This window comes from Eptesicus fuscus, chromosome 16 (genome assembly GCF_027574615.1).
Source record: "Eptesicus fuscus isolate TK198812 chromosome 16, DD_ASM_mEF_20220401, whole genome shotgun sequence".
NCBI classification, from domain to species: domain Eukaryota; kingdom Metazoa; phylum Chordata; class Mammalia; order Chiroptera; family Vespertilionidae; genus Eptesicus; species Eptesicus fuscus.
In genome coordinates this window covers 63,225,044-63,342,608 of record NC_072488.1, presented here as the reverse complement: position 1 = coordinate 63,342,608, position 117,565 = coordinate 63,225,044, and the positions used below count along the sequence as shown (strand labels likewise).

Sequence of the window (117,565 nt, the reverse complement as noted above, 5' to 3'; positions counted from 1 at the left end):
TATATTAACAAAAAAGAGAAAAATAATTCAGAAATAATTATTTCCTTTATGAGAGGATTCACCATAGGATTCTTACAATGTCAAACTCCACATATGTACAATATTCCATCTAGAAACATTTGTGCTTCCTGGAACTCTGAGTTCATTTCACATATGACAGGAACCTCTATGTAAATAACTATTCCATAACCATGGAAATATCTGCATCAGGACTAATTCTAAATTAGCTTGATTACATTTAAGAGGAAATATCAGTCATGTTTCTCAAAGGAATTGTTAATTAACTTCATTTATTAATATTTATTCAATATCCCTTGGGTCCATCCAAAACATGTTACGAGTATTTATAGCATGTGAAGTAAAGTTGTGTTCTAATAGATTAATGAAGATTAAGAGTTAAATAGCTACAACTGAATGCTTTTAATAGTTGCCATTTACTCTCCTACTCTCAAAACGTAACATCCTCACACTCCCGAGTACACTTAAGGTTCCTCACTGGCTGTAAGCTCTTCAGGACGGGTGTGTCTATCAAGTTTTTGCTGTGTCTATCTGCATGTAGGAAGCACTCAACCAACATTTAAAATTCCTGCCCTAGCCGGTTTGGCTCAGTGGATAGAGTATCAGCCTGTGAACTGAAAGGTCCCCAGGTTCGATTCTGGTCACCGGCACATGCCCGGGTTGTGGGCTCAATCCCCAGTGGGGGACTGGCAGGAGACAGCCAATCCATGATTCTCTTTCATCCTGGATGTTTCTATCTCTCTCCCTCTTCCTTCCTCTCTGAAATCAATAAAAATGGATTTAAAAAAACATACAAATGTATAAAAATAAGTAAATAAAATTCCTGATACTCAATATTAAATTAGGCTATCATTAAAAGAGGCTTTTCATGCTAAGATTCTGTTACTCTAATTTATAAGCTCTCATTACAAGTACACATCTAGTTTGGATATTAGTTTAGAATGTGAGGTTAAGCAAAGAAAGGTTATATTTATGATTTTTTAAAAAATATTTTTATTAATTTTTAGAGAGAGAGAAAGGAAGAGGGAGGGAGAGGGAGAGATAAACATCGATGTGAGAGTGAAACATGGATCAGCTGCCTCCTGCACACCCCCCAGTGGGGATTGAGCTGGAAACCTGGGCATAGGCTCTGACTGGGAATCGAACCAGCAACCATTTGGTACACAGGCCGACACCTAACCAGCTGAGCCACACCGGCCAGCGCTATGATTTTTTCTTTAGCAAACATGTTTTAAGAGCTTTTACGTGTATTAGCTGATTTAAAGATATATACACATATGCATATACTTGTAAACTAGATCCAACAAAATAAGCTTTTTGAACTGTTATTCCACTCAACTATTTCCTGAGCAGCCCCTCTGTGCCAGGTACTACGGCAGAGGCTGCTGGGGGCACTGAAAGAGGACACAGCCCCTGACCTCAGGGAGCTTAACTTAGTTCAGTGGTTTATAAAGCATGATCGGTGTTCAGCAATACCAACATCACCTTGCAAGTTGTTGTAAGTGCAAATTCCCGTGCCCTAGTCAAACCTCCTAAGTCAGAAACTTGGGGGTGACTAGCTCTTCAGGTGACTCGAACGCTCCGTCAGCTGTGAGAACCATGGCTTTAGTGGGACCTGTGGAATACCCTCCTGATCATATCCTAAAGTAAAGTATAATGTGCTCGAGGTGTGGTGACCGGGGAGGTCAGTGAGGAAGGGCCTGAGGAGCTGGGGAGGCTTACTGACGTTCATTCGTCACACGTTGTTCTCAGTGTGCACGGCACTGTGCTGGGTGCTGAGACAGGATGTAAGAGACAAAGAGGGAGCTCCCTAAACAGGTGTCTGGCGATGGGTTTTACAAGAAAGCCAGTAGGTGGTATGCAAATGCATCTTTATGGTAATCAGATTGTAAAAGGGATAAGAATTGACAATAGTAAAAAATATGGTCATTAATAATCATTATGATACTAAAGGTAGTTATTTAAAACTCAAAGCAGAACTGTTGTTTTAAATAGCTAAAAATACAGGTCCCAAGCGGAAAGTGTTTTTTAAATTTTTACATTCACTTTGAAGCTCTTAATTTGATTTATGCTCAGATATATTTTTGACAACTAAAGATAAAATATTTGTAACGTAAATATCTTAAATATTACATTATGGACAAAAGGAATCAGCACGAAGTTCTCCGTATATATTTCACTTACAGTTCATTCAGTACATACTGAGTGCCCACTAAGGACAACCACTCACTGTGCACGCTGGTGACCAGGTTGGAGATTCAAAGCACGTGTGTGGCCCTGTCCTGGGGGAGCTCGGGCCTGTGGGGGGGGGGAGGTGCCAGGCGAGGCAGTGTCGGCTGCTGCCCTCAGCTTCGGGCTGCCAACCACAGGCCCCCAAAATGTTAATGAACGCAACACCGTGATCCAGGCGACGCGGAAACTCTCACAATTCCGAACTTAAAAATGTAGTTATGTATGATACTCACACAATTTGTAGCAGGAGTCAACTTCAGTCTACATATTCAAATGTGTAACAAACAGAATTATTTTTCTGTAACTGAGCTTTATTTCTATTTTAAGTCCCTGTTTCCAGAGGCCTGCCCCCTTCCTCAGGCTGTGTCCAGATTAGGGGATCTCTGAAGTGCCAGGAAGAGAAGGGGGAGACCCCAGACCTTTGCATTACTGACCCACCCACAAGGATTCTGGGATGCTCTTGGTCTCTGGTGCAGGTTTTCAGTCTGGCCCTCCAGTTATGGCAACGGCCTGGCTTGCGGGTCAGGGCCGGCTTTGGCTTCCTTGCCCTGCGAGGTAACAGAAATCGCTGGGAGGTGGCCCTGCTGCCTAGGCATATTTGAAACATCAGAACTTCTTAGGAAGGAAAAGTCTCCTCTTTCCCAGATTCCTACCGCAGAAACACTGATTGGAACCCAGACAGCAGGTTGCAAACACTCTGAGGCTCCACTCTCCAGGGCTCCGCCGGCGGCAGAGGGCGCAGGCATTCCCAGCTCTCCTTCCCCGGAGGGGTCCGGCATTGGAACCTCATGCTACTTCCTCCTCTCTGAACCTGGGTTTTTTTCCTGCCTCAGAAGACACTCCCTCTACCCTGAGGTTTTAGCTTCAGAGACACCTAGAATTACCTTAATGATTTAATCTGAAACCGGGAAGTACTTTTCATTTTAAAGTGGGATGCCTCAGGTCAGGTGACTGGTCCAGAGCACCACAGGGAGAAAGCGCACAGCAAGGACCTCTCCCCATTTCCGGGGCTGAAGCTCAAGTCTTCCCCAGTTCCACCTCCAGCTGCCGCCTCTCTGCTTTGATGACAGTCAGAGGCTACAACACATCTCCAGGGAGAGGCAAGTGCTCATACGTTCGCTCCAATCTCTTAACACTATGAGGTGGTGTTATAATTTCCATTTCACAGGTGAGGAGGCTAAAGTGGGGAGACATGACTGTATTTCTCAAAACCAGCTACCATTTATTAAGCATCTACACTGTGTCAAGTGTGTTCGTTGTTGTTTCAATTATTGATTTGAAAGAGAGGAAAAGTGAGAACTATCGATTTGTTGTTCCACTTATTTATGCATTCATTGGTTGATTCTTGTATGTGCCCTGACGGGGGACTCAAACCTCAACCTTGGCGTTTTTTGACGCTGCTCTAATCAACTGAGCTACCTCGCCAGGGCCCAGTTGTGTTATGTTATCTCTGCTCCTTAGATATTCTTCATGGAAGGTGTTAGCAGAGCATTTTTCTGATAAGACAGGCTCAGAGACTTGAGTGATTCACCCACGGTCTTGGTGCAGCAGAACAAAATCTGAACTGAGGTCTGGTCTCCAAGGCTCCCTCCAAGGCAGTTGCTTTTGCCACTAACACAATGTATGTGCCTTTTGGAGGAGGAAATGGGGATAATACCAGTCACACTAATTTAACTATTATCATGACAATCAAATCAGATTTTGGACATGGCATGCCAGGATGCTCATACCATGAAGTTAATACACATAGCTCCCAATAAGGACACCCAGACACCTGCTGTGGGAGACCGTGAGAGGCAATCAGGTAAACAATCCAATAACCTTGTTTTCCCCGTCAATTTCCCTATCCTTGTTTCCTGTTATTGAGAACCTATTGCAACTCTTGGAAGCAAAGGCCCCAGCAAAGCGGGGAAAACAAGGTTATTGGATTGTTTACCTGATTGCCTCTCACGGTCTCCCACAACCTGCGTCAGCTCAGTTCTCAAACTCTGTTCAATTTGGCACGTCATTTCATCTCCTTCAGGTCCACTTCCTCAGGACTGAAAGGGAAGAACTGACCCGAGTAACTTTTAACTCTGCCCTGCTCTGAAATTCAATTTCTAGATAAAGCATCATATACATAAAGGATTATGAAAAATTGCAAAACACCTCTCAACTTTATCTTGACTTTTGATTTAGCATCTCACTTATTTTCCAATTCCCTTTCAAGGTTTATCTTTTGGCACCCTCAGATCTTTTTAGACACTGTAACCACTTCCAATAAAACAATACATCATAGAGGATGCAAACCACAAGCTTTGAGGACTGTCTGCAAGTTTACGTTTTAAATGTGCAAACCATTTTGGGTTGTATATCCCCTCCACAAAAGATGAAAGAGAAGTAGGAAAGATTTTTCAATAAATTAACTACTAGAGATTAGATCATAACTCTACTAGATTCCGTTTAAACTAAAACTGTTACTTTACTTTAGTTACAAGTGCAGACAAAATGTACTTGAATGTTAGTCTTGCTATTTCCTCCTTTTCTGATCTTGAGCAAATTACCCCATGCCTGATTTCGCATTTGAAAAAAAATAAGCATTCCAGTACTATGCACCTCAGAAGGCTGTTCCGAGGAACCAGCAATCTATATAAATGCAGTACCTGGCTCACAGCCAATATCTAACTAATATTTGGATATTGTCACCAGCGCTCGCAGTTATTTTTATACGTGAGCAGGTTAATTGGAGAATTATTTCAGGGAACAAACACTTGAGTGCCTACTGTTAGACCCCCAGAGCAAGGACGATGGGCTAGGTATGGCAACTCACTAAGGCAAAAAGCCCTGGATGCCGGATGCCCAGCAAGGGGCAAAACTGGGGAAACAAGAACCTCGCCCCCAGGGTAACCTATCCTCCCCTAGCATATCGCTGGTCATGTGGTTTGCACCCCGGCTCTTTTAAAGCCCCGAAAAACCTTTTCCTCTCTAGGCCTCAGTTGTATTTCAGTTCCAAGCCAAGAAAAGCAGCAAAACCAGGCAAGTGACACTATGGCTGCCTCAGGACCAGCTTTGACCTCCCAAGTCACTCCACATTGTGTCCTCAGCCTTGGGTCATGATTTGGCATGTGCTACGGATTTTTTCTTCTTTTTTCTACATCTCTTCTTAGCAGGAGACAGAATTCTACTCAAAACATGGAAAACCAGATCACAAGACAATCTACATGGCCGGGACCCGGGGCCGTGCTTCTCACCACTCCAAACGCTCTGGATCCCTGGATCCGTCACACCAGAGTGAAGAGGGTGCCAGAAGGGGAAGAATGGGTGACTGAACCCAAGAAACACCTCAAGGAGGAACCTATGGAGAACAGACCTTCCCATCTTGCCTGGTAGGAGTTGGGACACCTATTGCTAATATACAGAATTATACTCATTCTATTCATTTTGGGAAGAAAGTCCCATATGGGGACCCTTATGTGTTGGAACCCACTGTCCGGGAAAAGGACTGTGGACGATAAAACAAGGCCACATGCTGACCTGACAAGCTCGGGGAAGGCCTGCATGGCGGTTTTGCAAATTCAAAGACCTAAAGTAACCACAAAGGATGGTCTAAAATTGAAACTTTAACTACAGTTTATAATGGGTAGTCATGTCCAGGACCAGTATCTTCCCTCATAAAGGTCAATCTTTACCTTAACTGAGCCTCTGTCTTTTTGCATCTAAGATAACATCCTTGTGAAATGTCAGGGTAACTTGTAACTTCTTGTTTCCTGGACCCTTCAGGGCATAACCAAATGTGCCTGGGCACCAGGACAGAGACCACAATTTCCTTCATTGTTGTTGTTACCCTGTTAATTGCTGTTAACTATCCTGCACCCACCTAAGTAAAAGAAATATGTGTCTATCATTTTACTCTTTATCCAATCCCAGAGGTCCCCCCCACCCCTTTGCTTTCTCCAGCCTCTCTAATCTATCACCAATGGATTTCATGTAACCCACCTACGTCCCCTCCTTTGATTGCAATGTGTAAAAATAGATGAAAAACCGCCCTTCTCTGGAGCATCATGCCAATCTGTTGAGATTCCAGTTCCCGGCAATTGTCGACAGTTTGGCTCAAATAAACTCACAAAAATTCTTTACAGGTTTGAATGTTTTTACGTTAACAAGATGCAGGATGTTTTCTCTAAAGGTTGCTGCAGTAGCTCCCTGTGGTGAACATCTGACTTTTCCCAGGTGACCTAGTTACTGTCTTTCAGTATCTAACAACTACAATATGAACTATTATAATTTCACCCTCCCTTATAGTAATGGACATACTAAGCTGCCAACTGGTTGTTTTAAAAAAAATTTCAAGAAAAACGATTTTAAATATAATAAAGTTACATGCACTAAACATTAATATCTCAAGAAAAACAATTTTAAATACAATAATGTTAACTGGTTGGTTTCTGATGTGTGGAGTAACTGTTTATTCAGATGCCCTTGTCAACAGCACCAGAGGGCCTTGTTCCTTAGGCCCACGTACCGAAGAGACCTTTGCCCCATTCCATTAATAATTATTAACAAATAGAAAGAGGGGGGAAATGTTAGGACCGTAGGGCACTTTGATCCTTAAGGGCCATTTGTAAGCTTCCCGCCACAGGAGACAAAGACCAGGAAAAAGCTTTCTTGACACTGTCCTGCGGGCACCAGACCGCACGCCGGCCTTCCAGGCCACCCCCAGCCCCACTGATAGTTTCCCGCGGTGACTGCACCTAAGGATGAAACTCCAGCGCCTGGGTGCTGCCACCGACCACCCCGTGTGCCCTGGGCGCTGCTGCGCAGCCCCTCCCTGCCCCTGAACCCATTCCATTTTTCTCCAAGCACTTCGTTTGGCCTGCCCGCGCGCCATCCACCATGCTCACTTTTCACCTACTCTGTGCTACGCCCGGCACTAAAGTCCCGGGTCTCGCAGCAAAGAGTAAAGCGGTTAGGAAACCAACTAAAGAACGTGTGGACAGTGTGAGACGCGCGTCACCCGAGGCGGAGGTGACCTCCGCTCCCCGCCCTCTCCTCCAGTCGCAGCAGACACCGCCGTTCCCCACCCGGCTGGCCCCGCCCCGCGCCAGGAGCGCACGCGCGGCGCCCCAGGGATGACACGCTCGGCCCTGCCCAACGTCACTTCCGGGACGCTTCCTTCGCGAGGCCTTGTGGGTAGCCGGCCGGGTCCGGGCGACGGTGATGGCGGGGGACGTGGGCGGGCGCCGCTGCCCGGACTCGGAGCTGCTGCTGCACCCGGAGTTGCTGTCCCGGGAGTTCCTGCTGCTCACGCTCGAGCAGGTCGGCTCCGGGGGCCGCGGGGGCGGGGGGCCGCGGGGATGCTCTGGCGGGAAGACTCCCGCCGTCTGTGCGACCCTCCACGCCGGCCGCCCTGGTCTCCCCGCGCCCCCACCCGAGAGGATACGTCCTAGCACATCAGGAATTCCTGGGGGTTCGGACTTACCTTTTTGGGTTCTTAATGGCTCGCAAAGAGGAGTCCTAGGCGACCCTCGCGGCCTGTACGTGAGCAAGGAAGAGGGGCCAGGGCGAGGGTCGGGGGGAACGGAAATGGGGACGTGGTCGGACTGGGAAGCGGCGGAGAAATGGCCCGTTCTCCGCACCCCCGCCTCGGTTACAGATGAGGACACGGAGGTGCACTGCCTTATTTCGGGGCACACCGTCGGTGACGGCGGGAAGGATGCAGCCAGGAGGAGAATTCGGGGTTCTGGGCTCTCAGTGCAGCGTTTGCTCTTTTTCAGCTAATGTGGCCGCTGATAGTAGACGAAAAAGAAGACAAAAAGTGATATTTTGTGTAAAGTGGTAGAGAATTATTGAACGTTTCCTTGGGGTTTTATGTATAATACTTTGTTTTTCTTGTGTTTTTTGAACCTGCAGCACTGTATCTTTGCCTAATCTCATCAAGCCCTATGCTAAGTCGATTATTTTAGTGATGTCAGTTACCTTTTGCCTGTGTTTCTCAGGCACATCAGAGTCACCACAGGACTTGTTAATAAAACACATATTTTGCGGGATTCGTCCCCTTTGTGTCAGAGTCAGTAGTTCTGAGGCGTGGCCTGAAAATCTGCATTTTTTAGCAAGTTCTTGCTTCTAGTTCAGGGACCACAGTTGGAGCACCTCTGCCCCTACGCAGTGCTTCCCAGCCTAACCTGCCAGTGCATTCTGCGGGAATGCTGTCTAAGAGGACCCGCAGGGTTTCCACATGTCTCTGAGTGAGTACAGGGTGAAAATTGATAATAAAGGCCCATCTAGTATAAGACAGAAAAGGAGTAAAATTGTGCTTTTAAGTTTTTAAGGGAAAAAAGGATTGGGAAAAGTTTCACAGAGGCCATAGATTGGATTTGTTTAGTCAGTTCTATTAAACACAAGTGTTTCCAAGCCTTTCAGAATTGTAGGTGAGCCCATGATCACATTTCCTTTCTCATTTTCCTTCGTTGTTCTCTTCATAAATTAGGATGATGTCAGTGGAAATGCTCTTACTGCCTGGTGTGTTGGCTGCACACTTGTGGACAGCAGTGCTGGTCACACTGAGGACATGTGCCCATTGCCTTTAAGATGAGGCTGAACCAAATATTTACAGAGCTTGAACTATTTATAATACTGTTTTTTTTTTTCAGCGTTATAAAGGACCCTTAAGCATGTGTCTAATTGTAACAATGGTTTTATAGTTTGTTATTTAAGCAGTAATGTTCTGCCCTGTTAGGTAGGTAGTTGGTTAGTTGTTAAAAGAAGGATGTTGTTTTGAAATTATTTTTGTTTCCTTTTCCACAGAAGAACATAGCTGTTGAAAATGATGTAAGAATAAACAAAGACAATCTTACTGATCTGTATGTCCAGCATGCAATACCATTGCCTCAGAGAGATTTGCCAAAGAATAGATGGGGGAAAATAATGGAAAAGAAAAGAGAGCAACATGAACTGAAAAACGAGACCAAAAGGTACTTTTCAATGCTTCTGGTTTTCATCTTATAGGACTAAACAATTTTGCCTTTTTTTTTTCTCCCTAGGTAAATTTAGGTCACAAAGATTTCATATACTCAACTATTTATTGAGCACCAGGCACTGTACATATACCATGAATAAAACTGACAACATTTCTTGCTCATATTTTAATATGAAGAAACATAATAAAAAATTGAGTAAGATATATTGTATGTTACATCATGACAGAAGAAACAACAGTGAGAGGATTTACAGTTTTAATTAATGTGGCCAGGAACAACCTCATTGAGAAATGCCATTTCAGTAGAGTGACCTAGCGAGTAGTGAGCAAGCTAGCATTCCAAGCAGAAGATAGTAATTGGGGTCAGGAGTGTGCCCACGAACAACAGACCACCAGGCTGGGTGGAGAGATTCAGAGGGAGCGAGGGGGCGAGGTTGACTGGGGGTGAGTGGAGCTTGTCAGATCACAGAAAGCTTTGCAAGTCATTGTGAGAACTGTGTCTGGACTATTGAGAGGAGAAGGCAATGGAGGGTTTCGAGCAGAGTCGTGACACCATCTGAAGTGCGTTTTAACAGGGTCATGCTGGCTGCCATACTGAGAAATGACTGAAGGTGGGGGAGGGACAGCGAAACCACTTAGCAGACAGCAGTGATCCAGACAACAGCTGGTGGTGACTGGCTGAGGTGGCACTGGACTTGATAAGAGGTGGTTGGGTCTGGATGTATTTTAGAGGCAGAGCCAGAGCCAACAACATGTGCTGAATTGTGAGAAAAAATAGAATCAAGACCCTAAGGTGTTTGAATAATACGGAAATGGAGAGACTCATACAGCTTCAGGGACACTGTTTCACATTTTTAAATTCCAGAAAATTGTTTATAGAACCACAAGCAAATGAATTTCCCATTTAAAGGTACATGTGATTAATCAGTATAGTTGGTTAGTTAATGAGGACAAGGTACCCAGAGATCCCTAAGTGAGCTAGTTGTTTCTTTTCCTATGTCACTTACATGGCAAGTGGGTGTTATTGATTACTGAATCTTCTTTGAGAGCCTTCTGTTTGTAAGGTACTGTCATGGGCAGTGCAGTAGCGATGGAGTGAGGGCAGGATGCTAATTCTGATTCCTGGTTTTACTCTCTGGTTCTGAAGAATGAAGAAAAACTCATGACCAGTAGGGAGGTTATTCCCCAAGGAGTAGAATAGTTGATGGGCATGCGTGCTCAGAGTCTTTTGGGAAGTAAATGAGCGTACAGTCCCACTTTTGATCAGGAACACATTCAGTTCAGATTGGGCATCATTTTAGTTCGATGGTTGCGTGTTGGTACAGGCTGTGTATTAGTGTCAACTTTCATAAATCTGGATTATGCTGTGCATATCTTTAATTTACTTCCTTTGACTCTTACTTGGGAAGTATTTTCTTCTTTATCTGCACATTCAGGCACATTGTCCTAGGCCAGTGATGGCGAACCTCTGACACGCGTGTCAGTGCCATTTCTGATGACACGTGGCCGCTGAGGCGGCCGCATGCCGAGGATGAAACATTTATGTTATTTAAACTATAAATATCACGAAATAATGTTTTTTCCTCAAAGTGACACACTACCCGAGTTATGCTCAGTTTTTTGGCGAAGTTTGACATACCAAGCTCAAAAGGTTGCCCATCACTGTCCTAGGCAAAGCTTTCAATCCTGACATACTTGACTTCATGTGACAGCTTCTTTTAGGCCCTCAGAGTCACTTTGGAAAGGATCTTTGGCTCTATTTTTAAAAATCACAGTTTGACTCCTGTGTCAGCACTAAAGCTGGAAGGATCTAAGATCACCAAGCATTATTGAGTCGCCTGCTGTTTCATCTCTGGAGGAACTGAGCTCTGGAGAAGGGCTGTGACGTGCCTGGTCCCACCGAGCTGGACCAGGTCTTGACTGCGGTGCTTCTCGGACCTGAAGGCGCCCCTTGCCTCTGAGGTTGAACTCTCACAGCTGACGCAGCTGCTCGCAGTCCTTCTCTTTCCCTCCTGCAGTGGCAGTGGATTACAATGGGTTTATTTTTCTTCTTCTGCCGAATGGTTGTCAGTGGTGAATTTGGCTAATCAACTGGGATCTGGTTAAAAGGCAGATTCTGAATTTTTTACAAGCTCCCAAGATACCACAGGTGCTACTGGTCCCTGGACCACACTTTGAGTAGCAAGGCTGGAGAGTTCTTCCTGCTAAGTTTGTTTAATTAAAATATTTTTATCATAAATCTGTTGTTTGAGGTATAAAGAATAATGAACAAATGAAATACTTTTATTATCTTTACGATTAAGAGTGGAAATTAGATTTTCAGAAGCTAAATATGAAGACTTGCTGAATTTTTAAATTAAATTAAATTAAAATCAAACAAATGTTCCAGTTCCAATTATTTTAGAAAATGCCTTGGCTTAAGCAACCTTAATGAATGGAGCATAATGTTCCATATTGTATATAGATTGTCGCTATGGTCGTCTTGGTATAGTTTTGTAGTTTATTATCCTTTCTAAATAGTAATACACTAGTGGCCCGGTGCACAAAATTTATGCACGGGTAAGGGGGAGTGTCCCTCAGCCCGGCCTGCACCCTCTCCAATCTGGGACCCGTCGAGGGATGTCTTACTGCTGGTTTAGGCCCGATCGGGCCTAAACCAGCAGTCGGACATCCCTCTCACAATCTGGGACTGCTGGCTCCTAACTACTCATCTGCCTTCCTGCCTGATTGCCCCTAACCACTCTGCCTGCCGGCCTGCTGCCCACCCCCCCTGCCAGCCTGATCACCCCCAACTGCCCCCCCCTGCCAGCCTGCTCACCCCTAACTGCCCTCCCCCCCTGGCCTGATCACCCCAAATGGCCCCCCCCATCGGCTTGATCATCCACAACTGCGTCCCATCCTGGCCTGATCACCCACAACTGCCCTCCCATCTTGGCCCCTAACCGCCTCTACCTCGGCCCCGCCATCATGGCTTTGTCCAAAAGAACGTCTGGAAGGTCTCCCAGTCTAATTAGCATACTACCCTTTTATTAGTATAGATGGTCAGGATAACCCTATCAATAAGATGGTGATTTTTAAAAATTAAAAGAATTTTTAGTTACTAGGAAATTCTGTTTTACCTTCTAGGGTTAGTTGGTCAATTGATGTTTTAAAAATAACACTCTTGTGTGTACAATAACGCTCTCTTTAAATTTCATGTCAACGAATATTTAAACTTTAAAGCACCCGAAAATTGTTATTTCATTTAGAGAGTAAAAGAAAATTTCTTTTCCACTGGCCCTACTTACAATAGATTCGTCTTATCAGTAAATTATTTTGGGTCATTGTTTGTTTTAAATTTACATCCTAGTACCTGCTTTGCCATTCCAGATGGCATCTTTCATGAATGTGTCTCTGATTTCAGGAGCAGCAGTGTAGATGTGTCAAAGAAAAGACCTCTCATTGTGTTTGATGGAAGTTCAACAAGTACAAGCATAAAAGTGAGAAAGACAGAGAATGGGGATAATGATCGACTCAAGCCTCCCCCTCAGGCAAGCTTTACCAGTAATGCCTTTCGAAAATTATCAAATTCCTCTTCAAGTGTGTCACCCCTAATTTTGTCTTCCAATTTGCCTATGAACAATAAAATGGAACACAATAATACTGACACTAAACAGAACCATGACTTAGCGCATGGGAAAAGTCCTTTGGGGCCTGCGAAGCTGCCGCCTTTGTCCCCCGTGGGAACGACTCCAGTGAAGCTAAAGCGAGCTGCTCCGAAAGAAGAAGCCGAGGCCGCGGTGAGTGGGCAGTTTCACGCTCGTGAGAAGGGAACGGGGTCTCTGAGTAGTCACTGCTGCAAGCTGGTCGTTAGCCCTCACGTGATCTGTCCGATGTTTACATCTCATTTCTCATAAATCCATGATGATAAACTGATGCTTTTTAAAAGTACACTCAGTTTTTTTTCCTGCTTAAAATGTGTAAAGAGAGAGTCTCTTAGACACCCTAGATTTTTCTCATTTAGATCCTTTAAGTATCTTGCAACTAAAAGAAAGACTCTTTTTAAAAAATATATTTTTTTTTATTGATTTTAGAGAGGAAGGGAGAGGGAGAGAGATAGAAACATCAGTGATGAGAGAGAATCATTGATTGGCTGCCTCCTGCACACCCCTCATGGGGGATCAAGCCTGCAACCCAGGCATGTGTCCTTGACCAGAATCGAACCCGTGCGTGACTCGACAGTCCTCATGCCGACGCTCTATCCACTGAGCCAAACCGGCTAGGGCAGAAAGAAACACTCTTGTTAGCAAGGCTCAGCATGTTAAGTAATTGGTGCAGGTCACTTTTCAGTAGCGTTGGAGAGCTTGGTCTTAGTTTTGCACGTAGCTTAAGCCACGCTAGAGTCTAGGATTTGCCACTCGCCTCCCCTGCCCCTTAAATTCCCTGTCCTTGGAGGGTAGAGGGCGCTTGGAGGAATCTGCTATGTTGTGTTCTGCTGTACTTAAGCATTTTAGATGCTGGCAAATTTGATACAGTTACACAGTTTATTTAGAGCTCGATTTATGAGATTATGTAAATATCCAGCAGTTTTATAACCTTTGTTTATCTCAGACTGCTATATCAAAAAGCACCATTGACTGATGGCTCAAGCGACAAGCAGTTATTTCTCACAGTCTGGAGGCTGGGAGTCCAGAATCAAAGCCCTGGCAGATCAGTGTCTGTGAGAGCCCACTTCCTGGTTCACAAGTTGCTTGTCTGGGACCTCACGTGGCAGAAGGGACAGGCACCTTCTGGGGCCTCTTTTATCAAAGCGTCAATCCCATCCATACCCATTACCCCAGAGGCCCCACCTCCAAATACCACACTGGGGGACACAGACATTCAGTTTGTAGCACGTTTGTGTAGTATATACTTGGACTTTATTATCTTCAAATTGTGTGTCAAAGGGATCAAAACTCAGAGTAGTTCAATCTAAAATAGTAGACCCTAGAAAAAGAAAGCTACTGTGTATCCGACCAGCCCTAAATTCTTACAGTAGTTCCTTGAATCCTTTTAGTAATCCTGTGATGTAGGCACAGTGGTTATTTCCATTTCACAGATGAGGAGGTTGGATAATTTAAATAAACTTGTCCAGGGTTTCAGAGTTGATAGGCAGCCGGACTGCAGTTAGAATTCACGCCTAGCCCCAGAACACGCACTTACGACACATGTTGCCTCCACACTTACCTCGGTCACCTTTGTAGGCGAGGGGGAGAGAGGAATGGGAAGAGGAGTCCACCCTCCAATACTACAATAAGGAGTGAGCTTCAAGGATTTTTTTTTTTTTTTGAGAAGACATTTTCTCAAAATTTTTACTCTTTCAGAGGTGTGGTTTTAATTATTTTTAATCCTCACCCAAAGATACATTTTCTGTTAATTTTAGAGACAGAGGGAGAGAGAAACATTGAGGAGTCGCCTCCCATACGTGCCCCGATTGGGAATCGAACCCACAACCTAGGTATGTGCCCTGACCAGGAATCGAACCTGCCACCCTTTGGTGTGTGGGTCGATGCTCCACCCACCTGAGCTACCCGCTAGGCTCAGAGGTGTGGTTTTTTTTTTTTTTTAAATCCGTTCTCCTGTTAAGATCTTGGGTTGTGAGACTGAGGGAGGACATGGGCTCTGCAGGGGGAAGCAGCCCAGGAGCAGTAGGTGGTCTCAACCCCGAGTACACCCTAGGGCCACCTAAAGGAGCTTCAGAAAGTCCGCGGTCAGAGCCTCATCTCATGTGATGGGTCCTGGGATAAGGCCCAGGTCCACACGTGCTTCTGGGTGATTCTAAGGTGCCCACGTTTGAGAACCACAGCTAGACACGTGGGAGCCAAGGAGGCTTGCTCTTTTTCCTGGTCTAAGATCTCTCCCACTAGATGGCAGCGGGGATCTACCGTTTGTATGTTGGTAGTAAACCTTGGCGGTTTAAAAATAGTCATTTCAGTTGTTCTCTGACATTTTTGTAAGTATAAACTGATTTCTGTTTATGTTATTTTAGGATAACCTGAAACCCCCAGAAGCAAAGAGGAAGATACAACACGTTACATGGCCATGAAGGAAAGTTTCCAAAAATGTAAATATAACTGTAGTTTTCAAACAGTTCACATATATTGACAGTATTTACAGAGAGCTTGATTATTTTGAAAATTTTCTAAAGGTTTAAAATTAGGTTCAAAAAATAAAGTCTTTCCCTCCCTCCCTGCCTTCCTCCCTCCATTTGAAAGAAAAAAAATTGCCTTTTATTCCCTGATTAGGTAAGAATTTCTCTTTTTTAAAAAAAATATGTTTTTATTGATTTGAGAGAGAGAGGAGAGAGAAAAAAATCCATGTAAGAGAGAAACGTCAATCGGCTGCCTCCTCTGCACGCCCCCTACTGGGGATCAAGCCCGCAGCTGGGGCATATGCCCTGACCTGGAATTGAACCAGCAACCTTTCTTTGCACGGGCCGACGCCCATCCGGCTGAGCCACGCTAGCCAGGGCGGAAGGAATTTCTTTTTAAATGAATGGCTTACTATAAGTCGTTTATGTTGACCCTAGTCAAATCAGGAAGCTACAAGTCTGGTGTACCATAAAGCATCTGATGAATTTTAGGAATTATTCTCATTAATCTGTTTCAGTCTTTAGAGAACTTTGAGATTTTTTTTAAAAACTCACATATTTTAGAAGTTCACAATTTTTCTTTTCCCAAGCAAAAGAATGAAACAGTTCATCCCAGTATTTTAGTAAATACCGCCCGTTCATCCTTGAAGTTCACCGAGAAAACATCTTTGCAGCGCTGCCCATAAACTACTCAGACTGTACAGATACAATTGCTGTTCCCTAAGTGCTTGCTATTGCTCCTTCCCTTGAAGCCATAGCAGAATAGGTTTCTCCTGAGTGGACCGGTCAGGGTTGCCCCAGGCCCACCCTTCAGGTTGTTCTTGTGGCGCAGCTGTCCTTCCTCTTTTCAGGAGCAGCCTGATCTCACTCCGCTCAGGGCTCTCCCTCCAGGAGCTTAATGAGGCAGACTGTAGGAATCTCCAGGTGACGTAATCGTGTTAGAGGTGTGCCTGTTGGTAGGAAGTTTAGTGAACAGGAAGAGGAGGCAGAATTGTAGAATTTAGGAGAGTCCGGGAGTATAGTATGGTGGTGAAGGGGGAAACTCGCTGTGACCCCGATGGGCCAGCACAGGAGGGACTGAGGTCGGAAGTCAGGACCCAGTGACGGCACGGAGGGGGCCAGTTGGCCGGGTCCCTGCTGGTGCGGCATGGGGCGCTGGCCACAGGGCTGTCCCGCAGGCATCTCTCTGAGGTGGTGTAGGTGGTCTTGTTCCAGCTGCTAATTGAGTCCGTGAGCAAATAGGTTATTCCTCACATTCGTGAGTTCCAGTGTTCACTTTTCTGCCGTGTGTTTCTAGCCAAGTGCGAGAACACTTGATCCTTTCTGCCTTGTACGATTGATCTTCAAATTGGGGTTTGTCTCAGTACTTTTTAGAACAGTTTCATTCCTCTTCCTATTTGTTAAAACAAGCATTTTAATTCAGCTATTGACTAGCCTTAGGAAGAAGTAATTCCACCGTGCAGGTGAACACTGTACTGAAACTTTAACCCTGTAGTTTCAGTCCTGTCTTCTCCAGACTGCATCGGTTCACATAAGACAAAGTGGATACATACTGAGTGTTGCATAAATTGTTAATGTTATGGTAAATTATTAAATACGCAGTTGTCTGCAGAGCTGATGTATAACTATGTTAAGGGACATTTTGAAAAGTGCAGATTTTAGGGTAGAATGACATTATATTTATTGAGTTGTTCCTTCTGCTTTCATCTGCATTTCTCTCTTAGTTAAGAGAGAATTAGCCATTTGACAGTTTTAAGTCAGTAGAAACTTATTTTTAGTTACTCAAAAAATTAATTTTTAATTTGTATATTTAACTTACAAAGTAGGTTGGTATTAACAGCTGAACTGTGTAACATTGTTGCTTCAAATTGAAGTTTATATTATGAACCTTCAGAGTCTGCGCTCATATAGCAGCATGTTCTTGACCTACTTTGAGTTTGAAATGTGGAGGAGCTAAGCTGGGTACTGTGTGTCCCATACACCAACATCCTGGATGCTGTGCCTCCGGGTGCAGACGCAGCTGGCCCTCCGCGTCCCCATGTGCGGGAGCAGCCCGCGGAGCCTGCCCGCGGAGCCTGCCAGGGACGGACAGGAATCGGCAGAGGTGTTGGGAGGCTGACGTTTTGAAGTGTTGCTTTGGTGAGCTTTGAAGCTGAGAAGGACTTGAATGGCTGACAACTTTGGAATCCTCTGTACTCCCTAACACGGGTTACTATTGTTGCTCTCGATTCTCTAGTCCAGTAAAGCCAGTTTTTCTTCTTGTCGGGGTAGGAAAGCGAATGGCATTTGTGTCAGAGTGGCCTCTGAGGTGGAGTTACCGGCACTTGACCACTGCCTGCCCTTGCCAGGTGGTCTTGCTCTTTTCTTCCTCCCCCTCTTGGTTCCCCGTTTTCCTTGCTCGTGTCCTCCTTTCCCACATTTTCACGTTCTTGGCCTTCATCTCCTTCCTCCTTTCTGTAGAGCCTAAGCTTCAGGCTTGGTCACACGGCGTGGCCCTGCTCACTCACTGCGGTGGAGCTGGACCGGCCCGTCCTTGTGCTGTGAGGCCGGGCTGCTGCGAGCGCTCCGAGAGCGCCAGGCACGCGGCCTCCGGGCTGTCGGCTGCGGTTTTTCACATGCTCAGCAGCCAGGCCCTGTGGGAAGCTGGTTCAGCTTCTGCCGTGAGGCCTGGTGTTTTTGCTATATTCAAGGTCCTCAGAATTGTAATTATTTTTTTGAAGTAATATTTTGGTTGCTTAAGTTTTCAGAGACAATTCTAAACTGATCTAGAGACTCATTCAATAGCAATGACCTTTTTAAAACTTACATTAAGTAAAACTGCCAGTAGCTTAAATACATGTATGTCAGAGCCTCCTCTGTTCTCTACTGTGGGACTTCAAATGTTTTTAAGTATGCTCTTTTATTAAATGCTCGTGCAGGTTTTGTAATTCAGTACAGAAAGTTTAACCTTGTAATGTACATTTTTTTTGTATGTAAAAAGTCTTTTAAGTAGCCTTATCCTTATTTAAATAAACTGAATAAAATTATTGAGTAGACCTGTCGTTCGTAAAAAAATAAAATGAAAAAATACTCTGTTAATGACTTGATCTCTTTTTATTTGAGTAAGTGCTATTGAAAGGTGTCAGTTTTATAGTAAAAAGTCTGTTTCTGGACTGATTGAGCTCCAGCATGATTCCGATAGTGCCCCCATCTCGGGGCGCTGCTGTACAAGGAGCGTGGCTGGAGCGGCCTGGCATTCAGGACTCCCCGGTGCGACAGAGGCTGACACTGACCACCACTGTGCTTGGGGGAAGGAGACAAGTTCCCAAACCTCATCCCTTGTAAGCTTTCTTAAAAAAAAAAAAAAATATATATATATATATTTATATATATATATAAATATATATATATAAATTTTTTTTTTAATTGGTTTCAGAGAAGAAGGGAGAGGGAGAGATAGAAACATCAATGATGAGAATCAAAATTGGCTGCCCCCTGCAGCCTCCCGCCCCCACCAGGGATCAAGCCATGACCTCCTGGTTCATAGGCCGACGCTCAACCACTGAGCCATGCCCGCTGGGCCCTAGTAAGTTTGTTTAACTGGGACAAAGCAGAGATTCGTTGAGGGCTTATTTGTGTTTGGGTGGTCTTAAGAAAGTTAATTTCTAAACTGGTGTCTTAATGTTGATAACGAAGCTCTAAATTAACTAGGAAGAGCTTCCGGTCACCTGCCTTGAACTTAAAAATTAGATCCTTGATTTTTTTTGTCTGGACAGAAGCGACCAAAAAAATCTTATTTCCATTTAGATTTCAATTAATGTGCTCTTAGTACTAACTGAAGTGCCTTGCCCTGCCAGTTGTTATAAAGTTGGTTGTCTTCCCTGTTGTGGCAGAAGAAATAAAGATGTGAACTAAGTTCTCCTAAAGAAAAGACAGGCAAGTGAACAGGAATGATGGGTAATTCTAATGAGAGAAAAAAATCAGGCTTAGGGTGAGAAACTTTAAATCTAGTGGTTAGGAAAGCCTCTTTGAAACGCTGGTATTTTAAGGGGTGACAGCTATGGGAAGCTTTTGGGAAAAACATCCTATAAATGGTAGGTTGTGATCAAGTAAATGCTTCTACTGTCACTCCTGGACCCCTGCTGCAGCCGTGATGGGAAGAAGTTAGAAAAATACACCCCGCTGACAGCCACCCACTCCCCATCCACCTGCCAGGTGACTGACTGCCTGAGGTCCCAGGGCAGACAGCCCAGGTAGCCGACTCGCAGAATCACGGGAATAGAACGGGCGGTGCGAAGCCGCTAAGTGCTAGGGATGGTTTGCTACCCAGCACTAGATAACAGACATCGGTCTCCATGGTGAAGTGAACACCCTGAGTCTTCATAGGTTTTTAGATCAAAAAGGCTGGTGGGGTGGGTAGTATAAAATGAAGTCAGAGAAGGTAGACAGAAGCCAGAGTAAGGTGGATCTTAGGCCATAAAGGACCTCGTATGTGATTCTGAGAGAAATTGGAAGCTGTTAGTTAGCGGTATTCAGACTTTGCCAAGTTGAATCAAAAGACAGAAACAAGACTGGTTGGTTAAGTGTACAATAGCATGAAATGTTTTTTAATCTCTAATAAAATTAACCAGGTGCCTTGTTTTTTAGTCTTTGGGTAAATGGTTTGAACCAAAATATTTACATTTCTTTGACTAATAATTAAACCTTAGAAGACTAAAATACCAGTTACATTTAAAGATAGTTTTATAAATATGAGACACGATATCTAGCTAAGCCTTCTGTTAGGTCTGTTCTGCCCTGCTACATACTTTTTTTGAAATAAACTTTCAAAACCTAAACCTTGTAGAGTTTTCGGTGTATAGAAATGTGGCTGTGGCGGTATGGAGAGTTTCCCTCTCCCGACAGCTTCCTGCCACTGAGACGAGGTAGTCTGGTGCCTTCCTTGAGACTAGTCAATATCGGTACATTGTTAGCTAAAGTCCATAACTTGATTCAGATTTTCTTAGTTTTTACCAAATGTCCATTTCCTGTCCCAGGATACCACCTTACCTTTGTTTTCATAATAACTCCTTCCTTCGACTCAGCTGGGCTGTCACAGTTTCTCAGACTCGGCAATGGGGAGCATGTTGGTTAGTTGTTTTGAAGAACGCCCCTCAGTTGGACTTGCCTCAGGCTTTTTGCACGATTAGACGCGTTACGGGTTTCAGGAAGATCGGAGGAAAGAGCCCTTCCATCACATTATATTAGGGTGTATTCTCTAACGACTTTTAACACTTTCGAGGGGACCCTTGGCCACCTGGCTCCGGCACTGTCAGGTTATATGGGGTTACTTTCTTTCCTCCTTTCGTGCTGTGCTCGGGAAGGGTTTCATGGGAGGAGTGTGGAGTTACGCTTCACCTAGCTGGCCAAGCGTCCACATGACCCGTGTGGAATTCTCTGCAGAATTGTCTGTTCTCCCCCCTTTTAAAATTTAATACTTATGTGAGTGTGGGCTCAGCTGCTTACACTTTGGGTAAGAACGTAATGCTTTCTTGTTGGTTTTGCTCAGATTGCTCTAGCTTTGGCCACTCACTGAGATCGGTTTCAGTTGGCCGCTGTGTCCCTCTGACTTGGGTCATCCTCGTGGTTTCTCTGGAGCACTTCCTTCCTTTCTGGTGGTACAAAGGACTCCAGGTTCCTCTTGTGTATTTCCTGTTCCAGGCCCAGACGTGGCCATTTCTCCAAGGAGTCCTGGTTCCTTTCATTGAAGGATGATGGTATTAGAAAGCAAGATCTGGGCACTAGGGTGCACTTTGATACCGGGGTGTCATTGCTTCTGGGCCTCAACTGACAGAGCAAGGAAATACCTATGTGTTCATGCTGGCCCTGGCATATGCACACGTCTGTGCATGTTTCTATATGTAAGCATCTCTACAGTAAGCTAACCGTGAGCTCATGCTGTGTGGACCACTGTAGACCTCCTGTGCTTGTGTCTGAGTGCCCGCCCTGAAAGTGAGAAGCCAGGCTCCCACCACCCACTGTCCGTACCTACCTGTTCGCTTCCGGTACCCAGGTGCAGCAGTGGCCGCTGTTCACCTGTGCCCATGTGGGGACACCACCACCAACTAGATAGAGCGCAGTGATTCCTCTGCCTCTAGCCCTTCAGACTCCACTCATTTCCAGTGGTACTTTAAGTCATGTCGCTTAAAAATATAATGGGAGTTTTATATTTTAATGAACAAGAGGATGTCAAGTTAACTTTTCTCTATTTGATTGATTGATTGATTGATTGATTAGAGAGAGAGAGACACCGATTTGTCGTTCCACTTATTTATGCATTCATTGGTTGATTCTTGTATGTGCCCTGACTGGGGACGATGCTCAAACTGACGTGAACGCCCTGGACAAACATGTCATTCATGCAGTAGGGACCTGCTGTGTTTTCACACTCTACATAAGGCGCTGGAATAAGACATGTCTCTGCCCCAAGGGGCTTTACCCTCTTACTAATCCCCGTTGATTCAGTCTAAACATTCAAATAGTTTGAGAGAAAATCTGAAGAACATTTAAGAGTTAAAGTCAAAATGTTCTGTGTACCAAATGGTTTACTAGTCATGTTTTTAATTCCTTGAAGCCTAAGGAAACCAACCAAAAACTGGATTTTCTCTTAGAAGCTGCTTCCGAACCTGGGAGGGATTTTGTTCATGTGCTTCTGGTGGGACAGCTGCTGAGGGGTGTCTGGACGGAGTCCCCCGCTCTGATTTCTGTGGCAGGCCTCTCTGTTCTCTCTCATTCCTTTGGCGTGCTGAGAGGTCCGTTTCTCAGTTGATGTGCATTTGGCACGTGTGATGCCCGGACATTTCCTTCTCAGTGTTTCAGAAAAACCCATATTCAGAGATCGCATCCCCCACAGTCATCTCCACGTATAAGAAAACAAATTGTGTTTTATTTAGAAATAATGCCCTCCGCAAACTTAGTCCAGTTACGGCTTTTTCTCGTTGTTTCCGACAGGGAGCAGTGGGACGCAGCACTCTGATGATGGAAGAGGAGGCGTGCCGGAGGGAGTGACTTCTGAAGGCTGCCGCTAGCTGGTGACAGCAGCGGCCAAACCTGGACCCCTGCCCTTTCCTTAAACCAGAGATAGGCCCCTTCCTAGGCCCCTCCACGGCCACCCCACCCCTGGAGTAAAGGGCAATGGCCCTGCTGTCACATGACGGCCCGCTAGCGAGCGGAGAGAAGAGGGACATAACAGACAACAGACGTCACCGCAGCAGGTGTGCGGCCGGCAGTTTCCCCCAGGAAGGACGGGGCTGGCGTCAGGAGCCTGCCCGGGTGCTGGCCTTGCGTGGCCTTGAGTGAGCATCGCTCCTTCTGGGCTCCCATTTTCACTCTGATCCGGGGTCTCTCCTGGATCTTAGTTCTCTGTATTTCCACCTCATACTCACCCTGAGCCCTCAGGCTGCCCTCTAAGGCCAGGCAGCCTTCATGTCAGAATGAGCATTTAAATGTACAGGGAGCGTTATAAGGCTTTTTGCTCATTTCTAGCTCTATGTACCTTGTGCCTCAGCCTGGGGTCTCTGCAGAAGAGGGGGCTCCTGCGCCTGGGCCTCCTTGCTGTCAGCATTCGTGGCGTGCCTCCTGTAAGTGTGTCTACTCTGTGTCAAGGTTCAGGACTCTCGGGGTGGGGGCGTCCACTGTTAGTGTGGGATCCTCGTGGATACTGTCAGTCACCCTTTCCCGGAAGTGTTCCCTGCCGTGGATACCCTTCCTCTGCTCTTTTAACACATCTCAGTAGAACACATCCCCCTGTTGAAAAAAATCCAAAGCCCCAAAGAGTTGTCGCAAAGATGTAGAGACCACGAGAACCCAGCAGAGTAGGCCATTTGTTTGACGCGCTATCACCAATGTGTTAAGGTGAGAAGACGGCCCCGCACCCCACTGGATAGGAAACCTGGTGGCCAGGACTCCAAAGAGCACCTGTCCCACGTGATAAAGGTGAACTAGAAGTCAGCCTGCCTGCTGAGGGAGGGAGGAAGGCGAAAGAAGAAAGAGCAGGGAGATAGGAAGGAAGGAAGGAGCAAGCAGGCTCCTGCAGGTTTGCAGCCAGAGCTACACCCGGGAGGCTTCCTGGGAAGTAGGTCCAGCCGAGGCCGCGGAGCTCTGTCTGCAAGAAGACGGCGCTGGGCACGAGGAAACGCCTGCGGATGGTGCTGGGCGCGGTGCCCGCACAGGGCGGCTTACCCAGGCACACGAGGAAACGCGCACCAGTGCCAGGTGCCGCCGAAACATCAGGTGGGAGAGACTGACCCCAGAGCTTTCCGGTATTAGAGCGATCTGATGCACATCAAGCACATTTGCTTTATATTAACTGTCAGTATAGGAAGCTAAAAAAGTATAACATACCTTTTTCTGAGATGTCATAACATTGTAAAGTTTAAAATCTACAGCTCAGTGAATTTACGTGTGTGTGTGTGTGTGTGTGTGTGTGTGTGAGAGAGAGAGAGAGAGAGAGGCCACTGCCCAGATCAAGACAGAGAGCAAACTTCCCATAAAGAGCCAAACAGTACACATTTTAGGCCTATGGACAGGCCGTGTGTGGCTGAGTGGGCATGGCTGTATCCCCATACACCTTTCTAAGAGAACGCAGGGCAGTGTGCAGGACTTAGCCAGAGCCAGTTGCCAATCGAAACACAGAACCTTCTCAGCATTCCTGAAGTTCTCTCCTGCCCTTTCCCCAGCAGAATTAACCACTATTCTGACTTCTGTCTTCATCGTTGAGTTTTACCTGCTAGCGTTTGTTTTATGCACTTTTATGTATGTTTTATTTCTTTTTAATAAAAAGTCTTGTTCACAAAGTGGTTTATCAGAGAACGCCATTATTTTAGAGCCAGTCGGAAGTATTGTTCAGTGTCGTGATTCCCAGCTGGGGTGGAGGCCCATGCGGGCTCTGCAGACCCCCGAGTGCGTGTGGCGGCTCCGATCGCAGTTCAGTACTTTCAGGATTCTTCCCTTTATCTTTGGCTTTCAACATTTCAACATTTTCACTATGATATGTCTGGGTACGGATCTCTTTGCATTTTTCATACTGTGAGTTTGTCAGGCTTCCTGGATAATTTTTAGATTAATGTTTTTCATCAAATTTGGGAAGTTTTCAGCCATTCTTTTTTTAAAATATATTTTTATTGATTTCAGAGAGGAAGGGAGAGGGAGAGAGAGAAATATCAATGGTGAGAGAGAATCATTGATCGGCTGCCTCCTGCACGCCCCCTACTGGGGGATGGAGCACACAACCCAGGCGTGTGCCCTTGACCGGAATCGAACCTGGGACCCTTCAGTCCGCAGGCCGACGCTCTATCCACTGAGCCACACCAGCCCAGGGCCGGTCATCAAGTCTTAAAACATTTTTTCTGTCCCTTTACCCCTCCTCTCCCGGTATCCCCATTTTGCATATGTTGGTGCACTTAATGGTGGTTCGCATTTCTCTGAGGCTCTATTCATTGTTTTCTTTTTTCCCTGTTTTTCAGATTTCATGATCTTTATTGATCTGTCTTCGTGTTCCCCGATTTGCTCTCCTCCCAGCTCAAGCTTCTCTAGTGGTTTCTCATGTTGGTTATTGCACTTTCAGACTCCAGAATTTGCATTTGGCTCTTTTTAAAAAGGTTCACCGCTTATTGGTGTTCTCACTCTGATGAGTAATGGTTATCATAAATGTTCCTTTCATTCTCTAAGCATGGTTTCCTTTAGGCTTTCGAACATGTTCATAGTAATGCTCAGCCAGGTCAGAGCTTCTGCTTAGCCCTCTGAGCAGACAAGGCTTCGAAGAGCTTTGCTGCCGTGTGTGGCTTGGCGAATGCTCTCACGTCTGCTGCACGTCCTCCGACTGCTCCTCAGTGGGGGCAGCCCCGTCCATGCCGTCTCCTGGACCCCCGGCGGCAAGTGGGATCTCCTGAGGGCGCGTCTTCCCCGAGTTTTCTGGTAAACTGGCTAGTCTGCCATTTTGCTTTTTGCTACTAGTCTCATAAAGCTACTAGCTCCCTGGTAGTTGCTTGCCACTAAGATCTGTGTTTTTGACAAGTTGGGTAATTTAAGGTTGGAGATGTTTTGTGCAGCTGTGTTTTTAACCAGGAACAAGTAAGATGTTCCATACTGAAATTTGGAAAGCTTTTACTTTTGTTTTTTTGGAATACTGCTATTTTTATTTTCAAAAGCACATTTGCAAGAATGCTTTTACTTTTATATTATTGTGGACGAAAGGGGCCACATGCTGACCTGACAAGCTCAGGGGAGGCCTGCATGGCGGTCTTGCAGACTCAGAGACCTAAAGGAACCACAAAGGATGGTCTGAAATTAAACTTTAACTAAAAGCAGTTATGGTGGGCAGTTACATCCTAGGCCGGTATCTTCACTCACAAGGTCAACCTTTACCTTAACTGAGCCTATCTCTGTTTTTTTGCGTCTATAACAACATGCCCTTGAAATGTCTGGGTAACTTGTAATTTCTCTTTTTCTGGATCTTGGGGCACAACCAAATGTGGCTGGGTGCCAGGACAGATACCACAGATTCCTTCACTGTTATCCTGTTAATTGTTCCTGCACCCACCTAAGTATGAGTCTATCATTTTACTTTTTATCCAATCCCAGGGGTTTCACTGCTTTGCTTTCTCCCGCCTCTCGAGTCTATCACCAATGAATTTCATGTAGCCCACCTATGTCCCTCCTTTGATGGCAATGTATAAATACAGATGTAACCCTCCATTCTCTGGAGCATTATCTCAATGCATTGAGGTTCTGCTTCCTGGCATATGTCGACAGTTTGGCTCCAATAAACTCACAAAATTCTTTACAGGTCTGAATGTTTTCATGTTAACATTATAAAGAAGATGGCAAAACAACTAACAAGGGCGGGTTTATTCCTTTTGTGAGCGGAGCCTCCAGCTCACTGTAACTCTGGCGGCCTGGCTCACGTGGTCAGACGCCCTCCTGCTGGCGGCCTGAGAGACGGGCGGGGCTCCCCCCAGGCTTTCCGTGGCACACCGTTTCATTTTATAACAACTTATCCTTTTTGATGAAACTATTAACAGATGTCCCCTTTCCCCCCCCCAGTGACCCCTTCTAACCCACCCCCATCCACTGCCCCGGCCTTCCCACTCTATGGTCTGTGTCCACGGGCTATGCATATATGCATACAAGTTCTTTGGGTAATCTCTTCCCTCTGAGAATCATCAGTCTGTTCCCTGCTTCCATGTCTCTGGATCTATTTTGTCTGTGAGTTTATTTTGTTCATTAGCTTCCACATATGAGTGAGAACATGTGATCCTTGTCTTTCTCTGGCTTATTTCACTTAGCATGATACTCTCCAGGCCCCTCCATGCCGTCTCTAAGGGTAAGAGATCTTTATTTTTTACTGCTACATAATATTCCATGGTGTAATGTACCGCAGCTTTTTTGTTAATTCTTACTGGAGGCTATTTCTTCCATTGATTTTAGAGCGAGTGGAAGGAGGGGGGCGAAGGAGAGAAGAGATAAACATTGACGTGGGAGAGCCACATCAATCAGTTGCCTCCCATATGCACCCCAACTGGAGTGGGGAACCTGCAGCCTAGGCATGTGCCCTTGACCAGAATCGAACCCGGGACCCTTTGGTTCTTGGCTGGTGCTCTAGCCACTGAGCCACCAGCCAGGGCAACCTCAGCTTTTATCCACTTTTTTTCTGATGGGCACTTGGGCTGTTCCAGATCTTAACTATTGTAAATTGCGCTGCTATGAACATAGGGGTGCACATATTCTTCCTGATTGGACACCCTATCATTTTATCATGCGGCTTTGTCTTAGAAAACGGAGGACCAAAGGTCAGCATTGTTACTCTCCTGGATAAAGAAATATGCAAGGCCCGAGCTCATAAACTGCTCAGTGCTTTCAGGTGTGGAGCCTGCTCTCCAGGTGACTGACAGACTGCTGCCCAGCCAGGAGCTCCGAGTGGCATCTTTATAGCAGCGATTCTGCACTTCCTGCAGGCGCCAGAATGCCCTAACTGCTCAGGCGCCGGGAATACACAGCGAGCTGCCATCTCTGGCCTCTCGGCGCTGCGCCCTTTTGCAGTCCTTCACCTTACGAAGAGAAGGCAGGTCAGTGCAAGATCCCAGGCGACAGGAAAGCTCTGAGCTCTCCGGGGCCCCAAACTGCCTTCATTGTCACAGGCTCCCTCGGAGCTCATGTAACTGCATCAAGTCAGAGCGTTAAATTCAGGAGTTTGGGGAGGGGTCGGAGAAGGCAGCGTGTGCTGATGGGAAGCTTGTCAGTGAAAGGTGCGATCGTTTCAGTCAACAGGCCCGCCCGCCCCTCAGACAGGGCATGGCCGGCGCAGCACAGTGCGGTTACGCAGCCTTACTGTGCACTCCCACTGCCACTCGGGGCTGGGTAGCTTTATTGCAAGTCATACAATCTCGCTGCAGGCCTCACACGACAGGAAGTGACAGCTGTAGGGACCAGCTCGTCATTATTTTCAAGTTCCTGACATGTTAATTGCACTTAAAGTTAAATATGCAGTGAAAGAAAGATACATTTATAAAGATATTCAACGGGAAGTTTGCACTTGGGTTTGCCTTGCTTGGTTATAAAAACTCACAACCATCTTCCCACCTAATGTCTCCATAAGGGTCTCTCCTCCCCCGGGACTGGGCTAGTAGAAAGGGGGAAGGGTTTACACACGTGACTATCGCTGAGAAGCACAAGAGGAAAGCCTGTGCGGCTGGAGGCGGGCTCCATGCTGCCCCGCGCGGGGACACGGGGACGCGGGGACGCGGGCCTGCGTGATGCCAGAGCCGCACTCAGATGTCCTTCCCGCAGTCGGGGCACAGGATGTCGTCCCTCTCGGTGAGGAAGCCGCGGCCCACCAGCGACAGGGAGCACTTCTTGCAGTTGAAGCAGTCGTTGTGCCACTGCCGCTCCTCGAAGGAGATGTACTTTGTGCCGCCAAGTCCTGTCGGCGGAGAAGAAGGACACGGGTGAGCACAGCCGGGCTGGGCGCTGGGGCTGCACCAGGAATTCTGGTTCCGTTCCTGGGAGTGGGATCCAGGCACAGCCCGAGGAGCTCAGCACTCTAAGGAGAAACAGCTGGAGAGCAGCGTGTGGGACGCACCCCAGTTCCAGAGCCCGGGTGCCCACCAGAAGGCACTCAGACAGCTGAGCGCCCCTCGCCGGGCGCGTGGCCGGCACCGACTCAATGCATGAAGCGCTCCCAGGGAGGGTGAAGAGAAAAGGTTCCTTTTCTCTGGAATGGCCGGGAAAGACCGCACAGAAACAGTGGGTGGGTGTGGAGGAGGGGTGCGCTTCCTTGCAGAGGGCAGTCATGAGACAAGCCCCAGAAGCGTGCCGTGAGGTGGTGGGAGAGGGCGAGGCGGAGGTTTCGTGGCGCTGGTGGGAGACGGGAGTCAGGCGAGAGCAGCTTAGGAGGGTGTGTGGGCTGCAGAGAACTGGCTCAGATTCTAAACGGAACGGTGGGAACACTGTTCAGTTTGGGTGCTTGGCCCCGTTTGATGACTGACGCCTGTCACATGTTGAGGGGCACTGCTGCTGTCACCAGCGTGTGCGTGCTGCCTCAGAGCCCTCGGGAATGAGGTAGATCAAGGTCTTGCTCTCTGGGAGTGTGGATCGATTCTGATGGGATTTAGATCATGAGTTGCAATTAGAGCTCTTTCCAGAGCTCATGGTCCAAGCTACCACATTAAACACAAGACAGCCGCACTGACCACTCCACTGGCACAGGATGAAGTCTCAGACTAGCACGAGAAGCCTGTAATTCGTGGAAAGGTAGTTGCTTTTGTAACTTAACTGGCGAGGCTGGGATGAGGCGTTCAATGTCTAACGTGGGGGAGACCAGGCCTCAGCTGGACAGTGAGGGCTGGGAGACGCACACCTCGCTCACTGCGCTTCGCTGCGCCCACACACGCTGTGTTCTTTGTACACTGAAGGCCAGACCCTCACCAGCAAGAAGCTTACAACTGACTTTACTGTGACACTGGCTGCACAGTGGTGGGCTAGACTCCAGACTGAACCCACAGCGGCTCCCAGGTTTGCCTTACTTGTTTTTCTTTTCTTTTTGTTACAGAGAGAGGAAGGGAGAGGGAGAGAGCGAAACATTGATGTGAGAGAGAAACATGGATCGCTTGCCTCCGGTAAGCACCCGATTGGGGATGGAACCTGCAAGCTTCTGTGCTGGTGTAGTCTCCCCTCTCCCCTCCCAGCGCACCCCGATTTGTGGCCACTTGTGGTGAACCCTCCCGAGACTGCAGTCTGACCAGCCGTCGGGTCCCCACACTGAATTCCTGTTTCTTAGTTTAGGCCAGTGCCTGCCTCCCGCCCGCTTTGCACAGCCTTGGGGGATAGAAAGAACTCCCCAGAAGGCTGCCCTCTGCCCTCCGACGGCCAGGGTGGCACACGCTGGGGAAGCAGCACGCTGCGAGGGTGAAACTCCCGTCACCGCACAGATGGCTGCCCCAGACACAGAGACTGCGGTTCTGGAGAGAACCCGGCCCAAAGCAGAAACAGACGGCCCCTGAGAACAGGCCATCCACGTGGGCGTCAGTGCTCAGGTGAGCCGGAGGGCACGTGTTCCCTGTCGGAGTGTCCAGGGTGCCAAGGAGCGGAGGCCGGCAGGAAGGTCGGCTCAGGCGGAGGCCTGGAGCGCCCAGGAGCGCGGGCCGACCTCCCCCCACTGCCAGGGGCGTTACTGCACTTCGCAGACGCTGGGTTCTTACAAATCGAAGGCGAGACCGCCACCAGCACCAAGCACGACACGCTTTACTGCAGGGCCCGGCACCCGGCCCTCGGCCTCTGCAAGGTCTGCCCGTGCAACAAGCCCACGTGCCAGGCTCTCACCCGTCGGCCTTGGCTCGCGAGAGGGGGCAGGGCCGCGGCCTGGTGGCCCCAGACACTCACCGCTGATGGGGTTGGTGCAGCCGGCACACTTCTTGGCATACAGGTCGCAGAAGCAGTCCAGGCAGTAGGCAAACTCGTCCCGGGACGTGAAGCGCTGCCCGGACAGCGGCTTCTTGCAGGCGGTGCACACAAAGCACTCCTTGTGCCAGGGCTGCTCCCGGTAGGTGACCCCGCCGGCGGTGATGGGCTGGGGAGGCAAGAGGGCAGGGGTCAGGTCCTGAGGCAGAGCAGCCTCCAGGAAACGTCAGTTCTGGTTCAAGGTCACTGAGAAACCGCTTCCCGGCCCTCACAGTCCCTGCTGCAGACCCTGGCTTCCTGCTAGTGACGTGGGTGCAAGGTGCCCGCCCTCCATCCTCAGAGGGTGCTGGGCTGGGCGCAGGTGTCAGGGGCAGGAGGCAGTGCCGGGGTGAAGGCTGGAGCCTGTAGCGAGGAGGGCAATCCTAACCTAACCCTGACGGCGAAGGCCTGGGCCCGGGGCCGCTTGTCTGTAATGACCTGGGTCCCCCTGGTCCAGTCACTGCTGTGGGAGAGGCTAAGGCCACGTGGGACGGGCCTGCGGGGCCGCAGCGCAGCTGGGAGAGGCCCCAGGCCCCCTCCTCGCCCGTCTCAGCTCTAGGACCGCGCGGGAGCCAGGCACACACACTGGTCAGCAGCACCTCCACCTGCCCTGCTACTCCCCGTCTGCCTGTTGCTTTCCGTGTCCAGTTACCCAACGGCTGAGGACAGAGCCGAGTCCGGGTGTCAGCTGGCCGCGGGCCGGCCGCGCACGACGGAGGACGCGGCACCGGCACTCGCAGTGCGTCCTGAACACTGCTGCCCGTCCAGCTCCTGCTCCGGTCCTTACGGAGACAGATGGGACTTCCATCTTGCAGATGAACAAACAGACCCCGAGGCATCAAGTGACTTGCCTGAGAATTCATAGCTAGTAAACAGCAGAGTAGGACTTCCTTCTATCCTGCAGTCTCTTCATTAAAGTATAAACCATTAATCGTTATCCAAAAGTGCTTCTCTAAGGAGGAGAATTTATGCAAAATATGTTGGTGGCAAAGTATGTCTGAGGCTACAGGGCGTTTCTGTGGCAGATGCTTCATCTGGAACAGCCTCCCTCGCTCTGCCATCCGACTCCACGCCCCACCACAGCTTCTGGCATGAACGCTGACAGGTGTGCCGATGAACACACACACGGCAGCCCACACGGCGTGCCTTCATTTCCCCACGGGAACAGGACAGTGAGGTGGGGAAGAAGGCCGAGGCAGAGGACCCTCTACAGCAGTGGTTCTCAACCTTCCTAAGGCCATGACCCTTTAATACAGTTCCTCATGTTGTGGTGACCCCCAACCATAAAATTATTTCCGTTGCTACTTCATAACTGTAATTTTGCTACTGTTAATGAATCGTAATGTAAATATCTGTGTTTTCCGATGGTCTTAGGATCGTGACCCACAGGTTGAGAACCGCTAGCAGGGTCGCCTAAGACCATCAGAAAACACAGATATTTACATTACGATTCATTAACAGTAGCAAAATTACAGTTATGAAGTAGCAACGAAAATAATTTTATGCTTGGGGGTCACCACAACATGAGGAACTGTATTAAAGGGTCGCGGCATTAGAAAGGTTGAGAACCCTGCTCCAGAGGGAAGTTCCCGTGGGTCTCACTGAGGAACAGCAACAAAAAGGGAGTGCGCAGGGAAGAGGGCTCCATGAAGGGATGAAGGAATAAACAGCACAGACACATGGTTGTGAGGGGGCACAGGAGAAATGGAATTCAAAATAGCGAAGAAAAAATGGAAACGAGAGAAGGAAAGGAGGTGGAGACTGAAGAAAAGCCTAATACTCTGCCCTGTGAAACGGTGCAGGCAGGTGGCTGGCAGGGAATGGGGACACGGCACAGACAGAAAACGGGCGGGAGCCGGCCTGCACTTAGTCCCGTGACAGCAGGCCAGGGAGCTGGTGGCGGTGGAGGGTGCACAGTCCTCCTCGCCGTGTCAGGACCTGTGTGTGTGAGCGGACACTGGGAACCGAAGCTACACCTGAAGGGCACAGACGAGGGGGGACAGGACGGCTTCCTCCGGGTGCAGGGCTCCGCCTCTCTAACCTAACGGCCACGCAGCCACGGCCCGGGCCGCCGGGGACGGGAACTGATGATCTGCCCGCCCCGTCGGCCATTCCCTGACTTTGCCCTCCCACCGCCCCTTTTCCTTTCACAGCGGTTGGCTTCTGGCTTAGTTTCTTCCAGAGCAAGATAACAGAGACGGCTCTGGGTTCATACGTTCTCCTCACATCGAGTCACACATGAGCACACATGGGGAAAGGAGAAGGAAGGAATGAAGGGTTTTATCTCAGACCACAGTGCTCATGCCTGAAAAGACTGGAACACAGGTCCCATGGGCCAGTGGCCGGAGCACATGAGAATTACGGACAGAGGGCGACAGAGGTGTAACTTCCGTGCCGTTCCAGTGTCACAGCTGTCACCTCTTTCGGGAAGGGCGAGCGGGTGGGCCGTGGCCCACACTGACGCGCGTGTGCAAGGTCCAGCAGGCCGGGTACCTTTTTGCACTGAACACACTGCAGGGCATGCTGCTTCTCGTAGCAGGGCACGCAGAAGTTCTGCTCGTCCTTGGGGATGAAGCTCTTGGTCCCGATGGGCTGCTGACAGCGGTGGCAGATGAAGCAGGTCTCGTGCCAGCTGCTGCCCTTGTACTCCATCTTGCGGGTACCTGTGGTGACAGGCAAGAACAGACGGCGCTGTGGCGACGGCTGGGTGCAGTCTGCACTGGGCCCGGCCACCCGCTCGGTCTGCGCACAGCGAGGCGCTTCGCTCTCAAAGGCTCGCCTCTAAGTGGGATGCTTTCTAGGCTGTAGAGACGTGCCCACTGCCGTACACCCAGCTCCTAGAACAACATCTGCACATACTCAGTGTGTGTGTGTGCACATGACGTGAAAAAATATTCTTGTCTCTCAGCATTGCAAAACACAAAGAAATCTGGCAGAGCTCAGACTAACCCGTGAATCCGGAGCAGAGGGACCTGTATGAACAGCCCTGCTGCTCAGGGGATGGAAATGGCAGGGGGGAAGGAACCTGGAGCCCCCCCACCCGGCTCAGCCAGGACCCTCCACATCTCACCCAGCAAGGTGGTGCACACTGAGCTGTGATGCCCAGTGCCTCCCACACTGCGCCCGCGCTACCAGTAAACGAGTGACATCTCACTTCCTTCCGAGTAACTATTATCATGTGATATGTTCACATAATTTCTTCAAGTCGATTAAGAAGATGGAGAACAGAGGACTAAAAATGGCTGCAGAGTAAGTGGATGCTGCATGGACATAATCCCAGGAACAAACTGGAATTACAACTAAAATACAGAAAAACTTCCTGAATAATCAACGGAAAACTCGCAGGAGAGAACCCTGCTAGCTGAGGACTGAAAGTAGAGACCCCATAGAGAATGGTAGGAAGGGAGGAGGCACAAAAGGGCTGGTGGGCACCCACAAACAGCAACTGAAGTCCCAGAGAGATATCTCAGCTGTGGGGGCGGGCAGGGGGGTGCCACTGAGAACTCTGGGATCTAATCTCTAAGCTGGGTCCCCCAGCAGAAAGCACCAGAACTGAGAAGGGTACCCACATAACATCTGGGTGTGAAAAGCAGTGAGGTGCTGTCTGCCAGGGAGTGACAGCTGAAAATTCAGGCACCCTCTTAAAGGGCCAATGCACATAATTCCCTGTGGAGCCACCCATCTTGTGCTCAGGAAGAGGGAGGGTGAGTGGACTGGACCTGTGAGAGCAGAAGCCAGGACTGGGGACTCAGGGGATGGAGCTCAGAAGGCAGACACCCCAAGTTTCCTGGGCTGAGTCATTCCCTCACATAGCGGAGGACATCTTTCCCACATAGACATCTGCCTTGCCTGGGGAGAAGACAGTCAACACACCCTATTGGAAAACACCTTGCACTCAGTCCAATTAAGAGATTAAAAATAACAATTAGCTTCCAGGCAGAAGCAACTGCCCACCCTGTTCAAAAAACTCTCGCCACACCTGAGGACGATTGTCTGGGGGCAATTCAAGTAGGAATCCTATCAGTCTGTAGACAGAGGCGGTCTCTGGAGGCTTTGAGTCTTTGCCTGATCCAATTAGTCAGAAACAGCCTTTAATACTGTCCTATACTAGAGATCGAGAGGTGTAGAGGATCTACCAATATATAGTCACAAGCCCAAATAGACAACCAAAATGAGAAGGCAAAGAAACAACCCCCAAATGAAAGAACTAGCGAATTCTCCAGAAGAAGAGATAAATGAAGCAGAGATAAGAAATTTATATGAAGCAGAGTTCAGAGTAATGATGTTAAAGATGCTCAACAGAATGAAAAAAGATATAGTAACTATGAAAAAAGAACAGTCTGAGATAAAGAATGACATAACACAAATAAAAAACACACTGGAAGGAATACACAGCAGATTAGGGGAAGCTAAGGATCAAATCAGTGAATTAGAAGACAGAGTTGAAAATATCACTCAATCAGAGAACCAAAAAGAAAAAAAAAAACATTAAAAAACAGGAGGACAGCTTAAGGGAGCTGTGGGACAATGTGAAACATAATAATATTAGAATAGCAGGTGTGCCAAAGAGGTGGAAAGGGAGAAAGGAATAGAGAACGTGTTTAAAGAAATAATGGCAGAAAACTTCCCTAACCTGGTAAAGGAAAAAGTCACACAAGTTCAGGAGGCACAGAGAGTCCCAAGTAAGAAGAACCCAAACAGGCCCACGCCCAGACACATCATAATTAAAATGACAAAAATTAAAGACAAAGAGAGAATCTGAAAGGCAGCAAGAGAAAAGCAAACTGTTACCTACAAAGGGGTCCCCATAAGGCTGACACCTGATTTCTCATCAGAAACTCTACAGGCCAGAAGGGAACGGCATGAAGTACTGAAGGTAATGGAAAGCAAGGATCTGAGACCAAGATTACTATATCCAGTAAAGCTATCATTCAAAATAGATGGTCAAATAAAGAGCTTCCCAGATAAAAAAAAGGCTAATGGAGCACATCACTACCAAGCCAGCATTACAAGAAATGCTAAAGGGACTGCCATAATGAGAAGAAGAAAGCGAAAGAGAAACCTAGTCATACAGAATTAAAATGGCAATAAATAAGTACCTATCAATAATAACCCAAGTGTAAATGGATTACATGCTCCAATCAAAAGGCGAAGGGTAGCTGAATGAATAAAAAAACATGACTCAATTATATGCAGTCAACAACAGACCCACCTCAAAACAAAAGACTCACAGAGAATGACAGTGAAGGGATGGAAAAATATTTTCCATGCAAATGGAAAAGAAAATAAAGCTGGAGTTGCAATACTTATATCCGACAAAATAAACTTTAAAATGAAGGCCATTACAGGAGACAACAAAGGTCACCACATAATACTAAAGGGATCGATCCAACAAGAGGATATAACCCTGGTAAACATATATGCACCGCCGAAACCGGTTTGGCTCAGTGGATAGAGCATCGGTCTGCGGACTGAAGGGTCCCAGGTTCGATTCCGGTCAAGGGCATGTACATTGGTTGCGGGCACATCCCCGGTAGGGGGTGTGCAGGAGGCAGCTGGTCGATGTTTCTCTCTCATCGATGTTTCTAGCTCTCTATCCCTCTCCCTTCCTCTCTGTAAAAAAATCAATAAAATATATTTAAAAAAAAACAAAAAGAAAACACACACACATATATGCACCTAATATAGGAGCACCTAAGTATATTATAAAAAAAAACAACAAAAAAATTTCCAGCGAACTTTAACAGAGAGATAGATAACAATACAGTCATAGTAGGGAACTCTAACGCCCCTTTGACTTCACTGGATAGAGCTTCCAGACAAAAACTTAACAAGGAAACAGTGACTCTAAAGGACTAATCAAAAAACAATGAGAGAGGACCCATATAAATAAAATCAGAAACAAAAGTGGAGAAGTAACCACTGACACCACAGAAATACAAAGGATTGTAAGAAAATACTATGAACAACTATATGCCAACAAGCTGGACAATGTGGATAAAATAGACAAATTCCTAGAAAAATATAATCTTCCAAAACTGAATAAGGAGGAATCAGAAAACCTGAATAGGCCAATAACAACTGATGAAATAGAAGAAGTAATCAAAAAACTCCCAGCAAACAAAAGCCCAGGTCCAGACGTATTCACAGGGGAGTTTTACCAAACATTCAAAAAAGAACCAACACCTATACTCCTCAACTATTTCAGAAAATCTAAGAGGAAGAAACACTTCCAAACTCTTTTTATGAGGCCAGCATTATCCTAATTCTAAAACAAGATAAAGACACTACAAAGAAAGAGAATTACAGGCCAATATCCCTGATGAACACAGGTGCTAAAATCTTCAACAAAATATTAGCAAATCGGATCCAACAATATATTAAAAATATCATACACCACGATCAAGGACACACTAGATCAGGTGGATTTAATTGACATTTAGAGAACATATCACGCCCATGCAGCAGAATATACAAGTGGGATTTATTCCAGGGATGCAAGGATGGTACAATATTCGCAAATAAATGTGAAACATCACATAAACCAATTGAAAGACAAAAATCACATGATCATATCAATAGATGCAGAGAAAGCATTTGACAAAACCCAACACCCATTTTTGATAAAATTTCTCAGCAATGTGGGAATAGAGGGAACATATCTCAATATGATAAAGGCAATATATGACAAACCTACAGCCAATATCACACTCAGTGGGCAAAAACTACAAAAACCATTTCCCCTAAGAACAGGAACAAGACAGGGATGTCCACTTTCACCACTCCTATTTGACATAGTACTAGAAGTGCTAGCCATAGCGATTAGACAAGAAGAAATAAAAGGCATCCAAATTGGAAATGAAGTAAAACTGTCATTATTCTCATGATATTATACATAGAAAACCCTAAAGTCTCCATAAAAAAACTAGACTTCATAAATGATTTTGGCAATGTAGTAGAATACAAAATTAACACCCATAAATCTATGGCTTTTTTATACACCAATAATTAACTCAGAGAGAAACTAACTAACTAACTAACTAAATAAGTCCATTTACCTTTGCACAAAATAAAACTAAGATACCTAGGAATAAACTTAACTAAGGAGGTAAAAGACCAGTACTCAGAAAACTACAGGACGTTGATAAAAGAGATAGAGGAAGATATAAACAAATAGAAGAATACATCATGTTCATGGATTGGTAGAATCAACATCATTAAAATGTCCATACTACCCAAAGCAATCTATACATTCAATGCACTCCCCATTAAGATACCAATGGCATATTTCACAGACCTAGAACGAACTCTCCAAAAATTCATATGGAATTAAAAAAAGACCCCGAATAGCCACAGCCATACTGAGAAAGAACAAAGTTGGAGGGATCACAATACCAGATATCAAACTATATTACAAAACCACTGTTCTCAAAACAGCCTGGTACTGGCACAGACACATAGACCAATGGAACCAAAACAGAGAACCCAGAAATCAATCCAAGCCATTATGCTCAATTAATATTAGACAAAGGATGCAAGAGCATACAATGGAGTCAAGACAGTCTCTTCAATAAATGGTGTTTGGAAAATTGGACAGATATATACAAAAAAAGTGAAACTAAATCACCAACTTACACCATACACAAAAATAAACTCAAAATGGATAAAGGACTTAAACATAAGATGGGAAACCATAAAAATCTTGGAAGAATCCATAGGCAGCAAAACAACAGACATATGTCATAACAATATCTTTACTGATACAGTTCCTACGACAATGGAAACTAAGGAGAAAATAAACAAATGGGACTACATCAAAATAAAAAGCTTCTGCACAGCAAAAGAAACCATCAACAAAACAACAAGAGAGCCTAATGCATGGGAGAACATATTTGTCAATGTTATATCTGATAAGGGTTTAATCTACCACATTTACAGGGAACTCATACAACTTAACAAAAGGAAGATAAACAATCCAATCAAAAAATGAACAAAGGACTTAAATAGACACTTTTCGAAAGAGGACATACAGAAGGCCAAGAGACATATGAAAACATGCTCAAAGTCACTAATCATCCGAGAGATGCAAATCAAAACGACAATGCGGTACCATCTCACACCTGTCAGAATGGCTACCATCAACAAATCAACAAATGACAAGTGCTGGTGAGGATGTGAAGAAAAGGGAACCCTTGTGCACTCCTGGTGGGAATGCAGACTGGTGCAGCCACTGTGGAGGACAGTATGGAGTTTCCTCAAAAAATTAAAAATGAAACCCCCATTTGACCCAATAAACCCACTTCTAGGAATATATCCCAAGAAATCAGAAACACCAATCAGAAAGGACATATGCACCCCTATGTTCATAGCAGCACAATTTACAATAGCTAAGATTGGGAAACAGCCTAAGTGCCCATCAGCAGATGACTGGATTAGAAAACTGTGGTACATCTACACAATGGAATACTACACCACTATAAAAAAAGAAGGAAATTTTACCATTTGCAACAGCATGGATGGACCTGGAAAGCATTATGCTAAGCGAAATAACCCAGTCAGTGAAAGATAAATACCACATGCTCTCACTCATTGGTGGACTATAACGAACAACATAAACTGATGAACAAAAATAGAGCCAGAGAAAAAAAATATTTTAGAATATAATAGAACTAATCCTGTTACTTGCAAGATTTATTTTGTATGTTGTAAAAAATAAAATAAATTTTAAAAATAAATAAGAAGAAGATGGAGAACAGAAATGCTTTTTGGTTCACCCCACCCCTACCCCCATGCCTGATTCACAGAAAACATTTAATACTCGTTGATCAATGTTTTCCCCATACTTTACCAAAAAAGTGTGTATATTTACTGAAAGTCATGGTTCAAGACAGACAGTATGTGAGCACTGCTGGTATGAAGCAGACGTAAAGTACTCGGAGAAAGGGAGCATAAGGGATGAAGGAAGGAGAAGCGTGGCGCCAGCTGGCCGGCTGGCTGCACACAGCCCGGGGCAAACCCAGACGCTGCCCGCTGCGTAGGGAAGTTTTACTGGAACCAGCCACACCCACTCACGGGTCCTTCCGCAGGAGCTTTCACGCTGCCTGCAGAGCGGAGCGGCCGTGACAGGGCTGTGGCCTGCAAAGACCAGGATATTAACACATCTGGGTCCTGATGGAAAACGGTGCCACCCCCTGGCTCACGGGAAGGACGCTACAGCGGAATGACTGCAGCTCTCGATCCAGCAGAGGAGTTCGCCTGCGTGGACCTGGGTGGCAGCGTTCTGAGCCAGTGCAGGCAGCACAAGGCAGGCGTCTACAGTCTCTAAGTCAACAACAATACAACAAGGCTAAGGGCTGCGTTTTAGCTGGGGAAGGTTGGGGAGATGCATGTGACGCGAACCGTTAGAAGCATTTGTGATTATGTTACTAGATGTCGTTTTGGGGTCACTCAGCTCCCTGTGCTTTCAGGATCAGACATTTGGGCACCACCTCCCATAGTTTTGCGGTGGTGGTGGTGGTGGTGGCGGGGGGCATAGCGATCTTCACAGCCTATGGAATTCAATCAGGGGTGATGAATTCTGAAACGAGGAAAATTCTCGTAAGCAGTTTAATTTCAAGTACAAATGGTGGGTGCTATTTGATTATTATTTTAAAGCATAAGAGAACGTTTATTTAGAAAGTCACAGAGGCAGAGTGAGTGGTAGGAGAAATGGGCGCAGGAAACAAGCTACAGAGGCCAGAAGCCCTTGGAGCGGAGGATACAGGCACAGGGAGGGCGCAGGGGAGAGGAAGGCTGGGGGAGGGGAGGCGCGGCGTGCTCCACAGAGAGAGCCACCAGTGGTGGGGGGATTTTAATGTAAATTCTAGAATAATTTACTTTGGTCTCAGGGCTTCAGTTTTCCAACTATGCCTTCGTCACTTACTCTTTTCCTCTCTGACCTTCCCTCTCTCTGATCAAGCAGCCAAGGACGTCGTCAGTGAACACAGACCCCAAGCAGCTCTGTGCAAGTGCATCCTTGGTGGCTTCTGAAGCAAGTCTTGTATCCTCACCAGGGCTCGGGAACGCTCCAGTCCCCGGCAGGGCATCCCGTGGGCACGTCCAGCCCAAAGCGGGTGTGGGCACATCTGAGACGCCCTTTACACAGACCTGCAAAAGGTCTGCAAATCATGGCCAGCAGGTGGCAGCAATTGATCAATGTTTTCCCCATACTTTACCAAAAAAGTGTGTATATTTACTGAAAGTCATGGTTCAAGACAGACAAGTATGTGAGCACTGCTGGTATGAAGCAGAAGTAAAGTACTCGGAGAAAGGGAGCATTGTCTAACAGAACCTGCATGGTAGACGGATTCTCCAGATGGAGAGTGTTTTGTTTTTTTTAAAATATATATTTATTTATTTCAGAGAGGAACGGAGAGGGAGAGAGAGATAGAAACATCAATGATGAGAGTATTATTGACCGGCTGCCTCCTGCACGCCCCCACTGAGGATTGAGCCTGAAACCCGGGCATGTGCCCTTCCTTGACTAGAATGGAACCCGGGACCCTTCAGTCTGCAGGCCAATGCTCTATCCACTGAGCCAAACCGGCTAGGGCCTTTCTCTCTGATTCAACTAAGCAAGGGGGTTCCAGAAGCCTGGCGGAGGGCTGTGACCCACGAGCCCACCCCCAGGCTGTGGTGCTTCTGCAGGAGACCTCTGCCCAGGCCTCGGCGTTTCGTGGGTGAGCGCTGTGAGCCCTCGCACTGTGGGGTGTCACACAAGCCCAGCAAAGCTCACGGCGTTGACTGCTATGGAGTGCGGGCCCCAGGGTACTTTTTCATTGGGAACACGCCTCGCCCTAGCTGTCTAGACTCCAAAGCACCTTGCTCTGTACCGCTGTGCATCTTGATTTGGTTGGAGCATTTAAACATCAAACCACAGCAAGGAAGCAGGTGTGTGATGATCCGGTGCTCGCCCTTTTCTCCCTCTGGTTTTGCACACGCCAGGCTTTCTCCGCACCTGCCCTTGGTGCTTCTCTGACTTCTCCACTCGCTGAAACCCCGTCCATCCTTCCAGCCTGCTCCTCTGGACAGTCCCGAGCGCCCGCCCCTTCCTGACCGCCCTGCTCTGGGCACGTTCCTCCATCCCAGAAGGCTAGACGGCTTCTCCAACATCCCCACCAAATCATCCCAGGACAGACCCTCTCACTGGGTGCGGGAGGGGTACTCAGGAGTGGACTGAGCCCTTCCCTGCTCCAGGCCCCAGAATCATGACTGTCTTGGCAATCTCAAAACATTTAGGAAACTTTCACAGCCTATCCTAAGATACACTTATGTTTGCCTTCATTTAAATGCCAGTTTAGTTACTCAGTGTTTTGCTCCCTAACCTTGGAAGCATGCCATTGCTCTGGGAAGTGGGAGCTTTCCCCATCCGCCCTGGACGCTCCTGTCCAAGCAGACACAGCTGGGCATCCGGGTCTGCAGGGCCGTGCCCCAGGGACGCTCCCGCAGGGCAGGGCCAAGTCTGGCTCCCACTTCCCGGGCTTCGGCTGACTGCCCTGTGTCTTCACCTGGACAGCACCTTCCACTCACCCGGCCTGAGTCCATTGTCTGGATGGGCCGCGAAGGCAGGCCGCATGTCCCCATCCCTGCCCCTCGCCCACGCTGCTCCTGAGTGGCCCTCGCCGGTGAGAGCACCCGGAGCCGGGCTCTGGGCTGGGCACCTGCTGAGCACACGGCAACCATCTGCTGGGCTGCAGAGCTGAACCCCAGGCAACAGCAAGAGAGGTGTCCTGAGTGGAGGGAAGACCCCTGGCCCGCCCTGCCTGCCCCTCAGGGAATGCGCCCGCCTCGCTGCTGCCTCCGCCACGGGAGCCCTGCCCGCCAGGGGCTCGCTATGTCCTCAGCCTCTCTTGGCCTCAGTGTTGGCATCTGCGACAAGAGGGGGAAGCTCAGCTGAAGGGCCACGTACAGACTGACAGACCCTGTGGACAGTGGAGGCCCGAGCCCCGCACCTGCTCCGCAGGCTCACATGGCCGAGGTGGTGTTGTGACCGCCACACAGCACTCCCCACCGCGGAGCCGGGAATCTAGAAGGCGGCGCCCAGCTTCCCCATTAACTGGAGACTGTGCACCAGTTAATGCTCGATTTTATTTGTGATCTGACCATGAATTTTCTCTCCCCAGTAAACACCATGAGAAACGAAGTTGTGATGGTTAGTTTCAGTGTCGGCTTGTCTGTGAGCCATGAGGGCCAGTTGTTGGGTTGTGCACCGGCCTGATCTTGCTGTGAAAGTGCTTTATGGCTGTGACTAACCCTTAAGTCAGCAGACTTCGACTGAAGCACATGACTCCCCGATGTGGGTGGGCCTCGTCCAATGAGCTGAGGCTTCCCGAGTGGAAGGAGCTCTCCCCGCAGCCCAGCCCCTGCTCCAGAGGCTCAGACTCGAGGCGGGACCAGTGCTGCCCGCGGCTCCACTCTGCACGTCTGCCTGGCCCGGACCTGCAGCTCCCAGGCCGCGGGAGCCAATTCCTTAAGTAAATCTCTCTGTTTCTCTAGAGAAATGCAAACCCAGGAAACACGCTTGTATTTGTTCAGGGTTGGTGCTGAGGGCTGCTGTCCTGAATGGCCCTGGACTGAGGCTGTAAAGTAACTTCTAAGAATCACGTAGACACACTTCTGAGCCTGGGTCTCCACCTTGTCAGAGAGGATGGAGTCTCAGACCCTAAAGCAGGCGACTGGAGACCCCTCTGCGTGTCTAACCTTTCCTGAGGACAGAGGACAGGAAGCAAGCGAGGGAGGGAGAGGCCAGGACACGGGGTGGGAACAACAGCCAGCCCCGCCCACTCTCCCGCGGCCGGTCACCACTCAGGGGACATGGAACGGAGCTCGGCAGGAGTCGGGTCAGGAGCAGTCCCTGAAGGAACGGTGCTCTGCAGGCCGCACCGAGGGAGGAACCGAGCGCGGAGGCCGGCCCTGCTGGTGCCGCCGGCGAACTGGCCACAGCGAAGTCTGCACCTGTGCCAGCCGTCAGGTCCAAGTCGTCGCCCCTCATGGGGCGTTGTACTTGCCGCATTTCTGTGTGTCTCACAGGATTTATTTTTTAAATGTCACATATATTTGTTCGCTCTAGTTTTAAAAAGGAAACATTCCTCTGTCCTGCAAAAACCTAAACAAAACAAACTACTTCCCCCTAAACAGCGAGGGACACCCCCACCCCCGACGGGCAAGTCCTTGCCCAGTCACGTCTGAGTTGCTCTGAAGGGGGTCTGTCTGCAGAATGTGAGCTCCAGGACGGAGCCCCGGTCGCCTCTCCACCCACTAGTCTAGAACACCCGCTGCTGCCCGGGCACCGGGGGCAGGCATGCTTGCTGACAGGACCACGACACAGATTCGCGAGCGAGGGGAGGGAAGAGCCGCGTGCGCGGGGGTCCTGACCTGGCATGATGGTCTTCTTGCACTCCTGGCACCTGGACGAGTACTCGTGGGAGTAGCAGTCGGTGCAGAGCAGCTGGTCCTCCTTGGCGGCGAAGGGCTTGTCCACCAGCGAGCTCTCGCAGCGGGAGCAGTGGAAGCAGGCCTCGTGCCAGTGCCGGTCCTTGTAGGACAAGTCCTGCAGACCCAGACACACAGTCAGGGGGGCGGCCGGAGCGGCTCCGCCCGCCGCGGAGGGGCCTGTGCCAACCCGCAGGCAGGCCGAGTGAAGGGCCGGAGGCTGTGGGCATTCCTGGGCCGTGCCCTCCACCTACTGCTCAAACGAGTAAGGCGAGGGCTAGGCTGCTGTCCTTACTGCATTTTGGAACAACTGTTTAGACAGGGTGTGTGTGTGAGAGGCGGAGAGAGAGAGGAGAGAGGACGAGAGATGCTTTGAAAAGCGAATGGATCCCCTTAGGTATCATCTCTGAGAAAGAGACTGAAAACAGGAAAGTCCAGGCTTCTCACCGACAGCCTCTGGAGCTGCAGGAGCCCTGGGACCCCGAGGGAGGTGGGCAGAGCCCCCCTGACAGCGGGATCACGGCGGTGGCGGCAGGAGGGGAGCCCCGGGTGGAGGGCGAGTCAGGGAAGGAGCCCCCGGCACAGGCCCTGGCTGGACCTGGCGGAAAGTGTCAGGAGACGCCACGTGTTGGTGCCACCAGCTGAGGCTGGACGCCCGCAGAGGGCGGTGAGCGGGGAGGGAGGTGGGGACGGGCACTCGGGGCAGAGAACGGCATGTGCATGGAGGAGGGGGGGCGCTGGGCTCCAGCCGGGCCCCCCGGGGCGCATTCCCACCCAGGCGGGGCCAGGCGGGCCCTGTAAGCCTGCGCGCGTCCCGGTTCGTCCTGAAGGCAGTGCAGGGGACATGCGTGTGCAGGTGGAGGAGGACAGGGAAGGGGGGTCGCAGAGGTGGGAACGTGCAGAAGGCCCCACGGAGACGCGAGGGCTGGGGGCCTGGCCCGTGGGAAGAGCAAACAAGGAGCCGACGGTCGGTGCTGAGCAGACGGAGCCCCTGCGTTCCAGGAAGGGGACCGAGGGAGCGGGGAGCTGCGGGCCCCGCCGCCCTGGGTCCGCCTGAAGGAGAAGCCTCCTCAGACTTGTGCTGTGCGAGTGGCTTTGGAGAGTACCAGTTCGACATAAAACGGCCTGTTTACGTCCGGCTTTACCTTCAACGGGATGACTTTTCTATTGTTCCAGGTATTCCCAGCTCTGGCCCAGAACCGCCGTCCGTTTACTGAGGCAGAAACAGAACTGGAGGCCACGGCGAGGGCTCCGGGCCGCTCCCCGCTCAGTGCCCTGACGCGGCCGCTCACACCACCGCCTAGAGCATCCCCCGCCACGTCTCTGGTACCAACACCCAGGTGGGAGCTGGAGCCGTGCTGAGCGTGGGGGGTGAAAACACATCCTGGCCTTGATCAGAAAGACTGAAAACACCGGCTCCACTCGGACCCGAGACCGAAGACACCGGCTCCGCTCGGACCCGAACCAGAACAAACAGTCCTCTTTTGCCGAAACACCGCTGTGTGCGTTCCCCTGAACTGGGAACGAACTAAAGCTATCTGAGGTGGTGATCTCCGCACGTGGCTTTAATTCAGGGATTTAAACGGCATCGCTGTGAATGCCTGTGAGCGCAGCTGGGGGGTTGGCCGCGCCCGTCAGCAGTGTGCTTCCCAGGACACCCGGGAGGAGTCACAGGGAAGGGGGCGAGACGCACAGAATCTCCCCAGGCTGGAGGAGACCGGAGGGGGGCTGCTGAGAGTGGCTCTCGTGCCCCGGCCCCAGCTGCCTCTCAGCGGACCCGGCGGAGCTAGCTGCGCCCTCCTTTCCCGGCGGCCTCAGTTCCTCTCGGCCTACCCCTCTCTCCACACGCGCGTGCACACACACGTCCTTCTGCTTTAACACAAAAGGGTTCCTAATGGTTCACTCAAGGACGTTTGATAACTTTCAAACCCGACAAGACATTTTCCTTGAAAACAAGTATTGAGCTATGACCATGCCTTAAGCTTCCTGGGATGCCATAAATAACACTACTTCTTACTGAGCTTGCGTCTCCGCCGGCGGTGGGTCCTCTGGGAACATAACCGCCCCTCCCCCACTGCAGCTGCAGTCGGGGCTCAGCTTCCGGCCGATGACGTCTGAGGGCTGCTGCAAGGGCCGGTGGAGGCCCGAGTGCCCCTCCACGCCCGCTGCAGCCCCAGTGCCCCCGGACGCTGGGCAGGCGCCTGGAACGCCTGATGTATTTCCTCCTGTGCTTGAACTCCAGGCTCTGGGTTCAAACCCATCTAGCACACACATGACCGCGGGCACGCAGGGCTCTAACCGCTCCCTGCCTCAGATTTCCCACCTGGGAGGAAGCAGGAACAGGAGCTACCACTGGCTGCAACGATGAAAGCGTTCATGAGTTACCACATGTAAAGCACGTTCACACACACACGTTCTAAGGGAAAGCAGACACACGGAGCACATTTAACTTGCTTTACTGTAGTCGCTCAATTAACGTCAGCATTGGCTTTCGTCCGGTGGCCGCGAACGATGCGCACCCTGGCTGCTTCCACCGCGAGCGGCTGGCTGGGTCACGGGAAGCTCCGGGCCTGCGCCAGGCGTTCCTCCCCTCCCCCTCCCACGCTAAGAGCGCCCCTTTCCTTTGGCACAGTGCTGCTAGTTTCCTCAGCCCCTTTACATCTAAACCCTTTTTCCTAATGCCTTCTTACCTATTTTGAGCCATACACTACCCTCTGATGTAAGGTTTATTCTTATTTTACACGTGAGCGAAGTTAACTCAGTGCTCAAAGCCCACATTCCATTTCCTGCAGCTTTCGGCCTTCGGGGGCTGACAGCCCCGTGCATGTTTCTCACCGTCGTTGCTGGCCACGGCAGCGTCTTTGCAAGTTGGCCCCAACACGCCTGCCCAGCCTCATCCTCTGCTCTGTCCCCCTCCAGTCCCCCAGGCCTCGCCCAGGCGGCCCGGCCTTGGGGGGCCCTCCCCTCCTCTCCGGGCACAGGCAGGGCCCGCTGCGAGGCCCCGCTGACCCTGCACCGCTCCAGCCGCCGCCGCCCCGGCCCCAGGGAGAGCCAGGCCACACTCCTTCCGATCACACAGGGAACCCTCCTCCGGCCAGGTCCACGCCAGCTTCTCGGAGTCTGCCTCAGGCCCTCAGGGTGCGCTCCCTGGACAAAGTCTGAGTTAAGTTAAACTCATGTCCCAGCTTCCTCCTGGCCTCGCTCAGAAAGCCCACGGCACGCAGGAAGCCAGAGGCGGCGGCAGGGACAGCGGGAGGTCGGAGGGACTGCGGCTCCGTTTTCAGGGCAGCGGAGGCTCCGGCCACACAGCCCTGTCCTGGGCGACGCGGGGCGAGGAGGGTCAGAGGTGCAGGGTCCCAGAGCTCAAGGCAGACGGGAAACGCCACAGAAAGCCGCGAGGCCAGGGGGCAGCAGTGGCCTCGTGCCCGCCCGACCTTCGGGTCTCACCCCGGATATTTCTCGGGAAGGCGGGGCGGCCCTTTCCCTGCGGTGTCCCCATCCACAAGGTTTCCTTTCCTGCTCAGTAGCGAGAACCTCGTCCAGCCCTGTCTACACTGCGACCTACAGCGCTGCGCCCAGGGCACCCCGCGGGGAGCGTGACGGAGATGCTCTCAGACCCACACGGACGCCCTGGTGGACCTTCAATCGCTTTAAGGGGCCCTAAGTATCCTGGTTCTGGCCCTAGCCGGTTTGGCTCAGTGGACAGAGCGTTGGCCTTCGGATCAAAGGGTCCCTGTTCAGTTCTGGTCAAGGGCACGCACCTCGGTTGCAGACTCCACCCCAGCCTGGTCAGGGCTCGTGCAGGAGGCAACCAATCGATGTGTTTCTCTCACATCCATGTTTCTTTCTCTCCCTCCCTTCTACTCTCCCTCCCTAAAAATCAGTGGAGAAATATCCTCGGGTGAGGATTAACAACTACAACAAAAACAAATAAATGTCCTGGTTTTAAAGTCTTCTAGAGAGAGAAGGAAGAAGAGAAAAGAAAATAAACTTTTATACATCTCATAAAAAATAGCAACATTAATCTTATGCTCACAGGAATGTCATAAATCGCAGTAAGATGTTGATAAATAATGTAAGATAAACACTTCCTGTCAATTTCCCATTTTCCCATTCCAGAAACACCCCGAAACGAAGTGCCTGCTGCCTGGCCCTCCCGGAGCCTTGGGCGGAGCCAAGGGGTGGACTGGGTGTCCTGGGGGGACCCTCGGCCCGGGCTCAGAGCCGGCGGCCGGGCAGCAGGGCGGCTCCACCCCGAAGCGGGCCTGGCGCGGCACCCACTCCTCTGCGCACCCTCCCGCCTGGGCTGGGGCGTTCAGCTGCCATTGCCCAGAGCACCCACATCCACGGGACACCGCTTTGTGAGTGGGTTCTCATGCCGGCCACGCTCAGCACTCTGAAAAGGTGGTCGACGGCCTCAGACGGTCAGGTTACTGGGCTTTCGACAGCATGTTCTTTCAACCCAAAACAAAGGTGCAGAGGAGCAGGCGAGGGCCCCTCCTCTGTGGCGCCCTGGCCCGTGCACAGCGCAGTCCGCTCCCCTGGGAGAGGGACCCCGTTTTCGGACCCGGGCACCAAGGCTCCCAGGACAAGCCTGGCCCCAGTCCCACGTGGCTGGGCGCGATCCCTGCCGTGACCCTTGGTTTCCGTGGAATGAGAGGTCCTTACAGTTCCCATCTGGTCATTTCGTTCCCAATCCTGAGACGCCTGCTTTACTCAGTCCCCTTAGCTTTCTCTCTCAGAGGAGGATGTCCAAACACATATACATACATATGTAGTGCTCACTACAAACTTGGACAAATTACACGGAAACTCTAAAAAGCTGATCCACTCATTAAGCACTTAACGCAACGAACAAAAGCAGCCAGGCTGCGAGCGGGCCTGCGAGCACGCGTGTGGAACAGCGGCTGCCCCTCCCGGGAGCGCGGCCGGAGGGCAGGCCGGCGTGACCCGCCGGAGGGCAGGAAGAACACGCTCTGTCTCACTCTGCCCCTCAGCCGGGGCCAGGAATCCTCAGTGTTACAGAGAGGGCGAGCTCTAACCTGGACGGGGGTTAACCCGGTCTCCTGTCCCCTTCCTGCGGCTGCTTTTTGCCAAAAAGCCTCCGACAATTTCTGTCCTTTAGGAACTTTCCTAATGTCAAATGAGAAACTTTTAGTTTGATGGGTACACTCAGGCCAATTTGATCATCAATTCAACGTTTTCCATTTAACTAATTAGGAAACTGGAAAGAGTGTTCTAGAAGGAAGTCACTTCTGCAGCACAGTCATTGCCACCTGAAGGCCCAGCAGAAACAGGAGCCCTTTGCTGAGGTCCTCGATGGAGGCAAGGCAGACAGCTGACCCACAGGACAGACACCAGTCCCATCGCAGCTGGCCGAGAGTCCCGCAGACATCCCTCCGAGGCTGCGTGGGGCTGGCGGGGCAGCACGTGGGTCAGGAACCACCCCACTTGGGCTTTAATTCTAACTCAAATGCCTCCCACCCCTGTAACCCAGAAACACCCCTCACCTCTCTCAGCCTCAGCGGCTTCTCCACAAAACAGAACGAAGAAGTCCCTCCACAGGGGGTGTTATGAGAAGTTCAGATCATGCAATCAGTGCATTTCCCAGGGTCTGGAACAAAAGTTCCACTCAGTGCGTGGAGCTTTGGTGACTGGAAGCTACCCCCGAATGCTAGTCTTAGATCCACAGGTGGATTTCCATTCGTTACTGTCTTCCTCTTCCCAGAACCTGCTAGGCCTAGGGCACATCATGCATGGGTCAGGTGGCCTAGCTGACTTTATGACCTGCTCACACAGACATGGAAACTCAAAGTCTGAGCTGAGCATGTGGCCTGGAGTGTGCTGAAGTTGCTGATTTGATGAATGTATGGTTCTTACAGCCATCTCCAGCCCAGTCCGTCTTGTCTGTACTTCCTTGAATATTTGAAGTCCAGAACACAGGTAGATAAACACATCCACACACACAAAAAAAAAAAATAAATCTGTGATCAGGCTATAAAAAATGTTTTTTGCTAGTATCCACAAGAACAGTGTAATGTTGGGGGATCAAAAAATTTTATTTGGCCCTAACCGGTTTGGCTCAGTGGATAGAGCATCGGCCTGCGGACTGAAAGGTCCCGGGTTTGATTCCAGTCAAGGGCATGTACCTTGATTACGGGCACATCCCTGGGGGGAGATGTGCAGGAGGCAGCTGATCTATGTTTCTCTCTCATCGATGTTTCTGACTCTCTATCCCTCTCCCTTCCTCTCTGTAAAAAAAAAAAATCAATAAAATATATATATTTTAAAAATTTTTATTTGTATTACATGTTCTCAACTGTCCGACCGGTCACAAAAACAAATGGTTTTTACCCTTTGAGATCACAGCATTTCCTCAGAGTAACTAAGTAGAAGTAAAGGACGTAATTGAGTGACTGCATAGAAATGATATTCAAATATATAAAATCCAACTACGGTAATAGGTCCTGAAGTCTTGTCTATTTCATTTAAAAGGCAGTCAGGATGGTGGAAGAGTAAGTGGAAGCTACACTGACACTCTCTCAGGACCAAACTGGAAAAAACGAAAATACAGAAAAACCACCCTGAAAAATCAACTGGAGACTGGCTGGAGAGAACCCCATCACCAAGAACGGAAAGTGGAGACTGAAGAGACTGGTAGGAAAGGTGGAGGTGTGAAAGGGCCGGCCAGGCTCCCACACACAGCAGCCGAAGGTCTGGAGGGACATCTCAGCTGTGGGGGGTGACCACTGAGAACTCTGAGGTCTAAACCCCAAGCTGGGCCCCCAGCCCAGAGCACCAGAACTGAGAAAGGTGCCCACAGAACACCTGGCTGTGAAAAGCAGCAGGGCTGCTGTCTGCCGGTGAGAGGAGGCTGGAAATGCAGGCATCCTCTTAGAGGGCCAATGCACACAATTTCCTGTGCAGCCACTCACTTTGGGCTCCGCAGAAGGAGGGCTGAGTGGACTGGAGCTGTGTGAGTAGAAGCCAGGGGTGGGGGCTCTGGAGTTAGAGCTCAGAAGGCAGACACTCCGGTTTCCTGTGCTGAGTCATTCCCTCATGCTGCGGACGTTATCTTTCTCCTATGGACCTTTGCTATCCAGGTAGTTTCGGCCTGGGGTAAGGTAGTAGCTACACCCTGTTGGAAGAACTCTTGCCCCACCCTATGGTTCATAGCCTAAGACCAATCAGGGCTGATAACAATTAGACTGCAGGCATAGGCAGGTCTCTGGATCCTCTGAGTCTTTGCCTGATCTCCTTCTGGGCTTGGGGCTAGGAAAAGCAGACCCTGGGGTACATCTTGGTCCTTTCCAAAGGCATCCAGTCCCAGCAGAGGGAGCCACAAGCTGTGGAATGCTGATAGCCCCAAACAGGGTACTCAGGACCAATCAGAAAGAGCATCTGACATTGTTCTGCACTAGAGATTGGGAGTCATAGCAGATCTACCTAATACATAGACACAAACCCAAACAGGCAGCCCAAATGGGGAAACAAAAAACAACAAACCCCAAATGAAAGAACAAGAGAATTCACCAAGAGAGCTAAATGAAATGGAGATAAGAAACTTATCTGATATAGATGAATTTATCTGATATAGAGTTCAGAATAATGATGGTAAAGATGCTCAACAGTATGAGAAAACATATAGTAACTATGAAAAAAGAACAGTCAGAAACAAAGAATGACATAGTTCTAATAAAGAACACATTGGAAGGAATACACAGCAGATTAGGGGAAGCTACGGATCAGATCAGTGAATTAGAAAACAGGGTTGAAAAAAACACTCAATCAGAGAACCAAAAAGAAAAAAAAAACAATTAAAAAACAGGAGGACAGCTTAAGGGAGCTGTGGGACAATGTGAAATGTAACAATATTCACAGAAAGGAAAGAAACGGAGCAAGGGATAGAGAACGTGTTTGAAGAAATAATGGCAGAAAACTTCCCTAACCTGGTGAAGGAAAAAGTCACTCAGGAGGTACAGAGTCCCAAGCAAGAAGAACCCAAACAGGCCCATGGCCAGACATATAATAATTAAAATGCAAAAAATTAAAGACAAAGAGAGAATCTGAAAGGCAGCAAGGGAAAAGCAATTTCTTACCTGCAAAGGAGCTCCCATAAGGCTGTCAGCTGATTTCTCATCAGAAACTCTACAGGCCAGAGGGAATGGCATGAAGTACTCAAGGTAATGAAAAGCAAGGATATGAAACCAAGATTACTCTATCCAGCAAGGCTATTATTCAAAAAAAATGGTGAAATAAAGAGCTTCGCAGACCAAAAAGCCTAAAGGAGTTTATCACTATCAAACCAGCACTGCAAGAAATGCTAAAGGGACAGCTATAATGAGAAGAAGAAAAAGAGAGAAAAATCTAGGCATACAGAATTAAAATGGCAATAAATAAGTACATATCAATAATAACCTTAACCGTAAAGGGGTTAAATGCTCCAATCAAAAGACACAGGGTAGCTGAATGGATACAAAAACATGACCCAATTACATGCAGTCTACAAGACACCCACCTCAGAACAAAAGACTCACATAGGCCCTAGCTAGTTTGGCTCAGTGGATAGAGCATCAGCCTATGAACTAAAGGGTCCTGGGTTTGATTCTGGTCAAGGGCATGTACCTCTGTTGCAGGATCCTCCCAGGCCCAGGCCCTAGTTGAGGCACATGCAGGAGGCAACCAATAGATGTGTTTCTCTCACATTGATATTTCTCTCAGTCTTTCACTCTCTCTAAAATCAATGGAAAAATATCCTCGGTGAGGATTAAAAAAAAAATAAAAGAAGAAGAAGAAGAACAAAAGACTCACACAAGATGAGAGTGAAGGGATGGGAAAAAATTTTCCAGGCAAATGGAAAGGAAAAAAAAGCTGGGGTAGCAATATTCATATCTGACAAAATAGACTTCAAAATAAAGACCATCATAAGAGACAACAAAGGTCACTACATAAGACTAAAGGGATTGATCCAACAAGAGGATATAACCCTGGTAAATATCAAGCATCTTCTCAGATCACAGTGGAATAACATTAGAAAACAACTATAGTAAAAACACCCAGAAACATTCAAACACATGCAGGCTAAATAGCATATTATTAAACAATGAATGGGTTACCAATGAGATCAAGAAAAAAATTTAAAAATTCCTGGAAACAAATGAAAATGAACACACAACAACCCCAAATCTCTGGGACATAGTAAAAGCAGTCCTGAAAGGGAAGTTGATAGTATTACAGTCCTACCTCAAAAAACAAGAAAAAGTAATAATAAACTATTTAACCCTGCAACTTAAAGAATTAGAAAGAGAACAACAAGAAAAGCCCAGAGTAAGTAGAAGGAAGGAAATAATGAAGACTAGAGCAGAAATAAATTGCATAGAGGCTAAAAAAAGAATACAAAAAAATCAATGAAACTAAGAGCTGGTTCTTTGAAAAGATACACAAGATTGATTAACCATTAGCCAGATTCATCAAGAAACAAAGAGTACCCAAATAAATAAAATCAGAAATGAAAGTGGAAAAGTAACCACTGACACCACAGGAGCACAAAGGAATGTAAGAAAATACTATGAACAACGATATGCCAACAAACTGGATATGTGGATGATATGGACAAATTCCTAAAAAAAAATACAATCTCCCAAAACTGAATCAAGAAGAATCAGAAAACGTGAATAGGCCAATACCAACTGATGAAAATAAAAAACTCCCAGCAAACAAAAGCCCAGGTCCAGACAGCTTCACAAGGGAGTTTTACCAAACATTCAAAGAAGAACAAACACCTATACTCCTCAGACTATTCCAAAAAATCCAAGAGGAAGGAACACTTCCAAACTCTTTTTGTGAGGCCAGCATTGTCTTAATTCCAAAACCAGATAAAGACACTACAAAGAAAGAGAATTACAGGCCAATATCCCTGAGAACATATTTTCTAAAATCCTCAACAAAATATTAGCAAATCGGATCCAGCAATATATTAAAAGGATCATACACCATGACTAAGTGGGATTTAATCCAGGGATGCAAGGCTGGTACAATATTCACAAATCAATAAACGTGATACATCACATAAACAAATTGAAAGACAAAAATCACATGATCATATCAATAGACGCAGAGAAAGCATTTGACAAAATCCAACACCCATTTTTAATAAAAACTCTCAGCAAAGTGGGAATAGAGGGATCATACCTCAACATAATAAAAGCCTTATATGACAAACCTACAGCCAACATCATACTCCATGGGCAAAAACTAAAACCATTTCCCCTAAGAACAGGAACAAGACAGGGATGCCCACTCTCACCACTCTTATTCAGCACTAGAGGCCCGCCGCACGAAATTCATGCGTGGGTCTGGTCCCCAGGCATAGCCTGTGGTCAGGGCCATCTTCCCTGGCTGCCGGCAGCCAGCCCTGCCCCTCGGCCGGCTGTCACTCACCTGGGTTCACAGTTTGCCATCGGGCGGGCAATCGGAGCCTGACAGCCGGGGGGAGGGACCGAGAGGTTGGCCGGTCCTGCCCACTCATGGTCCCGCCCCTGTTGTGGGTTGCCCTCTATGTGTGGAGCAACCGGCAGAGTGGGGGGTTGGGGGGGGGGCCTTGGCCTGGCGCTGCCTGAATTCCCCACCACCCACCCCGAGTCCCTGTTCGCCATCAGGTGATCGGAGAAGGGACCGAGGTCAGCCATTCTGCCCGCTTGCCAGCCCCACCGCCCGTTGCCACCCACCCCCAGTCCCCGTTTGCCATCAGGCGATGGGAGCCTGCGGGCTGGGGGGAGGGACCGAGAGGTGGTCAGTGCACCTCATAGTGACTGGTCGAGCGGTCGTTCTGGTCGTTCTGCCGTTATGGTCGCTGGGCTTGTATTACATAGGGTATTATACTCTATAGCTGATCATTAATCAGGTGTGTGAGCCCAACAGTGGAGCCCTCTAACTGTTAAACACAATCAGAGCAGTTTAAGCGTGAGTGTCCTCCTGGCTCTTTATCCGGAATGAGCGAGGATGCGGCCACCGAGGGAGGAAGTCGCTGTGTGCACGTGTGTGAGTGCTTTCAACCCAGTTTTCAAGCCTCAAACACATAAATATGTTTGACGGAAGAGATGCATCCTTCACAGAAATCAAGTGAATCTATTAATCTGCTGATTTCAAATACAGAAGGAATATGGTACAGACTGGAGCCACTGCGGCTGCTTTAATGACACGACTCTCACACACGCCAGCACGGAGCTGCTCCTCAGGCGAACAGCGGCCCTTTCCTTGATTCAATCGGCCCTGCCCCAGCACAGCCAGGAAGTGATTAAACAACAACAGTAAAAACCAGGCCCGTCTGGCACTATGATACAAATGGGAAAATAACCAGGGGAGCCTCTACTGTCCCAGCCCCGGAAACTGCCACTCTCTTTAAAGGAGCTGGGTACGAGGAGCAGTCTAGATTTAGAGAACCATGAATACGAGTTTCAGAGTCTGCGTGTGACCCACGGGGCCCAGGCGTGGCCCGCCCTGCCAGTCCCGGCCCGGCCTCACACGGCCTCGAACTCGTCGATGCTTGGTGTTGCCCTGCCGGATCTGCCGCAGCGTTTTGTACTTGTCACGGCCTTGCCTCATGTTCTCGTTGTGGACAATGTCATTGTGGGTCCTCTTGTTCTCGTCTCTGGCCTGGGACAGCTCGCTGGACGGAGTCATCAGCTGCTGCTGCACGCGCAGGTTCTTCTCGGCCTCAGTGACCCACTTCTCCTCGTTGCGGTCGTCCAGGATGCCCTCGCTGGACAGCTCGGCGCTGTAGCCTGAGTCCTCCGTGCCCTCCTCCTACAGGTTCTCGCGGACATGATAGGCCACTGGCTCATACACAGGGGGCGGCGGGGGCAGCGGCGCCATCACCAGCTGCAGCTCCTCCTTGTCTTCACCAGGTCATCCTGGGCTTCCCTCGCCTGGTGCTGCCATGCCTCTACCTCGTCCTCCTTGCACCTGCGTGCCTCCTCCAGGAGCACGATCTTGGCGGTGTACTCCGCGAGCTCCGTGGCCAGCAGCTCCTGGCTCTTTATCTGATCCACCGTCTGCCTCTCCAGCTCCTCCTTGGCCAGCGCAGCCATACGGTGGGCCTCCAGGCGCTCCGCCTCCTCCTGCGCCCGCTTCCTCCTCCTCCAGCTGCAGGGCCCTCTGGATCTGGTCCGAGAGCTCTTCCTCGACCTTCTTGGTCTTCTGCTCATAGTCCTGGAGCCTGAGCATCAGCTCCTCCTTCTCCCGCATCATCTGCTCCTTCTCTCTCTCCACAGTCTCTCGCCTCTGCGTCTCGGTTTCCAGCTGCTGCCGCTCCAGTTGCTTCCGGTGTTTCTCCTCACGGGCCTGGGCCTTCGTCTGCTGCACCTCGATGGTGTCAGGCTTCCTGCGGCGCATGTACAGCTCATGGCTACCCCTGCAGAGCTGCAGGATCCGCTCGTTGATGGCAGGCGGGGGGCATAGAAGACAAAGTCAGGCGCCTGCTTCTCAATGGGCTTGAGGACAAACTTCTTGTAATTACAGAGTTGTTCCTGATCTCACTCCACGGGACGCCAATCTTTGGGCCAACTTACCATCTTTCTCATAAATATTTAGTCCCAGGGCATCCACTCCAAGCCACACGTCAGTTCCTTCCTTGTTTTTTATCTCAAAATAGTTGATTCTGTACATTTCCAGGTCCTGGGCAATGTTCAGGCACTCCAGCATGTCACTATCTTTGAGCATCCCTCGTGCTCCGGGTGGCTCCCACTGGTCCCTGGTGAGCTTGTGCTGGTCCATGACTCTCTGGGGGATCAGCCGCTCGGAGCTGAGATACCCAAATTGTGAATTTCTTTGTTATAGTCTCCAAACTTGGCCTGCACGGCGTAGGAGCCGAGGAGCACCCCGGTCTTGGGAGGGCAGTAAATCTAATCGCTAAGAATGCCCTCCTTCACTCGGAGGAAGAAAAACTTCTGTGTGATGTCCTGGATGAGCTCCTCAGACATGTCTTCGGGGTAGGACGTGGCCCTGAACTGGAACTGCAGGGGATTCTCCTTCCTGATCTCCTGGGCCGACACCTTTTTATCAAGTTTCAACCAGGTGGAAAATCCTTTATTATCTACATACTGGAGGCCGAAGTACTACACTTCCCTAAGGCCGATAGTCTTAACCACCTGATCAAAAAGCTCCGTGCATCCATGGTGGTGACTCCGACATTTATTGGTTTCAGCATTTCTGGTTCCTGGTGGGTTCTCCTCAGTCCTCGGGAGCACGGCGCAGCAGCAGCAGCAGCAGCAGCGGAGATGGCGGTGGGGACTGGAGGGCAGCAGTGACGGTCAGGGTTTAATATTTCTATAGAGGCCTGGTGCACAGGTGGGAGCCGGCCGGCCTGCCCTGAAGGGGGCCCCCGATGGGGATGGGGATCCCCGCTGGGGGGTGGGGCCAGCTGGGGTGAGGGGCCTCTGGCGGTTTGCAGGCTGGCCACACCCCTATCAGGGTGAGGGTCCCCACTGCGGGTAGGGCCAGGTGGAGCAAGAGGCCTCAGGCAGTTTGCAGGCTGGCCACACCCCTGATTGGGGTGGGGGTCCCTGCTGGGGGGCTGGGTCAGCCGGGGCGAGGGGCCCCGGTTGTTCTGGTCATTGTGGTTGTTCTGGTCTTTCCACCATTTTGGTCGCTGGGCTTTTATTATGTAGACTAGTACTGGAAATCCTAGCCACAGTGATCAGACAAGAAGAAATAAGACATCCAAGTTGGAAAAGAGGAAGTAAAACTGTCATTATTTGCAGATGACATGATATTATATATATAAAATGCTAAAGACCCCACCAAAAAACTACTAGTTTTAATAAATGAATTTGGCAATGTAGCAAAATACAAAATTACCACCCGAAATCAATGGCCTTTTTATACTCCAATAATGAATTCTCAGAAAGAGAAACTAAAGAAATAATTCCATTTACCATTGCAACAACAAAATTAAGATACTTAGGAATCAACTTAATCAAGGATGTATAAGACCTGTACTCAGAAATCTACAGGACGTTGAAAAAAAGAGATAGAGGAAGATATAAACAAGTGGAAGAATATACCATGTTCATGGATTGGTAGAATCAACATCATTACAATGTCCATACTATCCAAGGCAATCTACAGAATCAATGCAATCCCTATTAAAACACCAACAGCATATTTCACAGATTTAGAACAAACTCTCCAAAAATTTATATGAAACCAAAAAAGACCTCCAATAGCAACAGCAATCTTGAGAAAGAAGAACAAAGTTGGAGGCATCACAATAATACAGAGCCACAGTAACCAAAACAACCTGGTACTGGCACAAGAACAGGCATATAGATCAATGAAATAGAATACAGACCCCAGAAATCAACCCAAGCCATTCACTCAATTAATACTTGACAAAGTAGGCAAGAATATACAATGGACTCAAGACAGTCTCTTTAATAAATGGTGCTGAGAAAATTGGACAGATACATGCAAAAAAAAAAAAAAGAAAGAAACTAGACCACTAACTTACACCATACACAAGAATAAACTCAAAATTGATAAGATTTAAATGTAAGTCATCAAACCATAAAAATCCTAGAAGAAACCATAGACAGCAAAATCTCAGATATCTCTCGTAGCAATAGGTTTACAGATACATCTCTTTGGGCAAAGGAAAATAAGGACACTAAACAAATGGGATTACATAAAATAAAAAGCTTCTGCACAGCAAAAGAAACCATCAACAAAGCAATAAGAAAGTCCACTGCATGGGAGAACATATTTGGCAATGATACATCTGATGAAGGTTAACATCAAAATATAAAAGGAACTCATATAACTTAACAACAGGAAGACAAACAATCCAATTAAAAAACGAGCAAAGGACCTAAAAGGACACTTCTCCAAAGGGGACATACAGAAGGCCAAGAGACATATGAAAAAATGCTCAAAGTCACTGATCATCATAGAAATGCAAATTAAAACGACCATGAGGCTATCACCTCACACCTGTCAGAATGGCTACCATCAATAAATCAACAAACTGACAAGTGCTGGTGAGGATGTGGAGAAAAGGGAACCCTCCTGCACTGCTGGTGGGAATGCAGACTGGTGCAGCCACTGTGGAGAACAGTATGGCATTTCCTCAAAAAATTAAAAATGGAACTTTTGACCCAGTCATCCCACTTCTAGGAATATATCATAAAATACCCAAAACATCTATTAGAAAGAATATATGCACCCCTATGTTCACAGCAACACAATTTACAATAGCTGAGATTTGAAAACAGCCCAAGTGCCCATCAGTAGATGAGTGGATAAAAAGGCTGTGGTACATTTACACCATAGGGTACTAGGCAGCAGTAAAAAAGAAGGATCTCTTACCCTTTGAGACAGCATGGAGGGACCTGGAGAATATTATGCTAAGTGAAATAAGCCAGTCAGAGAAAGACAAGTACCACATGATCTCATCCATGCATGGAATGTAATCAACAAAATAAAGTGATGAACAAAATAGATCCAGAGACACGGAAGCCTGGAATAGACTGTGGAACCTCAGAGGGTGGGTGGGTGGGAAGAGACCAAAGAACTTGTATGCGAATATGCATAACCCATGGACACAGACAACAGGGTGGTGAGGCCTGGGGCAGGCGATGGGGTGGGCTAGGCGGGGTCAATGAGGGGAAAAAGGGCACATATGTAATACTTTCAACAATAAAGATTTAATTTAAAAAATAAAATAAATAAAAATAAAAGGCAGTCAGTACCACAAGATTAGCCCAATTCCCACAAACCCCATCCTTCAGAGGGCGTCACGTGAGGCTCGAGTGCCTGTGCTATTCTAAGAGAATGGCCCCAGCTCTGCCCACTCAGTTGCTCCCTATGAAGGAACAAACATTCTTTGCTACCATTGCTTCCTCCACAAAGTCAATCATATCATTATTTCTGAGTCAAGAAAACTGTTCCAAATATTCAAAAGCACCAAATGGCAAAATCTAACTTCAAGTCAACATCTCTTTTTCTTCCAACATGTGGGAAGTCACATGGCGTAATGCCACAAACAATAATCTGGGTTGAAAAGTTCAGCATGATTAACTCTTGACTTTGCAGCAGTCATATTGACTTTGGCCCCATTTGGAGGATTCTTGTGTTTGCTCATAAAATATGTGCTAAAGAATAAGGAGGTTAGAGGGTCTTTCACTAAATTGTATTAGAGAAATGGTAAGTGATTTTTGTTATTTATTTATTTATTTTTAATATAGCTATATACTAGTATATAAAAGCCTAATATGCAAATTGTCCCTGCGGGAGTTCGACTGGGAGACTGATCGCTCACTATGATGTGCACTGATCACCAGGGGGGCAGCGTGGAACGAAGGGAGACCCTGGTCGGCAGTCAGGGAAGGGAGGCCCCAGCCAGCAGCCAGAAGGCCCGATTGTCCCTGATGGCTGGTCAGGTGTAAGGACACTACCCAGGCATGAATTTCATGCACCAGGCCTCTAGTGTGTGTGTGTGTGTGTGTGTGTGTGTGTGTGTGTATTTATTTCAGAGAGAATGGGAAAGGTAGAGACAGAAACATCAATGATGTGTGAGAATCATTGATTAGCTGCCTCCTGCATGCCCCCACTGGGTATTGAGACTGCAACCAGGGCATGTGCCCTGACCAGGAATTGAACTGTGACCTCCTGGTTCATAGGTTGACACTCAACCCAATTAGCTACACCAGCTTGTTTTGTTTTTACATTAGTCTCCAGTCTAGTATGAGTACCTTTAAATATCCAAAATGTTTCCTTTATTTTTTTTTATTTTATTTTTTAAAATATATTTTATTGATTTTTTACAGAGAGAAAGGGAAAGGGATAGAGAGCTAGAAACATCGATGAGAGAGAAACATCGACCAGCTGCCTCTTGCACACCCCCCACCGGGGATGTGCCTGCAACCAATGTACATGCCCTTGACCAGAATCGAACCCGGGACCCTTGAGTCCGCAGACCGACGCTCTATCCACTGAGCCAAACCGGTTTCGGCAAATATCCAAAATGTTTCCTTTAAACTACAGTTGTTCTTTGCCCTCTAGGACAGGGCAGGACACACTTTATCTGAGAAGCCCTCTTACGGATTTCCTAATTAGCATATTACCCTTTTATTAGTATAGATGATTTTTTTTTCCTGCCTGTTAGTTGTTCCTTAAACCAGACACCTTTATTGATGTTTTTATAATGAAAACTGATAAAGGGAGAGGTGTGTGGAGGGAACATGTTATGGGAAGAGCAGGGAAGCCGTGGGCAGGAAGGTGGTAGTTTGGAGTTGATAGTGACACCTGGCTGCCATTCCTGGTGCCCAGGGCTCATGTCTACATACCCTATACCCCCAGGAAGTGGCACCCTGGTGTCACCTCCCTTTGAGAGATGTGAAGACGGCACAGAGGGCTCAAGTAGTCAGCCCCAGTGCAGACAGCTGGCGAGCCAGCCAGGCTGGAGCGGGCAGTTGGGCATGCTCGGCCCGGGGAGCGAACAGGGCCTGAGGGCTGTGAGGCAGGGACACCTCAGGAAAAGCTGGAGACGGTATTCAACTTCCCGGCTCGCAATCAGCGAGTTGCTCACGGTGCTGGAGGGCTGGACCTTTTGCAGGTTACGCAGGACCACTTCTGAGCTTCCTGTCCGGACCCCTGGCTGCCACTCCTGCTCTGACGGCAAAGCCACACGCCGCGTGGCCTGGAGCGGCCACCGCACACCCTCTGTCTCTGCTCAGGACAAAGGCCTCTTTCCGCACAAGATGGAAACGATCCCGCAATTGTCACTGCCTGCCTAGCACAGAAACGGAGGGCGCAGCCCACAGCTGACTGCCTGTGCTGGGCCCGACGTGGCCAAGCAAGGACGTGCAGGGACCGTGCACGGGGCGGGTTAGAACAGCCGTCAGTGCACGGCTGACTCGGCCAGTCAGCAATGAGGAACTGACATTTTAACGGCGGAGGCGGGTGACACAATCCCAAAAGAGCACAAAGGAATGAGAGCAGGAAATAGGGAGATGCCATACATTGCCTTGAAATCTGGGAATCCCTTTAGAGATTCCAATGTGACCCCACTCTGTGCCCAATCTACGGCTCCTGGGTGGCCGTCGCGGACAGCGCTGCGGGTGTTTCAGCAGTGGTCCTGGGGGGGAGAGGGCGGTCTCAGACACGGCGGCCCCAGGGGGGCCTTCAGGGGCCAGTGTGGACCAAACACGCTGAGCAGCACAGGCCAGCGTTCCCAACACTCGGCCCAGCCGGGCGGGCGGCACCCAGGGCCAGGGCCTCGGCTGAACCTGCTGCGCCCTCACAGCAGGAAAGCGGGGGATTCCCACGCGTGTGCCTTTCCCTTGAAAAAAGAAAGGGCAAATCCCGACCTTCTGCCACGAGAGGGAGGAGCCCCTCCTATGCCAGTGCCCGCCGCTGGCACCGCAGATCCGGGCTGAGCAGCACCTGCTCCCGTGAGTCAGCGCAAAGCAAACATGAGTAAGAGCGTCGCCATCAAGGAAGCTGCAGCGGTGGGCGCGGGCGGGTGTGAGATAAGGACACGGATACCTGAAACCGAAGACAGGTACGCGGGCCGCCCCGCACACGCCCGGGGAAAGCACTGTGCACGTGCTATGCAAGCAGGAGCGGGCAGAGACGGAACCAGGGAGGGAAGAGGCTCGAAAAGACACTGAAGGATCCGACCTCGGAGTGGTGGTGGGGGCGGGGGCTCCAAAGGATGGAATTTCATCAGGGGATCCGGATCGGGACTTCAGCACCACCATGCACACGGCCCGTGGTTCCTGGGGAGCGGGGGGAGGGGCGGGAGCTACGGGCACAGCCGGGGGCCGGTACCTTGCAGTCGCAGCCGATGGGCTTCCCGCACTCCTCGCACGTGCTGGCGTAGAGGGCCTCGAAGCAGGCCACGCAGTAGGGGCTCTCCTCCCTCAGGATGTACTTCTTGCCAAAGAGAGACTCTTGGCAATGGTGGCAGTCAAAGCGCTCCATTTTGACCCCCGGCTTTTCAGTGACCTGCCAAACAGGAGAGAACACGTGTCACAGTGAGCGCCCGCGAGTGCCCGTGCTGAGCCCTGGCGGGGCTGCTGCCCTGTGTCATCTCTCGCCAACTGGTGGCTCCCTCCTCTGGTGAGTAACTAACTCGGCCTTGTAATGATCCTAATTTTCAATACTTTAAATAAAAAAATGCATGGGAGGCAGTTTTGTATCGTTGACCGTGTCAGAAAAAGCCACCTCAGTTTTGGGCACAAGAGTTTGCGCAGAGCCCTCATGCACGTGCTTCAAGTGTGCGCAATGTGTGACAGGGCCTGCGTCTTCCCTGCCTGCTGGCCCCCAGACAGAAAGGCAGGCACACAGACAATGAATTCATTTCTACGAAGTTTCCAAGAGTTCCATGTGTTCGTCAATGTGAAAGTAAGAAACCGCAGTGGCCCAGGGAGGGGTTTGGAGTCGGTAAACCTGCGGTTGGAGGCCTACCAGAGAGCATTCATTACCCATGACCTTGACATTGCATCGGGAAGCACCTACCCCGGCACAAGAAAAAGTGCCATACATTCCTCGGGCGAGTCATCTTCCTCCTCCCACGCCCGGGTCGCCTGAGCGCAGGGCACGGAAGGCTGGCTTCCAGGAACGGGATTAGCACCGTGACTGCAGGCAAAGGCCTCTCCAGGCAGCGCCTCCCGGTTTTCCAAAAGGAACAAGAATGTGTCTCAGGCCAGTCACTGCATTTTTCCAGGGTGAGCCTGGAGTGTGCATGAGCAGGAAGGGACAGGGAGGGGGAGGGGACAGGAGGTTTTCACCTCGCCTCCTCCTCGTGTGCCATTCCCGTACAGGTTAGAACTCTTCCAGAAATACCTGGTGTGGATAGACATCTCCAGGGCATTAAAAACACAGAGCTGATATTCTGCAGGAATACATTCTCAAGTGGCAATATTTAATTTGTGAAAAGTAAAAAGTTCAATAAATTGTTAAATATGTAGACTGGCTGTGTAACTCTGAGCAATGTTTCATGAATTCTAATTAAACTTGGTTCAATTTTCCGTCATTTCAAACCATTTAAGTGTGAAATTTCGTAATAAAACCCTACGATGCAAATAAAATATTGTTGCCTGGTTTATAATAGCAGCAGATATGACAGTGTTTATTAATTTTGTACTCCTGTATATACAAGGTCTTGACAACTGTAAGCCAAGAAATGAACATTATTCAAGTATCCGGACTTAGTTATTTCCAGATTTATAGAACAGTTTTTTTCCAAGAGTATTGAATGTGCAGCTGGACACATGTGGCAAGATCCAGCCTTCTGAATCGCTCTTCCTGGAGTTAAAGAAAACACTGTCTGGATGTTCCTGTAATAACATCACAAGATGTGGCTCTTAAGCGTTTGAATTATTATTCTGTGACCCAACATATAAATATGCTTTATTTTTGTTTTTACTAGCAAAAGTTTATTTAGAAAGTCACAGAGGTACAAGTGAGCCCTGGAAGAAGTGAGCCAGCTGGGCTGCGTGGGCCCAAGAAACAAGTTACAGAGGCAAAAGAAGGGCCCTTGGAGCTTAGGAGAAGGAAAGCAGAGGTAATGTGCCTGGGAAAGAAAGGGGTGGGGAAAGGTGGGCGTGTGTGTGTGTGTGTGTGTGTGTGTGTGTGAGAGAGTGAGAGAGAGAGAGGCGGGGAGGAAGGGAGAGAGAGAGAGAGACACTGAATATACTTTACACAGAAGCCATCACAGGTTGCAGCAGCTATGCTGGCAGAAGACTGGATGCTCTCCTTCAATTCCTCAGTTTTGAAAGTGGCTGTCATTTATTTCATCACAATTGAACACTGTCCTTCCAACACATATATTTTTCCAATAAAGGCTGCCATTTATCTGTGGAACTAGAGGTTTATGGCCCATTTTATTCAAACAAATATAAGAATCATACCTTGAGATTCTGAAATAAAAATGAAAGAGAGGAGGAAACAGGGATATACTGAGATAAAAACAAAAGGAGACAGAACGACAAATCATGGAATTTTAAAAGCTGCCAGAAACTCCCAAGATTTTCTAGTTTCATTTTATGGAGGAAAAACTGGAGCGCAGGAATCTTTCTGTTGTTGTTAATCCTCACTGGAGGATATTTTTCAAGAGACTGGAAAGGAGGGAAGGGGGTGGGGGGAGAGACAGAGAGAGAGATAAAAACATCGATGTGAGAGAGACACATCAATTGGTTGCCTCCTACACGTGCCCTGACCAGGGCCAGGGATCAAACTTGCAACTCAAGTACGTGCCCTTGACTAGGAATCGAACCCACGACCCTTTGTTGTGCGGGCCGGCGCTCTCACCGCTGAACAACTGGCCAGGAGTCTTAATGAAAAAGGATGATTCACATGAGTTCTCACATGAGCTAGCCATCGAAATCTGACAAAACAAACTCCCAGTCTCAATGGCAAGGTGGCTGCATGTGGGCGGGACAAGCACAGCCCTGCTGGCCTCACCGACACCCGCTCTCGAGCACCATGTTCATGTTCTCAGCTGGTGAAACGGTGAACCTTCTTTCCTCGAAGGCAATGGCCGTGACGCTCACACGCCCGGCATCCGTTTGCTCCCTCCTCCGAGTGCACAAGACCAGGACAGCAGTAACGGCAGCGAGTCACTCTGAGCACGAGGAGGGGGCTCCCTGTCTGCTCAAAGCGTGACGCAGGCGCTCCCGAGGCAGCGTGTCGTCACTGATTCTGACGCCCCGCAGGAAGGGTGAGGCCTCGCCTGCTCAGAAGGCCCAACGGGGATGAGGCCCTTGGCCCGGGTCAGGCCCCCTTTCTGTAGACTTTTGTCTCGTGATGATGGGTCTCTTCCTCCTGGCTTGGTATCTTCTCTGAGAAGTTACGATGCCTTCAATGATTAGAAGACACTTCTGCTTTACACGACAGGTTAGGTGTAAGGGGAGCACCCACCGTTAATTAGGACAGGGCAGGACACACTTTATCTGAGAAGCCCTCTTACGGATTTCCAGAGAATTCTATGAAGCACCAACCCTGAGAATGAAAAGTAAGTAGCCCATAAGCTAATGAGAAAACCAAGAGCTCCCTTCTGTCACAGTGGTTAAGCCAGTTCTCCCTTAATCAAGTGCTACCACATGGGACATGCTCTTGTGCATTTAAGTGACACGATCAAACCTAAGCTTCTTGTTAATAGGAAAAATGTATCCACAGTCCTTCAGCAGGAGCCCCTGTCATTGTCCATGTTTAAACCCCATAAAGCACCTGAGCATTCATTCATTCAGGAAGCATCAGTTGAGCTGGAATTGGGTGGCAGAAGTGATGCAAAATGCTAGATACAAATGTGATTCAGACACAGGCCGTCCCTGAAGGAACCTTCCGTCTAGGAAGGAAAACGGATATATGTCAGACTCTCAGGCTCCCGCTCAGGACAGGGCTGCCCTGGGCACAGCCAGGGCGGAGCTGAGCTCCCTCCGGGACGGCAGGACAGGCTGCCTGCAGGAGACGGTCCCTGTGCTGGGGAAGGTTAGCAGCTGACGCTGCCGGCCCAGGGGCAGAGTGAGCAGAGGCAGGGAGACAAGCAACAGGGAAGGGTGGGGGACACCCCGGGAAGACGGGAGTGAGTGGCCACTTCAGGAACAGCAAAGATGAAGCGGAAAAGGTAGTCGAAGGCCAGGACAGCAGGGCCTGTGGCCTTGGTCATGAACATGATGCGCCCGTGGGCAAGGGTTTAGCACGTTAGCTCCCCGAGCTTGCAGTGCGTGTGGAGGGGACACAGAGGGCCCTGCTGAGAGCGCACTGGGTGGGAGCCCCACACTGCCATGTGGGTGGGGACAAGACTGAGGGCAATGACTCAACATATGTTCCTTGGGTGTCAGAGTCCACTGTTGACTTGTTTCTTCAATAAAAACAGGACGTCTTGGTTCAATCAGGGCTGTTTCAACCTAACTGTGTATGATCGCTGACCCTCTCTGAACCTCAGGACCCCCTTGACAGGGTATACGTATATCCCTCCTGTCCATTACCTGCACACAGCAGTGCTGGCAGGACGACGCAAGAGCATGCAAGGAGCCACCCAAACCGAAGGTGTGACTGCTGACTTGTTACTTCAGTGGCCCGAGTCCTCATCCCTGTGAGGGAGAAGTCATTCTCTGGTGTCATCCCTCCGGGCTCTGAGCAGCCAGGGCATGTGAAGAAGCTGGATCTTAGGCAACAGGCTTGGCTCCAGGCCAAGCAAACTGCGGTGGGCAAGGCACGTCCCAGGCGCAGCGGGCAGGGCGCAGGCCCAGGAGGTGGGTGGGGGGACTGTGATCTGCGTCTCCCTCAGCCCCACATTCAGTCAGATGCAAGAATCAAGTTCAGAGAGCCCTGGGGCAAAGATGCACTGGGCTCACTCCCTAAGGAATAATTACTGTTTAAAAGTCTACAGAGTTTAGATGTGGGTAATACTGTAAAACAAAGTTTGAGAGGGCAAGTGTCAGAGCTAGGGAGAGAGGAGAAGCATGAAGAGAAGGGAGAAGGAGCACAGGAAGACGGTAAGGGAAGTAGGGGGCAGTGGTAAGAAGGAGGTGAGGAAGAGAGGCGAGGACATGGACAGCCAGACGGCGTCCACTCGTTTTGACCAGAAGGGTTTCTTGAGAATCACAGGAGGGGCCCGTGTGGCGGACAGCCTCTGCCGGGCATGCTGGCCCAGGCCTCTGCTTCTCAGACCTCACCCCATTCTTCCCACGTGGGCGACCCACAGGGTCACCTTGACCTAACACGGCCAGATGTGCAAAAGTAGACTCAGTTAAGCCTCCTTTCTGATTATCTCTCTCTCTCTCTTTTTGTTAATCCTCATCCGAGGACATTTTTTTCCATTGCTTTCTTAGAGACAGTGGAAGGGAGAGAGAGAAACATCAACTGGTTGCCTCCCTCATGCACCCTGACCAGAGCCAGGGATCAAACTGCAACTCAGGTACGTGCCCTTGATGGGGAATCCAACTCCATGGGCCAACGCTCTAACCACTGAGAAACCCGGCCAGGGCTCCAATTATATCCTTTCTAACTACCTACTTTGCTCTGACCCCCAAGATGCCATTTCCCTTTTCCCCCTCCAAACCCAAGTGTCTTCTAGATCAACTCCTCTAACACTCAGTTCCTAAAGAGAAGTCAGTCCCGACAAAGCCAGGGCCACCTTTAAAAGCCACCAGGGAGCCAGCTAGGAAATGCCATAGCTTGTTAACAATCAACCAGAGCTTTCCAGAGAGAAGGAAAAAAAGATAAAATAAATATGAACAATAAAATGGCAATAAGTACGTATCTATCAACAACTGAATGTAAAAACCAAAATAAAGAAACAAGCAGAACAGAAACAGACTCATATAGATACAGCAGACATTCTGATGGTTGCCAGATGGGAGGGGGTGTTGGGTGAAAAAGGTGAAGGGATTAAGAAGTACAAATTGGTAGTTACAGAATAGTCACAGCGATGTAAAGTACAGCATAGGGAATATAGTCAATAAGGTTCTAATAACTATGTATGTTGTCAGATGGGGGTGAGATTTATCAATCAGTTATACAAAGTCCTCAGACACTGCGTGACTATAAAGCAGGACCCTTACTGCCCGCACTTTTCATTAGTCTAGCTGAACTCCTTCTTTTAAGTGAAAATTCTGGTGAAAGGGAGAGGGGGCCAGTTCAAGAGATGTTGCTATTTTTAAAAATATAATAACTTACCTAGAATTCTCCTGAAACAGATGTTTAGATTATTGGTAAGCTGTAAGATTGACTATGCCTACAGAAATACGATATATTTATGGATTAATTGAATGACTCTGAACTGAGTATGTCTATGAGCATTGGTCAGGGATGTATCATGATTTGGTATGTAAACTGGTAACTTTCAAAAACCAAACAAAAATCTGATTAGTCTCTGATAAAGGAATGTCTTGTGTGAAAGACAATGCTTGACTAAGGTAACTGCTGTCCTGCAAATAAACTTTTTAAATATGGAATACCGAAAAGAAATGGGGAAATAATAAATGTCAAATTTCTGACCTTAAGTCCATAAATGCAAGAATTGATGTCCTCTGGCCTTTTAAATTCAGTCAACAGGAATGTGTGAGGTAACCACTATGTTCCCCATACTGCCTTAGGTACTGGGACACTGAGATAAGACACAGAATGTCTGAAAGAGTCCCCGTCCAGTTCTAGCCCAAAGAATTTAAATCACCTTCCAGATACTATCTTGTAAGTTAATCTCAAAACATGTCAGTTCAGTTGATGCTAGACAAGCATAATTATGCAGCTAGAATGGCGGGTTGCCTCAGGTTCATAACTCATCTCAGTGCAGCGGGTGAGAGGGGACCCACCCTACAGCTCTACCACTGCTCTTCCTGGGGACATGGGAGCAAGTTATTTACACGTTCACTCTCTCGCCAAAAACCTAACCCTAACCCTAACCCTAACCCTAACCCTAACCCTAACCCTAACCCTAACCCTAACCCTAACCCTCACCCTCACCCTCACCCAGTCTCCGAAAGGCAGCTTGTTGTTTGTGCTCTGCGGTCTGCCTGGCCTTCCATCTACTATGACCCTCAAGTGGCCTTTTCCTTTGGTGACCCCAACTCTCATGAGAGCCTGGCCTTGGCCTCTTCACCTCCCAGCCCCGCACCTCCCGTGCTTGCTCAGCACATGGCGTCAGGGTCCTGGCGGGGTCGCTTACACGAGTCTCGCTACTCTGTGCATGGAGTGGCTGTCTTATTTTCTAAAAGCTGTATCATCATAGACAGATCTTCTTTCTTTTTGACTGAAAACCTAAATGTTTACAGACTTCAAGGATGCCCTTGGACATGAGTTTTATTTACCCACAGAAACAGGGCAGCTGCTCCTTTTATTGGCATAGACATCACTTGCCTCACTTCACACCATAAGCCAAGAGGAGATCTTTAAGTCACAGACTAAACCGGGCAGTAAAGGATGACGAAGGCTGAGGACGAGGGTGATACATGTGATGTCCAAGTTCAGGCCAGGTGTGAGAATTCCCCATCAGAACTGGACTCACCATAGAGACCAAATGCTGCCCCGAACCCCGCATGAGATCGCCAAGAGGACACCCTAGTTTACAGCAAAGGGAACATCAAGACCAGCATAGCAAAGGCATGATGGAATCTTAAAAAACAAGACGAAGAGTTGGTGGGGAGACGTTTTAAACAAGTTCCTGGGGAGCTATAGTAGTCGGGGTTCTCCAGAGAAACAGAACCAATGGGAGAGTGACTATACAGGAGTTGCAAAGCGCGAGAATAAGGAACACCCGTGGTGCGAGTTCTCGTTCCAAAGCCAGCAGGCTCCAGGCCCGAGGGGAGCTGATGCCTCAGTCCAAGGCCGAAGCCGGAAAGGACTCTGCCCCAGCGAGGCAGCTGGGCAGGTGGGGTTCCCTCTTGCTGGGCCTTCATGTTATATCAGGTCTTCACCTGATTGGATGAGGCCCACCCACAGGGAGAAGGGCAATCTGCTTTACTCCGTCTCCCGATTCAAATGCTAATGGAATCCAGAAACACCCTCACAGACACACCCAGAAATAACATTTGTGTCTGGGCAGCCCAGCGCCCAGTCAAGCTGACATAAAGTCAATTGCCACAGGGGCTAAAGTCCAAACCCATAATTTAGTACAACAGAGACAATTCATCCTCCCCCCACACCCTCCCCGCCAACATCACAGGGCCAGCGTGGTCTCCCGGGAGAGCAGACTCTGAGGCGCTTTAGAAGAGCCCGCATCGTGTTCAAGGTGGCCATCTTGAGAATGGCCTCTCAGTGTAATTCCATCTGATAAACGGGCTTTGGAAAATTCTCATAATGAAGCGACAGGAAGTATCCAAGATCTCTGTGTTCACCCAAGCGTGGCATCTGAGTCAGAGAAATTTTCCTACTCCAGCCCCCTTGCTGACTAAGGAGGCAGCCTGAGCTCCGAGGGAGGCTGGGAACCGACCTTGGTGCGGGCAGGAGTCGAACCCAGGCCTCCTGAGGCCCCGTCTAATTCTTTTCAATATCCCACTGGGCATTTCTGTCTGCAAGTTAGATTTCTCCCAATTCTGGAAGTGATTTCACAAGCAATCTTGGGTCAAAGTGTGCAACCTCAAGGCAATATTCAGGCGTGCCCCTATAGCTTAGTGGTTAGACCTCCAGCTCTTGAGTTAAGCTATCTGGGCTCAGATCTCAGGACCAGGGGCATGTAAGGGTGGGGGAACCTTAGCCAAAAGTTACTTGAACCTCTCTGAGCTTCAGTTTATCTGTAAAAACAAACATAACATCAAATACGAATACACTGCTCACGATGTGCGGGCTTGATAACAACCCTGCAAGCAAAACACTGTCGGATCTCTGTTTTCCAGTTGAGAAAACTGAGGCACGGACTAAATCTGAAAAACACGGTGAAGCCCATTTTATATAAATGCACAGTGAAATGTCCTCCATTGACTTTGGTTTTATGGAAGTTTAATTGTTCGACCAGAGTCCCAGGACTTCTCAGACGTGCCTCAGATGTTTCTTGGTCTATACCCCCTTCGGGATAGCAAAGCCTCCTTCTAACGCATTACTTCAAGACCAGGTAAACTGAGGCAGTGCCAAAGAAGCAGGGGATGGGCCTTGTGTTTGAACACAGTTCTCCTGGTTGTAAGCCCACAGGGTGGTCAGTGCGAGGCGCAGCCGGGGAGGCAGCTGTGCCCCCTTCACCAACTGGGCTCCGCCCCATGGGAACCCCGAGTGGGGTCTGAAAGGAAACGGGTTGTTCCTTTAAGAGAGGACACAGCACCTACCACTCTCTGTGGGCAGTTTCGGGTGCGCTAAGATATCACTGAGGCGCAGCTTAAGGTGAGAGGCTCTTTTCGTTTAAAATAGCCTATTTTGATAAACCCAGGGGTTTAGTTTTTTAATTTCTGCACAAGTTAATGCGTGAGGCCACACTGCAAGCTCCACTTCTTTCTACAAAGGGGAGGTTCAGCCACCCGCACAGACAGGGGGGCAGGGTCGAGGCCTCCGGGTGGGGACCGGTCACCTCCCCACCGGCACCCGCGGCCAGTCTCTGCCCAGGACTCGCCCGTGGGTGGCACAGCCCCTGCTCTCCACCGGGGGAGACCTGCCTTACCTGGACGGGGACCGCGGTTCTCCCTCCGAGGATGGGGCGGTCCCCCAGCTGCAGTACCTCCGAGGCCTCCCCACCACGGTTCGGCTTCCTTCTCCTCGACTCTCCCCCGCCGCTCGGCTCCCCGTCCCCGATCTCCCCACCGCTCGGCTCCCCGTCCCCGATCTCCCCACCGCTCGGCGCCCCTCTCCTGCAGTCTCCCCCACGCTCGGCACCTCTCTCCGGGTCTCCCCAGGGCTTGGCTTCCCTGTCGCCAGCCGTGAGGATGGAGCCCGTCTCCCTCCCCGTGGCCGGGAGGGCGGCACTCACCGCGCGGCGGCGGGCGCTCCGGGACGGGACGGGGCGGGCGGGAGGTCCCGGCGTGGCTGCTCCGCGGCTCTGCTGCCGGGCGACTGGAGCGCAGCCTTCCGCCCGCCGAACCCCGGTGTCATTTGACCATATAAGGAGGCGGACGCACGCCTCCCCGGCGCCGGGAGCGGCTGGCGCGCAGCAGCGGGTGCGGGGGCGCCGGGCGAGCGCCCTCGGCCTCCCGGGCCCGCGCCAGCGCCCGGACTGCGGCGCGCACTGAGCCCGCGTTGTTAGCTGTTTCTTCCTTCCCTCGGGTGCACAGCGCACGGGGTGACGTGGAGCTTCGTCCTGAGCGTTAGCTCACGTGGGCAGTTTGTGTTGAGGGCCCCCCTGGCCACCGCTGGGGCGACCTAGGACCCGGGGCGGGGGGTGGTAGGGATCTGCCGGGGGCCCCCACCCAGAGGCAGGCCCAAGCCCAGATGGCGCAGCGAGAGGCGGGGGTGATGGAACGGCCACTTCTCGGGTCTTTCGAGGGCACGAGGCATGCGCCTGAGATGCATTTGCAAGGTGGGCCTTTTGTCCGCCTTACCCTGCAGAGCCATCTCTGTCACGAAATGAACCCAGAAAATGGCCCAAGGAATGAATAATGCCAAGTTCTTTGTGCTGCTGGAGAGGGGACAGGATAAGGCCCCAGCCCAACACTCAGGGGCGACGGCTCGGTTCAGAGGTTCTGGTCGCTTATCCTCTCCGGGCGAGGAAAACAAGTGAATTGGAGAGAACGCCTCCCACCTCAAACCCAGGCCTCTGCACGAAGCACCCCCGCAGGGACAGGTGGCAGCAGGGAACCTTGCAGAGAGAGGGCGCAGGCGGAGTCTCTGGCCTGGCAAAGGGAGCATCGCATCCGGAAAGAGATGTTTGTTCTTCAGGAGGTGGCCAGGCTGCAGGCGCAGGCAGCGGTGGAGGAGGGCTGGAAGCCAGGGCACAGCAGAAATACTGGGGGAGCCATATTTGTGTTTAACATGCAGCGGGCCACAGAGAAGGGAGAGCGATTGGATTGATTTCTCTTGGTTGACGCTCAATGTCTGGAGATATTTCAGACCCCCACTCCCCCACACACACACACACACACACACACACACACACACACACACACACACACTGTCTCCATCATGCAAGCATGCAACTCATTGCTCCCACTAACTGGACACTAGCTCTGTGCGGTATCTTACTTGATCTTCACCCCTTGGAGGCAGGGATTTAGGGTGAGGACCATATCAGAGATGGGCTCACTGCCTCCTGGACAAGAATCATGCAGCTGAGATTTGATGGGAGTCTGTTAGATGGCAAAGCCATGAAGTATCTTACAGGATATGACATGCCTCTCCTCCCAGGGGCCACTCCATTGCCTGCCAGAGGGCCAAGACATAAGCCCAGACAGAATTGGATGTGAGGAATCCAGCCTGCCCACCCCCCAATTCCTTCCTGAACCCCTAACTTTTCACCAAGAACGGAAGTATGGTCTCCTAACATGAATTTCCACTGACAGTCAAGCATCTTAAAATTCAGATAAAAGTGTGTGGAAAAACCTATCTTTCCGATAATATCTAGGCGTGTTGTCTAAATAGTTGCAAATTATAAAATGATTTCCTAATTCTCAAATGATGCGACTAAAAAACAAGTTTAAAAATTATTGAAACAGAGGGAGAAACCAAGATGGCGGCATAGGTAAACACCTGAACTTGCTGCCTCGCACAACCACTTCAAAACTACAACTAAAAGACAAAACGGACATCATCCAGAACCACAGGAAGGCTGGCTGAGTGGACATTCTACAACTAGAAGGAAAGAGAAAAGCACACTGAGACTCAGAGGAGCTGCGGAAGTAAAGTGCGGAGGTACGGAGGCGTGCATGTGGAAAGGGCTGGCAACTGAGTACGTGGCTGTCTTTTTCAATCGGGAGGGAGACACAAGCTCCCGACTGCTCTTAACACCATTTCCAGGCAAGACTCTGGGGACCCAGACTCATATGGGGAGAAACTGGACTGTCTGCCATCGGGCGGAACTTGAGGGTGGCTTTCTCTCAGAGGTGCTTGCAGCAATTACCGAGGGACACTGAGACCCGGGGGCCTCGTAGGGCAGGGCTGAGGATCAACCATAGCTGTTTGCTCTGCCCTGTTGATTCCCTGAGACCCCGCCCCACTCAAGCTGTGTGCAGAGGCTTTTGCATATGAATGGCCTGGCCCTTTGCAATCTAAAATTACCTAACAAACTGCAGCTGGGTCAGAGAGCCCCAGAACATCCAAAAGAAGGCTCAAGGCCCCACAGCAGCTTGCATTGCTTCACAGCTGGGGCTCATCTGGTCACCTCCAAACCCCAAACAAAGAAGAGGAATCTGCAGATCTCTCCATAGCTCCTGCTGGGTGGCCTCAGGCAGAGGATAAATTTGCACCTCCTTGGAGATCCAAGAGCCAGTGTACCCAGTGGTCAGAGTGGGACCATCCAGATTAAAACTCCTCAGATCCATAAGGAACACACTCAGGGGGCAGACTCAGTGAGCACCAAAGCCCCACTGATGCAAGTCTTGCCCCATAAGGGTGTCTCCAGCACAGAAGTTCTCCCAGCGTAGACACAGCTGATCCTCACAGCCAATTGGCCTGGAGTTCAATTCCTCCCAGTGATACCACCAACAATCAAGGCTTAACTACAACAAGACTGTGCACACAGCCCACAAAGGGGTGCACCAAGAGTGTCCACCTCAGGTAATTGGGGAGGCTGAGCCACTGGGCCCTATAGGACACCTAGCACACAAAGCCACTCTATCAACTCAGGGAAGCAGCCAAAATGCGGAAACAAAGAAACAGGTCACAAATGACAGAAATGGGGGAAAGCAAACGACTGGATATAGAGTTCAAAACCAGAGTTATAAGGTTTTTCAAGAATTTCCTAGAAAAGGCCGATAAATGTAGTGAGACCCTCAAGGATATGAAAAAGGACTAACTAGAAATTAAGCATACACTGAGTGAAATAAAGAATAATATACAGAGATCCAACAGCAGACTAGAGGATCGCAAGAATCAAGTCAAAGATTTGAAATACGAAGAAGCAAAAAACACCCAACCAGAAAAGCAAAAAGAAAAAAGAATCCAAAAATATGAAGATAGTGTAAGGAGCCTCTAGGACAACTTCAAGTGTACCAACATCAGAATTATGGGTGTGCCAGAAGAAGAGAGAGAGCAAGATATTGAAAACTGCCGAAACCGGTTTGGCTCAGTGGATAGAGCGTCGGCCTGTGAACTGAAGAGTCCCGGGTTCGATTCCGGTCCAGGGCATGTACCTTGGTTGTGGGCACATCCCCAGTAGGGGGTGTGCAGGAGGCAGCTGATCGATGTTTCTCTCTCATCGATGTTTCTAACTCTCTATCCCTCTCACTTCCTCTCTGTAAAAAAATCAATAAAATATTTAAAAAAAAAAGATATTGAAAACCTATTTGAAGAAATAATGACAGAAAACTTCCCCTACCTGGTGAAAGAAATAGACTTACAAGTCCAGGAAGCACAGAGAACCCTGAACAAAAGGAATCCAAAGAGGACCACACCAAGACACATCATAATTAAAATGCCAAGAGCAAAAGACAAAGAGAGAATATTAAAAGCAGCAAGAGAAAAACAGTTAGTTACCTACAAGGGAGCACCCATACAACTGTCAGCTGATTTCTCAACAGAAACTATGCAGGCCAGAAGGGAGTGGCAAGAAATATTCAATGTGATGAATAGCAAGAACCTACAACCAAGATTACTCTACCCAGCAAAGCTATCATTCAGAATTGAAGGGCAGATAAAGAGCTTCACAGATAAGAAAAAGCTAAAGGAGTTCATCACCGCCAAACCAGTATTATATGAAATGCTGAAAGGTATTCTTTAAGAAGAGGAAGAAGAAAAAGGTAAAGATAAAAATTATGAATAACAAATACATATCTATCAACAAGTGAATCTAAAAATCAAGTGAATAAAAAATCAGATGAACAGAATAAACTGGTGAATATAATAGAATCAGGGGCATAGAAAGGGAGTGGACTGACAATTCTCAGAGGAAAAGGGGTGTAGGGGGTGCGGGAAGAGACTGGACAAAAATCGTACACCTATGGATGAGGACAGTGGGGGGAGGTAAGGACAGAGGGTTGGGTGGGAACCAGGTGGAGGGGAGCTATAGGGGGGGGGAAGAGGAACAACTGTAATAATCTGAACAATAAAGATTTATTTAAAAAATTATTGAAACATTAGTTGCTGCATTTACCTTCTTTCTTTTGGCTAACTTTATTTTATTTAGTTTTCTCAGTTACGTTTTTAATTCATTTGTTTTCATTTTCTTTGTTACCGATATAGTTATTTGGTTCTATAAATCTTCTGATAACTGCATTAACTGTACAATATAGATTCTGATATGTTGTATTTTCTTTATTGTTATTTTAAGAAGTTCTGCAATTTAATTTTGTATTTCACCTTTGACCTAAAGGATAGAGGAACATATTAAATGACTCTATGAGGCTACAATTAACAAAATCCAGACTTTGGAAGCAAAAGCAAATTTACCCAGTTTCTATAATAATGTTATAAAAGAAAGAAAGAAAAAAAAAGAGAAATGGAGAGGAAACCAAAAGATTAAGAAAAAACTTAACCAATTGCAGTGAATGGATGGACCTAAGTTAGGCTCTGAATCAAAGAACAGACTATTTGAAAAATAAATTTTTGTGAGACAATCTGGGTTTAATAAAATGACAAACTATTATTAATTTAATTTAGTTGTGATAATGAAGTTACACACAAATTTTTAAAGCCCCTACTTTTCAGAAGTAGTGCCAAAACATTTACCAATGAAGTAACATTATGTCTGGGTTAGCTCAAAATAATTTAAGTTGCAGAGCATACATAACATTACATATCCTATAATAATAAAAGCCTATTATGTTAAGTGTCTGGTCATCCAGTTGGCCGTTCAACCAATCAAAGCATAACATGCTAATGATATGCTAAGGCCGCTCAACCGCTGGTTATGTCATGCACTGACCACCAGGGGGCAGACGCTCAATGCAGGAGCTGCCCCCTGGTGGTCAGTGTGCTCCCACAGGGGGAGCACTGCTCAGCCAGAAGCCAGGCTCAGGGCTGGAGAGTGCAGGGTCAGTGGTGGGAGCCTCTCCCGCCTCCATGGCAGTGCTAAGGATGTCCAAATGCTGGCTTAGGCCCACTCCCCACCTAAGCTGTCAGTCGGACATCCCCTGAGGGCTCCTGGACTGTGAGAGGGCACAGGCTGGGCTGAGGGATGCCCCCCCTCCCTCCAAGTGCATGAATTTTGTGCATGGGTGGGGTCTGGCCGGCCCACCCCAATCAGGGCCAATTGGGCTGGGCCAGCCTGGGGAGGGGGCCACGGGTGGTTGGCCAGCCAGCCCCGCCCATGGTCGAACTCCTGGTTGAACTCCTGGTCGAGGGGACAATTTGCATGTTAGCTATTTATTATATAGGATAGTATCAGCCATGGATTAATGGTGACCATTGACGCGGGTGACAGGTATGTGGGGTTCATTATACTAGTCTAGTTCCTTTTGTACGGCTTAAAAAACTCCATAATGAATATTTTCAAAAGTATAAATATACATACCATTGGCCCTTAATCCAGCATTTCCCCTTACAGCAAATTACCTTACAGATTGACTCGCTCATGTGTAGATTGAGATACATAGGGGAGGAGCCATTATAGAATTGTTTGTAATAGTAAAATACTGGACCATGTTACATGCTCTTCAACAGGGCCTACTTAAGACCATATGGTACATTTAAAAATAATTTCTATGTACATCTGTTAACAAGAGAGAGGTAGCTACACTGATTGATTTGATGTGACCTTCAAGATATGTCAGCGAAAAGAAAAGTAGAGAACACTGCAGAAAGCAACCCCTATTTGTGATAAGAAACAAAGAAAGGAGGTTCATGTGGTTGTCTGGCGAGACCTGGGGCTGCGGGTATCGAGTGAAAGCAAGATTAGTTTTCACTGATACCCATCGTTTCTTCTACATTTTGATTATATAAATGTATCATCCAGTCAAAAATAAATAATTCACACAACACATGCTCCTTCTTTAAGAAAAACATGAAACAAATTTGTTCAGCTGAGTTTATAGAAAGCCAATAGGAGGTTTGCTAGAGGTAGAGGAAGACGGGATGCAGTTCTGAGCCTAATGGCATATGTATTTTTCTGAACAATTTTAATCAACGAACAAACTTTTAAAAAATTAAAATTTCACAAAGTGTTCTGGTAAAACGAATTTTGAAAAGTTCTATCTTGTATACCATTGTATGCCCAAGACCTAACTATAGTGCATGGCACATAGTATGTACTTAATAAATATAATAATGAGTGAATGGATTACAGAAGAATTGTTTAAAATGTAACATCACACATTATGTAATTGATTATAGTATAAGAGAATATTATAGAAAATATAACACATGTAGGCAGTACAGTTTCATCTCTGGGATCAGGCCTGGATTTGAATCCTTATACTATGCTCTGTGGCCTGGGCCGACCACAAGACCTTCAGTTTGCTCAGATGTAAAATGAGCTAATAGCATACACATTGCAAAATTGTTGGGAAGGTCTTTTCACATAATGCATATAAACCACTTAGTCATTATTAGTGCAGTCCTTGACACATAGTAGGCCCTCAGCAAATAATTGGGCAGATGAATCTAGAATGAGAAGGAAACATGAAGGTGGTTAAAAGGTACAAACTTTCAGTTACAAGATAAGTAAGCCCTGGGGATGTGATGTACAGCAAGGAGACGATAGTTAAAACTATACTGCAGATCTGAAAGTTGCCAAGAGAGCAACTCTTCAAATTCTCATCATAAGACAAAAGAATTGTGACTAAGTGTGGTGATGGGTGTTAACTAGGTTTACAGTGGTCATCACTTTGTGATGTATACACATACTGAATCATGATGCTGTACACTTGAAACTAATGTGTTTTTTCCTTTTTATTGAATTTATTGGGGTGACACTGGTGAACAAAATTAAAATTAAGTTTCAGGTGCACAATCCTGCAACACATCATCTGTACACTTTATTGTGTGTTCATCACCCCAAGTCAAATGTCCATCCATCACCATTTATCCCCCCATCCCCTCCTCCTCCCCTCCCACTGGGCAATCACCATAATATAATGTTATATGTCAATTATGTGTATCTAATTTTTAAAAAAGAAAACATACTTAATTCTCAACAGAAGGAAGCATTAAGGTTTAGGTCCTGTCCTTATCTTTTATGATTGCATTTTTGAGAGAAAAATTCTCTGCTATAGGTAAAAGGCTAATTCATAAAAGGAACATTAAGAAATTATATTTTCTGACAATTCTGATAGGTTATTCAAGTTCTTCTCTTGTTTAATTCAGTTCTCCTATAATTCCTTCACCAGCCAACAAGGCCCTCACATCTTCCTCTCTTGTGGAGGTTTCAGGAAGAGGCGTGGCTAGGAAGGGAGGGAGGGAGGAAGGGAGGGAAGAATTCCCAGGGTAGGCCAGTGGTGCTCAAAGTGTGGTCTGCGACCAGCGGCAGCAGGTCCCTGGGGAACCTGTTAGAAGTAAACATAGTTCAACCAGCCCTCCAGGTAGTTCTGATGACTGACCTGCTTCTGGGTCAAGTACCCTCTAGGGATTCCAGCTCTGGACTCAGTAATTTTCCTGAAACCTGAGAGATGTCAGTTTCTATGGCTGAGGGAGTGGGAACATAGAGGTAGACTAAACATAGGCCAGACGCAGGAACTCTAAATCCAACTGCAGGCAGAAAACTTAAAGACAAAAAGTTCCAGCCTGTGTCTCAGTGGCACAAATGGGGAAACTTAATTGTCTCCACGGAGAGGCCCCGAGGAGGCAGAGTTCCGGGCGTGGGCAAGCACTGCAGCCCCGGTGGTGGGTAGTCGGGGGCCAGGACCCACACCCCTCACCATCACCCGGAAGAAAGGGAACCCCATTAAACACGGTGATGGGGAGGTGTCAGACCTCCCACCTTAGCTGCCCTAACTGACCCCTCCAGTGAAGATTTTTAGAGCACCGTTATCCCATTTAAGAAGGGATTTCTCAGAGGCAATTCCACCCACGCAAACCCTGGGCAGGAATCTAGCGGATGACTTGCCCTTGATTCAGAGGTAATCCTTCTTAATTGCCTCAGATGGTTGGTGGGTGAGTAAGTGTCTCCGATCATAACAGCTGGTGGTCAAAGGGTGAATTCTCTCCATTCTCCCTGCGGGGGGGGGGGGGGGGGGTCAGGAGGCAGGCCTTTGGGAGCCTCCCCATGCACAGCACCAGACCCCAGTGTGGTGGCCCAGACACCTGGACTCGCTTTTCCTAAAAGCACGACTTTTCCGAATGAAGCAGGAAAGCCTCTGTGGCAGATGGCCCTGCAGGCAGGATGGCCACCTGCTCGTGCCTATGAGCTTGGTCTGGTTGCAGCTACGGTGCGTTCTAGTAGGACCCAAACGCTGTCCCCTTGCCTGTGAGACTTTCAGGAAAAGCTCAGCCCTCTACAAAAGGCAAACTCCTTCCCTCCCCTCCCCCTTAGCCATGCTCTGGTTAGGAGGGAAAATGCTTGGCTTTTCCTGAAGACGCAAAGTTGCCATATCTCATTTCTCCTATCTCTCTTTTTCACAAGCAGAGTTCATGGATGCGAGGAGTCCGTGTTTAAAGTCTGAAAATATGTCTGACTCTGAGCCAGATCCACAAACAACGCCACGAGTCCAGGATTGCCATCACTGGTTCATCTTATTTGAGAACTCATTAAGAAAGCTTCTCTTGGTGACTTAATGACCAGTAAAATGAAGCCGTTCACGCTGTGGTCGTGGTCAGTTGTGGGTTAGGAAATGATGCTGGACTGTTTCAGATGAAAGCTATTTATAATGTGGACTCGAAAAGTCCGCTTCTTATCTGAGATCATTTGTCTCTGATCCCAGCCTCTTTTGTGGCAACCCACCACTGCTCTGCTTGCCAGCCGTCCCCCTTTATTCGCTATTCCAAACCCACTGGGAGGAAGTGTGACTAAGGTCTCCGCACACCTTACTTTGAATGAACCGCATTTGCCCCCCTGAAATTCCGGAAGCTCTCCCACCGCCCACCCCCACACATTCTTTTCTTTTCTTGTTCGATTACAAGAGAAGATTACCTGCAGTTCTCGCATGTGGCCTTTGACAATTCTCCCTGGCATCTCGGAATGGGAGCTTTTCATGCCCCGCTTGTTTCTCAGAATGCTGCGGCTAAGCACACCGAAATCCAGAGCGTCACAGTGAAGTAACGCCATGAGTCAATGCTGCAACGGTAAACCGCGCGCTCTCTCCCCTGCACCAGGCTGCCTGTGCTATTTCTGCGTTGATCAGGGTCCGTAGCAGACAGTTCGCCGGTCTGCCTAGGAAGACCCAGGGGGCCAGTCCCTGGGAGTGAGGGTGAACTCAGGCCCAGGACAACCTGTGCAGCAAGCAGCGTGCCACCGGTAACAAACACCCCTTTTTAGAAATACATTTTTACTGATGTCAGAGCGGAAGGGAGAGGGGAGAGAGAGAGAGAGAAACATCAATGATGAGAGAGTCATTGATTGGCTGCCTCCTGCACGTCCCCACTCTGGGGACTGAGCCCACAACCCGGGCATGTGCCCTTGACTGGGAATTGAACTGTGACCTGGTTCAACCACTGAGCCACGCCGGTTGGGCAACAACAAATACCCTTAACCTCTGTGCGTCCCCACTATCTCACCTGTGACACAAAGGATGTACCACCTCTCTTCTTACCTTAAAGGGTTATTTCAAATTATTTAATTTTTCTCAAGTCATTTTGATGGCTAATCAATAACTGCACATTTTCTAGAATTCTCCTGTCTGATTCTTCACCATGATGGGGATTGGTGTGGGATAAGAGCTGTATGAGATGTTGCTTTATGTTCTTTTTAAAAAAATTTAAATGCATTTTATTTTTAGACAACCTCCACGACATGTGTTTTCTTGAAAACAATGCTCGCTCCACGTAAATCAAGGTCGAAATAAATGAAGAGCTCACGATGACATCAGCCCCTGTGTCCTTGTCTGGCGTGTGGCGGACAAGCAGCAGATATGACGACAGGTGGAAGATCCCAGGTTAGTTACCACTCTTCCATTCTGAACCATCCTTAAAGCAAATCAGCGCGGTCACAGCATCCTCGCGTGGTGCAGAGGAGCCACTGTGCGGCTGGAGGCCTCCTCACCAACCCAGACCTGGAGTGTCTGAGCTGAGCAAGGAGGGTTGAGGTGTCCTGCAGCCCGTCCCATAAGGCCGTGCTGTTTCTGGTCTCTGTTCCTCACGGTTCCCTTTGATGGGTTTCATGGAGCCTTGATGTCCTGAGGACTTCTTTTGTGAAGGTGGTTTTCTGCATGACAGTTCATGGCAATGTCAACACCAGCGATCCTGCTCTCCCTGCCTTCACCTCCGGGCTCCAGCGAAGCATTTCCGCCAATAAGCAGCCATCGGTGTTACCCTGCGTCCTACTGACCATCTCCCCCGCCCCTCACCCCCCATCTCCTTGATCTTACAGATACGGTGAACAGCTCACTGTGGCTGTGAGGTCCAGGGAGATGACCCTGATGGCCGTGGAGGAGATGACAGCGCTGGCTTAGCCAGAGGTGCTCGGGGTGGGGAGCGGGTGAAAAGCCCGCTTCTAAAAAACAAGTTCGGGGATGTGTCCCACCTGTTTAGAAGGTGCTTTAGCATTGGACCTGAGAGTCATGACAGCGTTCTGCAACAGACAAGCTTCTTTCTACATTGTTGCGATGGTAATTGACTGTTGAAATACCAGGAAAAGGTTTTCTAATATATCTGACCTTCAGCCTATACTGGCAGTACTGTTTGCACACACACACACACACACACACGCACACACACACGCACGCACACACCTTTTAAAATTCTGGGCCATCTTAGCTGCACAGATATTATTGGAAACTCCTGCACGGAGATGGTGAGTAAGTTGCTCTGTCAGAGTCCCAGGTTAGTCATGTGTCACCCCCAGGGATGGTGGCGTCTCCATGGACAAATGTCCTTGGATTCCTAAAAACGTTCAGCTAGCCGTTCTTCGATTTGAGAGGTCTTTCCCTTTTCCTCTCACTGTGCTTTTGCCTTCATTCCAGGCGTTTGAAGTTCTGTTCCGTCTTGCAGATGGATTCAGTAACCGGCTCCCTGGCCTTGTCAGCCTTGGTGGACTTGGTCCTCTCTCCCTTCCTGTTGTGTGGCGTGTCTGTTTCCCTGGCTCTCGATGGCTCCCTTGAGTCTCCGGGTCATAGTAAAAGCAGATGAAGAACATGCTTGACAGGTTTTCTTTTTCTAAGAATGTGTTTGGAAAGTCATCAGGTCAGGAGAGCAGGTCAGTGATCCGAAGCTAGGAGGCCTTTGAGCCCGTCCAGCTCATCCTCTTTGCTCCCATGTGCTCCACCTGCGGGGTGGGGAGGCAGTAGGGGGAGATGTCTTTCCTCTCTGCTCTGCCTGGCAAACTCCCGTTTATCCTTTAGAACAGATAAGGGCGTCCCCCAGGAAGCTGTGTGGGGAGCCACCACAGGCCCCTTTTTATCATCCCGCACGGTCTCATCGCTCCCTTATTTGTAACCAAAGATGAGGACTCAGACCTTCATTTCTCTAGTCTCTGCAGTTTGCAACTTAGTCAATAGTTACTGAATTCAATTCTGGTTCCTAGAATGCCTAAACCAATAGAGGGCGGCCATGCAAGGGCTCAGGTGGGCCTCCTGGAGCCAAGAAACCCTGCCCGGTTCCCATTGGGCAGTTCAGCTCTCTGGCTTTGTCCTGAGCTCCAGCTGGCAAACAACTTGAATTCAAGCAAAGCACAAGGGCCTGTCCTTCCAGATGGCACCGGAGATAAGAAGCTGAAACTGGGGCTGCAGGGCCAGCGTGGGGACGGACGTTCTTGGGATAGTGCTCCAAGAGTCTACGTCTTGAGGTGGGGGCTGCTTCTCTGACCCGCTCCTGCTCCCCCATCCCGCCTGGGCCTTGTTCAACCACGAAGAGTGCCGCTCACTGAGGGCCTTCCTTGACGTCTACATCGCCGTGCAAACTGAAGCCACAGTCTTCGGTTTTAGCAATTGAATGCAGTGTTTGTGTCTTTAAATAATGCTCGGGGCAGGTTTGATTTTCTATGAAATGCTTTAAAAAAGTCTATCTACACCAATGGGAACAGACAAATAAAACTCCTGCCTCCCACAGAATCGGTCAAGGCTCTCCCCTCCACGGCTGCTCGGGCCTGTGCTGGGCCTTGTGGGGGCTGGTCTACCTGCCCTGGCTCGGGAGAGGGTCCCCACTCTGAAGTTGCTTTTGATAAAAAGGCTGCAGAGATGGGCCCAGACCGAAGCACATAGCTCTGCCCCTCCACCCACCCCTGTGGGAGGTGAAATGTGCAAGCGTCCCAGAGGTAGGCCGGGCAGCGAGCTTGTTCTTCCCTGGGCTGCTGGCGTGCACGCTCACGGAGCTGACTGCGGCTTCCAGGCCTGGAATCCTAACTTTCACTCGCCCACCAGCAGGCGCTGGAACCCTCCCAACCTGCCCGCACGCCGCTCAGGAGGAGAGGCCTTCACGCCTCCGCGGTTTGCAGTGCGAGTTCGCGGTTCGGACAGGTCTGCTCCTGGCCCAGGCGCACAGGAGAGGCCGGTGCCGTGTGAGTGGAACTAGTCGGGCTACCAGTCCATGGAGATGCACTTGACATCCCTGATTCGGACTGAGGAGCGGTCATCCGTCACCACTCTTCCGTCACCACTTCTGACGGCTGATGTGGTGGCATTGGCTTTAAAAGATGAGAAGGTGGGTTGGATTTAGACTCAGAGCCTTGGGAGGTTGATTTCTTCCCCTTTGTGTCCGAGACGCCAGGGGGAGGGGTGGTTTTAGAGGAACTTCCCATCCATCGTGGCACCAGGGGTGACAGCGAGGACCCAGGAGAGGCTGGGGAGCCCGTGGCGGCCCCAGGAGCTCTGCGGTGGCTGGGAAGGCGGAGGGCTGTGGCCCGGAGGGGAGGATGTCCCGCGGACAGGGCTGCGGGACACAGAGAAGGAGCCGCAAAGGCGCCGGGATGCCCCAGGAACAAGGGGAGACTCTGTGGGAACCCGGGGAGCGAGGGAGAGAGGACCGGGAGGAGGAAGGAGAAGGAAGCTTCCCTTGGGGAAACGTGCGAGGCGCAGTACTTGGCTAGTTATTTACGCGGGCAAATGAGGCGCTGTCACTACTCACCAGGAAGTCAGACGGTTTTGGAGGAAAAAGCTGAAGTTACCCCAAACCCTCCCCAGGACTGAGCCTCCCCCTCACTCAGCCGTTTCAGGAGAGCCTGATATTGGCCCTGCACACCGGGAAGGGGCCCCAGCTTGGTAGGGCAGCCCACGTTTATGGAAGATTTTAGGGTTTTGTTTAACAGAGTTGTTTCATTGCATCGTAATCGTGCTTAGGACTCACAAACGCGACCTTCTGGTCTGTTATGGAGAGTCCTGGGAGTGACGTGTAGTCAAGAACGGATATTGTCGTTTAAATGCCTATCAAGGACTTGGTCCCAGAAAGAGGGGCAGAGGTGACACGAAACCCACCCTGGGGCATCTCGGGAGGTCCCTGCCTGCCCTGGGGCCAGAGCAGCTGCAGGTGGACGGGTAGGCATGTGCGTACCTGCTAACAGGCTCGGCCTGGCCAGCCTCCTCCAGGGCCTGTGCTGGGAGAGCCAGCCGACTCCGCCCGCTTCCCGCTGCCAGGGCCTGCGGCAGAGCCAGCCGAGACAGGGGCGTTCCAGAGGGCACGGAGTCCCGGAAGCCTGCGGTGCTAAGGCTGGGTGGCACTCTGAGGTTACCAGCCACGCCCTGGCAGAGCTGGGCACAGAGGCTGTGATTTGGGGGGCGGGACCCCGAGGGAGCGCTCACACTTAGGGCAGGCGGCAGGGGACCTAGAAGACCTGGGAAGTCTGAAACTTTCATTGGCAACTATTTCACCTGCTATTGCCTCTTCACGATTCTGACAATAACTGAGCCTGTGACCTGGTGAGAAAAATACCGGTAATTCCAAGTAGGAATTATTTTCTCTTCTCACGCCTGGAGGTTCCAGGCTGGTCTCCTGGCAGATGGAGAGGAGCGGGTTAAGGTGAGGGTTAGTCTGCATGAGCCTACTTCGTCTGAGCTTCTGGGAATGTCAGGAAGCTACCTGCGGCAGGTTTATGAGGGCAATGCCTGCTGAAGTCTGTTCTGACTGCTAATCTCAGGGAAATGTGTCACCTATGACGCTGCTAGCTGTGGGCGGGGTCCAAAGCCACACTCGGATTGCCGTGCTCAGGCCAGAAGGACTTCTTGGCACAGGCACCAGAGGGAAGCGGAGTATGAGCTTGTGTTTCCATTGTGCTGGCCACCGGAGGGTCCTCACAGGTGGAGAGAAATGCAGACCCGACTGCGAGGAGCAGTGCGATGAGCATTCGTCGGAGAGAAGTTAACAGCGCTACAAGGCCAAATGCAGGTGGCGGCAGCGACGGCTATGAGCACGTAGAAAAGTTATGTGATAGGAATGTGCTTAGTAACTAATTTAGGAAGCAACACCATGTCTATTAAACAAATGTCAGGTAAGATTTCGGGGGTCTAGTCTAAGATTTCAAGTTCCATTTCGTCATTTACAAAATGTTCACCATTTTGGCCCTGAAACAAATCCTCGTGAAGTTTAAGGGAGGGGAGCAGGAATATGAGCCAACATGAAAGAATTCCAAATGGGCCTCTGTGGGCACACGTGCACAGAACCATCATCACTTTTGGTAATGAGACTCATTCATTCTCGTCTCAGTTAATAAAACTGACCTGAAAATTAAGGCAGACTAACGCCTACTATATTTTAAACTGTAGACAAAATTAAAGGACATTAACATAATTTCCCAGTATTATCTTTGAGTTAAAGTTTTAAATGTAACTTTTAAAAATAAAAATATATAACTTTAGAAAGAGTATTGTTAAAGATCAATGCTGTCACGCACATTTAGAGTAAACTCAGAGAGAACAAAGTATAATGTACAACATTTCTTTCTCATTATTTTCAAGCTCAGCTCAGTGGCCCTTGTCTGTTATTCTTGTTTTAGTTAGAATTCTGTTTCCTTATTCACCCAAAATCCTAATCTTTACATTTGTAAAAGATCCTGGAAATTAGGGCTATTTTGACAACGAAAGCTCATCTGCTGTCCTTCTCGTAAGGTCGGATTGAGGGGGGTGGGCAGGAAGAAATGCTCGGGCAGGAACTTGCTACTTGCTAAGCGATTCATCCTCACAGTGCCACAGGAGGAAGGAAACTCACCCCATCCGCCTCCTGGGAGTCAGTGTGGCCATGAGAGCCCAGAAAGACCCGGTCGGGTTCAGCTGTGGACAGTATACCCCACTCTGGGTGTGTTTATAGCCAAGAGAACTGAAAGCAGGTCCCAGAGAAACACCTGTGCTTGCACGTTCACAGCAGCATTATTCCGGCAGCCAGGAGGGGAAGCACCCGTGCCCACCACTGGGCGAGTGGGCACATGCAGCTCTACACACAATGGAAAATTATTATTCAGCCTTAAAAGTAAGGAAACTCTGGCCCGGCTGGTGTGGCTCAATGGTTGAGTGTCAACCTATGAAGAAGGAGGTCACGGTTCAATTCCCACTCAGGGCACATGCCCAGGTTGTGGGTTCAATCCCCTGTGTGGGGCGTGCAGGAGTCAGCCGATCAATGATTCTCTCCATCACTGATTTTTCAATCTCTCTCTCCCTCTCTCTTCCTCTTTGAAATCAATAAAAATACATTTTTTAAAAGGCAAGGAAATTCTGACACTTGCTACAACATGGATGGACCTCGAGGACTAAGTAAAATGAGACAGTCACAAAAAGGCAAATACTGTCTGTTCCCCTTACATGGGGTACCCGGAGCAGTCGGGATCTGGGGAGAAAGTGGACCGGTGGTTGCCGGGGCCGGGGGGGAGGGCATGGGCGTTAGGGTTCAGTGGGTACACATTTGCAAGATGAAATGCCTTGGAGACCCGCTGCCCAGCAGGGCTAGCAGTGGGGGGGCAGGCTAGGGAAGGAGAGAAAGCTAAGCCAGGACCTGGTTCCAGGTCAAGCGCCAGCCTCAGCCAGCGGACGTATTGAACACGCCTGCGATGCACTTAAAGGTGGTTCAGGGGGAAAAGGCGCGGGAAGTGTGCAGAGAGAGGCAGCACCAGGAGAGCGCCCGCCCGGCGCGGGTCCTGGGTTAGTTTCATGTGCTCGGTGTCTGGGCAAGCATGATTTGGGGCATTTTTGCGAGGTGTTTCTGGGAGCGACCAGCACGTGACTCAGACTGAGGGAAGCAGATTGCCCCCCTAATGGGGCCGGGTGGGGGGGGGGGTCCGCCTGATCAATTGCAGGCCTGACTAGATCAAAAACACTGACCCTCCCTCCCCACAGTGAAAAGAGTGCTTTCCGCCTGACCGCCTTGGAGCTGGGGTCGCTTTTGTCCTGCTTTTGGACTCGAAATGAAACACTGACTCTCCTGGGGGTCTAGCTTGCAGGCTCACCCTGCAGGTCGCGGGACTTCTCAGTCTCCATAACCAGGCAAGCCAATCCCATAATCACACACACACACACACACACACACACACACACACACCCCTCTGGTTCTGTCTCTGGAGCACCTAGGAAGGCTTTTCCTGGAGGAGATACCCCCTGGCCTAAGCCTTGACAGGAACATAAGAGGTGACCCGTTGGACGGAGTGAATGGACAGAGTCCCCTGTGACATGTCAAGGCCTGTGTCAAGTCTTGCACACAGTTCACATGACCAGAGCCAGGCATGGTGCTGAGAGGAGGTGGGACAGGCCACGGAGACCCTGATGGCCACACCAGGGCCCTGTATCCACAGGCCAGCATCTCCCAGTCCTGTCTGCAGCTAGAGTATAAGAGGTGCCTCACACATGACACACACAAGCAAGCACTCAAGGTTAAGGTCAGACAGGGCTGGTAACTCCCAAGTTCAACAAGTTAGCGGGTTTCTTTACTCCAGGGATTTTCAGAGCCCTGTGACCCTGCGCGCAGCAGGCTTCTCCAGGGGAGGAAGTTCTGTTCCCACAGGCTCCCTCCTCCCGCCTCATTCTGGTACCTATTAGGATGCGGAAGGAGGCCGCTTTCCACGGAGGGCTGCTAGGAGAGTGGAAGTCATTGCAAGGGCATAAGTGGGAGACCGACGTGGCTATTCTTCGATTTGGTAGCTGACTGACTCAAGTACAGAAACCTGCCAGGGGCTCACGTAGGAGCAGAGGGGATTCTGCCTGCTCTCTCCCTGCCTCGGTGCTGCCGCCCTGCCAGTTGGAGCTGTGCCGCTCCTCCTCCTGGGCTGCCCTTGCCCGGACTGACTGGTGGGAAGGTGGAAGTCCATCTCGCTTCCTTAGTCGGGTCAAACCCAGCGGCTCGGGGGTCCGGCTGAGGCTGGGAATGGGCCTGAAGCCACATTCTTGCCGAGCCTCCTCCCTTCCCTGTCCTTTCCCACCGCCTCTGCGGGCACTTCCTCAGGGAACCCAGACTCCCTCCTATGCAGGAGGCTGCTGCGGCCTGTGCAGGCAGGCAGGCAGGGAGGGGGCGGGAGTACCGGATCGGAGAGAGCTTCCGAGTCAAGGTTTTAAAGGTGTAAAATCAGTGGAAATTAGGACAGAGGATCGGAACCTGAGGGTGAGTCCAGGACAGCTTCTGTGGCGTGGATAAGTGACAGGAACCAGCACCAGGAAATAGAAAAAGCCGGTCAGTGGTGGAGGACGAGTTTCCTTTTGACCTACTGAAACTGGAGCGCTTGGGGACGGCCATCGAAATAGAACAATTTCTTAACTTGTAGGAGCTGGTGCTACGGCTCTAGGGCTCACCAGCCTACTAGCAGTTAACAACAGCAACAATTAATAGAGTAAGTCACCGAGAGGGGATGTGGCTGTGAGGACTGGGTCAAAGGTCAAGTTCCAGAAGCCTTTAGAGTCTAAGGGGCAGGCAGAGGAGGTGGCATCCACGTGGATGAGGGGCAGGGGATGCAGGAGGGAGGGGAGACACCAGGACTAAAATACTTCAGGGCACAGTGGCCAACAGTGCCGAGGAGGCCGGTGGAGCTTTCCGACCGACTGCAAACTGGAGCTCAGCTTTCAAGCATTTGGAAGTCACTTGAAGATTCCAAAAGCATATTTCATAAACAACCTTCTACAAACGTAACAGTCCAAGTACTTGCTTGGACACACAGATGAGACCCCACGTTTATTTTGCTCCTGGCCGGTCGGCTAAAAGGCGCCTGCTTCCTCTCCAGCTTGCTGGCCACCCTCCTCCTCCTCCCCTGGGGGTCTGTGCACAGGGGATGGGCACTTTGGTACTCTTTGTTCTGCCCTCTGCATCGGTCTCGCAGCGCTGGGCTCTTGGAAATAGAGGTTCTACACTCCCAGGAGGCAGAGGGAAGAGAAAACTACCCCAGCCACCTGAGCCGCAATGCCTGTCTCTCTCATCCCTCACCATCATACCCGCCCCCCAAAACGCCAGGATGCATTTTTGATGTAGAAAAGCAATTGCTCCTAAGTTACTTTAACCAAGAGGCAGAGTTCCATACTTCAAGTCAAAAGTAACCAGGGCAGAACGCAGAACACCTGGGGAAGGATGGCGATCCCTGTGCAGCTGGCTCTATCTCTCCTCCCAGACCTCCTGCCCAGGTGGCTCCCCTCTGCTCGCTCCCCCTAGCCAGCGGTCATAAAAGGCAGCCTTGGATGTGGGGTAACCAGCTAACCACCCCTCAGCCCGTCTGCAAATGACAGGGACAGGCTGCTGCAGAGACCCTGACACAATGAGGTGGGGCCAGGCCCCCGCTGGGATGTTTTACCTACTTGGTGGCCCAGAAGGGAGGTGAACTAAAAGGCACCCACAAACCCTCTGCGCTTAGGCACAGACAGAGCCACAGACAGAGCAGGTGCAGGTGTGCAGAGGCTCCGAGTTCCTGATAATTAGCCAGGACGCTTTTAGGCTTCTCAGAGCTCTGCTCTCTGGACCCTCTCACACTTTATGAACGCACAGGTTTTTGTTGTTTTGTTTTGTTTCATTTCCTTTTCCCCACAGAGACTCATCCTATCTAATAAAGAGGGGGATATGCAAATTGACCATCACACTGTCACAAAAGATGGCGGCGCCCATAGCCACAAGATAGCGGCACCCAGTCCCCTCAGCCCCACCGGAGTCCCACAGTCCTTTCAGCCCAGCCAGGGAGGCGCAGGCACATGGTGTGGCCAGACCCGCCTTCAGCCCCCCAGCCCCCCTGGGCCAGCCTGAGGCTTGGACAAGCCTTGGATGGCGGCTGCACAGCCGCCCAGGGCTGCCCGAGGCTCAGGTAACCAGGGCCGGCCGAGGCTTGCACTGCCAGCAGTGGCAGCAGCAGAGGTGTGATGGGGCATCGCCTTCCCCTGATGGCCGGGTCACCTCCCACCCCTGAGGGTTCCTGGACTGTGAGAGGGGGCAGGCCGGGCTGAGGGACACCCCCCCTTCCAGTGCATGAATTTTCATGCACCGGGCCTCTAGTGTTTCTAGAACTGATCAAGCACGAAAACATTTCATTGGCTGCGGCCTAAAGGATCAAACTAGGTCTTCTGCAAAGAGACCGGGCGGCCCAGGTGCTGGGAGTGAGTGAGCTGCCTGGCCTGTGAGGACCCGGCAGCAGGAAAAGGGACCTGCAATGCAGTTCTGGCAGCAGATCTCCAGCTCTGACAACAGCCCACATGGGAAAGGCCTTAATTATTGTTGTTGTTAATCCTCACTTGAGGGTCTTCCCATTGATTTTTAGAGAGAGTGGAAGGCAAGGGGAGAGAGAAACATTAATGTGCCAGAGATCAAACCTGTAACTCAGGTACATGCCTATGACAGGGACTCGAACCCAACACCCTTTGGTCCAGCATCCTCAGGCCGACACTCTAACCACTGGGCCAGACCAGCCAGGGCGGGAAGGGCGTTTTTACACGCAGCCCCACTCAGTGCCAAAACTGTCATGAAAGAATTCCTGTCCTTACTATGTGAGACACGTTCTGTTCTCTTTTATTCTATTTTTTATTCTAGTTTATTTCATTTTATTGTTAAAACATATGTGGGTCTCGCCCAGCCCACTGTGGCTCAGTTGGTTGGAGCGTCGTCCTGTACAGCGAAAGGTCACAGGTTTGATTCCTGGTCAGGGCACATACCAGCTTTTGGGTTCGATCCCCAGTTGGGTGCATACGGGAGGCAACACATTGCTCACATGGATGCTTCTCTCTCTCTCCTCTCCCTCCCTCTCTCGCTAAAATCAACAGAAACATATCCTCTGGTGAGGATTAACTTCTTTTTTAAATGTGGGTCTCAATCCCCGAGTGGCTTTCCCGGCTCGCGCAGAGCGGCGGCACCGGCCCCTGGCTGGCAAAGCTTGCACTCCGGCAGACTCGGCCCCAGGAAAGCGTCATGTGAACGCGCGTCCCCGTGAGCACACGGAGCTCCGCAGAGAGCAAAGGCTCGCGGGTTAGGGAAATGTCACAAAAGGAGATCGAGCTACAGGCGGAACTCTCTGATGGCCACAGTCTCCGGAAGAAAGAAACACGTTTGGTTTCACTCAGTGGCCCGTGTAAGGGGCACCTTCCCGCTGCCTCTCACAAGAATCTGTGCTCCAGCCCCCTTTCCTTGTGAAAGGAGTAAAAGTGTCTGACGCTGTAGCCAGCGTGTGGGGGTTGAACAGTCCCTCTAACAGTCCGTTTCCCGCCAAGGCAGTTCCACCGGGGACCTTGCTGCCTGTGGCAGAGGAGGCTCGGCCTGGGCCGGAGACGGGGCCCGGGACCTGCCCCCGCCCCCCTGCTGGCCCGCATACTTACTAAAAGCACTCGCTTTCTCTCTCAAAGTGCCCCATTTGGGCCATAAACCCCACAGCCAGCCTAAATATGGATAATTGAGGGAAGTATGTCTGTGGCACACAATCTGTGTAATAATAATAGTCATTATTATTATCGCTTTTCCACCAAAGCATACAGGCCACCGGCGTACCCGCCGATTTCTAACACTGTGAGGTAGACGTGCGGGAAAGGTTGGAACAATGCGAGGGATTCCTGCCCTGAAACTCACGGTCATGCTCCGTTCCTGCCGCCCAGGCGCCGGCTTGTGCCTTCCGCGTCCCGGCCACCGGGAGGGCCCCGTCCCTCCACACGCTCTGGTGGCTCTGGAGCCATCCCCGAGCGGGGGGAGCACACGTGTGTGTATTTAGGGGCAGCCGGGTGCCACTCAAGACAGGGCTGGCAGGGGCCCTGCTGAGCCGGGGACTGCAGTCCGGTCCCTTCTGGTCTCCCCTCCACTGGCCCGGACCTGCCCCTGAGAGCTGGCCTGGTCAGAGCCCGCCCCCCCCCGCCCGTCCCTGCTGGACCCCACCTCCCGGCGGACACGTGGCCTCACTGCCCGGGCCTTCACTCCCGAGGCCTCCGGCTGCCCGCTGCTGGCTGGCACCTCCCGGCCTCGCGTCCGGCCACCTCGCGGCTGGGCCCCGGGCGCTGGCCGGAGCGCCTGAGCCAGGACCCTGGCCTGTCCTGGTGCCGGTCAGGCGTTAACCAGCTCTTCCTCGCCTGCCGTGCTCCCTCGGCACCCTCCCGCCGCGAGCAGCCTGGCCGCAAGCACTTGCCTTCCCACTCTGCCGCCTGCTTGTATGGATGCCTGGTTCCTAGAAAGCCCACACTGTGTGCGAGGAGGAAGGAGCCGGACGTCTCAGAACTTCGCTCGTAGGACAGAGTGACTTCGGGCTGCCGTGATCTGGCGTCCTGCGCACGGCAGGGCTCAGGGGGACGAGTCGTCCTGCTTAGTGTCCTGTGGACCTGCCTTCATTACAACCGGGGGAAGGGCCACTGGACGCCAACGGCTGCGCTGCGGACCAGGTACACGCCGGGTACACGCGGGCAGACCACTGCCTCAGGCCGGGAGGCAACAGCGGCTCCCCAGCCGCCGCATCCGCACCCCAGGGGCCAGGGCACTTTGCAGATGTGATTAAAAGGAGGGTCTTGAGTCAGGGAGACGGCCCTGGATGCCCGGGGGGGGGGGGCGGGGGTCCATGTATCACAAGGCGGAACTGGGAAAGAGGGGGCAGGAGGCTCGGAGTCAGGCAGGGACTTGAAGGTGGAGGGAAGGGCCGGAACCAAGGACTGCGGGGCGCCCAGAACCTGGAAAAGGCGCACCGGAATCTTCCCTGGGCCTCCGGGGAGCAGCAGCCACGCGCTTCGGCCCGGACACCCAGCTCAGACTGCCCTCCGGACGGGGCACGGATTGTGTGGCTTTCGGCAGCAGCTCGGGCCAAGCTGCCTGCCCCAAGCCGCTCACCCCTAAACAGTGTGCAGTGCAGCCAAGGCCTCTGATCCGAGTTTAGGTTGGGGGTGGGAGGGTCAGACGCAGAGCCTGCTGGGACCACTTTGATGCATGAATTACAGTGAAAACGTTTAAAAGAATTTGCGTCTCCCCTCCGGCCCCCAACAAATACTTACTTAGAACCTAGTCCGTGCCCCACACGGTTGTGGGTCCTGGGGACGCTCGGTGAGCAGGAGAGGGCTCTGCTGTAACCGAGCTCACGTGTTACTGAGGGCGCGACAAACACGACGCAGATGTGGTTGTGAGTCTACGTGTGAGACGAGGGTAGGGAGCTAGGCCGTGGAACTTTGGCTGGGATGTTCAGGGGTGGCTCTCGGATGTGAGTGAATGAGGAGGAGGAAGGTGTGTGATTTCCTGGGGGGAGTGCCTAATGCTATCGCACAAAGATTGTATTTTGATTTGAGAGTTCTGAGCAAGTGAGAGGCACGATCTGATTTGTTCCGAACATGACAAGAGATTTTAAAAAGAGACTGTGGCTCAGCGGCGCCCACGTTGGCCTGGGGCTGCCCAGTGCCCCTGCCCGAGGCTGGGGAAGTTCGATGCCGCTGCCCAGGGGCGGTGAAGTGCCAGCCACAAAAGGAGAAACCGCTCAGGGCGGGGCGCCAGGATCCGCAGCCGGACGCGGGCGGGCGCTGCCTGATCCCTGGCTGAGGCCCCACCAGTCCTGCCAGATTTCATATGTAAATGATCTGAACTTGTCACTGCCAATTCCCAGGCCTTCGGACGAGGGCACTGTTTTGCTGAGACGACCCCACTCTGCCTCCTGGCTGCCCTCCCAGGTTCCCCATCCGGGTGGGTGGCATGGAAATGTGGTGTGAGCATGCCCGCCCTCACCTGGCTGGCTGCCCAGCTGGTGAACCGAGTGCCAACCGACTCGCACCTGTTCCAGGATGCCGCGTTTACTTTGCAGGCGGAGAGGGAGGTGCCGACAGGAGTCTGTCTCGTGCACTTGCTAAACCTCCTCCCGTCTTTTATGTCACAGGCACGTGTGCGCTCCTCGCTGAACCTACTAGTAACTAGTGGGCCAGGTCATGGCCTCTGTCTGTGCTCAGGGATGGGAAGGGCTTAATGTCTGCTCCATAGTTCAGTGTAGTTAAAGTTGGGGTTTTGAAATAAGGAGGCTATTCTCTCTCACCTGTATTTTTGTTGTTGTTTACTAAATTAAATTTAAACAAAATGATGTTTTTTCCTAATAATGAATTAAGATATTCTGAATAAAATTGGAGAGCTTTTGGAAAAGGAAGCTTACACCACTTAGAATTTATTCAGCATCCCCAACCTCTTTCCTGTCCCCCAACCAAACACACACACTCACACAACACACACACTCTCATCCCTCACCCCCCGACACACTCCCATCCCTCACCCCCCCACACACTCCCATCCCTTACTTCCCCACACACTCCCATCCCTCACCTCCCCCCAACCAAACACACACACTCACACACACCACACACACACTCCCATCCCTCACCTCTCCCCAACACACACACTCCCATCCCTTACTCCCCCACATACTCCCATTCCTCACCCCCCCACACACACTCCCATCCCTCACTTTCCCTCAACACACATACTCACACACACCACACACACACTCACATCCCCCCCCCCCCCCCCCGCTGCTTCCCCTCAGCCCCAGAGCAGCGCTCCCCTGTGCACCTCAGGGCTGCTCACCCGGGAGGGGGAGCCCGGCTGCACCCACGGGAGCCGGCTGCACCCACGGGAGGGGGAGCCCGGCTGCACACCCGGGAGGGGGAGCCCGGCTGCACACCCGGGATGGGGAGCCCGGCTGCTCACACGGGAGGGGGAGCCCGGCTGCTCACACGGGAGGGGGAGCCCGGCTGCTCACACGGGAGGGGGAGCCGGCTGCTCACACGGGAGGGGAGGGGGAGCCGGCTGCTCACACGGGAGGGGGAGCCGGATGCTCACCCGGGAGGGGGAGCCCGGCTGCACACATGGGAGGGGGAGCCGGATGCTCACCTGGGAGGGGAGCCGGCTGCACACACGGGAGGGGGAGCCGGCTGCACACCCGGGAGGGGGAGCCGGCTGCACCCACGGGAGGGGGAGCCGGCTGCTCACACGGGAGGGGGAGCCCGGCTGCACACCCGGGAGGGGGAGCCCGGCTGTACACACGGGAGGGGGAGCCCGGCTGCACCCACGGGAGGGGGAGCCCGGCTGCACACACGGGAGGGGGAGCCCGGCTGCTCACACGGGAGGGGGAGCCCGGCTGCACACACGGGAGGGGGAGCCGGCTGCACCCACGGGAGGGGGAGCCGGCTGCACCCACGGGAGGGGGAGCCCGGCTGCACCCACGGGAGGGGGAGCCCGGCTGCTCACCCGGGAGGGGGAGCCGGCTGCACCCACGGGAGGGGGAGCCGGCTGCACACCCGGGAGGGGGAGCCGGCTGTACACCCGGGAGGGGGAGCCGGCTGCTCACACGGGAGGGGAGGGGGAGCCGGCTGCTCACACGGGAGGGGGAGCCGGCTGTACACACGGGAGCTGGCTGCACCCACGGGAGGTGGAGCCGGGGGGGAGCTGGCTGCACCCACGGGAGGGGGAGCCGGCTGCACCCACGGGAGGGGGAGCCCGGCTGTACACACGGGAGGGGGAGCCGGCTGCACCCACGGGAGGGGGAGCCGGCTGCTCACACGGGAGGGGAGGGGGAGCCGGCTGCTCACACGGGAGGGGGAGCCGGCTGTACACCCGGGAGGGGGAGCCGGCTGTACACACGGGAGGGGGAGCCGGCTGCACCCACGGGAGGGGGAGCCCTCTGCACCTCGGAGCGTGCGCAGCTGTGGCTGCCTCCCTCACCCAGAGCTGCTTTCCATTTTACATTTAACTGGGATTGGTGCTAGTTCAGAGTCTTTACAGAAAGATGGGTGTTTGTTCTTTTCCGTGTGGCGAGCCAGGAGACATCTTCATTTCCTCTTACAAAAGGTTGGTTTGGGGAAATGTCTCAGAAGGAACAAAGAGTAAAGCAGCCATTGTCCCCGCTACCCCGCCCCAACATGCACGGAGCACACAAGCTTGTACCCGCAGGACACACCTTCGCTGCAGGACAAATTCTGTTTATGTCCGAGTCTGTGTGGTTCACATTTCCCCACCTGCCTGGGCCTCTGTAACGTCTTACTTCCTTTAGCTCCATCTCTTTCCTCGGTAAAATTTACCCCAAGCATGTCCTCTCGTCCCAGTAATATTCCTATAGGATTATCCCCACCATCCCTCCACATCTGTGTACACCGCTCAAACCACACTGCTCCTCGCACGGGCTTTTACATCGCTCTCATGTTACTCTAACGCCAACTTGGTTATGAAGGCTTAGAAGCCGGATCATATCTTTAACTTGGTTGCAGCTTGTGCAGTAAATAACACTGTTTCAAACTCGTTTCCATGTCTGAAAACAGGAATAATAATAATTATAGGTGGCTGTGAGAATTAAGTGAGCTAATACATAGTTTCTGGGTATAGTGATTATTTAATAAATTTTAGCATAGAGAAAATATAAAATTCCTGCCACTCTTATCCCTTAGAAACAATACTTTTATATACATATATTACACAGTTAAGATAATAAATTATGAATATAGCTTTGTATTTTGATTTTTTAAAATAAAAATTCCCTGCAAAGTGTTTAATGGTTGTATATGTTCCATACTATGACTGTATATCCCAATTAATTTAACCATACTCAACTTTGGGCAATTGCATTGTTTAGCATTTTAATTATCCTATATAATACAAGCCTAATATGCAAATCGACTGAACAACGGAACCACTGGTGGAATGACCGGTCGCTATGATGCGCACTGACCACCAGGGGGCAGATGCTCAATGCAGGAGCTGCCCCCATCCCGCAGGCCCCAGGCCAGCCAAGGCGGGTGCCAGCGGGCCCCCCCCCCCCCTGATTGCCCCACCTGTCACCCCACAGATCGACCCTGATCGCCAGCCAGGCCTGGGGACCCCAACCGTGCATGAATTTTATACACTGGGCCCCTAGTTACATATAATATGTTGTCATAGAAACCTTAGTGCCTCCATACTATTCATTTTATCTACCTACAAAGGATATGGAAAAGAGAGAGTGGAATCATCAGTATCATGCATTTTTCTATTTTGTGTTCACGCTAAGCCGTGGCCCTGCTCATTACTCAAATGCTAATTCCCTTGTCATCAAATAGTCAGCTCCACTGTCCCTTCAGACACCCCGCCCCTCCCATGCAGATCAGGCAGCTCCTGGGCAGCCCAAGAAGGCTCACTTCTTAACAACCAAAATGAAATTCTTGCACTTTTCCTTTAAAATCTAATTACACAGCTTTCTTAGTAAAACACATGGAGCATGTTTTATGTGTTGTTGCCTTAATATGGTTTTATTTTGGTTTAACTTTTTGGGGCCATTTTTTTAAAACTGTATAAGTCGTCTGTTCAAGTGAATTTTTATTCCTCTTCTCTCTATATAAATCTATCTTTTAAATTCAAACAAAGCTCCAAATTGTTCAATTGTCCTCAATGTTCAAGTGGATTTTATTCTTATAAGCTTACACTTAAAAATTAATGGTATTTATGAAATACATCTGTTAAGTACCAAATTGCTCAGAACTTGTTAGTTTCTTTCTATTTTTCATCCTTATTTTAGTATATTGGAGACTAAGTGATGAAAGACTGACAAATCAACGACAATGAAGAAAATCTGTAAGGAAGTTTTGGGGGAGCATCCAGATTAGGTACAAGATGGTTGAGCTTTTCACTATTCAGTAGGTAGTGTTCATAGTGTAGAAATTAGCAGATCATACTTCAAAGCAAGTTATAGTCTGATAAAAATTACTTTTCTAAATGTTAGTTTATGCTTTACACTTCCAATTTACCTGACTGTTATGAATATTTTAATATTCTGCTAAATGAAAGAAATCATAATGTCATATAGAGATAATCAATTTTCAATTAACTCAAATTTAAATTCAATTAATTCAAATTTTTACACAGTAAAAATACATTGACAATAAATTGGACAAAAAGTAGATAACTTGGTCATATGTCTGTATTCATATATACCTATTAATTGAAATTTATATTTCCCCCCATAATTTGTTATTTTGGGGTTCATCTTAATATACATCATAGTGGGACTTTCCCCCCTCTCTTTTAAAGCTATTATTAAGTTAATGATTAGTCTTAGAATCAAGGACCTCTTAGAATAGTTAAGATAAACAATAAAATGCTGAGTGTTTCCTTATCTCTGCAGGTCTGTATTTTCTATGGTAAACATACGTTTGTATAGTAAGAAAAAAACAAAAGAAAATATGAACACTATGAATATACTTTCACCTATATTCTTGGTGGTGTTGAAAACAAGACAACAGGCCCAAATGGAATTGCTTACGCTAAGCCCCAATGTCATCAAACTGTAATTAATTTAATTACAGTTTCAGCCTCTCCCAAAAGTGGACTCTTAAACCGGTCCGTCAGGAGTCCCCTGACCAGCACCAGGGAGGACATCTGCCTGTGGACTCCCTGCGGCCCTGAAGGAAAGTCACAATCAGCCCACCTTTTGCCAGTATGACCTCCTCTCCTCTCCCTTCCGCCTCAGCCTTTCCTCTTGCACAGCTCCTTGGAGTTCCTTTCTGTCCACTAGATGGTATGCTGACTGACTCGTGAATCACGGAATAAAGCCAATAAGATTTTAAAAATTTACTCTGTTGATTTTTATTTTCTAACAGTGGGGAGAGGACAATTTAAACTTAGAGTTTCTTGGCTTTTTATTTTAAATATGAAATATTTTAGAAACCAGTAGTTTCTAAACTGTGTAGGTCCCTGTGTTAAAGAGTTGTGGGTCTCTAGAGAGAGGCACAGCGTGGCCTGGCCTCCAAGATCTGGAACCAACGGGGAGATGCGGAAGCAGTGACCAGGACGATGAATCTAAAAGTGAAACATGCCCGAAGACAGGCCAGGATGGGTGAGCAGCCAGGAATGCGTTATGGGAAAGTCCTACACTAAAATATTTTCTTAATATTAGAAAAAGCCTCCAAAATGTAATCATTTGGGCTGAGTACGTGGCTAGTCCATTAAACACTTTTGTCAAATGGGATGGATCTCAAGATGCGATCGACTTGATGGCAGCGCATCTCGTTATAAACCGGGCAGTAAGACACAGTGAAGGAGCATCCTCAAGAAACGAGTCAGCAGGCCGCGCAGAGCCAACGCCTGCCGGGCCTGCTCTCAGATCGGCCTGACGAGGCCCTGCAGGGAGTCTCGGTGCACGTCCCATCACCGTGCACGTCCGTTCTCTCGGCATCGGCATTACTCGCCCGGTGCAAGCATTACTGAGCACTGCATTTCCCGTACGCTCTGCTCTAGACGTTAGTAAAACATGAACGCATTTCCCCTTGACAGCACCCACAGCTATCTGTACTCTCGAGCCATCAGCCGGAAGAAGTCATCTTGCATAAACATTCTTTCCCAGCACAATCGGGCTCAGCAGTAATCTGCCTTTCACCCCGGCTCCCTGCAAGTCCTGCCAGGGAGGAAAAGTTCAAGACTGTTTTCCCCCATCCAGTGTTTATTCTTAGGTTTTTCTTTTTCTGTCCTCATTGAGGAAAAGCTTTGTGGTACTCAGAACTCAGTGTGAATTCTGATTCCAGCTCAGAGGCTGAGCTGCCCGGGGCTCTCCCGCATTCCTCCTATTCCCCGGGGCCTGCGGCAGCCGGGCGGGCACAGGCTCTGCTCTCTCCCTGCGGATCCGGGAGCTGGACTGTGCTGCGGGCAGCAGCCGCAGGGCCCCCTGGGTCTCCGCCGGTCTGCAAGTGCACATGCCAGAGAGCTCTCTCCCAGGGCACGAAGCCTGTACAGCCGGGTCGGAGGTCACAGGGCAGGAAGGATGGCAAGGGAGAGGGAAGGGGGAGAGGAAGCTGGGACCCTTACCTGCCTGTCTTCTGCTCCCCAGCCGGACCAGGGGGACGGCAGCTCGGGGCCAACCACTCTCTCAGACTGCCCCAACCACGTCTGCAGCGACGGCCAGCGGCTCGCTCCTGCCACCAGGGCTATAAATAAGGCACATCCAGAGCGCAGGAGATAAGAACTCAGCCCCTCGCTCCCGCCTGCCTTGTAAGGTATCCAGATGGGAAGGGGCGGCCAGCTCCCCTTGGCCTGCCTGCCTCAAGGACATCCCAGCCTCGCACGGGTCCCAGCCAAGGGGACAGTCCAGCGCCAGGGGGGGCCCTCACATTGTCAGACAAGCGCACAGACCTCGGCTTAGGTGGCTGGCCGTGAGGCCCAGAGCCCAGGCCACATGGCACCTCTGGGAGGTGGTGTGGACTTTCAGCGCCGCCTCCGGGAAAGAGCTCGCTGACCCTCTCCCCGGCTTCAGAGGCACTGGACTGGATGAAAAAGAATCCGGGAAGACCAAGGGATCGCGTGATCAACGAGGGGCAACGGGAAGTCAGGACTGGAATGCATTTTCTCCTGCCCTCTCTCTCCCATCCTCTCTGCTCACGAGTGCTTGCGAGGGCGTCCTGAGCCACATGCCTTTTTCTCTATAGAATTTAAACAGAAATCTGACCAGAGCCCTTTAAACCACGTGTTGGAGAGGAGAGAAAAGGCTAACTTGGGGGAGCAACAGTTCCTGATCACCCTTACATTTCTTATTTCTGTGGCTGGAGGAGGGTGGGAGGACGCCCGTCAGGCTCTCTGGAGGACTGCTTGGCAACGTTGTCTGCCGTAACACAGCGGCCCCAGGGCCTTATCCTAAGGAAAAATGGTGGATGTGGCAGAGATACAGCTAAAGGAACCTTTCTTGCAAGTTTTTAAATAATTGGGCGAAGTGGGAACAATCTAAATGGCTAACAACAGGGACTGCTATGGCATAGCCATTAGGGAACACTAACCTTTAGAAACATCCTGGGAGAATATTTAATAACATAGAGACAACATTGTAGCATATTGGTAATAAAAAGGCAGGTCACTTCAGGGGGAAATGGCGTACGTATTATATTACTGCACACAGTTACCCCATAAAGATACTTTGAAAGGACATGTGCGAATGTGCAAATGTGGTTATGGCTGATGATAGAATTTTGTCTGGTTTTATTTTCTCCTTTGGCTATATGTAATCTCTAAATTATTTACAATGACCTTTGATTTCTTTTATAATAAGAACATTAATTTCATTTAAAACCTAAGTTTCTCGAATCAGAAGACAGCTTTCTGTGTTTCTGTATTAATGAGCCCAAATTCACTTTAGGGTTTCAGGGTTTTTTGTCTCCCAGCCTTTGAAAAGACCTATGTAGGATCAGAGCTCCTTTCATGCCAATACCAATGATATGATGTAGCAGCATCAATAGAATCCTCGTGTGCCCGTCAAGGTCAAGGTCAGCCAAGGAGAGAGCATGGAAAAAGAAGGAAAAGAAAAAAAAAAGGTAAAGAAAAAAGGGAGGAGGAAGGAAATAAGAAATATAACAGGGTGATAGAATATAGCCAGCGCCCAGTCACCTTTGTGTGACCTAACAGCCTGTGCATGCTGACCAGGACGTAACGGAGGCACTGGTCTAAAGGAATGCACGTTCTGAAGGTGCCTTCCCTTAGCATGTAGCTGACCTAAATGCCGGCCTCCAGGCCTGGCAGCCACAGAGAGCACACCGCTCAGGGGGTGGGGGGCGTGGTGTTGAAGGAGGGGCCAGAGTGCCTGTAGAGGCCAGAGTGCCTGTAGAGGCCAGAGTGCCTGGCCTCCTGATGAGCAGGATCTGGCCCAAGGGGGAGGGGGCAGTTTCAAACTTTCGGGTTGAGCCATTGTTACAGGAGGGGGTGCTCTCAAACAGACACAGTGACCCAGGGGCCGAGCCTGGAGGCGGAGGCTGAGCAACTTTCTGGCGTGTTCTTTGGAACTTTCAGAACCAAAGCCCTTCTTGGCCGGTCCCCTCATGCCTGCCGTCGCCGCCTACCTCAGATTTCAGCCCTCTTACTCATGGGCACGTGCCCTGCAAGAATCTCAGAAGAAGCCGGGACTGCAGCCTGGATCGGCCCTGCTGGGGTGGGGTTCCCCTGAACCGGGCAGATGAGTGCCTACGGGCTGCCCGGGGCTCTGCTCGGAGGACGCTGGGCCCGGCAAGGACCTGGGGTGCACACATCTCGGGCAGCCTCTGTGAGGGCTGGGGTAAGGGCGCACTCGCCGGTGCGGCTCGTTCTCAACTCCAGGAACAGCTCGCACACTGTGTGCGTGTGTGTGTGTGTGTGTGTGTGGTGGGTGTGGGATGGGGGGTCACCTGGGAGGGGGGGTGCCTGCCGACCTCCACTGAATCTGCTGGGCTGGGCCGGACTCTGGGACCAGCTGTGCGGGAGGCTCCTGCGCATGTGGCGCTGGCCTCGCTCCCGCGCGGCCCCAGATGACATGCTGACGCCAAAACTGAAGGACGTGTTGGTCTGGAACAAACACCTTGATTCTGTTCCACAAACATGTTTTGGGCCCAAGGAACCAGAAACTGTGGGCTCGGGACAGGAGCCACGGAGCTCCCGGCGGGTCCCTGGGCCCCAGGAGTTCGCCCCTGGCCACCAGCCCGGCCCGGGCACCACCCGCCAGCACCCCGGCTCCCAGGCGCTCGCTGGCACTGGGCCAAGGCCCAGGACGTCTCCTTGCTCACCAGCACCATGAATTCTTTCCCCACAATATCCAGTAAGCGTCTTCCACGGGCCAAGCACTGAGGCTGGCTCCTGGCTCCTGAGCCCAAGCAAACAGCAGGGACCTCCGTCAGGAGCGCACAGCCTGCCTGTCCTGTGCTGTAGTCACATCACGTGCGCCTGAGCCTCTCGCCTTGGGCCTGGCACCCCTTTCTCTCCTGGTCACTGTAGGTGCCATTTACTGCCGGGCCACCTCGGTCACCTTTTTGGGTGATCACTGTCATCAGTGCCTTGCCGTGGGGTGGGCAGCCTTCGCCCTCCTGTGCACCTGGCCCTGCGCTCTGGAGGCGTTTGCCGTGGGATGGGGTGCCGCCCCAGCCCCGGAGCGCAGCACTGGGCGCTCTGAGCCCGGCTCAGGGAGTGTTACCAGGGCCAGCAGGGCCCGCAGCCCTCTGCTCCCGGGCCTACCTTCCCTCCTCGCCCCCCTGAGCGGGGAAGGCACACGGGCGGGCGAAGGCCCTGGCCCCAGGGCGGGGAGCTAGTCTCTGCCCCGCACACATCTCCCTGGCTGGACCTGTAGATCCCACGCAGACGCAGGCGAGCGGCCAGCGAGTCAGAGGACAAGCAGACGGAGCGCGAGGACGAAGACCGCCCGCTCTCCGCTGGGAGGGAGTCCTCAGGCCGCAGCGCGGTGCCAGGGTGCCCAGGGCACGGGTTTGTGAAGCGAGCCGCCCACGCCGCGTCTATCCACCGACGCCTGCGGGACAAGCCGCGCTGGCTCTGGTCCTGGTTTCCACCAGCGCCTTTCGTGGCCCGCTCCCCTCACTGAGAGCTCTGCTTGAACATTCCTCCGCTCTTCCCAGAATAACCAGCGGCAGGAACGTTGCATAAACGCCCGGTCGTGTAAATACGGCTGGGAGCCGCTCTGGAAAGTTTCAACCTGAGAAATCGCGCCACCGTCTGCTGGCGGAGAGTCCAGGCTTCCCCTCTGTTGGAGCGTGGCTTGTGCCGAGCCAGGTGGTGATCACGCTCCCAGGGAGCCCGTGAGTGCCCAGGACGGGCTGAGCTCGCCTCCGTCAAGATCCCCGGGACCCAACACCTGGCTTTGCTGCAGGTCACAGGCCAAGATACGCACAAACGCAAGGGCGCCCGCAGCGCTCCGCACGCAGCCGCCCGGGCGCCAGGTGCCGCGCACTCTGGTCTCTCTCCCGTAAAAGCCCAGCAACCCTGCTCGTACCGTCTTCACCTCACAGTTCTCTCTCTGACAACAGCTGGGGGACGCTCCGCCTGGAGTTACTGGTACCCCAGTGAGGATCAAACATGTCCAATCACAGGATGAAACTTGAACCGGCGACAGGTCAAGCCTCAATCAGAAGCCGAGGGCGAATTTGGAGGGGCTGGGCATTCCTAGTCCCCGAGTTTACACGTGAAACGCTCCCAGGTGCGCCCCGTCTGTGCTGGGGTTAATGAATGGGCTGGACTCGGGTGGGCTAGCCTGTAACCCTAGAACCCCTTACAGGTACCGTGTGGCGGGACCGGGGGAAGCCTGACCTCCTCGGAGAGGCGATGCTAGGCCTCCTGGAGTGACGGGCCCCAGGGACCTCCTCCCCCTCCCCCCCTCCTTCCCGCCCCCCCCCCCCCCCCCCCGCCCAGGTGGCTGATGTAAATGAGCATCAAAGGGCTCCTTTGTTCGCTGGCGTTTGGGTTGGTTTAGCCAGTGCGGGGACCTGCAGATCAGATGAGCCGAGGGTGAGGTCAGGGCCACAGGGGCCGGGGTCCTCGGGCAGGAAGGCTGCAGGACCCCGCAGGGAACAGTTCCTTGTCCTTGACCCGAAGGGCTAGGCATGCCGTGCTTTTCCGCGGCTGCCCCATCCCGGGTCCTGCACTGGCCCTCGCTGACCCCTGACTGCTGCTCACACCTTTGTAAATAGCTCCTTTGCCAAACCTGAGCTCCACTGACCTAGGTGGGGTGTGGCATCTCTTTCTGCCGGGACCCTGAGTGACCCAGAGAGGAAAGCCGAGCATCTTCCACCGCAGTTAGAGCGAGAACTGGTCCACTGCCCCCCGCCCCCCCCTCCCACCGCCCCAAGCTGTGAGAGAATGGGAGGGGTGTGGGTTCCACGGTGGTGCTGCCACCATGTGGCCAGCAGTTTGCCTCAGAGGATGGGATTGCCTGGCACCCACTTAGTGGGGCACAGAAGCCTCCAGATTCTGGTGCAGTGAAGATGGGGGCAGGGGTCCCAGTAACGCCAAGACGGGAGTTTGCGGCCATGCTGGTGGAGAGTGGGTGCCCAGAATCCTGAGTTGTTTCGAGGGAAATAAAGCAGTATTTCCCGCAAACCCGTGCTTATAGGCTGATACACACATGCTTTGACAACGCCTGCCGTGTGCTGAGCTCCGAGGGCGGGCAAGGACTGCGGGGGGAGCTCGCCGGGTGTGCAGGCCTCCAGACCCACCTGCCAACCACGGGCCCAGGCCCTTCCTCTCAGGGCCGCAGCGCACAGGACGGTCGTTAGGGTAAAACACTCATGTCACTGCTACAGTCACTCCAGTCTTCATCTGCTTGTTCTCCTTCCTGCAGAGGGGGGGTGAGGCGACCTCTAGGCTGTGGGCACCCCAGCCTGTCCCCAAAGAGAGCGCCTTCCCAGAGCAGGAGCCGCCCAGCCGCTGGAAGCCTCCCGTTTTCCTGAGAGCCTGGGCTGTCCTCAGGGCGACACCCAAGGCCAGGCTAATGACAGGCCGGAAGGAAGGCCGTGGGGGAGAGCAGACCCGCCCCGCCCCGCTCTTCAGCAGGGAGACACCCGTCCCCCCGCTCAGCAAGGCTGCACTTCCTCGCTGCCCACTCCTCTCCTCCGGCCGCTGGAGTCCGCAGGGCCAGGAGAGGCAGCACCCACCCCTCTCCTGCGTTCTCAGGTGAGGTGCACCCTCCCCGTTCCGATGACTCAGGTGTTGGTTGATTCTGCCGGATCGCCATGACAGTAGGAGACAGTTCCCCTCGCTCAACCTAAGTCCACCGGGCTGTCCCAGGCCAGACGCACCGCAGCAGGCACCTCCCTTAGGACCCAGGGTAGCGTCACCTCATTGCAAAGGACCAAGCCAGCCACGGATGGTGAGGCAAGTTGTTTTATGAGTCACTCAAAGCGCAGGCCTCATGACTCACACTGTGCTTGCAAAAGCCAATAATTGTAAACATCCTAAATGCCCAGACTCAGGAGGAAAACCATAAGGTAAATACACTTTTTAATTAAAAATTTTTATTGTGGTAAAATACACATCACATAAAATTTACCATTTTAACCACTTTAAGTGGACCGCTTAGTGGCATTACATACATTTACACTGTGGTACATTTACCTTGTTTTACAGCCAGAACTTTCATCTTCCGCACTGGAGTTCCGCAGCTGGTGAACGGTGGCGGGGAGGCCGAAACTTCCCTCTGCCCTCCTAGGTTCCCTCAGCTGGTCCCAGAACCAAACAGACACAGACAACGTAACAAGGGAAAGCAGACAGACGTAATTACATGGGACATACGGACACCCACATACACGGAGAGTCAGAGGCCTCACACAGGGAGAGGCTCCGAGGAAGAAATTGAAAATTAGGTGAATGTGGCCTCCTGAGCTGAGGAGGTGAGACGCCTGGGGCGTTGGAGGGGAAAGGCCATTGCAGGACGATCAGAAGAGCAGGTGTTCAGCAGCCAGGAGTTGGTTCTGCTCCGTAAACAGGTCAGGAAGGATCTCTCATCTCTAGTGATAGCGCTTATCCTGGGCAAGGCCCTCGTGTAAATTCTTCTAGGTCGTTAAGAGGGGAGCAGAAGTGTCTCCTGCGCCTGCAGGGCCTCCATTGCCTTCCGCTCAAAATAACCACAAGCCCACGAGACCCCACAGTAACTCCCAAATCCTCCCTCTCTTCAGCCTCTGGCCTCTCTCTCTCTCTCTCTCTCTCTCTCTCTCTCTCTCTCTCGTTGACTGCTCCGGGGACCTCATGTGAGTGGGATCCTACAGTGTGGGGGCAGCAGAGGGTGCAGCAGCCCTGCACCGGCACCTGTTCAGGTAGGCCCAGCAGGGAGGGCCAGTTCCCAGGGCGTCCTTCCACACACCCGGGGCCACAGGCAAAGTGGACTCATGAGCACCTAATTAATTCGTAGCAGTATCATCACGTGGGCCTGGTACCACCGGTGTTCAGCCCCCAAGACTTCCGGGGCACACAGGCTTGGTGCCCGTTCTATTGCTTTGTCCTTGATCGTATCAAGGTGAGGCGACCGGTAAGCAGATGAGGATGATTTGGGTAAGGGGTGGGGCACAGACAGAACCAGTGCCTGCTGGGCAGGTCTGTGGAGTGACCGGGGGAATCACATAATGACAGAGCGTGAGCTCTCCGGGCCTGCCCTGGGCTGCCGCCCGCTCACCTAAGGATGAGGTGCTCCTCAGAGGACAGAAGCTCCGCGTGAACCAAGGACAGGGCGGGGACTGTGCGCACCGTGTACCCGGAGGAAGCAAGGCTGCGTTCCGTTTTAAGAAGCTGCTCACCTGAATCCCTGCCTCCACTCCAAACTCAGCCTCCAAGGCTCTTAAGACAATCCTTTCTCAAGAAGAAAGCAGACATCAGAATTCCTCTTTTTTTTTTATCATTACCAGCCACAGGTATGTAAGTGAGCCTTGTTCTAGTCGCCAGTAATGCGCTTTGAAAGGTTCATTCATTCACTCATTCATGCATTCATTCAACACATCCTTATAGGTTGCCTTTTATGAGGAAAGTGCTATGTTATTACACATAACCTAGGTATTCACTTCTCAGAGTGGCTTCTCATTACTTAAAAATACCTTTATTTTCGCCATATTAAGGAGAAATTTCTAGATGAAATTCATGTTTAGTGATTCATTTCTGAGGTCCTAATGGCCTCCACTCACTTTGCTTTATCTTTAGCCACTCTTTAGCTCTGTGGCGTGGAATTAAACGTTTGGGCCTCGTACAGTTTGGAAACTCATCTCATGTATACGAAATGGTTAAGAAAGAATCAAAACCCTTGAAGACCGCCATCGCTGGCACCAGCTTGTGCTCTGCACGTGCGCACAACTCCAGACATGGACCCCGGTGAGAAAGAGGGCGGGAGGCACAGCCCACAGCTGTTGCTGTGATGACGAATGTTTGTTTTCTGTGATCTTGGCAGTCACTCCTGGCAACTAATTGGTAACCCAAGCCCTGGCACTGGCCTGGCCAGGAGCTGATGGACAGCCTCTGTCTCCATGGCGGAGGGCAGGTGGGTGCTGATCCCGCAGCACTGTGAGGCGGATTTAGGAATGGGCGCGGGTACCGGTTCAGGAGACAAAGAGTAGGTGGTGGTAAGTACCAAGTAAAACATAGAATTCCTGAGTTTGGAAGCCGATGTCCAACTAATTGTCTGATGCTAAAATTCATTCAATGCAGTTTCATAATCTTGAGATAAGGGAAGACATAAAAAACGAAAACCATAAAAAATGAATTAGGCTCCAGCCAGTTTGGTTCATGGTTAGAGCGTCGGCCTGTGGACTGAAGGGTCCCGGGTTCGATTCTGGTCAAGGGCATGTACCTCGGTTGCAGGCTCCCAGCCCTGGTTTGGTGCATGCAGAAGGCAACCAACTGATGTGCCTCTCTCACATCAATGTTTTTCTCTTTCTAGGTCTGTCCCATTCCCACTCTCTCTAAAAAAAAATCAATGGAAAAATATCCTCAGGTGAGGATTTAAAAAAAAATGAATTAGGCCACATTCAGGGCAAAAAATACCTTGTACAAAGGTAAAAAGGAAGAAAACGGTGGTACATCTACACAATGGAATACTACGCTGCGGTAAAAAAGAAGGAATTCTTACCATTTGCAACAGCATGGATGGAACTGGAGAGCATTATGCTAAGTGAAATAAGCTAGTCAGTGAAAGATAAATACCACATGATCTCACTCATTTATGGGTAATAAAGAACATTACAAACTGTTGAACAAAAATAGAGGCAAAGAAGCATCGAACAGACTGTCAAACTACAGCAGGAAGGTAGGGGAAGGTTGTGGGGTAGGAAATCAACCAAAGGACTTGTGTGCATGCATAGGAGAACAACAAACAGACACAAGACACTGGGGGCAAGGGGACGAGGGCAGGTGCCGGGGGGTAGGGGAGGCCAGGGGGAGGTCAGCGGGGAGAAAAAAGAGAGAGACATATGTACTACTATTTGTAATACCTTAAACAAAACAAAACAAAGGGTAAAAAAGCAAACACAAACTTGAGGAAAATTTTACGATATGTAGGTCAGAGTATTAATAGCCCTAATATAGTTTGTATAAGTTAACATGACAAGATAAACAGTCCAATAGAAGAGCAGGTAAAGTACAAAATTCACAGTGATTTTTTTTCTTTTTTTAATGCTTTCTTTTAAATTAATTTTAGAGAGAGACAGAGGGAGGGAGAGGGAGAAAGTATAACATCCATGAGAGAGAATAAGTGATGGGCTGCCTCCTGTATGCCCCCTACCACAACCTGGGCATGTGCCTGACCAGGAATCAAACCCGCCACCTCTCCACAGTACAGCAGTTTTCAACCTGTGTGCTGCAAGTGGCACAGTGGGTGTCACAAGAATTTTTAAAACATGCCATACATGACTAGTTAGTCAGGGGCACCGACCTCTCTTCCCTTAGATCAGTGGTTCTCAACCTTCCTAATGCCGCGACCCTTTAATACAGTTCCTCATGTTGTGGTGACCCCCAGCCATAAAATTATTTTCGTTGCTACTTCATAACTGTAATTTTGCTACTGTTAATGAATGGTAATGTAAATATCTGTGTTTTCCAATGGTCTTAGGCTCTACAGCAGTGGTTCTCAAAATTACAGTTATGAAGTAGCAAAGAAAACAATTTTATGGTTGGGGGTCACCACAACATGAGGAACTGTATTAAAGGGTCGCAGCATTTGAAAGGTTGAGAACCACTGCCTTAGATTGTCCAATAAAAAATGACAATAGCCAACCTAACATTAACCATCCCTTGTGAATAAATCAAAATTATACCAATTTCTTGTCATATTGGCAAAAACAATATTTTGAGTGTGCCACAGGATTTGAGTAATTAGTTTGTGTGCCACGAAGTGGAAAAGGCTGACCACCATTGCTCTGGCAGCATCTTGAGAAGAGGGTGACGACTTTTTAAAATGGGCCAGTCTCACAAGCAGTAAATGAAAGGCACATTGAGGCGGCATAGGTAGACGAGGCATTCGTATCCGCCCACAACCACATCAAAGTTACAGCTAAACCACAGGACAACCATCATTCAGAATGCCTGAGGTCTGGCTGAATGGAAGTCCTACAACTAGAGAAGTAAAGAAGCCGCAGTGAAACTGGTAGGAGGGGTGAAAGTGCGGGACAGGCTGGTCTGATGCCCATGTGTGGCGTGTTTTTAATATGGAGAGATATCTTGGCTGCAGAGGTTTATGTGCCAGGAAGAGAAGTCCCTGTGACTTCGGGCTATAAAAAACCAGCGGGAAATGTGACACAGAGGCTGCTGTAGTCTCAGGTGTTCCTCTTTTTTTTTTTAAAAAATATATTTTTATTGATCTCAGACAGGAAGGGAAAGGGAGAGAGAGATAGAAACATCAATGATGAGCCCAGTTGGCATTGCTCAGTGGTTGAGCAATGACCTATGAACCAGGAAGTCGTGGTTCAATTCCCAGTCCGGGCACATGCCCAGGTTGTGGGCTTCATCTCCAGTGCAGAGCTGCAGGAGGCAGCCAATCAATGGTTCTTTATCATCATTGATGTTTCTGTCTCTCTCTCTTCCTCTCTGAAGTAAGTAAAAGAATATATTTTAAAAAAAGAAACATCAATGATGGGAGAGAATCATTGATTGGCTGTCTCCTGTATGTCCTTACTCAGACTCACTCCCTCTGAGCTCCAGCACTGGGGCAGCAGTTTGAAAGGATCTAGGGACAAATGAGGGGGAACTAAATTGTCTGGCATCCATCAGGGCAAGAACTGGGGGGCAGCTTTCTTCCAAACAAAAATGCTGGCAGAGGTTCCTATGCTGAGACCTCCCCCAGCACAGAGCCAACTGGCAGGCGCCATATCTGAGTTTCCATCAACCTGGCTCACATTGTGTGCCTGGCCCTGGTGATTACTTAAGACACTGCCTCACCCAATTTGCAGCCCCACTCAAGCTGTTTGCAATGGTCTTTTCCTAGGAATAGCCTGTCCTGGCTCAGCCTTCACATTTTTCTAACATCTCTCAAACAAGCAGCAGCTGGCCTCAGCATGCCCTATACCTCTCAGTAAGAGGCCCCAGGCCTGGCACTAGCAGCAGCTGGCCTTGGTTCAAAGTCTGGCCTCTCCTGGGCATCTCCAAGCCTGACACAAGTAGCAGCCATCTGCAGATGGCTCTGTAGCTTGTGCCAGGTGGCCTCAGGCAGGGCACAGGCAGTAGCTGACTTTGCACCTCCTGGGAGGCCCCAGAGCCAGTGCACTGGTGGTCAGCTTCAGACCATGCCCGATCAAAACCGTACCACATACACGAGTGAGACACTCAAGGGGCAGACTTGGAGAGCACCAAAGCCTCATTGAAGCAAGTCTTGCTCCATAGGGGCATCTACTGTACAGCAGCTCTTCCACTGTAGTCACAGCTGCTCTGCACAGCCAATTGACTTGGTGGTCAATCCCTCCCAGTCATGCCAACAGCAAGCAAGGCTCAACTACAATAGGATAGATAGTGTGCACAGCCCATGCAGAGGCACACCTAGAATACTCAGCTCAGGTGACTGGGGAGGCTGAGTCACTGGGCCCTACAGGACACGTACTATACAAGACCACTCTACCAATTCCAGAGAAATAGCAGCTCTACCTAATACATAAAAACAAATTCAGGGGGAGGAAACCAAGATGGCGGCATAGGTTGAACACCTAACCTGCAGCCTGGCACAACAATTTCAAAAATACAACTAAAAGTCAGAACGGACATCATCCAGAACCACAGGAAAGCTGGCTGACTGAAATGCCCACAACTAGAAGGAAAGAGAAAACCACAGGGAAAATCAGAGGAGCCGTAGGAGCCTGAGGTATGGAGACACGGGCGGAGACACGAGCACGCGTGCGTGCGGGGAGGACGGAGCCGCAGAGGACGGGGTGGCTGACGGCCTGGCCAGCGTTCTCTAGTGGGAAGGAGATAAAAGCTCCAGATTGCGTTGAACCCCAGCTCCGACTGCACTGAATCCCAGTTCCGGGCGAGACCCTGGGAAGCCAGGCGCATGCTGGGGGAATCTGGGCTGTAAGGCGGAAACGCAGAGGAGTGGCGAAAGGCAGAGCTCTGGAGGTGCGCACGGGAATGCGCGCAGAGGACGGACTGTTGCCTGTGCCGCTGAATTGCCCTGGCGGGGAGGAGAGAGGGGCTCCAGACCATGCTGAACCCCAGTTCTGACTGCGCTGGGCCCCGGTTCCGGGCGAGACCCTGAGAAGCCAGGCTCATGCTGGGGGAACCTAGGCTGTGAGGCGGAGACGCAGGGGAGCGGCGAAAGGCAGAGCACCGGAGGCGCACACGGGAATGCGCGCAGAGGATGGTCTGTTGACTGTGCCGCTGAATTGCCCTGGTGGGAAGGAGACAAAAGCGCCAGACTGCGCTGAGCCCCAGTTCCGACTACACTGAAACCCAGTTCCAGGTGAGAATCTGGGAATCCAGATTCATTGGGGGAGAGACTAGACTGTTTGGCAGCGGGCGAAACTCCAGGGCGCTTTTCTCTCAGAGGTGTTTGCAGGGAGTACAGAGGGACACTGAGACCCAGGAACCTAATAGGGCGGGGCTGATGGGAAGCCAAGGCTGTAGGCTCCACCCTGAAACTCCGCCCCATCCAAGCTGAGCACAGAGGCTTTTACAGTTTTGCAAGTCTAGTTGAATAAGGCTGTCTCCCGGCATAGACACAGCGGATCCTCACAGCCAATTGGACTGGAGGTCAAATCCTCCCAGTGTACCAACAGCAATCAAGGCTTAACAACACCAAGACTTTGCACTCAGCCCACAAAGGGGGGTATCAAGAGCGACCACCTAGGGAGATTGGGAAAGCTGAGCTACTGGCCCCTATAGATCACTGACCACACAAAGCCACTCCATCAACATAGGGAGGCAGCCAAAAGGTGGAGACACCGAAGCAGGTCACGAATAGAAGGGATGAAGGAAAGTAAACTAATGGATGACACAGGGTTCAGAGCCACATTTATAGGGTTGCTTGGGAGTCTTCTGGAGGACCAAGATGGCAGCGTGGGGCAGATGCCTGATTGTTGCCTACCACAACAATTTTGAAACTACAGCTGGAGGGCAGAGCGGACACCATCCAGAGCAATGGCCGGGGGAATTGCTGAGGAGGAATTGACCGATGGGAGTTGGAATCGGGAAGACGAGGCCCCGCTGGGTCCTGGATCCGGGTGCGCTCGCCTGGCGACTGGTCGCCGCTGCAGGCCCGAGTGCCGCCGCAGCGACCTTGGACCAGCCCGCCGCCGTGAACCGGGCGCACCGGAGCTTCGCCGAGCTCACTGCCCACTGAGTTCCGCGGCAGCCGCCCAAGAGTTTTGAGAAAATGGCCAAAGGAATTGCTGAGAGGAAATTGACCAACAGGAATTGGGATCAAGAGGACGAAGACCCGCTGGGTCCCGGGTCCGGGTGAGGCCGCGTGCCCCTGGGTCCAGGTGAGGCCACATGCCCCTGGGTCTGGGTGAGGCTGGGTCCCGGGTCCAGGCGAGGCTACGTGCCCCTGGGTCCGGGTGAGGCCATGCGCCCCTGGGTCCGGGTGTAGCTGGATCCCGGGTCCGGGTGAGGCCGTGCGCCCCTGGATCCGGGTGAGGCTGGGTCCCGGGTCCGGGTGAGGCCGCGCGCCCCCGGGTCCGGGCAAGGCCGCGCGCCCCTGGGTCCAGGTGAAGCTGGATCCCGGGTCCGGGTGAGGCCGTGCGCCCCTGGATCCGGGTGAGGCTGGGTCCCGGGTCCGGGTGAGGCCGCGACCCTGGGTCTGGGAGAGGCCACGTGCCCCTGGGTCTGGGTGTAGCTGGATCCCGGGTCCGGGTGAGGCCATGCGCCCCTGGATCCGGGTGAGGCTGGATCCCAGGTCCGGGTGAGGCCGTGCGCCCCTGGATCTGGGTGAGGCTGGGTCCTGGGTCTGGGTGAGGCCGGGTCCCTGGGTCCGGGAGAGGCCACGTGCCCCTGGGTCCGGGTGAGGCCACACGCCCCTGGGTCCAGGTGAAGCTGGATCCCGGGACCGGGTGAGGCCGTGCGCACCTGGGTCCGGGTGAGGCCACGTGCCCCGGGGCCCGGGTGATGCTGGGTCCCAGGTCCGGGTGAGGCCGCGTGCCCCTGAGTCGGGGTGAAGCCGTGCCCCTGGGTCCGGGCGAGACCAAACCAGAGGGAGTCAGACCTGCATTACCACCATTTTTCCACCATCCAGAGCTGAAAAGTCAGTGCCGACATGTACACAAAGGAACTGGTGGACATTGAAATTGGGTCTCCAAAGAACTGTTGGTCCAGAAAGAAACTCACTACAGACTGATTCATTTGCCTGTCAGCATAACTATTATTGCTCGTCTCACATTCGGTTCTTATAAGTATATTCCTAGTAACACAGGATCTCACTCATCTAGGGGAAATGATGAACAACATAGACTGATGAACAAGAACAAGGAGGCATCGATCGGACTGTCAGGACTCAGAGGGAGGGTAGGGGAGGGTGGGGGTAGGGGGGAGAGATCAACCAAAGGACTTGTGTGCATGCATACAAGCCTAACTAATGGTTAAGGACAACAGGGGGGTTGGGTGGGGGATGGGAATGGGGGGATGAGGACAAATATGTGACACCTTAATCAATAAAGAAATAAAAACAAAACAAACAAACATAAAAACAAATGCAGGGAAATAGGCAAAGTGTGGAGACAAAGAAACATGTCACACAATAAAGAACAGAAGAAATCTACAGGAAAGAACTCAATATAATAGAAGCAAGCAAACTACCAGATATAGAGTTAAAAACAATGGTTATAAGAATGATCAAGGAACTTAATGAGAGCTTCAAGGGTCTTAGTGACAACTTCAAGGAACTTAGAGAGAACATCAACAACATAAAATAGGACCAGTCAGAAATAAACATACACTAACTGAAATGAAGAATAATTTATAGGGAATCAACAGTAGAGGATGCCGAAAATCAAGCCAGCAATTTGGAATATGAGGAAGCAAAAACACCCAATCAGAACAGCAAAAAGAAAAAATAATAAAATAATATGAAGATAGTGTAAGGAGCCTCTGGAACAACTTCAAGTACACCAACATTTGCGTCATGGGGGTGCCAAAAGGAGAAGAGAGGTAGCAAGAAATTGAAAACATTCTTGAAAAAATAATGACAGTAAACTTCCCTTACCTGGTAAAAGAAATAGACATACAAGTCCAGGAAGTGCAGAGAATCCCAAACAAGAGGAACTCAAAGAGGCCCATACTAAGACATATCATAATTAAAATGCCAAAAGTTAAAGACAAAGAATCTTAAAAGCAGCAAGAGAAAAGCAGTTAGTTACCTACAAGGGAGTGCCCATAGGACTGACAGCTGATTTCTCAACAGAAACTTTGCAGGCCAGAAGGGAGTGGGAAGAAATATACAAAGTGATGAAAAAAGGGGTGGGACATCTATAATACTCTCAACAATGAATATTTTAAAAAACAAAATAAAGAAGGAAGTAAAATAAAATCTAACCTCTCATGCCTAGCGAAAAAAAGAAAAAGAAAAGAGAGAGGCAAATTGAAATAACAGTGAGATGTAATTTTTTTGATCATATTTTTTTGGATCAGATGTAATTTTTTGGATCTACAGCAGTGGTTCTCAACCTGTGGGATGCGACCCACAGATTGAGAACCACTAGCAGGGTCACCTAAGACCATCGGAAAACACAGTTATTTACATTATGATTCATAACAGTAGCAAAATTATAGTTATGAAGTAGCAACGAAAATAATTTTATGGTTGGGGTCACCACAACATGAGGAACTGTATTAGAGGGTCGCGGCATTAGGAAGGTTGAGAACCGCTGCTATAAGACATTGAAGGAAGAAATTGAAGAAGATACAAACAAACAGAAGGATACAGCTTGCTCATAGATCGGAAGGATTAATATTGTTAAAATGTCCTTGTCCTGGCCAGTGTGTCTCAGGTGGTTGGTTGGGCATCATCCTGTGTACCAAGAGGTTGCCGGTTCAATTTCCAGTCAGGTCACATGCCCGGGTTTTGGGCTCAATCCCCAGTGTGTGTATGTGTGTGTGTGTGTGTGTGTGGGGTGGGGGGGGTGTGTGTGTGTCTGAGGCAGCCCTTTGATGTTGTGCTCTCACATCAATGTTTCTTCTCCCTTCCTCTTTCTCTATAAATCAATAAACTATTCTTTAAA

At 50.3% G+C, this 117,565-nt stretch overlaps 2 protein-coding genes and 1 pseudogene across 5 annotated transcripts; 1 reads left to right on the top strand and 2 right to left on the bottom strand.

Annotated features, from left to right (window-relative positions):
- Positions 1 to 7,425: 7,425 nt before the first annotated feature.
- On the top strand, positions 7,426 to 25,813 carry C16H2orf49 (chromosome 16 C2orf49 homolog). Of its 4 annotated transcripts, none has more exons than XR_008558467.1 (6): positions 7,426 to 7,545; positions 9,034 to 9,200; positions 12,609 to 12,984; positions 15,213 to 15,287; positions 22,284 to 22,912; positions 24,797 to 25,813. XR_008558467.1 is itself a non-coding variant. In XM_054727957.1 (6 exons), exons 1-5 carry the CDS (start codon positions 7,447 to 7,449, stop codon positions 15,267 to 15,269), a joined length of 573 nt encoding a protein of 190 aa, XP_054583932.1. In that variant the 5' UTR covers positions 7,426 to 7,446; the 3' UTR covers positions 15,270 to 15,287; positions 22,284 to 23,764. The 4 variants fall into 4 exon arrangements, 3 of the variants coding, with proteins under 3 accessions (XP_054583932.1, XP_054583931.1, XP_008151635.2); XM_054727957.1 differs by lacking the exon at positions 24,797 to 25,813 and having other exon boundaries at positions 12,609 to 12,735; positions 12,862 to 12,984; positions 22,284 to 23,764; XM_054727956.1 differs by lacking the exon at positions 24,797 to 25,813 and having other exon boundaries at positions 22,284 to 23,764.
- Positions 25,814 to 27,658: 1,845 nt separating this feature from the next.
- On the bottom strand, positions 27,659 to 103,928 carry FHL2 (four and a half LIM domains 2). The gene is made up of 7 exons (XM_054727948.1): positions 103,826 to 103,928; positions 101,466 to 101,641; positions 62,565 to 62,741; positions 43,680 to 43,854; positions 32,760 to 32,929; positions 30,210 to 30,396; positions 27,659 to 28,251 (listed from the first exon to the last, which is right to left on the bottom strand). The coding sequence occupies exons 1-7, from the start codon at positions 103,926 to 103,928 to the stop codon at positions 28,100 to 28,102; spliced, it is 1,140 nt and encodes a 379-aa protein (XP_054583923.1). The 3' UTR covers positions 27,659 to 28,099.
- On the bottom strand, positions 55,256 to 59,190 carry LOC103296821 (ezrin-like; annotated as a pseudogene).
- Positions 103,929 to 117,565: the final 13,637 nt, after the last annotated feature.

What these genes read in the sequence shown, in the direction of transcription:
- C16H2orf49 (XM_054727956.1), top strand. Translation starts at nt 7,447, where the DNA reads ATGGCGGGGGACGTGGGCGGGCGCCGCTGCCCGGACTCGGAGCTGCTG. An exon ending in CTGAAAAACGAGACCAAAAG is followed by an intron (nt 9,201 to 12,608) that starts GTACTTTTCAAT and finishes CTCTGATTTCAG; the next exon opens with GAGCAGCAGTGTAGATGTGT. An exon ending in AAGAAGAAGCCGAGGCCGCG is followed by an intron (nt 12,985 to 15,212) that starts GTGAGTGGGCAG and finishes ATGTTATTTTAG; the next exon opens with GATAACCTGAAACCCCCAGA.
- FHL2 (XM_054727948.1), bottom strand. Translation starts at nt 103,928, where the DNA reads ATGTCATCTGGGGCCGCGCGGGAGCGAGGCCAGCGCCACATGCGCAGG. An exon ending in GCCCAGCAGATTCAGTGGAG is followed by an intron (nt 101,642 to 103,825) that starts GTCGGCAGGCAC and finishes CTTACAAGGCAG; the next exon opens with GCGGGAGCGAGGGGCTGAGT. An exon ending in CCATCGGCTGCGACTGCAAG is followed by an intron (nt 43,855 to 62,564) that starts GTACCGGCCCCC and finishes CTGGGTCTGCAG; the next exon opens with GACTTGTCCTACAAGGACCG.